This window comes from Trematomus bernacchii, unplaced genomic scaffold, assembly GCF_902827165.1.
Source record: "Trematomus bernacchii unplaced genomic scaffold, fTreBer1.1, whole genome shotgun sequence".
NCBI classification, from domain to species: domain Eukaryota; kingdom Metazoa; phylum Chordata; class Actinopteri; order Perciformes; family Nototheniidae; genus Trematomus; species Trematomus bernacchii.
In genome coordinates this window covers 14,871,180-15,000,025 of record NW_022987739.1, presented here as the reverse complement: position 1 = coordinate 15,000,025, position 128,846 = coordinate 14,871,180, and the positions used below count along the sequence as shown (strand labels likewise).

The 128,846-nt window shown below is 40.7% G+C and overlaps 6 protein-coding genes and 1 long non-coding RNA gene across 13 annotated transcripts; 3 read left to right on the top strand and 4 right to left on the bottom strand.

Moving 5' to 3' along the window:
* Positions 1–1,868: 1,868 nt before the first annotated feature.
* LOC117495167 (cornifelin homolog B-like) lies at positions 1,869–4,741 on the top strand. The gene is made up of 4 exons (XM_034146286.1): positions 1,869–2,139; positions 3,751–3,852; positions 3,945–4,132; positions 4,243–4,741. Exons 2-4 carry the CDS (start codon positions 3,786–3,788, stop codon positions 4,447–4,449), a joined length of 462 nt encoding a protein of 153 aa, XP_034002177.1. The 5' UTR covers positions 1,869–2,139; positions 3,751–3,785; the 3' UTR covers positions 4,450–4,741.
* Positions 4,742–25,389: 20,648 nt separating this feature from the next.
* Positions 25,390–27,050, top strand: LOC117495171. Of its 2 annotated transcripts, XR_004557161.1 has the most exons (4): positions 25,390–25,495; positions 26,298–26,407; positions 26,524–26,711; positions 26,835–27,050. It is a non-coding gene; the product is annotated as an uncharacterized LOC117495171 (long non-coding RNA). The 2 variants fall into 2 exon arrangements; XR_004557160.1 differs by lacking the exon at positions 25,390–25,495 and having other exon boundaries at positions 25,523–26,407.
* Positions 27,051–27,766: 716 nt separating this feature from the next.
* ttc4 (tetratricopeptide repeat domain 4) lies at positions 27,767–33,186 on the bottom strand. The gene is made up of 10 exons (XM_034146284.1): positions 32,910–33,186; positions 32,630–32,747; positions 32,351–32,512; positions 31,603–31,680; positions 31,375–31,499; positions 31,205–31,291; positions 30,802–31,037; positions 30,555–30,639; positions 29,833–29,915; positions 27,767–28,186 (listed from the first exon to the last, which is right to left on the bottom strand). The coding sequence occupies exons 1-10, from the start codon at positions 33,012–33,014 to the stop codon at positions 28,087–28,089; spliced, it is 1,179 nt and encodes a 392-aa protein (XP_034002175.1). The 5' UTR covers positions 33,015–33,186; the 3' UTR covers positions 27,767–28,086.
* Positions 33,187–33,775: 589 nt separating this feature from the next.
* Positions 33,776–37,170, bottom strand: pars2 (prolyl-tRNA synthetase 2, mitochondrial). Of its 2 annotated transcripts, none has more exons than XM_034146148.1 (4): positions 37,110–37,170; positions 35,603–35,930; positions 34,767–35,012; positions 33,776–34,689 (listed from the first exon to the last, which is right to left on the bottom strand). In XM_034146148.1, exons 2-4 carry the CDS (start codon positions 35,912–35,914, stop codon positions 33,808–33,810), a joined length of 1,440 nt encoding a protein of 479 aa, XP_034002039.1. In that variant the 5' UTR covers positions 35,915–35,930; positions 37,110–37,170; the 3' UTR covers positions 33,776–33,807. The 2 variants fall into 2 exon arrangements, with proteins under 2 accessions (XP_034002039.1, XP_034002038.1); XM_034146147.1 differs by having other exon boundaries at positions 36,997–37,155.
* Positions 37,171–39,229: 2,059 nt separating this feature from the next.
* LOC117496243 (mis18-binding protein 1-like) lies at positions 39,230–44,805 on the bottom strand. The gene is given in 9 exon segments (XM_034147989.1): positions 39,230–39,452; positions 39,711–39,765; positions 39,867–39,954; positions 40,031–40,170; positions 40,272–40,411; positions 40,516–40,616; positions 40,618–40,677; positions 40,770–41,243; positions 44,750–44,805. Coding segments are annotated over 9 exon segments (1,215 nt in total). The 3' UTR covers positions 39,230–39,351.
* Positions 44,806–48,468: 3,663 nt separating this feature from the next.
* Positions 48,469–50,516, top strand: insl5a (insulin-like 5a). Its single transcript, XM_034147586.1, has 2 exons — positions 48,469–48,714; positions 49,866–50,516. Exons 1-2 carry the CDS (start codon positions 48,543–48,545, stop codon positions 50,018–50,020), a joined length of 327 nt encoding a protein of 108 aa, XP_034003477.1. The 5' UTR covers positions 48,469–48,542; the 3' UTR covers positions 50,021–50,516.
* A 651-nt stretch (positions 50,517–51,167) lies between these two features.
* Positions 51,168–110,635, bottom strand: sgip1a (SH3GL interacting endocytic adaptor 1a). 5 transcript variants are annotated; one of them, XM_034146889.1, is made up of 25 exons: positions 110,486–110,635; positions 109,628–109,672; positions 80,726–80,789; positions 79,905–79,929; positions 79,164–79,226; positions 78,693–78,756; positions 77,657–77,835; positions 75,777–75,785; positions 73,683–73,694; positions 72,231–72,252; positions 71,994–72,126; positions 70,411–70,496; positions 69,113–69,193; positions 68,459–68,533; positions 65,616–66,377; positions 64,515–64,636; positions 64,243–64,396; positions 60,353–60,412; positions 59,231–59,342; positions 58,544–58,699; positions 56,618–56,753; positions 56,283–56,485; positions 56,022–56,086; positions 55,401–55,565; positions 51,168–54,769 (listed from the first exon to the last, which is right to left on the bottom strand). In XM_034146889.1, exons 2-25 carry the CDS (start codon positions 109,635–109,637, stop codon positions 54,747–54,749), a joined length of 2,781 nt encoding a protein of 926 aa, XP_034002780.1. In that variant the 5' UTR covers positions 109,638–109,672; positions 110,486–110,635; the 3' UTR covers positions 51,168–54,746. The 5 variants fall into 5 exon arrangements, with proteins under 5 accessions (XP_034002780.1, XP_034002781.1, XP_034002778.1 ...); XM_034146890.1 differs by lacking the exon at positions 110,486–110,635 and having other exon boundaries at positions 70,411–70,493; positions 109,628–110,071; XM_034146887.1 differs by lacking the exon at positions 110,486–110,635 and having other exon boundaries at positions 109,628–110,070.
* Between the last annotated feature and the right edge of the window lie 18,211 nt (positions 110,636–128,846).

The following is a 128,846-nucleotide window of genomic DNA, read 5'->3' as shown; positions in this document are numbered from 1 at the left end:
TAGTGTCAGTGTAGTGTTAGAAAGAAACCTTGGCACCATGGTAGTAACACATTCCTACCTAACACATTCCTACAGATCACCTTTATTTAATTAAAGTTGCCAGACTAGAAAACAGCAAACAACTGACAGCAGGGTTTTTAAAGAAATGTGCATGGTTCTCATTGTTGTTTTTTTAAACTGACTGGATTAAGTCATACTGTAAAAACTTTGAAATTGTAGATTTTACTTTTTATAACCAGATTTTACCATTTCTTTATGTTTTTCCTAATGGACAACTACATTATATTTCTTTAAAAAAAAATGGTGGTATTATGTAGGAAATCAGTCTCACTTTTTTAGAAGGATGCAGAATTTAATAGCAAAAAGGACACTATGTTGACTTTTTCAGAGTGGTATTGTCAATTATTCATGACATCTATTGTGGTGAAGAAAAAAAAAAAATTATATTCTAAGTGCTTTCAGCTTAATCTACTTTCTATAGGAGTGACTCATGGGCGTAGGAAGCATCCTCAATGTGGGTGGGACAATTTGGCAGGGGGTGTGGGCGGGTGGTGGAACTCACCTCCTCTAGGGGGGTCCGGGGGCATGCTCCCCCGGGAAGATTTTTTTTTAAATGTTAAAGTTAAAAGCATCAATCTGGTGCACTTTGAGAGCAACATTAGAGGATCTATGGATACCTCTCTCAACACCCATATGAAACAGAACTGTAAACAGATTTACTTTTTCTTTATGCATATTTTACAAATCACTCCCCTTTTAAACTGTATTTTTGTGTTACTGTCCTATAGTATGAGTTGGAATTATTTCATACCTGTTATTCTCTTGTTTTTTATAACTATAATGATCATATAAAAGTGTGCCTTGGAAATATTGTTTACATGAATGATTCTGCGCATTGAAGACAAGAAGGCTGAACTGTTCTCCTTCCTGGCAACCAGTGTGACAGCCCTCAACACTGGCAAACAAATAATCAGTATTTGCACCATGCACACATGAGGAGGCTGATAACCGCATCCTACATCCTAATAGGAGGTCTAAAAAAAAATGTATTTAGAAAATATTAACATTAGAAATAATAAGCACACCATTTATAATTTACAGAAATGCAGTAAAAAGAAAAATGGACATAGATTAGATTCACACCTTAAAAGGTGTGAAAGGAGGGATTTGTGGAGTCTATTTTTATATAACATTACAAGATTCTTATTATTACATTATTTGCTTATTGTGCTCATTTTATGTTGCTGTGACTTTGGAATAAATAGACACAATCACCCCCCCCCCCACCAAATTACGTATGATAGAGACAGAGTAGGGAGGGACTTCTCCAGCCGGGCGAATGATGATTGGAGGATCGTGTTGTCAAGAGACTCTTGTCTGAGTCTGTGCACCAACCAAAGAGAACCAAGTCTAAACCGTAAAATGTACGGGCAACGCCCTGTGTAATAAAATGTATGCACGCACGAGGTTCGAGGCTCTTGTCCGGAAATAGACTGACAGATTACAGCTTTGCTGTCTGTGATTTCTAGGACATGACGGAGTCCTTGGCCAAGTGATATATATCTTTTGCTCTCTCATAATACATAGTTAAACTTAGAAGTCGTCTGTCTTTCCTGGAATTTTGAACACAACACAACCAGTGTGACAGCCCTCAACACTGGCAAACAAATAATCAGTATTTGCACCATGCACACATGAGGAGGCTGATAACCGCATCCTACTGCACCAGGAGATGCTGTGAAGGAAGGGTATAGCAAGGTGTCAATATGCACAGTTGACACGGATGTGGTAGTATTGGCAGTCACAGCAGCCCAATCCCTCAACATCACTGAGCTGTGGGTTGCCTTTGGCTGGGAAGAGTGTTCAGCATATAGCAGCTCATGAGATGGCGAGATCACTAGGTCCGGATCGATGCATAGCCTAAAGTAAGACATGATAAACACATTTTCAAGGGCGAGCACATCAAACTAACAAACCATTCCTCAGAAGTAGTTCTGTTTTCGATATTTTGTGCCAATGGATTCAGGTTTTGCAGCATTGCTTGAGTTCAGCTATCCGAAACACACCGATTGATAAACCATCACATAGGCTCTCGTTCATTCACAGCTTCAGAGTCGCAGAGGTGTCCAGCTCCATCAGGTAAACATGTTACACCTTTATCCTAACTGTTAAATGAAAGTTTAATGAGAAGAATTTAACAGTATAATCTTTCTGAAGACAAAAATGATTTTTTTTAAAGAATTAACTTTATTATGTTGAAATATAAAAACACAATCAAAGGTCAACTTGGATTACAATATGATAAATTCTTAGAAACAGATCTTAGTCTTTTGGTTTCTATCTGCAGCGGCAAACACACCTGCAAATGTTTAATATTTGGTTGTTTTGTTGATCTGTACATTTCCTCTTCTGTCTTAAAAGTAAATGGACTTTAATGTACTTTAAATTAATTCGGTAGTAACAATTAATTAGAAAATGTAATGGCATGTAGTAAGTCAGATTTAGTTTATAGCCCTGTAGTGGAATTGTTTTTATGTCTTGAAAGTAAATATTATCATTCATGGACTTGAATGTACTTTACATTCATTCTTAAGTAACTATTTATTTGACGAATATTTTTAAGATGTTCTTTTAAAAATTGGGGTAAGAGTTTGTTTTCCTTATTAACTGTTAGTCAAAGCTGAACACAGTACAGTATATCAAAACATGATTGAGTGGAAACACAGTAATGGGGGCACATACACACTTTATTCGATACACCTGTTCAACTGCTCGGTAACGCAAATATATTATCAGCCAATCACTTGGCAGCAACCCAATGCATTTTGGCTTGTAGACATTGTCAAGACGACCTGGTGAAGTTCAGAATGAGGAAGAAAGGGAATTTAAGTGACTTTGAACGTGGCATGGTTGTTGGTGCCAGACGGGCTGGCCTGAGTATTTCAGAAACGTCTGATCTACTGGGATTCTCACACACAACCATCACTAGGGCTTACAGAGAATGGTCAGAAAAAGTGAAAATATCTAGTGAGCGGCAATTCTCTGGGAAGAAATGCCTTGTTTATGCCAAAGGTCAGAGGAGAATGACCAGACTGGTTAAAGACAATAGAAAGGCAACAGTAACTCAAATAACCACTCATTAAAACCAAGATATGCAGAAGACCATCTCTGAACACAAAACACTTGGAACCTTGAGTGTATAAATATATACCGTACATATTGCGTAGTGTAGCATGCTCTGCATTTCTCACAATAACAGAAATGTATTTTTTACTAGCAATTTATCTAAGAAATATTTGTTTTTCCTTTACAAGTGCGAACTGGTAGATATCAAGAAGTTGGAAGGTTTACATTTAAAGACGCTTCACATTTTCTCATAAACAAGATCTAAAGTCATATTACAGTAAACCGAAGAATGTCAAACTATTCCTCAGATACTTTCCCTTCACATTGTTTTGTGCACATTTATTCAGGTTTCGAAGCATTGTCTGCTATCAGCCAGCTGTCAGACAAGTCTAAACAAGTTATGAAAGGCTCTCCGATATCTGATCAGTTCATCTGCTAAAAGATGAATGTGATGCAATAATGGCCTTTCCATAGGGGCTCCAAATGACCCGGGGGTCGGAGGTTCCCCACCCCTGCCATAGGGGCTCCAAATTAATTACTAGCAAAATAATTGCAATATATGAGCTTTTTATAATCAGAAGTTGAGTATTTGTTTTTGCTTTGCTCTGATTTCTGTGTGAACAGGTACATTGTTCACTGTTAAACTCATCCAACATCAGATGGCAGCAAAACCCGAGACAGACTGGAACAGTGGTCTCTGTGACTGCTTTGAGGACGTGAGCACTTGTAAGAATCATAATCAAAACTTTTATTATTGGATTATCAAACCCCTTCTTTAGCAAGTAACTCTGTTGAGTATCTCTGTGTTTGTTTTGCAGGTTGCTATGGTTTCTGGTGCTGCCCTTGTCTTTCCTGCACAGTTTCAGGACGTTTTGGAGAGAACCGTTGTCTCCCATTATGTGACATGCTCAGCCCCGCTATCACAGCCGCCTGCGGGATACCCCTCGTTGTGCCTCCTGCAGTCCTGTCTTTGAGGGTTGCCATTCGTCACAGATATCATATCAAGGTATGATGTAAAGCTGATGCATACTGGACGTCCCATGTCACATTTTATGACAGTGAAGCTACTGTATGATGAATTTCCAACACAACGTTTATTTCTTTGGTTCTCTGCAGGGTTCTCTCTGTAATGACATTGCAGTGTCCTGTTTCTGTCTGTGGTGCTCCTGGTGTCAGATGCATCGTGAGTTAAAACATCAAAAAAAAGAACCCAATGTCATCATCGTGCAAAATCAACCTGTTGTACAAATGCAGCCTGCAGTGATGATGGTTCCCCAAGCTGTATATGTGACCCAACCAGGAGTCACCGTGATTTCACGCTGAGCTGTGGATTCTCATTGGGTCTTCTGAAGGAAATTCAATTCATGCTGCTGTTTTTGCATGTTTATCATTGAAAAAACAAAGTGCAATCACTTGAAATTAACTAAATGTAATCACTTTAAATCCATCTCTTATGCTGATTGAGTTTCTGTTTCTAATTTATAATGACAGTTATTGTTTCAATTTTCTTGGGAAGATCATATCTTTAAAATCTTTATTTCACCATGATTAATCGTAGGAAGTGAGTGTGGTCTGTAATTAAAAGAATAAATAAAGTTGTCTATAATGATAACCATACTGTTCCCTTATTGAAACCCTGTGATGAAAAGTGAGAGCTGGATGTGAGATAGCCGTCCACCGACTGCTGACAGGGTGAGTAAAATGATCGAAGTAAATCGAACCAGAGAGATGAAGCTGGGAGTGTTGTCGCAAAACAAAGAGACAGCAAATCCGGAGATTAGTGTGGGGGAAGTTATTGTCAAGAAAGAAACCGTCACACTATTGTAGAAGTAAATTCCTTCACAGATTATCTATCATGAGATAAACATTCCTCAAATTCTCTGGATTAGGAAATTATCTATTACAAGGAACTCGAAGGAGTGTCGTTGTATTAAAATGTCACTGGTTGCTTGTTCAACCAGGAAACACCAAGCAGATGAAACCAGGGTTTTTAAAGAAATGTGCAGTTAACTTTGTCTTTTGGCTATCTCTTTTAAAATCATAGAACATGTCATTAAACAAAGGGAACACTTTTAAACATATTAGAGAGAGAGAGAGAGAGAGAGAGAGAGAGAGAGAGAGAGAGAGAGAGAGAGAGAGAGAGAGAGAGAGAGAGAGAGAGAGAGGAGAGAGAGAGAGAAATAGCCTGCTGGGTGAAGCACACAGAAAACCAAACAAAAGCACCGCACTCCAATAATAGCTCTAGTCATTTTGATGACGTAGGTTTCAGAAACTAATGTATGTAATATGATGCACGTGGGAAGGTGCAGAGGAGATATCCAGCTACATCAGGTAAGACCAAATCAATTGAATTTCACTTTCTTTGTATCAGGAACATGCAGCCGTTTTTATATATGAGGATATACTTGTAAACAAAATGTCAGATACTTTAATCGTTCATCGAAGTACAGTTTTTTAAATCTGAATTGACAAAAAAACACATCTGCACATTTTTACCATCACTTTATAAACCCTGTATAACAATTCCTATGATTTCATTGCATCTGTGAAAAGTTTGTTAATGTGCTACAATATAATATGAGGTGACTTACAAAACGTACAATGCTTTCACTTCCATTAGCCTACTGCGTCAAACTGAGCTTAAAGGTGTGTCAGGTCAGGAATGATAACTTGTAAAAAGTCTGTGGCTAAAGTGTGAGTGGTTTATCGTGGGAGAGAGTTAGAAAATATATTTTGTTTTTAGTTTGCCCTTTCATTGTAGGCTACTGCCCTGAACCATATCCCGGCTACTCTAGTCACTGTATAGTAGCCATAAAAAAAGAAGTCTATTAAAGTATTTCACAAACAAATGATGGTTTACTCCATTGTAAGCAACAACAACAAAAAACACGTAGGCTATTGGATGCCATACAGAACTCTGTCGTGACATAACTAATCATAATATAATAAGATGATAAAAGTCTTAATATAACATATATTATTTATGAATGTCATAACATGTAACAACATTTACATAATACAGTATGTCCAATAACAGGCATTAACAAGCCATGGTCTAGTATTTCATAGAAAAATAATAAATAATAAATGAATGTCTTAAAAATTCAGAAATAGTGCTATGCCCTTCATATATCATAATATAGTATGTCATGCGACAATTATAATACGATTCATAATAAAGCATATCATGCCACACATTTGGTTTTTCTGATTTCTCTTTGTTAAGAGGTTCATTGTTCACCGTCTTTGGCGAAAGTTACCCAACAACAATGGCAGGAGAACCAGAGAAAGTCTGGAGCAGCGCTCTCCTCGACTGCTTTGAGGACATCAATACGTGTAAGAATTCAATACAGCTATGTTGATACATTTTCATTGTATTGGGATAAGGCCTTATTTTGTCCTATAGGGCCTTCATTTAAAAGTCACTGTGAGAGTCAATACAACTGTGGTGTGTCTTTGTGGGTTTTCAGGTTGCTATGGTTTCTGGTGCGGCCCTTGTCTTGCCTGCACCGTTTCAGGACGGTTCGGAGAGAATTATTGTTTCCCATTATGTGACATAGTATCCCTGTGCACATTAGTAATGATCGGAATGCCCATCTGTGTTCCTCCTGCAGCCCTGTCTACTAGGGCTGCCATGCGAAACAGATACCATATCAGGGTACGGTATGATGCATGTGAAGTGTATACTAAATGATGTATGCTACATTTCACACGACAAGTTTAATCAAAGTGAAGCACTGTCTAGTATACAACATAACATGTTACTTTTCTTCGGATCTCTGCAGGGTTCTCTCTGCGACGACGTTGCAGTGTCCTGTTTCTGTCAGTGGTGCTCCTGGTGTCAGATGCACCGTGAGTTAAAATATCGCAATATCGTTCCTGTTGTCATCAATATGCAGCATCAAACCGTGGTGCAAATACAGAATCAAAACATACCACAAATGCAGAATCAATACATACCACAAATACAGAATCAATACATACCACAAATACAGAATCAAAACATGCCACAAATGCAGAATCAATACATACCACAAATGCAGAATCAATACATACCACAAATGCAGAATCAAAACCTGCCACAAATGCAGCCTGTCTTTGTGACGACGGCTCAACCACAGCCAGTTGGTTCTGTGAGCCCACCAGCATACGAGAAGTCACCCTGATTCTCTGGCATCTCATTGGTCGGTTGTGTCTTGGGAAAAAAATATTATTCTGCTCAGATCGTACGGCTGTTTATTTTAGTATGTTTTTATCAGTGAAACACAAAGATTGAAGCTCATTTGTATTCTGTTCCCATGGTATGAAGAACACATTTCAGTTTCCTAATAATAGTTTAAAACATCTTCAAGCCCATGAGGCTTCATTCACACATCACTTATAGTCATATAACAATGTTAACCATTAGTTTCAAATTATTTGTATTATTGTTAATCCATTCCTCAGAAGTAGTTCCGTTTTCGATATTTTGTGCCAATGGATTCAGGTTTTGCAGCATTGCTTGAGTTCAGCTGTCCGAAACACACCGATTGATACTTCTAAACCAGGGGTGGGGAACCTCCGGCCCCCGGGCCGTATACGGCCCGCGAGACCATTTGATACGGCCCTCGGGGTAATTTATAAACACACGCAAAAAATGTAAGAAATCTAGACCGCAAAAGAATTAAACAAGCGAGTGCCTGTTTTTCCTGGCCAAGGTCAGGGTCCTTGAACACAACACGAGCCTAACCCCTAGATTCCACCGGGTCCGTCTGCGCCGCGTTGCGGTTTTGGTCCGGCCTCCTCCGGCGTCATACCCTACCAGGCGCGTTTCAGAAGCATTTCAGAAGCGGAGCGTCTTGCCTGCCGGCTCGCAGTTTTTGTTGATTTGGGCATATTTCCTGGACAGGCTACTTTGTACAGACAAAGTTAATAATAACTGTAATATTCCAGTTATAAACGACATGAATCAAAGATGTGTTGCTGTATTTTAGTGGTAAAAAAATGCATTCATCATCATAATTATTCTATATATATATAATTTACACAGTGCCTGTACCGGCAGTCACGGGGAAGGGCTGCCCGACCGAGGCAGGCTCCGCAGCAGAGAGCGCCCGGGTGGGGAGCTCCATCTTCCCGGAGTTGACTAGCGGGGAGAGGTAGCGCCTCGTGGGGGGGGAGATTCTCTCTACCGGGGACGCGAGGGCAAATCCCGCGTCCTCCCTATTTAATGCCCAGATCCCCGTTAAAACTTTTACAAATAAAGATGGTGTTGATCTGTATCCAAGTCTGAGTGTCCTTTGTTTCCACAATACACTTACACATGTTGATGACTGTACCAATTCCCCACTCGCCGCCCCAGCTGTAGCTCCTGTTAGGGAGGAGGCTAGTGGGAGTGCGCAGATGAGAGTGATAAACCGCAGGCAGCGCTATTATAGTGCGATGCGGGTACAGGGACATTATGGCCGACGTTTTTCTGTTAGAAAACACTCTATGCCTGAAGCTAAGACTCCAAATAATGCTGTTTACCATAGTGGTAGGGGCTGCATTATAGCAACGCCCGCACTTGTAAAGGGGCGCGTGGCGGTGCGTTCAGGGGCCTTAGTAAAACACACTACGCCTGTAAGAGCTCCGATTAATGCTGTTTTCCGTAGTGGTGAAAATAGCATTATGGTGGAGCGTGCGCTCACACGTGAGCGTGCGGGGGTGCGTTCAGGGTCCTCCATAGATAATCGGCCCTTTCTGTCTCGACCCCCCAGAGGGTGTGCTCTGTCAGCCGCAGCCCAGATTTCTCCTCGGTTACAACCGGGTTAAAGGGGAATGTGGGGCAGCAGCTGCTGACCAGAAAAGCCGGTCAGGGGCAGTAGGGTGGAATGGTGTTGTTGGACGACAGTGCGCGTATACATCAGGGCTCCACCCACTGTACCCATAGAGTCCAGTAGAGGGCGGAGCCTGTGAGAGATATAACGTTGGGTTACGTATTGTAACCCTTGTTATATTAGCACAGGCGGAGCCCTCTACTCAGGGCACTGTCTGTCCTATTCCGCTCGCTGAAGAGAGGTGTAGGATGATAGTCAGGAGGCGAGGCCTCCTTTTATACGGTGTGATGCGCGCGCATTCAGGTAGGCCCGCCCTAGGCCGGCTACGTCTATAGAAGTCTCAGTGGGAGAATGCACGCAGGATAAGGTAGTACCCATAGAGTCCAGTAGAGGGCTCCGCCTGTGCTAATATAACAAGGGTTACAATACGTAACCCAACGTTTTGAACATTGCAGACTGAAGCTCAGCGCTAACTTTTATACGTTCTGCCTTGGCTCCAAAAACCATTACCTCAGTTTTATCTTTGTTTAATTGGAGAAAGTTCTGACACATCCAGTCATTGATTTGTTCAATGCACTTACTCAGTGTTTGAATTGGAGCATAGTCTCCTGCTGAAATTGTTACGTAAATGTGTGTGTCATCCGCATAGCTATGGTAACTTATTTAGTTGTTTTTCATTATCTGAGCTAGTGGTAGCATGTAGATGTTAAAGAGAAGAGGTCCCAAGATGGAGCCTTGAGGTACCCCACATGTCATATTTGTCAACTCAGATGTGTATTTACCTATAGAAACAACGTTTTTTCTGTCCTTTAAGTAGGATTCAAACCAATTTAGAACTGTTTCCGAAAGTCCCACCCAGTTTTCTAGTCGGTCTAGTAATATGTTGTGGTCAACAGTGTCAAACGCAGCACTGAGATCTAATAATACTAACACAGAAGTTCTGCCACTGTCTGTGTTTAAGTGGATGTCATTGAAGACCGTTACAAGAGCAGTCTCAGTGCTGTGGTTTGGACGAAAGCCTGACTGGAACACATCGAAACAGTTATTTAAATGCAAGTAATTACTCAACTGTTGAAAAACAACTTTTTCAATGATTTTACCTAGAAATGGCAGGTTTGATATGGGCCTGTAATTGTTCATTACTGAAGCATCTAGATCAGGGGTCGGCAACCACTGGTTACGGTGCCGCATGCCAGCATTGGCACGCGGCACCGTAACCAGTGGCACACTAGGAATAAGTGGAATAAGTGTGCAAAATATTTAAATTGTATTTTCGGATCCTGAACGAGACCGCCGCCAGGGCGCGTCTCCCCGTTACCTGCAGAAGGAAGCCATGCACGCAGCGCAGCCCCGCTCTCTTTAACTCCAGGTGACTTTCTGCCGCTTTCCTCCGTGGTGCAGGGCTGATCGTTTCACCTCAGAGGAAAGCACTTCACAAATTGCAGTACCCATAAGGAGCTTTACAAATGCCGCAGTTTTTGCGTGGCTGTGTCTTTAGTTGAAAGCCCAGTGGCGATCTGCTCATCTCTCATTGAAATAATATGCTACAAAGGGGCGGACTGGCCATCTGTGTGTTGAACTTTCCTGTCGGCTCCCAGACCGTAGTCGAGGAGGGCAGAAGCAACAAGCTTCAGGTTCAATAACCCACTTTAGCTTAAATGACTGGAGAGAGGCGAGCTCTTCTTGGGAGGCCGTTGCATTTATTTAGCTGTTCTTCTGTTTCACAAAATACATCACAGACCTCTGTTTTTCTGCTGCCTCGTTTCACTTCCAGAAACATACACACGCTCGCTCACTCTCGCTCTACCATCCACACACACACATGCACACGCCACACCCCTCTCTCTCTCTCTTAAAGGGACAGCGATCTCATCTCACTCTGCATGACCCTAATATCATAACATGTGTGTTCTGGAGAATCACAGAACGGACGATCGTCCTTATTATTATGCCGTTTAAACCAATTATTTAAATGTGTTTGTTAAATTCTGTATCATGTAAGTTGCGCTGACAGGTCCACACACTGCTTCCCCACAGCGAGGCCCCCCCGCCCTCCTGTTGATAATTCTCGATCGTTGGTTTTTATCATTAATCTGATGGAATTGTGTCATGGTGTTTGAATTGATGTTAGGTGGACACAGGGACAACACATTTGCTGTACCTGATGCAGAGGCACTGACTGCTTGTCTGATTTTCTGAATTTTGTCAGTGAAGAAGGAGGCAAAATCATTGCAGGCCCTGGTGGATAGAAATTCAGAGGCTACTGACACTGGGGGGTTTGTTAGTCTGTCGACAGTAGCAAACAAGGCACGTGCGTTGTTTTTGTTTTTGGTAATGATGTCAGAAAAGAAAGACTGTCGTGTGTTTTTCAATTCCAAATTATAAAGGCCAAGTCTCTCTTTATAGATTTCAAAATGAACCTGAAGATTTGTTTTTCGCCACCTGCGTTCAGCTTTTCAACACTCTTTTTTTTCTGTTTTCACGGTCATGGCCTATCTCCATGGAGATATTTTCTTGCCAATCACTTCCTTTACCTTAGTTGGATGCAATGGCATCTAAAACATTTTAAATTTTTGAATTAAAATGATCTACTAGCTCATTTACTGAGATGTTAGCAGGGGCAACTGTGGAAGAAAAATTCTGAGTAAACATTTCCCTAGTATTTTCAGTTAAATGTTGCTTTGTGGTTACCTCTTTTTGAACATTTTTGTGAACAGAAATAGAGCTCTCAAGAAAACACAGGAATGATCAGAGAGTGCAACATCAGTCACCACAACCTTAGAGATATTCAGACCCTTTGAGATAATTAAGTCCAGAGTGTGCCCCTTATTGTGCGTGGGCTCCGTCACATGCTGAGTCAGTCCATAGTTATCAAGAACACAAAACAGTTCTTTAGCCCCTCTGTCCTGGGGGTTGTCAACATGGATGTTAAAATCACCAACAATGACTAGACGGTCAAAGTCAATACACACTATAGACAGCAGTTCAGTAAAGTCATCAAAAAAGCTTGCACAGTATTTGGGTGGTCTTTAGATATTTAGGAACAGAGCTCGAGAGGAGCATTTCAGCTGAAGGGCCACATATTCAAAAGAAGCAAAGTTCCCATAAGATGTCTTCCTGCATTGAATGGAATCATTGAACAAAATATCAACTCCACCTCCTTTCTTATGCATTTTTTCCTGACTCATAAAACTAAAGTTGGGAGGGGTTGATTCGATAAGAACAGCTGCACTGTTATTTTGTTCAATCCAAGTTTCCGTTAAAAACATAAAATCGAGAATGTGCTCAGTGATAAAATCATTGATTAAAAATGTTTTTCCTGCCAAAGACCTGACATTTAATAAAGCTAGTTTAAGTTTGTTGAATACACTATCAGTAAGATTGTTTGTGACAAGCTGTGGCTGACATGGAATCACTGCTAAAAACACACAAAAGTTTGAGCACTTCCTGTTTCTAAGCTGATTCACCGCTCTTAATCTATTACCTATCAACACAGATATCGGCAAAGCTACAGGCAGGCAGGGCCCCGGCATGTCCTGGAAAGAGTTGAGAGTGCCATATGCCCTTGAGCCTGCCCTGGACCCAACACATATCAGTTAGAGTTTGTTGGGTTTTGGACACACACATCGATAGTTACGGCTGTAACTACGGTTCTATGAGTCCCGGATGACCGCCAGAGGCGGTGCTTTTAGCACTGGATGACTTATACCAACCATGTCATGAAGAATCCAAGCCCTGGCTCACTACTGGAAGCAGCGGAGCTCGGCAAAAGGACCACGCCCAAAGAATGGGGAGTGGCGACATTAACCCGATAACAACTGGAGAATGTGCCAGAAGACGCCCACGACGCCGCGGCGCAGATGGTCTCCAGGGGCGCCCCTCTCAGGGCAGCCCAAGATGTTGAGATGCTCCTTGCAGAGTGGTATCTCAGCCCAGATGGCAGGGGGCGGCCACTGGCCCCGTAGGCATGTGAGATGGTATCGACGACCCAGTGGGGCAGCCACTGGTAGAGGGCACACCTCCTTTAGTGCCGCTATGGCAAAAACAAGAGTTGCTCCGACTGCCGTATACAGGCAGTAGCCTCGATATTCGCCCTTTGGGCACCCACAGGGCACAGCAACTTCGACGTGCCGTTCTCCCAAATGTCAAAGCGTGCCAGCTGGGCAGGCTGATTGAAGTGGGTTAGTGGAAGCACCCTGGGCAGGAATGCCAAGGGCAACACCTGAGAGTCCCACCTCGGGCATGTATCGTTTATGGAGATGACATGTAACTCCCCGACTTGCCTCCCTGAAGCCATGGCAAGCAGAAATGCTGCCTTCGTGGGCAGCCACCAAAGCCCCACCTGGGCCAGGGGCTCGAAGGGAGGAGATGATAGGGCATCCGGCAGCAGGGGCAGGTCCCAAGCCGGAGCCCTCGGGGTGCTAGCGGGACGCTGCCGTAAAGCCCCTCTTCAGGAAGAGGGACACCGACCTGAGGCACCCCGCCGCGGCGCCGTCGACCCGAACATGTCGGGCAGAAATAGCAGCCACATAAATTCAGAGTGGAGTGAGAACGTCCACTATCTAGAAGGGACTGCCGTCTGGGCAACAGTGTACCTGCTGTCCCAAGGAACATGCATATTCTTGACCCTCAGTTGGGGTAGAAAGTACGTGAGTGCAAGCTGCACAGCCCGAAGCTCTAGTACGTTGACATGGCGTGCACCCTCCTGGGCAGACCACTGACCCTGAGCGGTCCTGCCCTGCCGCACTGCACCCCACCCTAAGAGACATGCACCTATGGTGACGGTCTCCTGGCGGGATGGGATGGCGCCCATGGGCACGCCCATCAGGAGATAGACCCTGCCCCTCCAGCGTGACAGAGAGTGGAGACAACGCTGCAACGCTCTGACTTTCCTGTGCCTGTGCCACTTGGCATCCAAGAGAAGGCTGATCAGCCACATCTGCATGGGGCACAACGACAGCGGGCCTAAGGGCCCAACGGCTGAGGCAGCCGTCAGTCTGCCCAAGGGCCGGAGGAACTGCATATAAGGCACCCTCTTGCCCGGCCCACGAGGAAGTAGGCATCCCTAAAGTCCACGGTTGCGAACCACTCCCCCTGAGCATGTGCTGCGGTCAGCATATGGAATGGCAGCACCTCCAGGAATCTGTCGATTTCTCTGAGGTCCAAGAGCAGGTGAAATCCGTCGACTTTCTTGGCCACGAGAAAGTACGCAGAGTAGAATCCCCTGGGCTAAGCAGAGGGTCTACTGGCTCGATTGCCTCCTTGGGCAGAAGGACGGACAACTCTTGAGCTAGAGCTAGGGCATCTACCGGATCGCTGACGACTGTCATTTTGGCCCGGCCGAAGGCTAGGAACTGCGGTTCGTACCCCTGGGTTAAGGGGAAAACCACCCAAGGGCCGGAAGTACAGACAGCCCAGTAGCTGAGCTGCTGCTAGGGGGAGGCCGGTAAGGCTCTGAGGCACGAGGCCGCCTAGAAGGCCGGCAGCCGGGGGCACAACGGATGAGTGGGCCGCTGGGACCTGCGCAGACCACCACTGTAAGCTGGTGGCTGAGTGCGGCTGCTAGAGGGGACCCTGGGCCTGCTGGGAGTGGGCACAGGCCTATAAAGACCCGAGAGCTGCTGCCTGGTCTGCCCAGCTTGGGCAGCACGCTCCAGTGCCTACAGGGCAGCTGCCCCAAACAGCTCCCCTGACTCGACTGGCACACTACGGAGGACATGTCTCCGACAGTGGTGACTAAGCAGGCCAAACCTGGCGACGACTCTGCACCATAAGGACATGACTTGTCCCAATTCCCTAGCATTAGGGCAAAGGCTTGCAGTGATGCATCACTGAGGCCCAGCAAGAAGGCTCAGCCGGAGCCTGCTGCAGAGAGGTAGAGACAGCCAGTATCAGATGGGAGAGGGAGTTCCCGTGCCGCTGTGTCGTAGGCCTTACAGAGCAGCTCGTTTGTGACCCTGCACTGAGGCCGAGGGCGCCTGGCATCCGGGGCCAGAATCGGGGAGGCGATGGCAGGCTCAATGGATGGCAAGCGACCCAGCCCCACCCTCGCCGGATCCTGCATGGCAGCAGAGTGGGAGAGGGCCCTGGTGTGTCTCTAGCATGCATGGAGCTCCCTCAGGTACTCCTCTAAAGGAGGAACAGTGGGAATGAAAGGGGCAGGGTTATGCCTGAAGAAGGCGCTAGCCTGGGTCGGCTTGTGGAACCTGAAGCTGCAAGCGTAACAGGCCCGCACGAATAATGGCCGCCATGGAGCCGTCCTCCGTGCCCTGCAAAGAGCTCTGAGCAGAGGAGTGGGGAGCCCCTTCGGGGGTGAGACCGAAGGCGGGCCAGGCGGCAAGCTAGTAGCCCCCACACCGGCCCCTGGCTGAAGGGCCAACAGGAGCGGCTTTGTCTGCTCCATGATGGCAGCTAACCGATCCACCTTAGGGGACAGCCCACATGAATGAGCCATTCTGTGGGTAGCCAGATGCAGCGTAGCCGGGAACGGGTGCGGGAACACAGCCTGCACCAGCTACCTGTTTAACGGAAAGAGTAGAGCGGTGCTGCTACTCGCCGAACAGAAAGAGGGATGTAATTACACCCACGTTACCGGCAGAGGGAGCGGGAGCGAGAGCGCTGCCTTCACCTAGCTGGATTAATAAACAAGGCAGTCTAGCGTCTACCAGGAGCGGGGGCGAGAACACTGCCTTCACTGGTTAAGTTCGAGACGAATGCCAGATGCAGCGTAACCGGGAGCGGGTGCGGGAACACCGCCTCCACCAGCTACCTGCTGAACAGAAAGAGTCGAGCAATGCTCCTACTCGCCGAATACAAAGAGGGATGTAACTACACCCACGTTACCAGCAGAGGGAGCGGGAGCGAGAGCACTGCCTTCACCTAGCTGGATTAACGAACAAGGCAGTTTAGCGTCTACCAGGAGGGGGGCGAGAACACTGCCTTCACTGGTTAAGTTCGAGACGAATGCCAGATGCAGCGTAACCGGGAGCGGGTGCGGGAACACAGCCTTCGCCAGCTACCTGCTGAACAGAAAGAGTAGAGCAATGCTCCTACTCGCCGTACACAGAGAGGGATGTAACTACACCCACGTTACCAGCAGAGGGAGCGGGAGCGAGAGCACTGCCTTCACCTAGCTGGATTAACGAACAAGGCAGTTTAGCGTCTACCAGGAGCGGGGGCGAGAGCACTGCCTTCACTGGTTAAGTTTGAGACGAATGCCAGATGCAGCGTAACCGGGAGCGGGGTGCGAGAACACAGCCTTCACCAGTTACCTGCTGAACGGAAAGAGTAGAGCAATGCTCCTACTCGCCGAACACGAGAGGGGTGTAATGTCCTACACCCACGTTACTAGCAGAGGGAGCGGGGAGCGAGAGCACTGCCTTCACCTAGCTGAGTAAATGAAAGTGCAAGGCTACTAGCAGAGGGAGCGGGGAGCGAGAGCACTGCCTTCACCTAGCTGAGTAAATGAAGCACGGAGCTACCAGCAGAGGGAGCGGGAGCGAGAGCACTGCCTTCACCTAGCTGGATTAAATAAAGAAGTTCAACAGGACAGCTTAGCCGGGCGGCTGCTGCTAGAATCGAGTACACGTCTATCAGGAGCGGGGGCGAGAACACTGCCTTCACTGGTTGAGTCAGAGACAAATGTTAAACGAAGAAGCTTAACAGGGCAGCTTAGCCAGGCAGCTGCTGATAAGAATCAAGCAGCACGCAGAACACGCCAGATGTTAGCCAAGTGGCCGCTGCTAATAGTCAGAGTGATACGTTACAGGGCAACGTTACCGGGAGCGGGAGCGAGAGCACTGCCTTTACCAGCTGAGTTAAATAATGAAGCTAAACGGTCCATGCAAGGTGTTAGTCAAGCGGCTGCTGCTAACAACCAAGCGAAATCAAGTCAAAAAACACAAAGTTTAAGACCAGATAACTAGCTTCCAAAAAAGAGAACAGCACAGAGCTGTAGTTACAGTAGTAACCATGGCCAGCCTACACGGCCTAGAACCGTAGTTACAGTAGTAACTATGGACAGTACTTACACGGCTTAGAACCGTAGTTACAGTAGTAACTATGGCCAGTACTCACACGGCTTAGAACCGTAGTTACAGTAGTAACTCCGGACAGTATTTATGCGGCGTAGAACCGTAGTTACAGTAGTAACCATGGCCAGTACTTACGCGGCTTAGAACCGTAGTTACAGTAGTAACCATGGCCAGTACTTACGCGGCTTAGAACCGTAGTTACAGTAGTAACTATGGCCAGTACTTACGCGGCTTAGAACCGTAGTTACAGTAGTAACTATGGCCAGTATTTACACGGCGTAGACCCGTAGTTACAGTAGTAACTATGGCCAATACTTAAACGGCTTAGAACCGTAGCTACAGTAGTAACTATGGCAAAAGTAACCATGGCCGGTGAATGGCCACACATGCGGAGCACCCAGCACACACAGTGAAGATTGTTCTCCGCATCTACCCATCCTAGTGCTAGGAGACTAGCACTAGGAGCGGTAAATACAACAATATAGCGCTACTGCAGTCGCTGGGAATGAAGCTTAACAGTACATGCAAGGTGTTAGCCAAGCCGCTGCTGCTAACAATCCAGCAAGACCAAGTCAAAACCCAAAGAAATAGAACAGCCCGCAAGAACCATAGGCCATGGTTACAGCAGTAACCATGCCGTAGTTGCATGGCCTAGGACCGTAGTTACAGTAGTAACTCTGGCCAGAACTTACCTTACTCTCTGCACCTAACAAAAAACAGGCAAAATATGGCACTGTGGGCTTTCCATACAAATTAAATGAGAGACGCAGCGAAAGCTGGGAACTCAAATGCTAAAGATAGCTCGGGCACAACGCCACAAGCAGGAGGCGAGAACACTGTCGTCACCAGAAAGTAGCCCGACAATAACAAGACAGCAATCAGCACAACTTAGCTGGGAGAGGGTGCGGGAACACAGCCATCACCACAAGTTGACACGAACCTGTCCGTCGAGGCTCTGCACGGCGCACCGCCGGCCACAGCTCCTGGAGGACGCGTTAACAACCCGTAACTCCGACTATCAGTCGCGAAGCTCCCCGCGGCCAGCTGTATGCAGAGAAATCCCTCAGATCAAACGTTCAAACCTGAACGCTGTAGGCTGCAAGAATGCAGCCACGGTACTCTCGCGCAGCGAGAAGATGAAAGGAACAGATCCTCTGACGACACCGGCTGATATAGCCGGTGTCACGTGGGTCACAGGTGACTTTGTTGTTATTGGTACTCGAGCTGCGCATGCGCACGATGGACATATCCAGTGCTAAAAGCACCGCCTCTGGCGGTCAGTAGGGACGAAATAGAACCTTATCAGGCTTCGGAGACCGCAGATGCTTTCTTGAAGGGAGGGGAGGTGGTTGACGTAGGCACGGTGATGAAGACGTGGGAGATGGTGCGCGTCTCTGCTTCGGTGATTTTGGTGGGCGTCGTTGAAGGGCAGGGGGTAAAGGACATACTGCCAGGGGGGGAGGTGGTTGACGTAGGCACGGTGATGAAGACGGGGGAGATTGTGCGCGTCTCTGCTTCGGTGATTTTGATGGGCGTCGTTGAGGAGCGGGGGTAAAGGACATGCTGCCAACCCTGCGTATCGCCTTAGTTTAGATAAATTGCTAGTAAAAAATACTTTTCTGTTATTGTGAGAAATGCAGAGCATGCTACACTACGCAATATATACGCCACGGTATATATTTATACACTCAAGGTTCCAAGTGTTTTGTGTTCAGAGATGGTCTTCTGCATATCTTGGTTTTAACGAGTGGTTATTTGAGTTACTGTTGCCTTTCTATTGTCTTTAACCAGTCTGGTCATTCTCCTCTGACCTTTGGCATAAACAAGGCATTTCTTCCCAGAGAATTGCCGCTCACTAGATATTTTCACTTTTTCTGACCATTCTCTGTAAACCCTAGTGATGGTTGTGTGTGAGAATCCCAGTAGATCAGAAGTTTCTGAAATACTCAGGCCAGCACGTCTGGCACCAACAACCATGCCACGTTCAAAGTCACCTAAATCACCTTTCTTCCTCATTCTGATGCTCTGTTTGAACTTCACCAGGTCGTCTTGACAATGTCTACAAACCTAAATGCATTGGGTTGCTGCCAAGTGATTGGCTGATAATATATTTGCGTTACCGAGCAGTTGAACAGGTGTATCGAATAAAGTGTGTATGTGCCCCCATTACTGTGTTTCCACTCAATCATGTTTTGATATACTGTACTGTGTTCAGCTTTGACTAACAGTTAATAAGGAAAACAAACTCTTACCCCAATTTTTCACAGAACATCTTACAAATATTCGTCAAATAAATAGTTACTAAACTAAACACTAAACTTTCGTTAGGATAAAGGTGTAACATGTTTACCTGATGGAGCTGGACACCTCTGCGACTCTGAAGCTGTGAATGAATGAGAGCCTACAGTATGTGATGGTTTAGAACAGGGGTGGGGAACCTTTTTCCTCTCAAGGGCCGTTTCAATTTTTACAACATCCTCCGAGGGCCGTACAAATGATTGACCTCTGCTAAAAAAACTAAAATCACAGCCCATTCATTTGGCCTTTCTTTCATGCTGTGCAAAGAAAAAGCAACCTCTTAATCCAGATATCTTACCGTGACTCGCCCATGCATGTGCACGGTTGTGGCATGACCACCAAAACAGAAAGATATGGACACAAGATGTGTGCAAATGTATATAGTTTCCTATCCATGTGAACATGATTTAAGTAGGGGGTGGACCTAACCTCCTCTAGCGGGGTCCGGGGTGCATGCTCCCCCGGGAAGATTTATTTTTAAATGTTGAAGTTAAAAGCATCAATCTGGTGCACTTTGAGAGCAACATTCAAAACTTTTATTATTGGATTATCAAACCCAAGCAAGTAACTCTGTTGAGTATCTCTGTGTTTGTTTTTGGTTGCTATGGTTTCTGGTGCTGCCCTTGTCTTGCCTGCACAGTTTCAGGACGTTTTGGAGAGAACCGTTGTCTCCCATTATGTGACATGCTCAGCCCCACTATAACAGCATCCTGCGGGATACCCCTCTGTGTGCCTCCTGCAGTCCTGTCTTTGAGGGTTGCCATTCGTCACAGATATCATATCAAGATATGATGTAAAGCTGATGCATACTGGACGTCCCATGTCACATTTCATGACAGTGAAGCTACTGTATGATGAATTTCCAACACAACGTTTATTTCTTTGGTTCTCTGCAGGGTTCTCTCTGTAATGACATCGCAGTGTCCTGTTTCTGTCTGTGGTGCTCCTGGTGTCAGATGCATCGTGAGTTAAAACATTGCAAAAAAGAACCCAATGTCATCGTCGTGCAAAATCAACCTGTTGTACAAATGCAGCCTGCAGTGATGATGGTTCCCCAAGCTGTATATGTGACCCAACCAGGAGTCACCGTGATGTCCAACCTGGTCTCACCAGAATGCGTGACTCCACCACGACTCCTTAACACCGCAGTGCGTGGTGGAGTCACGAACTTTGCTACATTTACGTGTCTGCACCACGCAAACAACCCCAATGTAAAGTGAATGAGGCTCCTTTGTCGTGGTGCACACACGCATTTCTACAACGTCCAGCAGTGAGCTTTTATTCTATAAAACGTTTTTTAAAATCTACTTTATAGCTTGTAGTAACTCACGGGAGGCTTCTTTTATTTTATTTGTATTCATAATAATTTTTATTTTTCGTCAGAATGTATTATGGTGCATTAGTTACGAATTTTTGTTCTCAAAAAACAGTGCATTGTGTGTAATACAACTGTGATTCTTATTAAATTAGTTAGTTTTTAAGGAAGGCCAGAGCTTCAGCTGTGTCAAATAGATTGTTCCCTTTAGTTAACGTCATTTAAAAGATAATTATATTCCTATTTGATCATGTCCCCTTTATTGTATTACGGACGCAGAGAGCAATGTGAGCGTCCATTCCCATTGGATAACGGAGGATTTTACACCCGGAAGTAAGTATTCTCCTTACTGTCGATTGATTTTACAGTGATATCTGCACTACTCATCAACTCGAAAACACCAGATTATCCTTGTTAATTACACAACATTGATTGGTTTAAATTGTGTACAATGCTTTTGTAATTTTCCACTTTCGATTCGGAGAAACAAATATTTGTTCAGAGTTTAGGATGGCCGAAGACACTACACTACCCAGAATCCTCAGCTATTGTTCCGCTTTGCCTCAAGCTCTGTGATTGGTTGACCTCCAACTGCATTCCATATGAAAAAAACGTTTCGTAAAAGATCAAATCATACTTTATTCAGCAGTGCTTGCTTTACTCTTTGAAAGTCATCACATGAATGCATTGTAATGAATGGTTTGGCTGCATTAAACATTACACATCTGTCGTAGTTCTTTATTTATCTACAGAGATCGGGCCTCAGAATAGACCGGAAACTATTCTTTTACCGTTCTATTTTAATTTCACAATAAAGTTAGTAGTAATCATTTGTTTTGATATTATTGTTTTTTATGAACTACTAGACCGCTGGGTCATGTTAAGACCATCTTTTCTGTGTTGCTGTGTTTTTTTTTACATCGCTTTTGTGTTACAAATATCAAAACAATAACAGAATTTCTCCGTCGTAAACTAAACCAGAAACAGCAGTATATTTTATTTTGTTAACAGTGTAAACTTGACAGCTTTTTAACCCGCACCTCCTACTGGTTAAAGCACGTTATTACACGTTTAGAGTCATTGCAATGCAGGTAGATTGTGTTGCTTTTTAATTACTGTTTTAAAATGCCTTTTTCTTAATGTCTTTCATTTTTGTAAAGCACTTTTGAATGTGTTATATTTGATGAAAACATTTAAATATTAAGAGTACATACTCTTAATATACTGTAGTGGGAAAGTGGAAGGTCAATGATATAAATAATATAGAATAGAAAATATCAAGAAGATACTGTAAGTGATCTTTACAATAAAACAGTTTAGTGCCTGATAGGAGGATGTGCAAAACAGACAAACTAATAAGGCTTTATTTAAACATTAAAGAATACTTTAGGTTAAGGTCTTCTTTTAAATAAGAAAAAAGCTTTGGGGGTATCTACAGATATTAAGCCTGACAAAGTACTTAACGTCTAATATATTGCATGGTTTGTTTTGGAACTTGACAATCAACTTTCCTGCAATGTTAACTATGTTGAAGCACTTATTTTAACTGATATTATACATATTAATTATACTCTTATAATATGTATGTAGATAGTATAAGAAATGTGCAGAATATGTTTAATGGTGGAGGTACACAGATATCGATAGATGTCTTGTAATGCACTGTTGATGAACCTGTGACCCAAGTTTTTAATTCATTGCATAACTACACCGTATATGCCACATGATATGGCAATAAATCTTGAAATCTTGAAAGGGATGTGCAAAATAGCCATTATATACAGTTTTTAATTAACTATTAGTAGAGAATAACGAGTAATGAATATGCTTTATAGGGATCTGCAGATAAATATTTAGTCTTCTCAAGCACCCACTACCAAATATCTCGCCTGATTGTTGGCTGAATTCACTGAATTTTACTTAGGTGTAACTAAAGTCTGATTTAAGGGTTGTTTATATTTCACATCATTAATCCAAATCTGTAAAGTAACTAAAATAAATGTAGTGGAGTAAAAATACCAGGTTAACCTTAAAGAAAGCCCTCAGGATTATAAAAGACCCCCATCACCCCAGCCACAAACTGTTCTGTCTGGGGGGGGGGTAGGACACGTTCTAAGCACATGGTGTAGTCCCATAGCTGAGGATTCTGGGTAGTGTAGTGTCTTCTGCCATCCAAACACTTCGAAAAAATATTTGTTTCTCCGAATCGAAAGTGGAAAATACAAAAGCATTGTACACAATTTAAACCAATCAATGTTGTGTAATTAACAAGGATAATCTGGTGTTTTTGAGTTGATGAGTAGTGCAGATATCACTGTAAATAAAATCAATCGACAGTAAGGAGAATACTTACTTCCGGGTGTAAAATCCTCCGTTATCCAATGGTATCCAATACAAACATGATCAAATAGGAATATAATTATCTTTTAAATAACGTTAACTAAAGGGAACAATCTATTTGACACAGCTGAAGCTCTGGCCTTCCTTAAAAACTAACTAATTTAATAAAAATCACAGTTGTATTACACACAATGCACTGTTTTTTGAGAACAAACATTGGTAAATAATGCACCATAATACATTCTGACGAAATATTTAAATTATTATGAATACAAATAAAATAAAAGAAGCCTCCCGTGAGTTACTCCAAGCTATAAAGCAGATTTTAAAAACGTTTTATAAAATAAAAACTCACTGCTGGACGTTGTAGAAATGCGTGTGTGCACCACGACAAAGGAGCCTCATTCACTTTACATTGGGGTTGTTTGCGTGGTGCTGACACGTAAATGTAGCAAAGTTTGTGACTCCACCACGCACTGCGGTAGTGATGGGAATTATGGCTCTTTGAAGGGAGCCGGATCTTATGGCTCCGTTCCTTTCAAAGAGCCGTTCAAAAGAGCCGTTCAAAAGAGCCGTTTTTTGAAGGTTACTAGGTTTATTTGCAAAATAATCACCAGGATAATGATTGACTGTATTGCCAGACCTAATGTCAATAATCGGCATTGTAAACATGACACAAGGTGGCGCCATATCCATGTCATCATGTCAGTGAATGTACTTTGAATTTACCCTCTGTATGTGTTAAGTAAATAAAGTTGCCTTGCCTTGAATGAAATTCATGCAACTCTTAATATTAGATACTGTGTTTTTAAGTGGCGATGGAGATTATTTGTTGATCCTGCTTTAAAGGATATTTTGCCTTTACAAATGGTGCGCTTTATCACTGCCTGGGTTTTGGTTGAAGTGAATCCAAATGCTGCTGCGTTTTCGCGTTTGGCTCATTTTCCATCCGAAAAACACGTTGTCTACCTGTCCTGTTCCACTTGGTATGACTTCTCTCTCTCGTGTATTCCGTTAACACCCACCCCATTTCACTCCTCGTGCTGAAACCATGGATGTATAATAAGAAGGCTGAAACCTACCAAACAGAGTAGGGGCGGATCTTCACAGAATACGTTTGGGGAACAAAATCAAGCTATTTAAAAGGCGAGTGGATTTTGGCAGGCAGTGAGTGCGGACCAACGATTGAACGATAACAAGAACGGCTCTCACCAAGTACGACTCGGTTCCCCTCGTTCGTACCAAAGAGCCGTTCAAAAGAATCGGCTCGTTCGCGACCGACACATCACTACACTGCGGTGTTAAGGAGTCGTGGTGGAGTCACGCATTCTGGTGAGACCAGGTTGGTGATGTCACGCTGAGCTCTGTGGATTCTCATTGGGTCTTCTGAAGGAATTTCAACTCATGCTGCATTTATCTAACAGGTAAGTTTCCCACAGATCTTATTTCGAGCTATTTTCTAAAATCCTATGGAGAAATGTCATTGCTTTTTTGTCGAGGGAACCCATGCGCAGCTTACTTCCGGGTTTTAGGACGTGTCACTGCACCTCTCTCGTCTCCTCTTCACACACTTTTCGCGGCACACGTACTTACAGCCAATCAGTTCTGAATTATGTGAGATGACGTATGGTGGGGATGGCAGCTCAGTGCCCCTATGGTAATTTTTTTTTTGCCACACACATTAAATTGAAATACTCTGAGCATGCACAGTGTAGTTTTTACAGTCACCATTCACTTGACAGTGAGAGGGAGGGGCATGATCGGGTTTTGTCCCACATGGCTCAAAGCGGCACTGTAGACACTAATTAGAAGAACACAGACTAAAACAGCAATATACAGACGAATCAGATGATTAAACATGATGTTAAAATATATTTTATATATATAAAAAAAAATTGTTTTGCATTTCATTGCATTTTTTTGTAATCATTATTTGTAATACTTTCTGCTGACACTAGGTGGGGCTGTGCCCCTAATGACCAGTCGCCACTGAATGTTTGCCTTGATTTACAATATGTTCTCATTTGTTTTATCAGTACAGTTTTGAAGCTTTTGTGCTTTTCTTTGCCATAGTCCACTTTAGACTGGATGAAATATTTCAGGATTGCACTTTTAACACACTTGAAATGTTCTCACCTGCTTGGTTTCAAAACATAACAAATGCCATAATCTGTTCATTGGGGACCATAACATCAATGCTATTTTTCATTGCTGTTGCCGGCCACAGTATTGCTCACGTAAACCTACTACTGCTGCACCCCCTGTAATCTCAGATGCACCCCAAGTCATTTTGTTCTGGAACCGGGCCTAAGCGGTGCAGAGAAACGAAATTTAAATTATGAAGCAGTTTTTGACGGCGCGCTATGCATGGGGCACCCTAGAGGGGGTTTCCCGATATGTCATTGCAGTAAATTAAAGGGGGTTTCAGGTTGTCGTTGCTGTGGACCTTTTCAATCGACCTTCTTTGGGGGCCCCCTTCTGGTCCGGGGCCCCAAGCAGTTGCCTGCCTTGCCTTTCGGAAAACGGCGCCCCTGAATATGATGCACCACGTGGCAAGGTGCAGAGGAGATATCCAGCTACATCAGGTAAGACCAAATCAATTGAATTTCACTCTCTTTGTATCAGGAACATGCAGCCATTTTTACCATCACTTTATAAACCCTGTATAGCAGTTCCTATGACTTCATTGCATCTGTGAAAAGTTTGTTAATGTACAATATAATATGAGGTGACTTACAAAACGGACAATGCTTTCACTTCCATTAGCCTACTGCGTCAAACTGAGCTTAAAGGTGTGTCAGGTCAGGAATGATAACTTGTAAAAAGTCTGTGGCTAAAGTGTGAGTGGTTTATCGTGGGAGAGAGTTAGAAAATATATTTTGTTTTTAGTTTGCACTTTCATTGTAGGCTACTGCCCTGAACCATATCCCGGCTACTCTAGTCACTCTGTCATCAAAACTGTATGGTAGCCATAAAAAAAGAAGTCTAATAAAGTATTTCACAAACAAATGATGGTTTACTCCATTGTAAGCAACAACAACAAAAAACACGTAGGCTATTGGATGCCATACAGAACTCTGTCGTGACATAACTAATCATAATATAATAAGATGATAAAAGTCTTAATATAACATATATTATTTATGAATGTCATAACATGTAACAACATTTGCACAATACAGTATGTCCAATAACAGGCATTAACAAGCCATGGTCTAGTATTTCATAGAAAAATAATAAATGAATGTCTTAAAAATTCAGAAATAGTGGTATGCCCTTCATATATCATAATATAGTATGTCATACGACAATTATAATACGATTCATAATAAAGCATATCATGCACTGGTGCCACACATTTGGTTTTTCTGATTTCTCTTTGTTAAGAGGTTCATTGTTCACCGTCTTTGGCGAAAGTTACCCAACAACAATGGCAGGAGAACCAGAGAAAGTCTGGAGCAGCGCTCTCCTCGACTGCTTTGAGGACATCAATACGTGTAAGAATTCAATACAGCTATGTTGATACATTTTCATTGTATTGGGATAAGGCCTTATTTTTGTCCTAAAGGGTCTTCATTTAAAATGACTGTGGTGTGTCTTTGTGGGTTTTCAGGTTGCTATGGTTTCTGGTGCGGCCCTTGTCTTGCCTGCACCGTTTCAGGACGGTTTGGAGAGAATTATTGTTTACCATTATGTGACATAGTACCCATGTGCACATCAGTAATGTATGGAATGCCCATCTGTGTTCCTCCTGCAGCCCTGTCTACTAGGGCTGCCATGCGAAACAGATACCATATCAGGGTACGGTATGATGCATGTGAAGTGTGTATACTAAATAGCTACATTTCACACGACAAGTTTAATCAAAGTGAAGCACTGTCTAGTATACAACTTAACATGTTACTTTTCTTCGGATCTCTGCAGGGTTCTCTCTGCGACGACGTTGCAGTGTCTTGTCTCTGTTCGTGGTGCTCCTGGTGTCAGATGCACCGTGAGTTAAAATATCGCAATATCATTCCTGTTGTCATCAATATGCAGCATCAAACCATGGTGCAAATGCAGAATCAAAACATACCACAAATGCAGAATCAATACATGCCACAAATGCAGAATCAATACATGCCACAAATGCAGAATCAATACATGCCACAAATGCAGAATCAAAACATGGTTCCAATGCAGAATCAAAACCTGCCACAAATGCAGCCTGTCTTTGTGACGACGGCTCAACCACAGCCAGTTGGTTCTGTGAGCCCACCAGCATACAAGAAGTCACCCTGAGTTCTGTGGCATCTCATTGGTCTGTTGTGTCTTGTGATTTTTTTTTTTATTCTGCTCAGATCGTACGGCTGTTTATTTTAGTATGTTTTTATCAGTAAAACACAAAGATTGAAGCTCATTTGTATTCTGTTCCCATGGTATGAAGAACACATTTCAGTTTCCTAATAATAGTTTAAAACATCTTCAAGCCCATGAGGCTTCATTCACACATCACTTATAGTCATATAACAATGTTATGTAACTAATGTTAACCATTAGTTTCAAATTATTTTGTATTATTGTTAATCCTTATTTCTGGATGTATCCTAAACCGCTCTTTGTTTCTGAGAGGTTTGTTCCAAGTCATGAAGCACACCGGTTCATCCACTCGGTTGACTGCTTCGGCACATTTCTTCTGAAAGCAAAACTAGTTCACTCCTCTCACTTTCACTTCTCAAAAAGTCTATTGTTTTAAAGAATGTGAAACTTTTCCATTTCTAATTTACTTAGAGGATATTACATTTAAACTTTAGATGTTATTGCTTTTGTTGTTGACTCATTGTGAGACTTGTAGCATGAAGGGATTATTTCAGATGTAATTAAGCTTTTTTTAATGTTAGTTTATAATTTACGTTACTTGTTTATAGCTTTAGCATGTTTTGATCTGTTAAATTAATGGTTGGTTATTTGTGTTTGTTTGTGAATAAACCACTATAATAAAACAGATTTTCAGTTTCCAGTTTATATATGTACAGAAAGAAACACACAAAATCCAAATAAGCGATTTCATTTGTTTTGTATTGATGATGGTTTCCTGCTTTGGACCACAAGAGACCTACACATGTTCCATTTTGTCTTTTCTCCATGGGGAGAAGTCAGTTTACTGAAAATGTTGTGTTTTAAAAGTCCAATGATTTTACAATCCTCGTATTTTCTTTCCTGTTGAAAACTGCTCCCAGAATGGCGAGCCCTTCACCACTACGATGAAGCTGGGAGAGCCTGCCTTGACGAAAAACCTGTTAACAGAACAAAGAGACAGGGAATCAGGAAACTAGAGCGAAGGAAGTTAGTGTCAGTGTCGTGTTAGAAAGAAACCTTGGCACCATGGTAGTAACACATTCCTAACACATTCCTACAGATCACCTTTATTTGATTAAAGTTGCCTATAGACTAGAAAACAGCAAACAACTGACAGCAGGGTTTTTAAAGAAATGTGCATGGTTCTCATTGTTGTTGTTTTTTTAAACTGGCTGGATCAACTCATACTGTAAAAACTACAATAACAATAATATGCAAAGTTGTGTGGGCATGCAACAACTAACATTACTTAAAACTGACTCATAGGCTGCAACACACAATTGTTATATACAAAAAAAATTCTTCTTAAACAAGAAAAAGGAGGTGAAGGTTAAAATATCAATAACAAGACAATACTGAACACCTGCAAACTGATGAAAGTGAAGAACTCTTGATGGCCATGTTATGAATAAAATGAAATCACACCTAATAGGGCTGCACGATATTGGAAAAAACTGACATTGCGAGATTTTTTTCCCCTGCGATATGAAAAAATACAGGAATTGAAGAAAAGACAGTTTTTTTTGTCCACAAACCATCCTTTCTTGAACTTTAATGCTATACAATTGGTATTTTTCTAACTATATTTAACCGGATGAAGGATTTTAGTCACGGACGTCTGGATCTTAAGTTATCAGAGCAGCAAGCTGAGCTAGCTCGGTTAGCAGCGCCGAACTGCCTTTGAGAAACACATGAAACTACTTTATTCAGTGTTTTTACCTTTAATCACCGGGTCCGTTTGCTTTGGAGATTTGATTGGGATTGGTGGTTTGCTGTGCATGCAGAGCCTGCATGTCACTCACTCAAGTACCCCTGACATGAGAGCGGCACGAGTTTTCCTTTTGAAGCAAGCAGCAAAATAATTGTAACATGACGTGTTTGAGTTAATTTGCCTACTTAATATCGCACGTCCTAAAAAAATTATATCGTGCAGCCCTAAAGACCCTTACACACCAAGCAGTCACCAGAGAACTCTCCGACGCCGACTGTTGCGTCGCCGTGTTCTCCTGCGTATTGGCCATGTGTCGCACTGGAACACACCGCAAAGACTTCAGCCGAGCACGTACGAACTGTGCATGCGTGAGTGGCAATAACTATCCTTACCAGCAGTAGTGTGTATTTGTCATTCAAAAGAGGCAACAACCGGAAGACAGAGAAGAAGAACAGAATGCGTGATCTAAACAAACAACAAATAGCGTGTGCGTTCCATTCTCACTCTCGTCCATCGAAAACATGTTTTGTGCGGTACTGGAGCTATCAGCCATTGGAGTGTTGCTTGTGGAAGACATTCTCAAGCAACCGTTTCTCTTCTCATGCACTGATTCGCTAGCTGAACAGCCAATCAGAGTGATTTCTTTGTCCGACTGCCTGTGGCCGACGCACGGCCGATTCAACATGTTGAAACGGCCGTGCGTCGGCCATGAAAGGCCAAATAAGGCGTGTCACGGCCGGCGGTGCGGGACACAACAAATTGAGTTTGGGCGACAGGGCACGCTTCGTCGTCCGACTAACGAAAACGGCCGATTTCGGCCTGGTGTGTCAGGGCCTTTACACCTAATGAGAAACAGACTTCATATGGACGCACCTTTTATGCTGCAACACCTTTAAAAGTAAAGTCTCCGGTTTCACTTGGTAGAGAGTGTCCTTGACCTCATCTTCAAAGTACAGCTAGAGAGAGGGGGAGGGGGGGTTAAAAATGCATTATTATTATTTCATCGAGAGATACTACTGCCCTCTTTTCAGTATTGAAATCTAACCCTGTAGTCTTGATTACTTGTATTCATCAGAAACCAGTAATGGACATAATACTAGTAACATCATAGTATGAAATGTTCTGTTTTAAGGTTCATGTCATACATTTTTGCAAGTGTTTGAACTTGGCTGCTATAATAAGTCTATAATAAACTGGGTAGTCAAAAATGTCCATATTTAATACACAATTTCTAATCACAAAGCCATCGGAGTATAAAACATGCATTCTGTTATAACAAACCTTCGCTCTGGTTTTAAAATTGTAGATTTAACTTTTTACAAACAGGTTTAATCATTTCTTTATGATTTCCCTATTGGACAACTACATCATATTTCTTTAAAAAAATAGTGGCATTATGTAGGACATCAGTGTCACATAAAATAGTAAAAATGACACTATGTTGACTTTTTCAGAGTGGTATTCTCAAATATTCATGACATCTATTGTGGTGAAGAAAATCCCCCAAATTATATTTTAAGTGCTTTTAGCTTAATCTACTGACTTTCCATAGGAGTGAGTGATAACATTCATGCAATAATGGAAAACACACAAACCTGCAGATTCTGTGGATGGTATTTTCTGTCTGTGTCCCAAGGTGGGAGTTCTTCTCCAAACATGAGCGCCAGATGATTAACGAAACTGAACAAGACAAGTAGAACACCGTTATATTGTAGCATTCTTACAAACACTACCAACAGATTAAACTTTACTTAGGTGAAATGGGGAAAGGTTGACATGTAGAGTATCCCACAGAAGTACGACAAAACAAGATAAATTCAGGACGAGACAAAAAACATTTACCAGTCGTTCTCGCAGAAAGCAGAGATGAAATCAGTCTGCTGGTGTTCAGGATAGAGGAAGAGAACAGGCCAGTGCAGAATGTGCTGCTCGTCCAGGAACACCCGAGCTCCCGTGGCCTCCTGAGAGCTGAGGCAGTCCAGGCTCAGCTGAGACAACGCTGCCGAGGAGCTTTCTTCCTCGCCGTCTGACTCACGATGACGAGGCTTGCTGGTCTGGAAGAGCTTGATGCCACGATCCTGCACAAAGCACACAAAGAAAATGGGAAAACTGGCGTACAGCTACTGTATAGAAAAGTCTCAGATTTGACGTTTCAGATATCAAATAATTTTCGCATACATATTACAAAGTCCAATTGGCTATATGCTTAGCTGAGAACAAGTTTGAGTTTAAATGGTATGCTTACCGTAATAGCAGCCAGAAGAGCTTCTTTCTCACCATGCAGCTTTTTTTCTTTGATCTTAGCCTTCCTGGAATCTCTCTCTGCTGCTCTCTGTTTAAAAAAAACAGGGCTTTATGCTTGAGTGGTACTAAATCTTCCACCCCAAAATCCCTTGAACTCATCAGTGACTGTACCTTGTGTTTATCTGCTGTAGCTCTCAGCTCCTGCAGCTTCTTGTCAGTGGGATGGATCTTGAGCCCCTCATCACACCACTGAACGCCCTCTGCAAAGCTACGCAGCTCTATACAACTCTGAGCACCTGCAGAAACACACACGATGTACACAGATGTCCTTATTTTATACATTGATATGCTTAAGCAACATTAATGCAATTTTCTAGAAGATAAGCTAATATCCCACACCTCTGATCAAGGCTTTTAGGTGGTCTGGTTTGATCTTCTTTGCAGCTGCAGCATCGTTCAATGCAGAGCGCATGTTACCTGGGGGAAAAGAAATACAGAAAGAGTGAGACGGAAATTAATAAAGAAACACATGCAGATTTTAACACGTTCCCATATTCAGAATCGCTTTATTGGCCCAGTATGTGTATTGTAAATGAAGTACAAGGACAACAAAGCCGAACAAAGTAAACATAAATATTTGGCTACTATACAAAGATGTATTTATATATCAATCTACACAATGACACATGTAACCGTGGGGACACTAGTTGTAAGGGTCTGGCTTATACATGAGATGATAAATGTGATCGGTTGCTTGCTTTACATGAGGACGGTGAATATGATTTTATATTAAGAGTATGCAGCGGAGTATGCAACATATATTTACATGTTTCCGGTGAACAGAGTGAATTTACAGTATATTACAAATACACGAGTTACTCGAAAAGTGGGTGTTTGGTGTAACAGGGTTATTGTTTCTGATACTAGATGGCTGATGTTCAGTGTAAATCACATTTAAACAACTGTGTTATTTTATATCTTTGATTCTACATTTAGATTGTTGAAGGGAGCCTGAGAACCACAACATTAATTATCAATGACTGCTTTATTGTTAATGTTGCGCATACAAATCCTGATGCTAGATATCAATTATATTTCTGTATCCTATTATTTAATGTATTTGTGTGGCATGTAAAGAGCTCCTTACCCAGGTGGAAGTGTGCTGCCGCCCTGTTGGTGAGGAGGACAGTGTTGATGTTCTGGTCTCCACATTTCTTATTTAAACCTGCTGTGTAGGACAGTATGGCCTTCTTGTAGTTCTTTTCCTTGAAAAACTCATTCCCCTCATCTTTCAGGTTAGCTGCTTGCTCTGACAAGAATGAGGGAAATGAAAGGAATCAATAACAGTTTCTGAAATCTACAAAAGCTGTTTTTTAATGAAGGACAGCGAACACAGGAGATATAAAGGGGCTTGTGGTCCACCTACCTTCTGGGGGGGCATCTGCATCATGGATCATGGCCTGCAGACAGGCTAGTTCCGGGTATGATTGTGAGTCAATCTCTTCAGGGGCTTTTTTCATAAACATAGGTATTTTATCAAACTCCTAAATGAGATGTAAAGAAACAGAGAGCTCACTGTGGATGGACAACATATGTACCTGTGAGTTAGCATGCTAGCCCACAACAATAACATTCAAGTTAACATATTGTAACGTAGAAATAACTTCCTTCTCTTATCTTGGCAACTGATAGTTTCTAATGCTTACCTCTTCCCAGTTGTCTTTACTGAAGGCATTTTTATATGTGGTTGTCTTGAATTTCTCCATGAACTCGTCCATGCCATCGTCGCTGTCATCCTGAGGGGCCGCCATCTTTGTATCAATGTGCGTTGAAAGCCTTGAAGCCTGTTCCCCTGTTTATAAATCTGCTGTCAACTATGACAAGTGACTACTGCCATCAGCACACTAGCTGTAATAATGTTAAATCTTCTAGAAAGAGTTGCCCAGCTCCTTGTTTACGCATGTGCAGTAGCGGTACTACTTGCATACAGATCCGTGCGGAAACACATCATGGATACATTAGTTCCGTTGCGGCCTGACCAAAAAACGATATTAGAAATCCTTAAAAACTTAAGAGCAATACAAAGGTAATGTTTCTACCTTGAGTATTTCCATGTTATGCTTTATTATTGATCATCTCAAACACATTTGTTAAGGGAATACAAAATTGTAATGCTACATAATTAACACAACAGCTATATGAGCCTTGCACTACTTTTCATCACAAGACATGGTTTTATTTGCAGTTTTTCCCAATTGCAAGCACTGAGTTGTAATGTATGTTACAGATGCAAATGTATATTAAGACACAACAGCAATTCATTATTTATGTTCACCTCATGTATTATTTTAAAGATTGGACAATTTATTTTGACATTCCTAACTTTAATGTATGATCCTCAAGGAAAATGTCAAGCTCTTGTTATTACATAAAGCAATGTCAACCAGGATGTTTGTTAAAGATTTGTATATCTTTAAAATAATTTCCTCTTCTTAATAAAAAAACTTTAATAAAGAAATATAAGGCTTTTATCTTCTCTCTGATTGCATCACGCACAAAGTACACACAAACATAAAATACAACTTTTATTTCCACAGTTGTTATTCATACAGTTTCCACTCTTCCTAGTAGATCTAAGAGTCCATCTTTACTGAGAAACATTGTCTCACCTGTCAGTTGACAGATAACCTCAAACCTGGGTGTTTCCTCCAGGGCTCCCTCTCCCACCACAATCACATACGGGTAGCCGAGTCTGCTGGCATCCTTCAGCCTTTTCCCAATGGTCATCTGGGTACGGTCATCAAAAACAACTTCCCCTCTCAAACGAGGCAGAGTCTCTCCCAACGTGTGAACCAGTTCCTCAGCTAAGACTGCCACCCCGTCCATCTTACTGCCCTTCTTTGGGGGTACAACACAGGCCTGGTAGGGGGCGAGAAGGCCAGGCCAGCGGATCCCCTCTTCTGTCGACAATACCTCAATGGCTGCCGCGAGAATACGGGTCACCCCAAGACCATAGCAGCCCATCTCTGCAATACAAGGCTTGTTCTGGGCACTGCTGAAGGTGGCATTGAATATATTAGAGTACTTTTTACCCAGGTAAAAGGTGTGGCCGACCTCTACACCCTTTGATTCTTCCAGCTTGCCAGTTTTGCAGTTAGGGCAGTCACTTGTGTCTGGTGACAGGGTCTCTACATTAGCAGAGAAGGAGCAGTTCCCACAGACCAGAATCCGGTCCTCACCGATGTCTGCTGGCAGCTGGAACTCGTGGGAGAGTTTACCACCAATGTTGCCCGTGTCCGCCTGCACCTGAACGCAGCGCAGACCGAGCCGGGCGAAGAGCCTGGTGTATGCCTGGCACACAGATTCATAGGTCTCGTAAGCTGCTTCTTCACTCACATCAAATGAGTACATGTCCTTCATGTAGAACTCCCGCCCTCGAAGCAGACCAAACTTAGGCTTTGGTTCATCTCTGAATTTACGGGTGATCTAAAAAAAAGAAAGAGGTAAGGTCAAATTGTATTTTTATCAACAAATACACTGGTGCCAACAGGAATAAATGGTACCTGATAAAGGAGCAGAGGGAGCTGTCTGTAGGAGAGAGTCGCCTGGTGAGCCACCAGAGTGGTCACTGCCTCCTCGTGTGTCGGGCCCAGGCAGTAGTCGGCTCCATGGCGGTCTTTCAGACGGAACAGCTCCTTTCCCATCAAGTCCCAGCGCTCACTGGTTTTCCAGAGATCAGCTGAGCACAAACTGGGCATGTCCAGCTTCTGCCCACCGATCCCCTGCATCTCTTGGTCAATAACTCTCACCTGTTGATTTAAGACAACAGTTACTACATGTTCGGGGGTGGGGGGGGGAAATCTACACTTATATATTCCTCCACAATATTGCCACCCTAATACACTTTGCTGTAATCTTTCCTTTTTCTGTAATAATGTTTTTAAAATGCATGATCTACTCAGGTCTCAATGCAACCTTTGACTGTCAGACAGATTGTGCAACCTATAATCAAGAATCTGATTACAATAAACATTTTTATTTTAGTTTGATACCCTTAGCTTTGCTAAAGTGGTTGCTGGGCTTTGCGATTAATAAAATAAAAGCAATCTATAAAATGATGAGAGGAATAATATTAAAGAGCAGAATACCAGGTAAATAAATGAACCAATTTAAAAAATGAAAAGGTGATCCAAAAGTGAATCTAAATATGAATACAAATAAAAGTGATACAGTAACAACAATATACATCTGTGTGATTCAGTATGCTTTGAACTAGTGTATATTCTTATTATAGCAGGACGTAATCGACATTTCCTGTTCTTGTTTTCGAGCATGACACAACCAGATTTACCATGCCCACTTTACATGTATCATTTGTTTTAAGAAAAACAAGTCTCACCAGCTTCTCCATGGAGCGGACGGTGGCAGGGAGGTAGTAGTAACAGCCGGGGTTGGATTGATAGATGAGCCCGGCCTGCTGCATGAGCCTTTGACTCTTACACGTCATCTCCCCTGGCAGTCCCATGTCACGCAGGTTTGCGGGCTGGTAGAGGCGCGACACCAGGAGCGTGGGTTTGTTTTTTCTGGAGTTGGTGGGGGCGGGAACAGCAGCTTGTTCAGCACATCCTGAATGTTTCCTCTGGGGTAGTACTGCGGCTCTGTGGAGGCGCTGGAAGACTCTTGAGCGAATCTGATTCATTATGGGCTCCATGATAAATGCAGACCTACTGAATAAGACAAATCAGTTGGAAAATAAATTAGTAAATTAGATAAAGGAGTAATGAGCATTATTGTGATCAAGATTGATTGTGTTATTTTAGCAGGAAAAGTTGTCTGTTTGTTTGTACAAACAGACATTTGAGAAAAAGTCTTGTTCTTATAGATATTGTAATGATAATTTCCTTATTTCTGGCATTTAATTTGTTTTACAATAAACAGATTAATCCTAAAAAATAATCAACAGATGAGTCCTTATTGAAAATGATGTGTGTTGAAGCCCCAATGAGTAGATTAATTTAAGTGCTATAGTTATATACAATCCAGAGGTCAACTAAACTTTTCATCTTATTCTACTTTAGCATTTAATTTGAGAGGCATTCATAACATTGGTACTTTAACCGGTATGTAGTTTTGTACCGTTTTTTATTAAGTAACACATAAGTATGATTCTTATCACTTTAACTAATAACAAGTTTACATTTACTAAAATGTTTACTTAAAGAAAGGATCTGAGTTCAGTGATGTACTGAACTTCAGTACAATTTCCATGTACTTTACTGAGCATTTCTAGTTCATGCAGTCTTTTATTTACTTACTTCTACATTTCATCTTTAGTTACTAGTTATTTACAGGTTCAGATTAGTAATACACATTCTAATCAATAAATATGTGTAAATGTAAAACTACAATGATGTATTATTATGAATATAAATAACACTTAATTGTTCTCTTCGGTATTTCAACACAGTGGTATTGCTACTTTTGCTTAACTCTGGCAGTAGCCTACTCATTATCTAGGTAAAATGATGCATGCGGGTAACATGACAGTTGAATTCAAGGTCGTCAACTTCCCTACAGATTATCATTTCATTATTTTTACTAAGCCACAGGCATATAACGTAAATGCAGATGCTTGTTGTGAATGCTGATACCACTGACCCATGTCCTAAGTGTGCACAGCAGACAGGATACAGTCCTGACCTGCTCTGATGCAGTTTAGCACTTTGGCTAGCTTTTATCATTAGCCTCCACATTTAGCACATAACGACGGAGTCACAAGTAAACAAGACTTACTTTTGGATCAACAACCCATGTATGATTGTTCTTTATATACTACGAGAGAAAATAAGCAAAGAGTTTCATTTCTATGAAGTTGACAGACTACAAAATACTGAAGGTCCCTGCACCATGCTGTCTTCTTCACTACTCCCCCGGAGGCTCGTCGCCTCGATGTAACATCGCCTCCTGCAGGCCGGGAGGAGCACCGACGGTTCAGTGGTTGGGATCCAGTAGAATATAATTTGTATCCCTAGTTCAGGGGTCTCCAACCTTTCTTCATCTGAGAGCTACTTTGAAAAAATGAAAGTGGCCAAGAGCTATTTGCATCACATCGCTTACATTTATTCACATAGCACTCATCAGTTGAATTAAGCTACTTTTGCACACGTGTGAAATTGCAATACCCAAAGCTTATCAAAAATCTTTACTTCACATCAAGGTCCAATAAAACGACAATTTCTCACATATTATTATGGCCCACATAGTAAGTAGCCTACATCACTGAAAATTCACATAAATGTTCACTTCGGCTCCGAGATGGATGTACATGCATGATGGGTCTTGGAAACGCGCCATTATGGCCATTATGTCCTCCTCTGCAGTGATGCACACATAAACTGTCCTGTAAATGAAAAGGTCACAGGTCCAAACCCTACAACAGTTTCTCTATCCACCAGGCCACTGCAGCCACTTAAAGTGACAGGGCAGCTCTCTAACAGACAGGATGACAGCAGTATTTAACTCCATTTATTACATAGTCTGTGGAGACGGAGTTCCCCCACCTCGCCCAAAAGGCTGTAAAAGTGCTCATTCCCTTCACCTCCACCTACCTGTGTGAGTGCAGGTTTTCCGCATTGACTTTGATCAAAAGCAAGTGCCGGTCAAGGCTGCAGCCAGAGGATGGTCTGCGTTTATTCCTGTGTGCGCAGACTCATTGTTCCCACTAAAGTAGGGGTGTGTAATAAGGAGGCAGTGGCGGCTCCAGAGTATTTTTGTTGGGTAATCTATGGTAGGGCTAACCCATACAGTGGTGGTGGGGCTCAAGTCAGTATTTGCAATGTAATTACATACACGCTATATCGCCCCCCTTGACAGTGAAACGCCACGCGTGAGGTTTAGATTATTTCCATGTTTCAATCCAAATTGAACTGTATGAAATAAAAAGGCACATTTGTCTTGTAGTACATAAAAAGGGCGACCTGGAGCCAATCCTGCAATTTCCCCACAGGTGAAAGAGTTGACATGCTGAAAACCCTCTAAAAAAAAACGGGGGTGCAAACGAGCCGATCCAGGATTTGGCTCCTATGACGTCATTGGTGAAATATGGCACACGTGACACGTCCCAACCTATCGTCTCTGTCAACTGTGTCTAATTTGTGATTACACCCAAACCTGAATATTATTATGTATTTTTTTTTGGTGAATAATGTTTGGGTGACACCTTGTGAAACAGCTATTTAACTGGGAAGGACTGTATTTTTAAAATAACATTTTATAGAGAAAGTATTCCTGGTTCCTAGCATGAGTGTAATACTGCAATCATTGCAAGGTCACCTGGCATTTTATGTTTAGCAACTTTCAGCCCCAAAATCTATATTTTTACTTCAGTCAACTAAAACATTGTTAAAATGAAGTTTTGGCATAAATTACCATTTGATATTACATTGAAAAGGAATACAGCAAAGCAGACAAAACTATATTAATAACATTTTAGAAGTCTCTTTAATACTTATACATGTGTGTTATTTTTGTTTCTCTTTTATTGTATATTCATGGAACTAAATTACCTTTTTATACTTTTTCATATGTCTACCTTCGTCTACTACTGTATCACACAATCGTTAGACTTTTGTTATAATTACAAAATTGTTTGTTAAACAATAAGAAATAAAAAGAAAACAGGCATGCTGTGTACTTGTGATAAATAACAAACAACAGCGCCATCTAGTGGACATATGTAAAATCACAAACAGCTGATGATTACATGAAACAAACAAGAGCTCTGTTGTGTTGATATGTAGCCTCCTCTGGTAGCTTGTAGCTTAGTGTCTGGAGGCTAGGAGAAACCATATATGTACAGGTACATACTGTACAGCAGCACAAGTCTGGTTTTGACAGAATGTTGCAAATTAAAATCGTAAAGCAATGTTCAACTATCATTTTTAGCTTTAGAACTGGCCAAATTGACTCAACACAAAAATGTTATTTGCCCATGTTGTTTATTCCACATTAAAAACCAAATCTCAAGGTTAAATTAAATACAAAACAATAATGATTCAACTCTTACATGTGTAAGACGGGACAATGGTCACATCTCCAGTGTAATCGATTGATTTTAAGTAATAGGAACTAGATCAGTTTCAGCTGCAATCAGGCATTGTCTGAGAAGTAGAAATCCTCTTCCTCTCTGCTTTCAGACAGCACGGCATCTTTTTCAGGAAACATCTCCCAAACGACAACGCTGTCATTTTCTAGTGAAAAAAGAGAGAACAAGTGTGTGTGTGTTACAAGTGTACATGTGTCAAAAATAACTACCATCAACTTTGTTTTACAGCTTTGGAAATATGTTTATACTTCTTATAAGTCTCACAGTGTAATAAATGTACAGCTGTCATAATGAACATCAAGTTAAACAGCTCTACCTGTATTTATAAAATACCAGCACTATAAACTTCAAATTAGCTAAAGGGCTATTTGATTATACCCTACACATTTCTCAGGATTCCTACCTGTGTTAGCACCTCTTCTCATTGCTTGTTTAACTGATGCTGTCGGTGTGAAGGTCTGAAAGAAAAAAGATTGAAAATGTTTTTGTAATAAAATATTAAAATTCATGCGCTAAAAGATATTAACAACGTCATAAATGAACTACAATAACGCAGTACCTTTGAGGAAGGAGCCTGTTTGCAGACCTGAAACTGATTCCTCTTCATCCTCTTCTGGAGTTTATGGACGTACTTTTCGTTATTGGTCCTTACAAATTAAGAAAAAGGCAGGTTAGACACTTCAATCACACCTCAATTCTGAGGAAGAATTCAACGTCACTCACCTGTTTAGAGAGCCTATCATGCCAGGAGTGATATGCAAACCTTGAGGAGTCTTTACTTCTGGGAAAACTGTCGAGGTGGGGCTCAGTGGCTCCATCTCTGACAGATTGAAGTCTTCTTCACTCTGACACATGGAGGGAAGCTACGGATCAAGATAGTCACGAGGGGAACAGTTATCACTCATTCTGTATTGTATCGTGATGCAATTATTTAGCAAAATACAAAAAACAAAGGGGAACTAACCTCAAAACGTTTCCTCTGCATGTACTCGGAGCTGAAGGCGTCCTCAACATCTTCTCTGGGCATGACCTCGAGGAACTGACGCACTTGCTGCTTCGTTTTAAAGGTTCCCAATCCGGCAGATATCAAAGGAGGATCTGTAACTAGGCATAGATGATAGTTTGTCAGATTTCCGCATGCCAATTCTTCTTCAAAAAGAAATAAGATGCAAGATAAGCTGCCATTCAAACATTAGAATGTTCTCTACCTGGATCTTCTGTTGCTTTCACTTTCTCCTTCTTCTTTCCTCCCGTCTGTTTCCTGGCTGTCTTCTCAGGAGTCTGGGAGGTTCCCTGCCATGTGTGCTGCAGAACTTGTCCCAACCATTCTCGCCACCTTTTCCCAGTACCCTGACATGTAGGACACAGCCCTGCATAACACAACAAAGCACACACCAGTGAGCGTGAAATCAGGACACAGAAGTATGTGACTTTCTAATTTCAGTAGGACTACAACACTTACTTTTGAAGTTTCATAAGCTCGGCCTCTGTCCACTCGTCTTCGTCTTGCTCTGGTAGATGTGGCGCTTTGCCTTCTTTTGCTTTGGGTTTTTTCTTGAGGGATTTTGTCAATTTAGGCGAAGGCTTTGGAGGTGATGGGGACTTAGTGCATGAGCTCTGCTTCTGTTTTTTACGTGTTCCTCTGGTTCTCCTCACAAGATCCTCCTCAGAAGACGTGGATTAATTCCTTGTATCGCTTGTATGTAACTTTTTAGGAACTCTCCTGCTGCTCTTCCTTTCCACCGTCCCCATCTTCTTTCTCCCATTGAACTCATCCTGTGAAGATGCTGAAGCTGATGGTTCTAGGGATCTAGGGGCAATCTGTTTGCGTCCCCTGACTTTCTTTAAAGGGCTTGTGGTGTCAGGCGTCCACAGGTGTTCAAGGGAATCAGAGAGATTCTCATCATGCTTAGCCTTGGCTCGGATGTGGTTAAGCCTGATGAGACCACACCCGAGTGCTTTTTTTTGTGGGACTGATGCCTCATTAGCCGCGTTCACACCGGAGTACTTTTCACCGTACTTTTCGCGTTTAGTTCCGTTAGTACCCCTTATGTCGCATTCACACCAAAAAGAGCACTTAATCTCGGGAACTTTTACCCCCATTTTTAGTGCCTGCTGAGAGATCGTACTTTCCTGGGGGAAAAAAGTGCCCCAGTTCTGGTTGGCTGGGCGAATTGCAAACCACGCCTCGTACAACTCTGAAATGTTTTGTAGAGCCGCCATTGTATTATCCTCGCATTAGCATTATTAGCATTAGCATTCGCCCAGCGCACAAACGCAGAGAGACTAACTTATGGCAACACAAAACAAAACATGGGAGCGGTGGAGATGAGGAGGTGTCGGCGTTCTGGCGATTTACTCGGAAGGCTTCAGTAGAAGCTGCTGGGACTCTATAGAGTGGCGAAGTCCCTCCCCTTCCGGTGGACCTCCATGGGACCTTATTTCGAAAAAATTATGTATTGAAGTCAATAGAGAGAGAAAGATTATCTTTCGATCCCGTTTGAATTGTGCCACGAATTACACATATGATGTTTGTCAATTTAAAAGATAATTTTGCAAGTCAAAAAAAAAAAAAATGTGTCGTAAAACTGTGAAGTAACACATTTGTTTGTGTGAAACGCTCAATGAACTACATCTCTGGTCAACAACACACGTCACCAAGATGGCCGTCACTACTGTCTTGTCAACAAAACGATTGACTATCCTCACTATCACCACAATGAAACACGTCCTGAAGAATGTCATGCAAAGCTGCCTGCCTGCCTTCCTTTGATTCTCTCTGAACTGCCTGATTGTTTTAATGTTTAATGTCAACCATTTGTGCAGATAGCATGAAGTAGAGAAGATCGCCGATGCTAACGTTAGCGTTAGCATTTCTCCCCCGGGCTTAAATGGTGTATTATAGAATGATCACACCGGTGACAGTACTATTCAAAGGGTTCACGAAATATGACTACTACTCTTACTGTTTAACATTTTGGGTTACTTAATGTTACTTCATGTTAAGGCTAATAAAAATGACAAGGCTGTAATGCTAACTAACGTGCTAGCTACTAGCTAGGTAGCTAACTTGATCAAGCCACTCCTGGTCCTTTCATCAGACGGGAAGCAAAAGAACGAGCAAGACCCATTGCTGGTATAATAACAACCTGGTACTAAGCACACAGGCATCTTGTTAAAGTTATCTTATCTTAGCCAGCGCCATATAGATAGATTATATCTATATTGCGCTGATCTTAGGTATCTGAATGGTGGAGGAAAACAATTGTGACATCACTTACGCGACTCTGGGATTTGTAGTCTTTCTAGTTACGTATTTTTCATAGTCTTATATTTCAACAGTTTTACGACAAACTGTGACTTTTTTGACATGGAAATTATTTTTTAAGATTGACAAACATCATATGTGTAATTCATGGCACAATTCAAACGGGATCGAAAGATAAGTTTTCTCTCTCCATTGACTTCAATGCATAATTTTTCCGAAATAAGGTCCCATTACCCGGAAGTAGGTGGGCGTGACTTCGCCAGTCTGTTCTTCTTCTCTTTCTTCTGGTTGTTGCCTATTTTGAATGACGAATACACACTACCACCGCCTGCTGGTAAGGAGAGTTATTGCCACTCACGCATGCGCAGTTCGTACGTGCTCGGCTGAAGTCTTTGCGGTGTGTTCCAGTGCGACACATGGCCAAGACGCAGGAGAACTCGCCGATGGAACTGTCGGTGTCGGTGTCGGCAAGTTCTCTGGTGACTGCCTGGTGTGTCAGGGTCTTGAGCCGCAGCGACACCAGGTGCATTTATTGTCGTCGGATTTTTTCTACACAGTCTGTGAACCGCGAGCGGCGTGCTACTGAAAAGCTGTAGCTCGCGATCGACGTGTTGGAGACCCCTGCTCTAGATAGCAACCCAGTCTCACGCCATTTCGTGTAGTTTGTTGTGCTTTGCCTTTTCAGTTATTTCGTTTTTGTTTGTTTTCTGTTCTGTTTCTTTTTGGAATGTCTGTATGACGTTGCTTTTGTCGGGACCCCCTTGAAAACGAGATTGTGCAACTCAAGGGGTTTATCCTAATAAATACATTTCTTAAACCTACCGGCAATAAAAGCCTTGGATCTGTTCTAAAAGGAAGGCTTTTTCTGGAATGTTTCTCCTTCTCCTCCTGCAGAGATGGCAAAAGTACACACTTTACTCAAGTATAAGTACAAATACTCGTGTTTAAAAATACTCTGGTAAAAGTAGAAGGACTGACTAAACTAGGGTGACTCTACCTCTTCATTGGAAACACAACAATTATTATGGTAATGCTTTAAAAAAAAAAAAAGGGTCCCCCCTTATCAAAAAAGTAAAATCTTATATAAGGGGGGGGCCCTTATCAGAAAAGTATAATTTTTATAAGGCGGGACCCCTACATTTTATATAAGAGGGGATATATAAGTTAATGCTTATTATTTGCTCCATCATAGTGTCATAGTGTGTTAATGCCGGTTTTCTGTGTTCATTTGCAGATAGTAAATATATATCCCTCACCTGTTGCCAAGGACCTCCTTAGTGATTAGTGATTATTTTTTGCCCTTTACATGCTCCCATTAGGCCCCTTAATTAGCCAATTCAAGGGTGTCTCATATCACTGTTATGCGGATGATATCCAGATATATTTCTCTTTCAAACCCGTGAAAACTGAGAATTTAAACACCCTGATTACATGTCTGTCTGCAATTGAGGAGTGGATGTCAAGCAAATTCCTACAGCTCAATGCATCAAAAACGGAAGTCTTGATCTTAGCGGCTGATAACATCGCCTCTAAGGTAGCAAGCCACCTGGGTTCATTAGTGGTAACGTTAGGGCAAACATAAAAAACCTTGGTGTAACCTTCGATCAGTCTACTGTATGCTACTAGACAAACACATCAAACTCCTGACCCGTACCTGTTTTTTCCACCTCAGGAACATTGCCAAGCTCAGGGGGTTTCTATCCAATGCAGAACTGGAGATGGCTATACATGCCTTTATTTCATCCCGGCTTGATTATTGTAATGCTCTGTTCCCCTGTCTCAACAAAACATCAATAAACCGGCTACAACAGGTCCAAAATGTTGCAGCCAGATTACTCACTCGGTCCAAAAAAACATGCCACATCACTCCGATCCTTTCTGTCCTGCACTGGCTCCCTGTCCATCTCAGAACCCAATTTAAGGTCCTAGTTTACACATATAGAGCTGTCCATGGCCAAGCCCCAGCCTACATTAACGACCTTATCCACCCTCACAGGACAACCCGGGCCCTGAGGTCCTCCGAGCAAGGCCTCTTAAGGGTGCCCCGAACCAGGCTAAAAACTAAGGGGGACCGTGCCTTTGAGGCGGTGGCCCCAAGGCTTTGGAATACACTCCCCCAGAAACTGAGAGCCTCTGTCTCAGTAGAGATTTTTAAGGGGCAGCTAAAGACTCACCTTTTCCGACAGGCTTTTGGGGCGTCGGAGGAGGTGAGTTTGTAGCTGTTTTTCATTTGTGTTTTATCCTATCTTTTACTTGCTGTGTTTTATGCCTTTTATTCTACATTTGATAGTTGTATTTTGTATTTTGTATTGTGTACTGTATGTAAAGCACTTTGTACATTCGTGTTGAGAAGGGTGCTATATAAATAAAGTTTTACTTACTTACTGATTACGTTTAAATCACTGTCAGAGAAGCCCTCACAGTTTTAAAGCCTTCTTTTGTTGCGGTGCTCCTCAAGAGCCTTGATTTTTGCCTGGAGGTCATCGATGTTTGCCTGAAGACCTGCATTTTTGCCTGGAGTGCTTCTTCATCTTTACCTCAATGCCATAACTTTTGACTTGGAGATCATTGTTTTTAAACTGAAGGTATAGGTCCCTTTATTGGTCATCCACAATGATACAAATATTCATACATGACAAGAAAACATAACATCAAATAAATAGGTTTCTCCTTCTTGTCAAGTCTAGCTATATGAGGCTGCATTGATTTAGAGCCACTGTGTCACATGACATGGAAGCTATTGAAAATAAATTCAAGTATGAAGTGTAATAATACAATGACTCACTAATTTGAATCCACTGGTGCCTGACACATCATAAAGGTATGCCACATAGACAAATTATTCCAGGGCAAGATGGCACAGAGGTATTAAAAATAACAACAGATTTGTGGAAATGATGGTCCCTAACTGAAACCCCAGAGGTCGCAGTTCAATCCAGAGCAAATGGCTGTCAAATTTCAAACCCAAAACAAAATTCACCGTCACAAATCAGCTTTAGACAGACACTTGTATGGAAGAGGGCAATAAGGTCAAACTGAGGAAATAATATGCGATTGCATTATTAATGTTATTTGAAACAAAATGAGTATGCTATGATAATTAAAGACAAAGTGAAGAATACATTCAACTTTTAGAGTTTTGAGCTTTGGTAGATCGTTGTTATTGAACATACTACAATTACAATCATGTAATCTTTACCTTTTGTTGACATTATACTGTACTGCAATCTGTTTTAGTGCACTTTAACTGGCTTTATAGCATTTTATGTGAGTCAATGACACACGGATACCTGATGGCCAGCTCACACAGCAAACAGAATTTCTCAGGTCGCAGGTTACAGATCGATTAAAGGCACGCACGCACGCACGCACGCACGCACGCACGCACGCACGCACGCACGCACGCACGCACGCACGCACGCACGCACGCACGCACACACACACACACACACACACACACACACACACACACAATTAGGATTGTTCCTGTTCCATCCATTTAACTCGAGGCTTTTGTTGTAAGATTTGGTTCTAAGAGAAATGGGCGACTGATTGTCTCCTTCAGAATCTCATTAGGGTGGATCTTATCTGCAAATAACTAATTTGCCTGTTTGGATTTTAGAGTAAATATAACATTTTTACTGTTATAAATACTTATTTCAAGGTTTGGAAATGCAATTAAAAAATATATAGATGTGATTTTAAAAATCAGTACAATAAAAAAACTAACAAAAAGTTTAGTTTCACAATGAAGTGAGTTTTGCGAATGATACTTCAGTTAAATCATTCATAGAACATATTTTGACAAAATTAATCAGGTTCTTATTAATGATATCATTTGAATACCAGAAATGCTCTGTTTAGTTTCCTTGATAGAACATTCACCATTGTTTATTATAAATACTATTATATTTGCATCTTAAGCACCAGGAACGTTGCTTTGACTTGGTAATATTAAGGATATTATAAACCACACATACATATGTATTTCTCTCAGACTGAATTTTGATCCGAACCCTTTGTTGTTGATTATGGCAGCTGGGCATCCCCATCCCCCATTCAACAAATGTCTTAAACTGCACTTCAGTTAGATCTTCATAAACGTGTGTACAATAAGACATTCAACCCCTTCCCTGGAAATCTTCATGTTTCAAAACTGAATACTGTAAACATGTAGGAGTTTTGTAATTAAATAAAAGACAACAACTACCCACGGTAATGGGAGGGAATCTTTTTCTTTACTCCAGCTGCTGATCAGTTTGCTAAAACCAAGTTTCTGTTATGTCAAATTGCATAAAACACTCTTCAAAACCACGCATTTGACTCAAGGCACAACATCAGCAATCAAAGCTATAGCGTTTATTTAAAGAGTACCAGAAGCACTTGTTTACAGGTTGTTAGTTTGACATTATGTCAGTCAGCCTGCTGATTCCACATCATTTAGGGTTTTTAAGGTCATTTTCTTCACCTCTCTTTTAGTCCGTCATTGAGGACAGTCAGACAAACCTGAGTTTGAATGAGAAGCTCTCATTACAGCTATTAATGCACATCAGATACAAAAAATACAGACTTAATACCCCAGATCCAAATGTAAATACAATTTTCTTTGTTCCAGCCTCTTTTTGAGGTACTTCTGAGAAACCTTACAGAAAACTGGGAGCCAGAGCAACATAAAAAAAAGACAGACAGCATCTTAGTCTAAATTAATAAACCTGTGTCTGCTGATTCTGCATGATAACCTCACCTAAAAAAAAATCCCAAATCAAAGTCCACTTTTGCAGAGATTTTAAACGTATCACAGAGTCTTCATCAATGTAGAAGCTGCTGCTCCATTTCAGTATAAGAACATGATGTTCACTGACCCATTACCCTCGCATTGGTTTTTCCAATTTAACAATGGCTGAATCAACAAATTATATTGTGCAAAGTTCAGTCAGTTATCTTATGACCCATTTCACCTTTCAGTAATCCATTGTTAAAGAGTTAGAATAGTGTAATTAATGCTACAGATCTCTAACTCATTGATTTAACTCTCAGCCTTATCCCAGAAAAATGCATATTGTGTTATTTGTGTTACTTCTTATGAAGTTTAGTTAAGCTCCATTCATCTGCTTGGCATTTAAATCTACATATTTTTCTTTCCAATTTAAAACAACAATGACAAGATTTCAAATAACTTCTAATGTTTAAAGCAATCCATTTTATTATCTATTTCAGAAAATGTGGTCTATTCTATTATTAATTTGTGGTTTTCTACTACCATAGGGACAACCAAACAGCCAACTGAACATAACATCATTTCATTGACATCCTAAGTGGGACCTTCACCGTTAATGATCAAAATGAAATGTCCTGCTGAGTATCACACCGTGCCATCAGCAGCACCGTAATGACCCTCATGATGGGACTGTCAACATTGACTTTTATCCTCTCATATGGACCCAAACTGCTGTAAAGACAAAGACGACGGGCCATCGAATGTTGTAAACAGATGAAACACCTGTTTGGGAATCACTTTGCATGACTTAATTAGCCTTACAGTGCAGTCGGTGCAATCGCAGCCTTACATCACATAATCACAGAGGAGGCAGCAATCATCTAATGTGATAGTCAGTTGAAGGTTGTAAAAGGCTAATGCTCCTCTCTCTGTCATCGATGATTGACATTGGTGGAGATGACCGGAAACATAAACGGACTTGATTGTCATGACAGAGTCAAGTGTGTGTGTGTGTGTGTGTGTGTGTGTGTGTGTGTGTGTGTGTGTGTGTGTGTGTGTGTGGTGATTGGGATGGGCCAGTAGGAGGGAGGAAGTGGAGAGATGCTGAGACTAATGAACTGAAAGGTGGACAGTATATAAAACAAGGAGATGCAGGCATTGGACCAAGAAAGAAGGCTCAAGGCGAGATAAAGGAGCAGCTAAACAGACCGGACCCCTAAAGAGAAAACCTCCTCTGTCAGTTATCCAGCATGCGTGCTCTGGGGGTTTTGCCTCTGCTGTTGTGTGCAGCGGTGTGTGTGCTCCAGGTGAGAGCTGAGGTGAAGGCGGTGAAGCTGTGCGGACGAGAGTTCCTGAGGGCCGTCGTTTACACCTGCGGAGGCTCCCGTTGGAGGAGATTCCTCAGTGACTCAGACATGGATGGTGAGACAACCTCTTTTTTTCTCAAAACAGACAGTGTTAGTGGTCGGTGCTGAAGACAAATCTAACATTTTAGTTTGGTTTAGACACAGACAAGGATGAATAAGGCAGAAAAACCTTTAACTTGTTGTTCTTCTGTGTACATTTGGCCTTAAAAAGCGTCAGAAATGTTGAAGTCTGTCTTAAAATAATACCCTGCTGTCTATGAATATGGGGACAGGTTTTGCTGGCAGTAAGGCAAGGCAAGGCAAGTTTATTTATATAGCACTTTTCTGTACGCGACAATTCAAAGTGCTTTACAAAACAAATTAATGCAGCATTTATGCTGATCATTATAGGGTCCTTTCGTCATACGCTTTAAATGTTAACGATAGGGAACAACATCTGCAATCCTCCCTCAATGCAAACATGTATTGAGCCATTTATCTGAATGTTTGAGGATACAGCTGTTTGAGATTCACACATTTAGCTAAAGTTAAAACTTCATTTCATTCAAAGCTTTTTAAGTTATGAATTTTGCTGTGACTCTACTTCATATACTGTATACTGTAAATATCACCCTAATAATAATCTCTTATGTTGTAAGAGGCCTCTCGGTCTTTGAAAGTAACCAATAATATCCTAAAATCAATGCAAAAAAAGATAGTCATTGTAAGGAGCATGTACAATGTATAGCCTACTATTAATTCCGAGGCTGCCGAGCAGTGGGTGTGCAGACAGACAGGTGCCCCAGCGCAGAGACATCGCCTGCTGTTTTACCTTATTAGTGATGAGGATTCCACATATCATGATTACACACAGTGTGTTCCCCGGCAGCAGCCTCTAACTCTCTCCTTAATGCCCGTCACACACAAACCCTGTTAGCCTATCAGTCGTGCTGATTAGAAAGAGTAAAGTGACACTGGAGAAGACAAATGGCATGGAGCTAATCTGTGCAGTCATTTAGAGTTTCCTTATTTAATGGGAACATAGACCTTAATTACATAAGACTGATCTGAAAACAGTCCGACGTCTATCATTATGTGCTTAAGTGTGATACTTGGAAAACTGACATTTGCAGAGGATGAGGATAAGTGTGAACCTGGTTATCAGACTGCATTTCCACAATGTGTTTTACGTCAAGCTGTTTCTTTACCACCTGTTGTGTTTTGTAGTTCCAGGTTTGCCCACAGGGGAGCAGAGCAGTTTGGAGAGGCTGACCAGAAGCATCCCGGGCTCCGAGTTCTCCAGACGGGACATGAACAACGTGCTGACCAGCGTGTGCTGCCAGGTGGGCTGCAGGAAGAGCGACCTCACCTTCCTCTGCTGAGGCCAACCCCCCTCTCCTCTTTCTCTCCAAAGGACTCTGCTCTTTACCATCTCACCTTAGAAAACCAATCAAAGTACTGATGTATAAACAACATGATCACTGTACTGTATGTACAATAATGCTTATAATTCTAATTGCTTATGATATTTTCTCTGAGATATTAGAACTTGTAAGGTTTGTTGATGTGAATGTGGAGCAAATCTGTTAACATGTCTCTGAACCTGAGCTGGAAGATATGTGTAACCATAAAACTATATATTCATTAAAATATAATTGAAACTACTGTATGAGAATTAGGAAACTATGTTAAGGTTAGTGCACTCAGGGACTATATTACTTCCCCCTCAGAGAGGACAGATATTAAGTCTGGGTTTGTGTCCCGTATGTCACCACAGGGTTGCAGGTTTATAAAATGTCCATCTCTGCTTTAAAATTTATATTGTAAGTAAACTTGCACTTTATTCTATCATTTCGCTTTTTGGTCAAATAAATGTTATTGCATGCTTACATTTTCATCTTTTTAAAATTGCAGTTTTGAGCACTACATACGACGAGTCAATATGATCGTCATAACATCAACATGTGACAGAAAATTCAAAATGGCAATGCTCACTTGGCAGTGTTAAAGGCAGGATAATGTTTACCATTTTCAGCATCCTAGTACAGTATGTTAGCACGCTTTGTTTACAAATAGCATTTAACACAAAGGCTGATGTGAATGTCAGTAGTTTTGCAGGTAATTGGTCCTAAACCAAAGGACTGGACAAATATCAATCAAGGAAAGTATCATGCATTTACCAGATATTGTGGGAATCCATTCACAGATCATTGATACAAGAGACGCTGTCATACATCACCGGCAATTCCTTGGAACTACACGTCAGTACAATCATTGAGCTAATGTTTTCACTAGTGAACATTTTGACTTGCTGGTCAAGCTAAATACACGTTCAGGGGGGTCACTTAAGTCAGCAGGACTTATCATTTAGGGACCATGAACTTCTAGACAAAATTTGCAATCTAAACACAAGTTGTTCTGATATTTTAGTCTGGACTAAAGTTGTTGTAAACAAAGCCGTCTCTAGGTGCTCCTATGTATTTTTGTATCTATTCATAGGAAATACAAAATAATACAAATAGGCAGACATCCAGTTATATCTTTTATTGGTTTTGGAAAGAAGCAAACTAAGTTTCTCAGTTGATCTTAGCATTGTTATGTACTGTACAAACAGCTTGCACATGTGTTTGAGGTTAACGGTACAGAACCAAAAAGCATTCTGGCTTATAGCACACATAAACACACTCCCTGCTCTCTTCTCAACATTAATACAGGTAACCGACACTCAGCACAACACGTCATTTCAGTACTATCTATCATCATAGATGCCCCACCTTTCACTGCATGCTAGGCATGCAACAATGAATTACTGCAGGAAGAATTCACCACAGAGATGAAGAACTGGAAAAGACTGTTGAAATTCTTTAACTAGATGAATTGTCTGGCAACCAACAGACAGAGTGAGTTTAGTACTGCAACACGACTTTCAAGTTGAAAGACATGTTGCCTGTAGTGTAGTGGTTTTTTAAAACAAATTCATGATGGGAGATGTGCGGTGGGTCTCTGTAGATAATGCTGTAGTGACTGTTGCACTGATGCTTCAAAATACACACAGATAGTTACAGCTTCCTGTCAGGCATGTGGATCCATCCAGTTCATTAGAGGAAGGACTGACATGACTGAGAGAAAAATGTTAATAACCCAATGTGGGAGCTAAATGGCACCAATCATCATCACCGTGCATCGATTGACTAAAATGCAACCAGACAAAAATCTGAAAATACACAGTACTATTTTAGACCGAGTCCAAACAGGAATAAAACATTACATATTTTAACTGCACAGCCCAAAGGTGATGTTTTTATTAGCTAAAAAACTACATATATTTTAAAACTATGTCTGATTAAAGTACTCTATCATTTTAAAGGAATATTGACATGTTGCTTATACAGTAGTCCTTTTTTCTAAATTCAGCCTAACATGCTTGTATGACGGCTCTGGAAGGACCATGATTGGTTGCATTTAGCAGGATGCCGACACACAGTACAGTACGGAGCTCTTCGGCTACACTTCACACACACTTTTTGTTCTTCGTGTTGAGTGTCAGAGCATTCAGGAAGTTCAACATCATCAACACAGTGTTTATTACACATTAAACAATATAATATTTTTTCATTTTTATCCGTTTTAAAAATATTCAGCTTATTCTCCTTAACAGAGGACTGACTGTCCGGGGTACACACACATAAAATACAAAAAAAAGCATTTTGGTCAACTTAACCTCACACCACAACCTCATTCAACTCATGTCATCTCACAGAGACCATTACGAATATGCAAAATAAAGCCATGGATTTAAGCGCTGGTTGGATGATCGGGGTTTTGCTCATGATATAATCAGGAGTTTGGGTATCACTGAGGGGAATGGAAACAGGTCAGAACTGTGGTCAAAGTTAGGGAATAATTGAATAGGTAGATGTGGGAACTGTTGCATTTATACAAAACCATTTTCAGATGAATTTGGCTTAATACTAACACAAACAAGCTGGTCCCAGTTGACAAATCCTGTTCCAGAAGTGGCACCAGTCACCAAACCTCATCACTGCTGCAGAGGAACTCTCATTGCTTTTGTTATTATTGTCTCGACCATATAAAAAGGAAAAGTTCAACATTTGGGAAATATGAGAATGTTAAATGTTAAGCTGGAGCCATGAGACGATTAGCTTAGCTTGGCTTAGCATAAAGACTGGACACAGGGAGAAACAGTTAGCTAGGCTCTGTCAAATGTAAACCACAGAGTCTACAGAGTTAGCTTGAGCTAAATGCTAACTCTCTCTTTCACACAATTACAATGCTAAACTGATGATGTTTAGCAGATATAATATTTACCAGTTTCCCCTTCTTAGTTTAGCATGTTAACATGCTAACATTAGCAAAGTTGCCCACATTACAAAGTTCAGCTGAGGCTGACGGAAATGCCATTAGCGTTTTCATAAACCAAAAATAATGGACCAGTAGTATTTCACCAAAGTTAAGAAATGTCTAAAGTCAACATATTTAACATGTTTTTATCTTGTTAAACCTGTTAAATCGCTTCTTTATGCTAAGCTTAACGTCACCTAGCTCCAGCCTCATGTTGAACAAACAAACATAGGCTAAGTGGTATAGATCATCTTTTATAACTCTCGAAAAAGAAAGCAAGTATTTCCCCAAATGTCAAATTCATTGTTTAAAGGGTGGACCTTGCTAATGGGATAACTAACTCTACATTAACACTGCTTTCACAAAGCATAACACAGCATCCAGGAAGATATTTATCTTTTTCTTTAAATTACCCCCCCTCACCCATATATAGCTCAAATCTTCTGTTGCACTTGAGTTAAAAAATTATATCTGAAATCAATTCAAAAATTATACCTTATACTGTACACAGGTTACCCAACTACACAGATAACAAAAAAAAGAGAAATATTTATACCTTTAAAGGTTCTGAGTCGTGTGATACCATTCAACTTCTATTCTTATACAGAATCACATGTTTTATACAACAAATCATCGTCATCAATAAATAAAAATAGAATGCTGTCATGTACTCTGGAGTCTATCACTGCTGCCCTGGGAACAACAGAAAGGCTATCGGACAATACGAGGAGAACACCAAACGCCCTTTAAGATATATATTATTGATTTAAAATGACACTTTATACACATCTTTTTTTCTGACGGAAAAACAGATTTTTCTTATTTTGCAACCAGTAAATTGATTGATCATTGCAGCTGCCTAACTAACTAAAAGCGTCTCCACGTCTGTGTTTTCAAGCAAAAATAAAATTAACAGTTTGATTGACTGATCAGTGCATTTATATAAAAAAAAAGGATGAGATCCAAAGTCATGTGACCCTGTAGTACCAGTAGGTGATGCATGAAAAATCTAGTTTAGTTTTTGTAGTTACTTGATTCCGTTTCAAGCACTGACAAAAACATTTGTTTCCTCTAATTGCTCTTGACAACCTGTCGAGATGCACCCGCAGTTGCATTTACTTGCTGGCCAAACAGCTGCAGTCAGGGCGAGACAGTGAGGACAACTGTCTCAGGCGTCCATCTCAGACTCTGACAGGAGGATTATTTAAATAGCGGCTTTTTCTACCTATTAATGAAGTTGTATAGCTTTCTTCATATCGTCTTGTGTTAGAGGCTGAGGTGTGTCTCTGACTGCAAAGATCTTATTTAAGGGTATTTTTAAGAGCCAAATCTTCCTGGACTCTGGACAACAAACAGCTTGTCACCCAGAGTTCAAATCTGGCTGAAACTCTTCTGTCAGGCAGCTGCAGTGAAACTTAAAAACAACACCACCACCACCACACATTGACCGCAGGGGGATGGAGACAGAGGCACAAACTTCAGAGGGAGGAAGAACCCAGGTGTCTCACTGCAGCAATACAGATGTTATGAAATGAATACAAACACAATAATTACATGACCTAAAACAGTTTCCACGATGCTATATGCAAGTTATACAATACTGCTGGGTAGGCTGCGGTTTGTCATGTGGGTTCAGTAAAGGTCAACGGGAAGTCTGGTCTGGTGTCGGTCTGTCCTCTGTCCTCGGAGTCAGCCTCAGGCCACTTTCATTGTTTTGTTCAACAGTGCTGTTGTCAGGAGCATGGGTTAGTTGTCGGCAAGGTATTTTCCTGAAACGCAGGAAAGAAAGTTTAAGCTTTCACATTAGAGTCTGAGCGGATCTTTGACAGGAAATTGGTAACTGCAGAGAAGAGCTGCAACTATAAATACATAATACAAAAAATCAATTGATACAAATATTATAATTGGCTACTACAATTCATTCCAAATTGGCAGGACATTTTTTTTTTTCCTCTCAAGAAGGGAGAATTCCTACATCACCAGATTTCCAATGGAGATATCAAAAGATTTACTTGCAAAGATAATATCAAAATAAGAACGTATTATCTACCCTTGAAGAAAGTATCCTATACTTCAAATTTGCAATTTAACAGAGAAAACAAAATGTTTAGGCAAACGTTTTAATATAAATAAAATATTAAAAACAATTAATTTTAATTGTAACTGATGAAAAATCTGACTAGTATTCTTAGAAATAATTCATAATAATATTTGGCACCAAACAGTGGCAGTTATTTTTTCTAACTATATCATAAGAATAATTGACGAGATAAGCATGGTAAGCTATTAAAACTTCAGTGAAAGCTCATTAAAGTTGATCTAATGGAGTTGACATTAGTGACAATAATAATAATTACTGTTTGTTTTGGAAAACTTTTTGAGCTCAAACGCTGTACTGACCTGCGGCAAACCTCTTCTTGATGAGAGAGAAGCGGTACCCCGGCCCGGCCAGCTCGATGTCGCAGCCCGACAGGATGCTGCCCTCGCTGGTGAACTGCACCGCCAGGGGAGCCGGTTTACTGGGGCCCTCTGTTAGCTGGAAGCGCGCCAACAACGATCCCACACCTGAGGGAAGAGCGCCAAAAAGTCAGACAATTGTAAATCAGGCAGTTTGGTGAAGTTGTTGTAGCACCATTTTTAGACACAAGGGGGCATTGTTTACGTTTGGCAGAGCTGAGAACCACAATTGGGCCCCATCTCTTCCTGAGGAGTATCATGTACTACACTTTATTCCTGCAACCTGCTTAGCTGCACCAATGACTCTTAATCAGGTTCTGAGTTTAAAACAACATGCCTGTCACAACTTACATTTACACAAGCCTTTTCCTGGGGCCTTTTATTTCTGTATTTCTTTCTTTAAACACACAGGGCTACCTCCAAATACTGATGCAATCCTTTCTCTGCTGATGCAATCTGATTTGCTGGATACAAAAATAAAAACAGGACTCTCACCTCGGGCAAAAAGGCCATTTTCTCTCTATCAATATTACTAAATGCTAAATGTTATCATTCTGTACATACCTCCGTTTTCAGATTTCTGTGAGATTTCAGGAATTTTCCAATGGATTCTTTTCTGCTCCGCGTTCCTGTCAAGGTTACAAGACGACAAAAAACACATTAAAGATTGTGAGTCATTTATATTCAAACGATTTAAAAGTTTACTTTCAACTACTTTCAAAACCTGGTGTAATTGTTTCTGTGATATATACAGTTTATTATCTTACTGCATGCTGCCCGGTAATATATACGGTACTCAACACTATAACAAAGTTTAGGCTATACCATGCAGCAGGGGGTAAGACAGCCTGTAGTTTTGACACCCCTCCATCGACAGGGACCAGGAACTGGACGTTGTTTAGGGCCATGGGCGTCGTCATGTTCTCCTTGTTGTATTTGTAGTCTATCCTCAGGTCAGTGCTGGCGGGCTCACATCTCCAGCTCACCGCTAGATTCAGAGGGATCGACTGCAGCCCCTCCGTTGACACCTGCACACGGAAAGGAAACATTTAGGGATACCAACAAAATGTCGCATTGTTTTTCGAAAGTTCATTTAAGCAGCAACACAAGAAATCATTAAGCTTAGTGATATAGGTAGTCAAGATATTGGGTTACATCACCTGATACTTGAGCATGTCCACGTTGTAGTATGTCGCCTGAGGCTTCTGCTCTGCCACCTTCTTTAGATGGGATATCAGGTTTGGCATGTTCACCCAGAAGTCCTTGGCATCAGCCTTGGCTTGAGTGGTGGTGTCGCTGGTGGGGAGGCATGAGGAGAATTACAATCAAAACACATTTTATATGTACTGGTGATTTGTGAAACATGAAGAATTAGCTGTCTCTTTATGAGGATAATGTATGTGGCGCCTAGTGTCTTTGTTTTAAAGGGAGGTTTGACTCAAACTTAAATGTGCAGTAATGACTTCGATGTTGCACTTCTTTTTCCACAATTAACCACAAGAGGGCCTTATTTACAAGGCTTTACATAGACTATTTAGCATTTAAGGTACTATAAAAGACATCTTGCTAAAAAGAGTGAAAGAAAATATTTTAATAACAAGATGCTGTGAAATATTCTTTTTAAAGTGGACCTATCATGCTATATTTGAATAATATAGTGTAGGACCATACCTATATAAGGCATATTTATACTTTTTTTTTTTCAAAATACCAAACAGATGCATTTTAGCCATGCCTCATTTTGCTCAATTTGACCATTTCTAGCTCTGTTTTTGCAAGGGCTGATTCTGTGAGAACAGCACCACCTTACAGGCCTGGCATATGTACTACAGCGTCTCCAGCGCTTTTGAACGGCAATGGCCGTGGCTGTCTCCTCCTGATTGGTGGAGTTGGCCCAATAGCCGTAGCGCCACTGTCCTGACGTCATAGACAGTGTTCAAATCTGGATCAGTTTTTATCAGATCCGTTGCAGCCCTTTTTTTAGAGATTTGGGTATGGAGGAAAATAGAGAGGGTTGTGTTTTCTGACACTTGGTGAGTTCCCTGGAACCCCGGGGACACATATTCATGTATAAAAGACGTACAAAAGTGCATTTTGCATGATAGGTCCCCTTTAAGGAATCATATGTAACAGCAATAGTTATTCCCCCATGAGGAAAAACATTGCTACCCATTAAATGGTGATTTTTGGTTAGCTTGTAGATGTTTCATGAGTTTGATTTGGTCAAGCGACGGTTGAGTTTTTCTGAAAATAGGAACTTCACAATTTATCCCAAAGATGATCGACAAAACAAAACAACCCGATCTCTGTCCAGAGAAGTTAACTCACGATGACTCAAAGTACCGTCATCACAAGTGTCAGAAATGATCTAACGTTTACTCATCCCAGTTAACAATAACAACTCCTCCATATGAGATCATGAATATTTTAACAGCCATTTCTCAGATATTTTGCAGTTAAATCCATTGTTCCAAATACAGAATATGTGCATAACCACATCGGAAGTTTCAAGTTAAAAACATAATTAATATATTGTTGCATGTATATGGTTTTCTTGCAACTTCATGATTTGATCTCCCTTTTCAGTTCCCCCTATTTTAGATCTTGATATGTTAATGTACTGTACAAATGAAGTTTGTTAAGTAGGATTTGTTGTGTAAAAAAAATGACTATGATGATTATGAATAAAGCACAATGAATTGGAAAAAGATATAGCTTATATGGAGTTTGAATATACTTATATTTGCACAGTTGACCCTATCAACTCATTATTTGAAGTTGTTTTGATTACATGATGCAACATGCTCTTTGAGCCGTTATCTCAGATGCTCTTTGGGTGAAATCAATATGACTGAAACCAAATCAAATACTCACACTGCATTTTGTAATTTGTATTAAACGATGGTTTGGTTAAATTATAAACAGTTATGAAAAACTAAAACATTAGTGGGAATTCCAAAGCATTCATACTTCAACGTCATGTGAAGAGAATGCATTAAGAGTTATGTTCACTTCTTTGGAGTTAAAAACTGTATTTATGGTGTGTTTCTGAGAGTGAGGTGGTGAGTTCACAGCGTGGTCTTTACCAGCAGAGGAGCTGGGGGTTAGGCAGCACATGCTCCAGTCGGCTGTAGTTGGTTATGCTGAAGGTTAGCACGGCGGGGGACGGGTTATTGGCAAAGTGCCGCGTGATTCCCGCCGGAAACGACAAAACCATCTCACCTATGATCTTCACAACACACCTGAGGGGCAGAGGAAGACAAGGAGTGTGTTAGAAAGAGAGAAAGAGACAGAAACTCATACACAGTAAACAATTGTTTTTTTGATTCATTTGTTTTTCTTCCTTAAGTTTTAAATCTCCAAAAATGTCACAATGGGACGGTTTCAGTCAAAATTACACAGGCTGTAAAAAAAACAATAGTTTATAGAAATTATTTTATTCCTCTCAACTTGCCTCAGAGCAATTTAAACAGAAACCCTGAGCATGTGCAGTGAGGTCTGAAAAAATGCATTTATATCTGTTTAAATCTAAAGCATTGGGTGGTATGAATAGTTGCTAACTGTAGAAATACTTTTTAGAAATATGAAACAATTAATTACATTATGACCAACTCAGGCATTATCATTCACTGCATAAGCAGAATTAACAAGCTCTTTTCCCGACAGCCACACACAGAAAAGGTCAGGGAAATGGAGATCTAGGTCAGAGAATCCCACTGTCCTCCCTGATGTCAGGATGTGCTGTAAATGTGAGCAGATATTTGTTGACCTACTTGCTGGGGTCAGCTCCTTTAAAGAAGGCGTTGACCGTCTCTGTGAACGCAGCAGCAACAGGAAGAGTGTCCTGAGCCCCCATGGTGAGAGGACTGGGCCCTCTAGAGCAGCCTGAGGGCAACACACACCCATGCACACACATGTTAAAATAGTCTGATTAAGGCAAGACACACACTCAACCATTGTTCATAATTAGCAATTCAATGAACTGAATGAGTTGCTATTTACTGTCATTATCTGGTTGTTATAGCTAAAGTCAGAGCTACGTGAAAAATCTATGTATTTTAGCTTCGACACATAAACATGTATGACTAAAATACATAAGCCAACAGGGGTCAACAGATGAAGAATAGATTCATGTTCCAAATCCCCCAACCAGGACTCTACACTCTTCCTAACCGACAGTGTGCGGATGAAATGAAGAACAAAACCCACTGTGTTCAAACTACCGGGATGAAATGACACCTTAAAAGAGTTTGAAATGAGAACAAATTAGCGTTAGTAAGGTGGCATGAAAACAGCAGGTTAGGTATGAAGAGGATAGCCATTTTCTCTCTGCTCTTTGACTGTGAAGTTGTAGTCAAACAAAATTACTTCAAAATAAGTTATGATTATTTACACAGTACGTTTCACACAGACTTCTATTTGAGTGAGGTAGAAGCTAGATGAGAAAGGGAAGACAGAAGCACACACAGAGAGAGACTGAGAGAGAGATGTGCATGCTTTTTCAAGCATGCCGTTAAAGCTAAATTATTCTGACAAGATCAAAGAAGGTCAGAGAGCCCAAAGATCAGACCAACAACCAAAAGGACAATAGTGACGACAGAGAGATTAGTCAAGTACAGGAAGAACGATGACTTTTTTCGGAAATGAGAGGCAGTCAGCGCAGAGTAAAAAATTAGAATGAACAATGTCAGGAAGAGAAGTAAGATTGCAAGTTGACTGCATATGAGAGAGCCAGGAGTTAGCATGGCATGGGCTAGGGGTGATGAAGGGATTGCAAAGGAGGAAGAGGAAGGACAGGGAAGGGAGGAAGGAAAGACAGGGGAAGGGCAGGGGGCGAAGCTTGCACAAATGAGCCTCAGAAGAGTGTGTGCTGCCCTGGTGAAGAGAAAACTTACCTTCAAAGGTTAAATAAAACTTCCCTCTGTCAAACCATACAAGGGATGGCTGGTCATTCTCTGTGTGGGGTGGAGGGGTGGAGGAAGGAGGGGAGGTGGGGAGAGGAGGAGGGTGGAGGTAGAGGGATGGAAGGGAGGGTTGGGGGTGAGAGGGGGGAGAGGAGAGAAGGACAGTAGCGTGAGTTTTTACATGGTAGGTCTATCACACGTCACAGCTGAGTGAAACGTGGGGGTGGAGGCCGGGGACCACAACGAGGGGCAGAGACAGAGCGTGTGACATCACGGGTGGAGGTTTTCTGTGGGTGCATGCGTGAGGGTCAGGTGGGCACTGCTGGAGGCTGGCAGTGTTACGACTAAATACAATAAGCCTATATCAGAGAGGAAGTCCAGGCTGTCGAAGGGGGAGGGGCAGCCAGGAGTGACAGTTTGGAGGCTGCAGGTTTCAGGAGCAGCAGAAAATGATCTCTCTTCTAGGAAGCACTCGAGTGGCACTACTTTCTTCAGATTGTTCATATTGCGTTGATATATTGAGGCTTGTCTCTCTGTGTCTGACTGTGCTCACATTTACCTCCAGCCCTCTATGATTATGAAACAAATGGAAGCAGACTGTCGTGTCTAAAAACACCCTGCAGGGGGAAGCTATGAGACTGAGACCGGAGAGCAGGGAGAGAGGATCTGTGGTGCACAGGGAGAGATGCTCCGTCCCAATTACAGGGGCTGCATCCTCCAGACAAAACAGATATTTAAATGACTTCTTGCCGCTCTTAAAAATCTTTTTATTTCGTTTTTTTAAAAGCAAGCTGATGTATGGAATTTAGTATATTGTTTCTACATAGGTACATCAGTCTGACAATTTTAGGAAAAGCCTACATTCACAGAATTAAACTGCAAGACAAGCATGACTTTTCATAATCTGCATGAAAAGAATTCAGGGCCATAGGCATAACGTATTAAATATTAAATATTAAAAACTGGCCTTACTGGTGTATTCAAAACTACAGTATCTCTTGTGCAAACACCATTCCAATGATACAAATGAAAGAGTGCTACAGTATACAAAGGAATGGCCATTAGCCAGTACAGCATTATAATATTTAAACTTGCAAATGACTGCAAATATTGACTTAAAAAGTCTAGTATTTGAGCTATTATGGATATACTGGTGGTAAACTCAGATTAGTTCCTCAATTTAGATTTGACAACGTTCAATTTAATACATATTGACACAAATGTGTATGGAAAAAAAGATCTCAATATTAATATATAATAAATGAGGATTTCTATCCAATACATATGAAAAGTACACTCTGGTTCTGCCCTCAAACTAGCCGATCATGATGTTCTGGTTCTACAAATTCAGACTGGGGGATCCAGTCCCTCAACTGCAGTGTGAGTGGAACTATTATGACCAGGGATTGTCTTAAAATACGGCACGATTTCCCAAATAACAAAACAAAAAACCAGGACTCTTCTAAAGTTCAATGTGAGCCTGTACCTCGTATAAGAGCAGGCTTGTTCTAGTCCATACTATTGTTTCCATGCAGGTTCCCAGCGGTGAAGGTGTGTTGTTGAGTGAGTGGACTAACAGAGCTGTTACAGTAGGTGATGAGAGCAGTTTGGTGCCTCACGAAGAAAACAAAAGGGCAGGTGTTCTGAGTGAGAGGGCGGGGCTTTTCAAGTTCTGTTTTTCTTTGGCTTGAGAGTGACAGGTGTGACAGGTGGGTGCCAGGGGTCGAGTGTGGGGGTACACCGAGGCTTTAGTGCTGGTGAGGATTGGGTTGAACTTGAGGCTGTGTCGTGCTACTCCAGCGGTAGAGAGGATGGCATGAATACCAAACAGCTGCTGCCTGTCTAATTCGACCTAATTCTCATGCCAGACTTCAAACGACAGAGCAGCAGCTCTGATCTGACAGTGTGTGTAAGAGTGAGTTTGAGTGTGTGTGTAAGAGAGAGAAAAACAGACAATATGGATCTCGAGGGCCCACATATAAGGAGCTCTTCAGACATGCTCACTGAACACCCAAACACTCAAACACACTCCTGTGGTGCAGACTGAGAGTGAAGGTATGTGGAAGGGTCTGCAATGCACTCTCGAGACTCACACACTCACACACACAATGTGTCGCCAACAGACACAAGGTTGCCATAGTGACATGGCGAGACAGCCACTGGTGCACAGTCATAAAACAGAGAGAAAAGTCTCACGAGGGGGCAGATGGGCAAGGGGAAAGACACTCAAACCTTTTTGTAAAAAGAAAAAGAAAAGTTATGCAACAGATGCAGCTTTCTGTGTCCCAAAAGCTTTCAGTTTTTGGCAGATATCATCATGAACTAACAAGAGAGATATAAGTGAGAATGAAAAAGAGAGAAAGAGGTTACTACTCGATGATTGGCAAATGTGTGGAAGGGTATGAGTCGGAAACAAAATGTAGAAAAATGGTAATATCTCTGAAACGCTATCATGTTTAAACAGAACAGAATGAGCATGTGGCTTGTCCCTACATCTATGATCTAAACCTTAAGTAGACTAGTCAAATCAGTAGGTATACGGATAATGACACATAGATGCTATTTTTATACTCTTCTACATCAAAACAGGCTTTATAAAACTATGCCTGTGAGAACGTGGGAAAAAGACCCAAAACGGAGAATGTGTCAGTGTCCTTATACCGTCACCTTTTGACTGGCATTAATTGAGAAGCACCAAAACACTCGGTGATAGACCTTTACCCTTCTACGTCTAGTGCACTCTGGGTAAAGAGCATCAAAGAGATTCTCCCCCAACCCGTCCCCTTTCCTCTCTCTGAGGGGAGCTTTACTATACCTGCAAACGAATCAAAGTGTCTCTCAAAGGTGGGCAGTTTGTCTACATAAGCATCATCTTCTGACAAGCCAAAGGACAAATAAAGAGACGAACAAACGGCAAAACAAAATACAGAGAGAAAATCAAACCAAGGAAAAAATTACAAAATGTAGAAAATCTGAAAAGCACTGCACACAAACAATTAATTATGTAGAAAACAAACAAAAGGATTAAGCATATTAAACACAAAGAGAGGGAAATGTCAAAATGAAATGAAAAAAATGACTTAAACTGTAATGCAGTCAGTTTAAAATTGTAACTGTTCTGGTGACGTTTACTCCATCGGCTGTGTGGTCTACCAACAAAACCACAATGGATACATTATATTTACATGTAGGGCCATACAAGAGACCGCTGATAACTCTGAGCAGCATGTGTGTTACGGTCTGAATGCACTTAAGCTGTTTACTAATCCTTTGTCTGCCCAATCAGTTATGAAAAAAGCAACCTCCAACAAGGGACTATATTATTTTTTATATAACTGTTGCTGCCTCCAGATTGTCAATTTATTTAATCTTTTATGACTCAGACATGTTAATCTGCCTTAAATTTCCATCAACAACTCTGCACTGCAATGTCTTACAATCCCAAAATATAAAAGGTAGATCAATGAGTGTAAAATTGTGTTAAGCCATTGATTCCTATAATAAAGGTTTATCGAGACTTATAAACAAATTGTTACACCACCCACTCACAATGCTCTTGTAATCTTATTTAAATAAAGTATTTTTCTTTTACATTTATACCAATTTATCTCCAGATAGTAACAGCTGTCATGCATGGGTTATGCCCAGTATAACTGAATTCATCATTCAGTGGATCATAAATGCCAGGAAGCTGTCACCATTTCCAGAAGGAAAAAAATGAATAAATACAAAACTACACGACTCATTCCACACAAACAAGGAAGGACAGGGCCGGTGCATAAAATCAATAATGAACTTTTAATAAAAGACATGGAAGAGTTAAATTCAGCTATCACAGGCGTCAGAAGAGCGCAGACAGTGACCGCTGAGGGAGCACACACCTGACACGGACACGGAGAGCTCTTTACTGACGGTGGGGGTGGTGGCGGCACTCATGGAGTTGGTGGAAGAGATGGAGGAGGTGCTCTCGGCCCGCGCCAACGGGGCGACAGGGGGGGGGCTGGCAGAGTGGACCGGCGGGCTGAATGGACGACTCTGAAGGGAGAAAAAGACCGTAGGAGAAAGACAGATTAAAATACATTTATGTTAATCTTATGCATACCAAAACACTACGTCAACTAGAAGTGAACATATGATCAACTGCAACACCTACTGCATCTCCTATAGTGGGTTTCCCTGGAGGGAGTTTGGGCCGTGAAGAGGGGCGAGGTGGAGGTGGTGGGGGGGTTGGGTTGACTGACGAAGGAGTGGAAGGTCGCACCGGAGAAGAGGAACCTGCAAAACAGAGCAGAGACACATAGAGAGGTATTTATAAACCCTACCGTTCTTTTTAGACGCTTCAACATGGCGGAACCAGTGGAGTACAAATGCAAAATAAATGCTGGGTTGACAGAACCTTTATTACACAGATTATTTCGAAATATTTCTTCATGCATTGCATACAATGTGATGAAAGAGCATAGCAAAGATACAGACTAAGTTTTTATAATATTGTTTAAGAACAGTCAACCTCCTATTTTAGCTGCCTTGAGTTACCTCTCACAATTGACTTTTCCTAAAGCTGCAAACAGACAAAATACATTCTATATCGCTTTCTTTTGAAACACTGGCCAAACTATGATAAATAATTCCCCTTGTTTTTAGATATTTCTCTCACATAATTACGTATAATTAAAATGTACCAGAGAAAACATTTTCTATCCTGCATAATGGAAGGTTTAAATGTTCATAACATTAGTCAGCCACTCTAACAGAGTTACTGTATGTGAAAAAACTAAAAAAGAAATCCACCAGAGTGAAGTCTCATTAAATATGAGTAAGTCAGAATAACAACCTATGCTATGAATTTTGAGGCACAATGGTATGAACATCCAACCCCATCAAAAACATAACCTCTTTTCCAGGGATAAATACAATTGCAGATTTACTTTTCAGTTTAACAACAAAGCAATACTGCAATCAGCTGAAGGCAAACTCAAAGATGGTGTAATGCTGGTGAAACAATCCCTTCTTAACACCAGTCAAAACATCTCTACCTGACTTGATTTGTAGGTATGGATGGTAATTGATAAGAATTGGCTGATGATGACAAAGAAATTCACCATGTGTTGTCATAATTCCAGTTTTATATGTGCCCCTCAAACAAAGTTGTCAATATCTAGGTGTGATTCAGTAAACTATATTTACTTATACAAGCTCCAAATGAACTGTCCTCCATAAACATATATTCTAGTTTGAATCATTGACTGCTCACCGCTATTCGTGCCGCCAGCTCCAGATGTGGGACCCGGTGATGAAACCACTGCTCGATATGTGGGGGGAGGAGGTGGGGGAGGCGTACTCCGACTCCCCTGGTTAGCCTCGGTGGGCGAGGGGACAGTTTCCCCTCCGTCGTCTTTGGGTTGGGTGACTTCTGTGTTCTCGGCCTGCTCCTCTTGAGACAGGACAAGCGACGGTGGGACGGAGCACGCTGCAGGCTGCTCAGTGGGAGGAGTCACGGCTGGAGGGGTGCTAGCTCTGGGAGCAGGGGCTGGTGGGACGCTGGGGGGCGAGTCCAGAGGAGGGGGAGAGGAAGCGGGAGGGGAGGCAATGTCTTTCGGCGGTGCAGGGGGTGGAGAGGTGGCGAGCGTGGGAGGAATCCTGTCTTCAGGTGTGGGAGGACCTGAGCGGACAGGAAGTGCAGCTGGCTCCTCTGTGGGAGGCGGGGAGATTGGGAGAGGGGGTACAGGTTCGTCTTTTGGGGGAGGGGATGCTGGGAGAGGTGGTGCGGGGTCTTCTGGAGGGAGTGGTGATGCCGGTAAAGGTGGGGCAGGAGATTCAGGTGGAGGCGGGGAGGCTGGTTGAGGAGGCGCTGGTTCTTCTGGGAGAGGCCGCTGCTCACTTGATTCTAAACTAAAGCTGACCCACGAGTCACTCGTTTCCTCGCCAGCAGACGAAGGCTGCTCTGGTCCAAAGATGTTGTCTAAGTCCGCTATAGAGGGCTTTCTGGTGGGGGCGTCGGCTTCTATGGACACTTCTGAAACACAGACAACCAGTAACCAATCAAAGGGTTTGTAGAGGACTTTGGCAAGTTTACACAAAAACATATAACATGACACGACAGGGAAAGGTCGAGCCAGAAATGTAAAGAGAAAGAAGCCACTGAGATTATGTTGAATGTTAGCTTTATCCTGCAGTGACAGTGTAGCCATGAAACTAACAAAGTGGTGTATTTGTTTTTATAGTAATTAGGTTTGTACTAGTTTATGTTTTGTAAGGGTAATGGCAGAGGTGGGAGTAAGTCCTACATGTGCAAGTCATGAGCAAGTCTCAAGTCTTGACCTACAAGTATCAAGCAAGTCCCAAGTCACTGTGGTGAGAGTCAAGCAAGTCAAGTCAAGTCATTGCTCAGGTCAAGTCAAGTCAAGTCATACAAAATTCTGATGAATAAGCCCAGTTTCCGCATTTAAATCAGTTAAAAGACAGTAGTTATGAAAATGGATTGAACCCACACTATGATCTTCATTGCATACAAAATTAATCATTTGAAATCTAATTTATACCGATGACAATCATATTAGATTCATATTAACCCTAGAACTGCAGACAATATAGCTAGGACTCAAGTCAAAAAGTCTGTTCAAAAAGGCAGAAATCCAGGTAAGAAAATCATATATGGCATTTGCCATTACACATATTTAATTTAAATGTCTGTTAACACTAGAACCACCAACAGCATCGACACCTACATAGATATCATTTTCAAATCATTTAATTTGTTCCTCTTCATAATTTCCTTATAAACTAAGTAGGACGATTTAAAACTCACTTAATTGGGTTAATTTAGAAATTGCTTCAGTTTATCATCATAACAGATAAAAAAGTTCAGATTCATTTTTACAATAAATCAAGGAATGATGCACTTCTACAAACAAAAACAACATAATTAAAACATTTAAACAAACTACTAAAAGTAGATGAACTACATTATTCAAAAGTTTACAGTAACTTCTGATAACACAGGGGAAATAAACGAGGCATCTCTTTTCCTCTCTCTCTCTCTCCCTCTCCTGACAGCGTCAGTATCGGGGTTAGTACAAATGAATCCCTTGGCGGTTCTAGTGTTCATTTACCGTTTTGTCTTCTCTTTGCTTAATCGATTTGAAACCAAGTCTAACGTAGCTTAAACTTAACGTTAGCTTTCTAGCTAACACAACACATTCACGCACCTTTCTCTGTGGGTTTTTTTGTAGTGACGAATGAAGTTGGATGTTGTGGTGGTCGTGTCACTGATCTTTATGCTGCAGACCCTGCATACCGCTGTTCTCTTCTTATTAGCGTCATCGACAACATAATCCTTGAATCCAAACTTCACTATTTTTGGAGTAACGCTAGCCGCTGCCATGTTAACTGACGCTCCTGCAGTCTAGTGGGTTGCCAGGTTTGCGCGCACGGCGCTATAATCACCCAATCACGTTTTTCGAAAAAACTAAACGTAATATCTCACTACAAAAACAAACGCAAATATTTAATTTTAAACAGTCAAGTCCTTTCAAGTCATCTGTCTCAAGCTTAAGTCAAGTCTCAAGTCATGAATACCAAGTCAAAGTCAAGTCAAGTCTTTTATCAATGTTAGTCAAGCAAGTCTCAAGTCAAAAAATATGCGACTCGAGTCTGACTCGAGTCAAGTCATGTGACTCGAGTCCCCACCTCTGGGTAATGGTTTGTATAATCATAATATCTTATTGTGTGATCGCAATGCGTTGGTTTGTATGGGTCACATGGATATGGGCGGCACTCATTCGGATTCTAATCACCTGTTGTGTGAGGAGTGTGTGAAAGTGTCGCTGTATTTTTTGTTGACCGCAAACACAACGATTGTTTTGGTTATTAATACAATTTAATTGTCCCTGTTTTAATATGTTGATGATCTAACTTTTTTCATTAAATAAAAAATAATTGTCACCGCATTTTGATCTCACCAATTCATTTTTGGATAGCGCGTCAGACAAGTTCAACCAGGCCCGACCTCAGCCTCTCAGCGACTTTGTGTTTCCTGAAGTTGCCAAAGACAGTGTGATAGCCCAGATGGCAGAAATAGATAAGAAGACCTCTTACCGGCATCATCTGCAGAGGGAGGGCCAGTTGATGGGGTGGGGGTCGGGACAATCTTGGGTGGAAGTGGAGGTGGAGCTGTAATACAAATATAAGCGCAACAATGATTACTCCCGTTAACCAGTTAAACCCCACGGCCCCACGGGCGGGGGCAAAACAGAAGATCACTGTGTCTAGACATGCTTGGATGAAGTGAATGCAATATACGGTGGGCTGCATACAACGACTTATTCTTCAAATGAGAAGTAACATTCTTAAAAAAGTTGGACCCATACATGACAGGCCTTACCACACCTGAAAAACAAATCCCAATAGTATTTCACCATGCAGCACAGCACATTCATTCACCACCATGCCAAATGCAAGGAGAAGGCAGTGAGGTAGGATGGGTGCAGTATGGGAGACGGGCACTGAACTTTCCCATAATAATACAAAAACAACTCTAAATCTATTGGTTGTGAAATGGCTGATGAAATGACCCAAGTTAGAGCTGGCAGTTTGTATGAGAATGAGAAGCAGCGTGTTATTGATCGGTCAGTGTGCAGCTTTGTTTGTTAGTCGGATGATGATCATGAAGTGAGCTGATGGATCTGTGCAGTCATTCCAGGGAGGAGAAGAAGAAGTGCAGCACATTACGCACGTAATTATAAAACTTACTTCCTGTAGGGAAGGATCTTGTCAAAGAGGATTCAGGCTCTGACAGAGGAATCCCCCACGCATCGGACTCAAACACACCCACTGAGTTCAGGAGGGGACAGAACAGGACGAGTCAGGGGTATTAGAGCCAACACATTTAAAGGGCTTCTAATGCTGCGAAGCTTATGAGACTTAAGTAAGAGGTGAAACAAGATCAGCATGTCAATAAAATATTTCGAAACAGATTATCAGCCTCAGGCACAAACTGTACATAGGATGTGTTGTAACAGCAGAACATCTAAAATACATTTTCATTTATAACTGAAGCAGAATGAAGGATTGCAATTTCATGGCCATGGTGGCTTCAGCACTAAATGTGTCTATACATGTTTACAACCTTATTCACTAGAACTGATTCTGAAGGCTAAATTCTAAATGATATACAGAACAACATTTGCTACACATCTGTCCTAGTCTAAATGTTTTGATTGATTTTTTTTCATTTACTATACTATCTTAGCACTGCCATGCCATGAGAGCCTAATTTTTCTTAAGCCTTTTTTTACATTTAGCATTTGCCAGCAATAACAACACCTTTTTTCTGGTCGTATAAAATCCAAAATATTACAAGATTATACATAAATACATTGGTTTAAGCAACCTGCACCTGAGCCTTACAATTGAGTGTACACTAATGTTTACCGCAACTAAATAATAATTTATATCACACATGCCTACACTTTATGATACTTTGAATTTAAAACCATAATCAACAAAAAAGTTAAACATTTCCAGTTGTCACACACGCATATATTTATTGTCTGAACAAATGTATGAAAGGAATTTGTGTGGAGTGGATGTTGCCTGACTTGCAGTTGCATAACAGCTAAGAACTCTCTCAGAGTCTAACTCCAACTGGATTGGCTGATAGAGGGTGACAGTGGAGTCTGCATATTAACAAATGCACCGTGAACATTAACATGACTGGTGCCAATTCCAACTTTGACCCTAATGATGACAGATTGAGTAAATCCACAACTGTAAGTCTTCTGGGAAGAACAGCAGTGTTAGAGAAATTGGTGTGGGAAGGGGGAGGGGGTGTATCTGCTTTGACAGCTGAGCAGGGCTTATCTGGCACTCTTGAGACAATAAATGTGTGTTCAGAAAGATATTTTCATTGTGTTGCTATCACAGTTTGACAAAACAACAACACTGGAAACAACTGTCAACACAGACATATTCTAACAACGGACACAAAGACGTAAACAGAATAAATAGACAAAGACACGGATTGACAAAAAACCATGGAGGAGGGTTACCTTCAGTTTTTGATTCTCCAAAGGCTGTATCCAAGGGAGGCCCAAATAAGGCTGTGGTGTCTTCAGAGAACGGTGTCTGTTGACTGCTGCAACACACACACGATATTAGGAGAGCAATTATTGTAAAGAAGGACATTTTAGGAATGAGCAGCAAGTATAGCTTACGTGATCTGATCATGGTACAGGTAGAAAGCATTTTAACACATCAGTATCCCCATATACGCCTTTTTAAATCTGCTGAATTTGATCTTGCTTTCACAAATGTATGACGACTTCATTTGGACAATTCTTAACGTGTGGAACCATAAACTACAGCTATTGCAAAAGCTCACAATGGCACGATAAAATAAATAAATATCTTCAATATTTACTACAATTACAAATCATTTTCAGTAGTTATTACAGGTTCATTATAAGGGCTGTGCTGTGACAAAACCATGCAGTCTAGAGTAGAACAATGTTCTGTAGTAATGTAGAGTGATACAGGAGGAATATCTAAACATGCAGCTGGACCATGGCTAACGGCACTCGACCGACAACAGCCTCATGTGGACAGTAAAGTCTGGCATCAAACAAACCACAGAAGCACATGTAGAGGAAGACTATGATCTCCACCATGAACACAAACAGTTATACTAGAAGAACATGCGCTTATGTCCCCGCAGCACACAAAGCATCACAGTGTTGTTTGGTAGATAAACACAGTGACAGTTCTGCGGATGCACTGAAGCCTCAAGAGGGCCTCCGACAAAACAAACAATGTTTGTCCCAGACATCTTATATTTTTGTGGGAAGGCAAAGGTTCGGTGAAATCTAAAACAAAATCAGGGTGTGTTTTTGTGCCATTATGTTAGAACTAACGCATACAATAATCTCTCGGCCTTTTGTTAAGACAAGAGTATTACCTAATGTTGTTCCCTTCTTTCTATGGTAGCATGAATTTGCTATTATGAACTTTTTTCGTTAAAACTAAAGTAACTCCACATCCCAGCTAGCGTCCCTGATCAATGAAACTATATGGCTTCAACATATAAGCCTTTAGCCATATCCAGAATGTTTCAGTGATACAACAAAAGAGATGACATTGTCAGTGGATGAAATCTTAAGCATTTTAAAACTGAAAAGTGTCATGGTCCGCTGTGACTTAAATACCCAGTTCACAGTAACAGGATGTATCATTGTTGGGTGGACTGACCAAACTCCCAAAAAGCACAATGATGCTTGATGGGGACATTTGAGAGGCGACACTGTTATGTGCTACATGTATATATTTGTAATGAAGACAAATAAATGATGACATGACATGACATATAACTACTGTAACCTGCCAGGAATATCCCCACTAACATCACCTCCATTAGCTTGTACACTGCAGATATACTGCACATCTTTACAATAAAGGTTAATCTTTTAACAGCACAGAACAGTAAAATGAAGCCGGGTTAATCTGTGAATTTAGCACACACTTTAACAGTTTTTAATATTCTTAAAATAGGTAAGATTAATAGGTACCTCATACAACCCCTTTTCACAAATTCTAAGGGAAATAGGTGTCTGTTGTCAGAGAAGAGTGAGGGTCATACCTGGGGGGTTGTGGTGCTGGAGCTGGTGTTGGGGCCACAGTGGGTAGAGTTGGGGCCACAGTGGGTAGAGTTGGGGCCACAGTGGGTAAAGTAGGGATGATGCGCCTCGGTCTGGCAATCTCTTCCCCTGGAACTACAATTAAATATGTTTACCACATGTGTTCTCGATCACATTCTCTGTAATTCACCATATTTAAATGTGTATGTGTCCTAAGGTGCAACAAGATTGATACTTACTGGATGTGTTCCTTTTCAAACCCTGAAACATGAACAAATTACAGTAAAATGTAAAAAATAAAGACACAAAATAGCAACAGTCACGCACAAGTACAACGTTGTAATAATTCCAACAATATAACTGTCTTTTATGTAACTAGAATCAGCATCCTACATAGCCCCATTTAAGCAAAGAACACTGCAAATTCACAGAAAACATAACATGTAGTTGAATGGCAGATCAAAGACACATTTATTTTGATATAAAAAGCCACATAGGTTTTAAAAGAACATTGATGTAGGTTCTACAGTGTTGAAGGTCAGAGAGGGAACTACAGCCTCAGGTTGACTTAATCTGATGAGACTACCTGACCAGCTACATGCTACACAGGCATTACTAATACACAAACACAGGAAACTATTACAGGAAGGGTTGTTCTAAAGGAATAACTTAGACTTTATTAGACAGCAGACAGAAGAGAAATAAGAAGAAATAAAGGGTACAACAAAGGTTATCGTCTTGACACAAAAAACAGGGACACTGTAGCATTTGGCCGACATGCTTTATAAAGTGATTATTTGAACACTGTATATTCAGTGAAATATGGCACAGCGAGTGCTTACAAATCACATCAGCAGCTAACTTACATCATATGGAACAGGAAAGATATCTATTAGCTACTGTATAAGAGATGCAGTTTAAATTAAAGAGACCAAGGTATTCCAGTAATAATAACATTGTTACATTAGAAAATGGCAACTGCTGCTTGCAGTGAGCCAACTGCGCTGTAAGCAGTGGTTTAAGGTGTCAGAGCCAAAAATAAATATTGGAAAGCTTTCAAAACATGCTTTGAAGTCTTAAAAAGCCACCCCTGGTACTAGAGAAGGCGTGAGCCTGATACAGTTCAAATGTGAGAAAGTAAAAAAAGGAACGAGTTCTGTTGTTGGAGAGGCAACAGCACCATCATATTGCCTCTCCAGCTGAGATCTTAAACACCCTCGTCTTTAGGCTTGTATGAATTCACCGTGTGAGGAACACAAGAGGCCAAGAAAGGCAGATTGCAGATAAGGGCAGAGAGGAGGAGAGACAGCAGCAGATGAGAGAAGAAGACACGACGATGGGGAGTGACTGAAGTAAGACATCAAAGGGTCCAACTGTCAAAAGTGCAAATGTTCTCCCACTACAGAGACCTCGCAAGAAACCATTCAAGATCAAAACAAGCACACTACTGATCTTGAGAATCTAGGAGTATTTCTTTTTTGGTGTAAATATTTATTTATTTATACCTTTAAATATTAATGTCAAAACAAATTAGTTGACAGTTTTGACCCACGCCTCAGCCACTGAACCCATCTACGAATGTCCCGTCTTATTTAATCGAATCTAAGAACAGGGTGAGGAGCAGAAGTGTACGGGAAGTATGTGACATTATTTGTATCTAACCCCAGGGAGCGGAGGAAAAGGACACTTACCGGGCTACGTCTCTGTGACCAGCAAAAAGGAAGAGAGAAGAGACACCTGGTCAGAGAGTGACAAATCAGTAAAGCACACATCATATATATGACGAGAAGAATAGGGGCCTGGTCGCTCAGATTGGGGGATAAGATGCAGAATTACAGAAACATCTTATTGCAGCAGAACTGAACTGTTTGGTAATCGGGTTAAGACCTGATCCTTACTTCCTAAAATCTTAAATAACCTCTCTCCTACTTCCACTTTTTTCCCAGGTAGTGTTTCACCATGATAATGTTTTTCAGTTTTTTTAAAATATCCCTTTAAAAGGGATCTTTGTATTTCTTTGCAGATGTTCTCAACACCTCCCACTCATCTGTCTTGAAGTTAAGTGCTATTTATTGTATTTGCTCCATTTTGTTTTGTTCCAATGAGAAATACAAACAAATACAAAGTTGTTTAGCTAGAAAAGTAGCGTTAGGTGTTACTGTAGGGTAACATACAGAACAGATGATGAGCCATGTTGGATTGAGTATTTAAGATGTTCCAACATGAAATAAAGCAAGTTAAGAATTGCTTATTTAATACCAAATTGGGAAAAATTATACCTCAGACCATCTTAACTTAAGACTTAAGATAGGAGGTGTCTGTAATCGCTAACAATAAAATGTCCATAGCATAAATGCAGGTAGTTAAATAAGTCCTGGATAATAAGGGTATAAAGAATAGCCAAGTATGAACTTAAACTGATCTGTGTGTTTGTGTTTATGCTGTCATCTTTTTTGTCTGTTTATGGTGAGAAAAAACAAAGGGTAAAGATTCAAGGCCTTCAGATAAATTGTGAATTTTGCCTGAATTTTCAATGTCATCTGTGAACCTGCTGTTACTGAATATTATCCAAATACTCTCTAATTGTTATCTTCATCTCTATCCTTATTCCTTTTTATGATCATTTTTTTGTTTAAACCAATGTCATTTTTGCCGTTTAATCCTTTTAAGTTTCTTTTCATTTTCTCTTCTCCCATCTGCCCCTCTTTGGTCTCTTTGATTGAAATCTCTCCATCTGCCTGCGTCACCTCCGTCGCATCCACCCTCTCTCCCCTCCATCTCTTACTCTTGTGCTTGTTCCAGTTGTGCAGTGAGCCATGAGTGATTAAAGTGATGCAACAAAGGGGTGGGACTAGCTGGTGGAAGGGATTCAATTCATTGGGTAAACTGGTGCAGGACACTGCGCAACTCTGTTCGTCATAACCAATCATCATCTCCCTGCCGTAAGTAAACAGGAAGAACAACAGGAAGTGCTCAGAGTTAAACACAGTGACCTTTGAGCCCGCCAGGGAATCACATTGGTCTCTGCACACAGATAGTTGTTTACAAATGTGTGATATATTTGAAATCATAAGAGCATATTATTTGTCCTGGTTATTTAAAAAAAATATATATATATATATTGCATCTCTGTTTTTGGTGCTGGAGATATAACGCATTTTGTAACTGAGGCAGGTCATATCTGAACAGTGTAGTCTTGGCTGTAAAGTGACCGACCTTACCTAAGGGGAATCTTTGTAGAAACATAGAGCAGGCTACAGCAATGGCACATATTATACAATATGACAAATTCATTATAAAAATAGGATGTTTGTCCTCAAGCTCAAGCCTTTGTTGTTAAAATGCTGGCACAAAATAAAACCGAGAAGAATTATATGTGAAAACACGATATCTTTTTTTAGCTCCATCCCTGACCTTTTCCTCGCCTACTCTACTGCTTGTAGTTGTGACATTTGGAATGTAAAAAACTCAAACTTGACTCTAGGACCAATTCAAATCAGATTTAAGACATCTTAGTCAGTGGAAAAAACATTGCTCGAGGCAAAAAAAATCAACACGTGCCATGAGAATGCTGAGTAGTCATGCACATGCATTAATGTGCCTATAAATAAAACTACATTGACACACACTCACACCAATAATAAAGCCTTAAGTTATTACTAACTGGTCCTTTGTAGTTCTATTTTTGGCAACACACATTAGGGTTCATGAGCAAAGACTCAACATAGTAGAATCTATCAACAAGAAAAACACACACACAACAGCATGCAAGGCAAAATGCTTACCGGACTCTTCTACAAAAGGTTTGCATTATTAGAGGCAGCAAAAGAATGAGAAATAAAAGAGAAATAAAAGAAAGGGAGGGCATCCAGAATGTAGACAGCCATCAACATCAACTGCAATCATTAATACAGACAGATGAATCTGGCGTAGTATTATGTACTCATCACACCACCTACACATTCCCCAGTATTCCTCATACCATGATGTGAACAGCAAATCCTGGCCTAGGTTTGCTGTGAAATAAGCTGTTAACCTGCATCAGCATGTCCCTCTTACAAGCCTGTGTATATATGCATAATTCATGCAGAATATGCAAAATATTTCCATAGAAACTAAGCTCATTCAGTCCAATAAATAGAAAACTAAGTTTCTAGGTATGTCCAACACTTCGAATCTGTCTGCTTGTCATTTTTGATATACTGTATTGATACATGCAGAAACCCAACGTCAAGAGCGAATCTCAATGATATTCAAATGGACTGTTTTGAAGTGTAGGTCTTACTTTGAAAATAACAGCCAAGACCTAAATGTTTTAGTCTGGGATAAAAGTTCTACTGGATCACTTCAAGGAAAAGGAAGTAAAAGGAAACAAGCAGAAAGAAGCAGTTTGCTTTTGGAGGCCTGTTTACATTTGGCCTGTCTTCCTCTTTTCATTGGGACATTTTATTGTCAGTCCATAGCCAAGGTAACGCAAAGTAGCCAGGGACTCCGAGTGACTTGTGTAATTTATGCATGCCCTGGCAAACGTGATGCTAATTTGAACTGGTAGAGGTGAATAAAGGTAATTGTGTAATCACGACTACAGGCCAGTCATTTGAATGTCCTGAGTTTGGTAAATATTCAGGTGACTACATTAGATTATTTTTAACTGATTGTTTCAGATGTCAAAAGAAAAAAGCAGCAGATTTTTAAAATAAGAAAACTGCAACCTTCAAACATTGAATTATTAGTTCACTTGTTTCAAATTTTAAGGATGAATCCATGATGAGAGTTATTCTTAATGATTTAATGTTCATCGATCGACCGATCACAAACTACTCAATATGGCCAAAACCACTAATGTCTCCAATGTATTACGCACATGAACGCAAACACTACCAGCATGGAACATCCTTCACACCTGATCAGGTTAACGGAGCCACACAGAAGCTGGATTAAATTATTGAGTCCAGAAGATCAAATGACCACAAGCCATCTCACTGTACAGCAGACTGACACACAGGTCCATTGTGCCCACTTTCCTACCTGAATTATTCAAGACGGACACCCAAGCTAACTGTCCTCACTGAAGAAGAAAGGAATTGTGGGTAAGTGAGGGAGGCCAAACCCTGTTTTGGAGTCCTAATGCTGACAACAGACAATTTGAAGGGGATGTGTGCTTTGAAGTGGACTCAATAACTGAGCTGCAACACTAAACGGACTACACAAGACAACACAGCTCGAATATCAGAAGCCCCAAAAATGAGCCGTGTGGAACTAAAACTATCATATAAAACAGCTGAACTGACTCAAAAATACAGGGAGATGGATTGGTAATTAGTCTAAGGCTCAAACCAGACATACATAATGACATATTGTTGCATACTGGCTTATTATAACCAAGGAGTTATGTTGTCATAAAAAAGGCCCAACAAAACAATAAATTAAGCAAAACAAAACAGTCGGATAAAGTAGAATACAAATGTACAAAAGGAGGTTTAGCTCAGCAGAAACTAGAAAGACATGCACTGAAAAATCTTTACAAACAAAATATATCATGATAAAATGCAGTTAAAGGAAGAAGAAGCTAAAGTGATTAGCACATGCACTTAACATCCATCGTAACACAGGCGTGTGTTAATGAAAGCCAGCAGTGAGAGGCAGTGAGGTCAGAGCTACTCACCATAGGAGACGGGGACAGGGCGATATTGCCTATGGAGGCTTTGAGCTCGTCGACCGAGGGCACCGCCACGACATGATTTGACGGCAGCGGCTTGATCTTGATTTTGAACTTTTTCCTGTGGTCCTCCTCTCCTTCCGACTCATCAGAGGAAAAGAAGTGTGTCTTTTTGGTGGTGGGCAGTGGTGCAGAGTCAAGGAAAAAGCAAAGTTCCCTACCTTAAACTGTCCAGGATTTACATGACCCAAATCACAATTTAATTTATATGTTTTTGTAATTTAACTTTGTTTACTTTCACGTTAGTATTCCTAATCATTGTCCATACTTGTATCTTAATGTTTAAATTATTGTCCTCCTGCTACAGAAACAAAAACAACCTCTTTGCAATTCTAGACAAGACCTAATACAAATATTGACTTCATTTTGGTGCCCACAGACTGATAGTGTCTCTAAATCAAATACAATTTTCAACCCACTGAGGAGCTAATTGCAAAGTGATGAATACAGTATTGCCAGCATAACAAACAGAGCATCACCTCTGCTCAATATGAGCTGGCAGGCTGGTTAATCAGTGCATTGATCAGAGTGATATTTCCACGCTCCAGAGAGGGGGTATGGGGCTTTTCTCAAACACTAATCTATGACTTCCTGTTGGAGTCTGGTACACTAATGACTCATTGTAACAGTGTTACGTGCTGCTCCTTCTAACTGATTTAGACCTTTGTTAATTCAATGTTTTTAAGCTTTGATAAGGACTCAAAACACATCCTCATCACTCTATTTCAAGTTGTGTTTTTTGACTTTGGAGATCCCTATGAAACACAAGGAAATTATTTTTTAGATGCGACTCCACTGATTTGGAAACTCCAGCAGAATTGGAGAGAATGAGATTTACTACGCAAACTGATCACAGTAGACATAGTTCACAAATCCCGTACTAACAATGGAAGCGACCCACTTTTGTGACCCAACATAGCTTGGCTAAAAAATGAGACAAATTGATTGTGTCAAATGACAAATGAAGCAGTGCAGAGGATATCTCCCTCTTCGGACTCCTCCTCAGGTCTGAGGCTGTAGCCTTCGTCGTCCACCTCAGGAGAGTTCTGGAACACAAAGTATAAATCTCTTAAGATGTTTGTTGGATGTTTTGAGTTACACGCTGCAATTAATTTAGTTGGATGCCAATAAAATACTAACAGACAAATAGCAGTTGGTTCAAGGAGTAGCACAAGTTAATTAGGCATGAAACATGACCAAGTGCATATTGATAATGTCATAATCTCTAGCTAAAATCCATGTGAGAATAGATCAAACATTCAACCAGATATACAGTGCTATGTGGAACTACTTTTAAACATGCTTTGTCCACATTTTGTCAATAACACATTTTACAATAATATGGATAAACATTGTAAGGTCAATCAATGCAGATGAAAACAAAGCAGCAGTCGTGGAAACCAAGCTAAAAAGCTGTTTAGAATTAACATAAAATAATTGTCCTATTACTTACATATCTTTCCCAGTCAATATCTTCGTAGAAGCCATTAGGGGCCCCGTTAGCCTTTTTCTGAGACTGAGAGGAGAGAGAAACTTTGATTAAAACCCCAGCAGACAGAGAAGGTACAGTATATTCTGTGCCATAACTGGATGTGTTTCTTTGTTAGCTACTATTTAAGGAAACTACGGCGTAGCTAATACTGGCCTATAAACCCTGATCCTGTGTACTCTGGCTGTCATGTGAGACTGTTCCACAGTCGTCCTCTCACAGGCCCTAATTTGTTCCCCGTTTCATCCGCCTGGTCACTAATGACCTAATAATGGCGATGATTAGTGTTATTATCCAACATGATGCAAATTGTCCAACAGTGCTGGATAATATTTCAGGAAGTTGGTATTTTCAAGCTTCACCAAAGGGCTCTTTAGTTTGGTGTGTTTTTTGCTAATAAAAAGATAGTCAAAACAGCAACACTGAACAACAGATGAGTTTAAGAACGTACACTGATGCCTATAACCAGCCTAATCTCTAAACTCTAGTCTAGACTTAACTAGAAATGCATCTACTTAAAGGACTAGGGACTAGGGTTCAGTACCGATTCAACTTCCTGGGGTTCCTGGCAAGTATAAAGAACACAGAAAATAAAATGAACCTCACAATTAGCAGACTTGATTTCCTCCAGTAATATTCTTGTCGAATTAAAGTTTACAAATATATGAATTGGCTGATATGTATTATATTTGTTCTGTTACTTACGCCGCTGTCTCTGTCTGGGGACCCCCTGTGAGAGTTTAAAGAACCAGAGAGATGAAAGGAGAGCATGAAAGTCACTTCCCATACGAGCTCTTCATTTGAAAATCAAGTGCTTTGCCACAGTAATTAGTCAAGCCAAAATATTTAAAAAGCGGTATTCAATGAAAACCTTTTCACGCCACTTTACCCACACGCTAATTCACTCAAACGTCACAGCACACAAACATTTAGCAGCATGACATGTACGGCTTAAAAAACACCCCTGTAATATGATCTTTGTTACAGAGGTTTTGCAAGCGCACTACTGTATGTGCTTTTTCCAACTGTTCAAAGCCTTATTTCAATCCTGCTTTATTTATATAATTTTAAACAAATTTGCCATGATATGTATAGTAAATAATTCAGCTAAGTGTAAAGAAGCAATTTCCCAAGTAGTGTATATTTAAGGTATGCCTATTATTCTGTAAATCAATAATACCATATGCCACATAAGATTAATACTGGGAGTTTTACAGATTGATTAATACAATACAAAATCCACTGTAGCTCATAATTGACAGGTATACTCTGAAACTGTGCCTGTTCAATGGAAGCAGCCGTCTAACATTCATTTGACAAGACCTATACTTAATACTAATCCTGTAATGGCTCTTACGTATTTTCAATTCATCCTTTCATTCTGCTGTAATGTATATGGACAGTGCTCAAATTCAGAGGTTTAAGCCAGCTCCACAGAACAGCCTCACTGTGAATACTTTCAACAGTAGAAGGACTAACGTGCTCTGTGTTCATACAGTGAAGCAGGTACGAAGATCAGGACTTACGTGGAGTCATTGTCCTTCTCTTTCTTCCGTATCCCAAAGGCCTTCCTGGTACGTTTTTTCAATCCTGAGAAAAAACAAGAGAAAAAAAGGCAAATTAGAGACACCAAGGGCATGATTAAAAGGTGGTGTATGTAGGTGGGTTAAAGGGTAGGTGGTGTCAGCTACGCCTCATCTATCATCCAGGAGATTAAAGAGGACGTTTTTATGTATTATTGAGTGACTGGCTGCATCGCTGTCAAGGCAAACACTGTCTTTCAGAACTAAAAATGGGTTCACGGTAAACCCAGATGGACAGACAGCCTTGCAATTCTCAAGGCACTTTTTTGAAATGAAATATCAGTACTGCCAAAATCAATGTGCTAAGAATTGAACAACACTTCAGGAGCTATGGTGCACAAATATGTTGTAGGACACACAGCTGTAAATATACAAAACTTCAATCAATAATGCCAAAAAAAGTGTGAGACGTCATTGACACGTAACCACTCGGCGGATAATTTCACTAATGGAGCTGCTCACTGACTGAAAGTACCGGTGACACCAGCAGGATCAATAAACTGATCAGGAAAGCTGGGTCTGTCATCGGCATCAAGCTGGACCCCTTTGAAGCTGTGGTGGAGAGGAGGACACTGAACAGGCTGTTGTCCATCATGGATAACCCCACGCATCCTCTCCACCTGCAGCTGGACAGTCAACGGAGCTCCTTCTCCAACAGACTGCTGCAGCTCCGCTGTCACAAGGACAGATACTGGAAAACATTCCTGCCCACTGCAATAACACTGTACAATAAATCACCTCTGGAAGAGAACTCTCTGCTCCATAGTTTCTCTTGGAATAAAACCACGTTGAACATTTTACACATATATAATCTGTTCAATATTTTATATTCCATATGTCATATATTTATGTATATATATATTTGTATATATAATATCTACATGTATATTTTCTATTTCAACATGTATATTTTATATTTTATTTTATTTCTATTCTTGTTTATTTCTATTGGGATCAATAAAGTACCATCTTATCTTATCTCTTATCTTATCTTATCTTAATGACTGTGTTGTTGAGAAACAAGTGAGAGAGGTAGGTTAAGAAACGGTTTAGAAGATTTAAGGAATAAAGTCTTGAATGCAAAGTCTGGACTTTAAAAAAGGCAATTCATTGTATTCTGTAAGGAAATGGATGGTATGAACATCCAAACCTATTTGTGTGCAGTGTAGAAACAACCATCATCTTTCTTATCGTTTTGCTGCACTGTCATGGATGTACTGAAGTGATAACAGAAGTTTACAGCAAATATTTTTCAAAAAATAAGTTACGATGGACCTTTATTGATCCCCGTAGGGAAATCCCCCCAAATGCCATAGTTTTGAACTGGAGCAATGTATTTTAGTACTATAGTACTATTAAATGCTGTATTTTTCAGTGGTCTGATCCCACTCCTTTCATTCACACAGTAAGTGTGGTTATACGTCTATATAGCTTCATGTTTAAAAAAGAAATACTCAATCATGTACTATTTCATTCAAAGGAGTTCAATCACAATACAAATCTAGTTTATTCCAGCTTCACTACAGATCCAATACGATTACTTTTATGAATTGAACTGTACAAATATGTCAAACAACAATTTCTTAAATGCTCCAGCTTATTCTTACCCAAGATGAAAGCCCAGTTGTCCCCCTCCATTTTTTTCTAAGAATTCCTCGACTCTCATTCTTCCTCGCCTGGTTGTGAACTCATCACATCATCTCATGAACAACCTAGCTCCTCCTTACACCACAGGCAGGTTCACACTGAGCCTTAGAGCAGGAACCTGATGCTCTTGCTAACCCACACACACATGAAAACACACACACACACACACACACACACACACGGTATCATGATCCTGTTCTTGATCTGTGTCTGGTACTCAAATTCAATGGCAGAGACTTCACTCATAAATAAAAGACAAATGTCATAATTTATTTCATTTGATGCAATTGTATTATTACTCAAATCTTTTCATGGTGTTTTCCACCTTGCATCCGACCATTGTGAACAAAATCTCCAACTTTAGAGAAAAATAACCCACATACATAAATATAGAACGACGGCACATTCCCAAAATACAGGCTTGTCCCTTTATACACAAAGATATGCACACACGTCCTCGCAGAGCATATGGAGACACATGCACGCACTTCAAGAAAAAGAGCCTGATGAATATTTATGGGAGAAGATCAGGTGTTTGGAAACAGCATCTGCTTCATATCAGCTACCAAAGTTATCCGAGCCATTCAATACATGCCAAAGAGCAATACCTTCCAGTATTTTTGTGAGGAAAAAAACGTATTTACGGAGAGTGCTGGAACTGTCATACAGTTTGTGTGGGTCTGAGTATGTGTTGTTTGGACATTCTGTTGTATGTTACAGAAACAAAGAAATGTGCACACAGACAGACACCTCTTCATAACTGAGACCAAGTGTTATGCCTCAAACTAATGAAGGACTCATTCCTGTAAGGCCAGACTAAAGATAGTCTTCTTTTATTCTATGGTTTGACGGCATCTATCTGAGGCCGCCGTTAGAGGACACTGTGTGCTCTCTCAGGCTGTAGCGTAGTAGAGAATGGGAGCTTTCATTTTTCCATCAACAGCTGTTCTGCAAAGCCAACAATGTATAACACATTAGTTTAAGTTTATATTGTTTTTTCACTTAAGTTTATTAATTTATAATGATGTCACTGAAAAGCCCAACATTTTAAATGTCTTCACACTGACATGATGTTTCAGACTTAAGTTTATGTCGTTCTAGATTTCTTGCCTCTCTGTTGCCCTCTTTAGGAATAATTCCCTCTCCTGTAAATCGCCCCTAGTCAAGAGCTGCCAGGTTTACAGCTGTGTTAATGAAAGTAGTAGAAGTATTTTGTTTGAACGGGACGGGGTGCACATGGCAGCTATACCCTGGCTACAGAAAGTATGCATCCTGCATTACATGGGATTACAATCTGCATCATTATTTCACTTTTAATTTGTTTTATTGTTTGTTTCTCTTGTCTTGTGGGGCCATTGAGTATCGTTTAACTTAATGGCACTGAAACACTTGATAGACTGCTTAAAGATATGCTGAAATAAACAGGCCTAGGTAGGGCTGTGCGATTATGGCAAAAATCATAATCACGATTATTTTGGTCAATAATTGATATCACGATTATTAAATACGATTATTCATTGACTTTGAAAACATCCATTTATTGAACTTTAAAACAAATACAAATAATAATTTGAACAGTATCTTTTAAACTGTTGATTACCCTGAACGTATAATTCAACTGAAAAACCAATACAAAAATAAATAAAATAAATGATACGTTTATATTTACATTTAAATAAATAATATCAAAATAATAAATACCAATAAACAAGATCAACAAATATTTTGGAGCGCACTTCAACAAGCTACTAAACATATGTAAATATGATAAATACAAATAAATTAGAATAAAATAAATTAGACCAAATATGTTGCAGTGCAGTCACAACCAAGCAAAGCAAAATAATCGTTTTTTTCGATTATGATGTTTTCGTAATTGTGGCAGGCCAAAATCGTAATTGCGATTAAAATACGATTAATTGCACAGCCCTAGGCCTAGGTGCAGCATAAAGATACCTGACAAGAGCTCTTTTCCTGCATATCTGTCCTTAAGGTGCCCTTTCATAAAGTGTACATATTTTTTTCATTTTCTTCTGTTCAATTTGGCTATGCAGTTTGGCATAACTAAAACTAATGAAACACATTTAAATAACACATAAGGTAACCTTAATCTTCAGATCATTCAAAGGTCTAATGTTGCAGTCTCTCTGTATACAAACACAGAACAAGACCATAGCAGAAATTGAATCCATTCATGAGCTAACAGACCAGCGTAATTAAAAAATGAGGCAATAAATGACCATCCCAATTTTAGAGAGCAGCAGGATCTAAATCTGATTGGATGACATTGACGTGAAAGAATACATGAGTCCGTATGGCTGGGGTTAATTAACGTGAAATAACACAGTGTGCCACACACACAGCTTTAATGACTTAATGGCTTCCGTTCAGAGAGATGCTAGCACAAGTGCTAACATAATTAGTGGTCTCTTCTCAAGACACAGTAATGTAATTGTAGGGAAAGCCAAAGGACATAAAGCCAAGCAGGAAAGGACACTGCCAAAACAAAAAAAACTAGCTGACAACTGAACAGCAACGGTACACTGACCAACACATTCAGACATTTTGCTTCCAAGACACATACATGTCCAGTTTTTTTTTCTGTGGGACTACATTTCTAGAGCTTTATTTTCAACAATTTGTTTATCTGGTCTCTGAAAATAATGTATAATGTAAGGTTGAGAATAATCTCAAAAGTGTAGAAAGCTAACTTTAGAAAGGGTCCCACGAAGTGAAAACAAACTCACAAGAGGAGGAACATCGCTCAGAGCAGCAGTGTGTTATTATCATAACTGTGAGGTCCACACTGCCTTTAATAAAATATACCATCTTGAAACAGCAATTATACCTCTTTCCCATTATTCATTTGGAGTGCATGTGCAAAAGAGCTTGTTTCAAGCCTGACATAAGAATCAACTTAGAAAAGACATCAAAGATTTGAAAGCTACCAAAATTGTAAATCTACACCAGTTTTGGTTAGAATTCTGACATGTATGGCTTTTAAATACTAGTTTAGAGAGCATTTTACGTCCTTTTTTAAACTTTCATTTGTTGCTTTATTGTAATGGAACATGAAAACATTTTCTAAATCTAATTTAGTGCCTGAATAATTTACATTTCCCATGGATAGAAAAACATGTTATTGGTTATATTCCTGTGTAGTATGCGTGTCAGAGCATGTTCAGGAGGGAGAACAACTTGTTCACGAGACGGTGCGTCGGGTTGTTGTTGGTATTGAGTCAAGCTGTTGACTAAGATCCACTGGCAGGCAGGTTAGCAGACAAGGAGACAAGTAATTAGTAGAACAGGACGAAGGCTGGCGGGCAAATATACGAGCAGACAGTACAAAACAAACTGCAAAAAAGACAGGCTGTAAAAAACTGTAGTGACAGGGAGACAGCATTACGAATGCAGAGACAGACAGGCATGTTGCAAACGGGAGCTTTAAAAGGCTTTTGGAGTGACTCATCCATCCTCCTGGCCCTGAGAGGCAGGAAGAGGAGGCAGGTGAAGAGAGAAAGGCTGCTGGCAGATACACTTACTATGACCTCGCAATGGCAGAACAAAAATGCTCTAATATCAGGAGGAGACACGTGATTTGCAGATATGAGAAAGCTACCTCCATCTTATTTCAAGCAGACCTGAGCAGAGCTGAAAAACTAAAGAGATTTAACACTGAAATGTATTATTGAAAGAAGAAGAGCAGAGGAGACTAATTATTTGCTCTGGATGTGCTAACAAAAAAGATATGCTTCTTTTCAGCAGCTAAAATGCTGCCATCATGTCAATATAAGACAGTAAGTCTCTGTATTTCACTTTGACTCATGGCATAGACACAAACAACATTTAATAAAATGTACCACAAACAATGCCGTGCAGGTCACAACATATCTCCTAGCACAGGAAGGAAGAGAGCCATTTACTCAATCTCCCCCACCTACTTTTTCCCTGCTCAGGATTTAAGTCACAACTTCCTAAGTTCCATAAGCTTCCTGCCTCTAACATAAAGATGGGAAGGGGAATCTTACAGAAGAGGCCACTCGAAGAAGAGCTGTGTTTGCAAATATCTTCTGTCTCATTAGCTGACCGCACATACAGAAAGCTGGGAGGGAATGGCCATCGCCAGCCATCATCTTCAACCTCACTGTGTGTTTCAGTGTGGCAGAGGGAACACAAAGAGAGGGCGTCAGTTTGCCGTTGTGCTTGTGGATACTAAATTTAGACCTGGACTATACTGTCCAGATGGCTGCACTGTGAGCTATTAACTGGAACATAACGTATCCAACGTATACACAAACACACAATAGAAATGTGACGGTTCATGTTTGTTTGGTTGCACAGATGCACTCTTTTGGTGGAAAAGAGATGTTTCATCGAGTGACGTCACAGACTCCTAAGAAAAGTGGGTCAGGGCCAGAAACCATATAGCAGCATGCCGGCAGTACAAGGATGAACAAAAGATGTTGACAATGCCAAGAGGGTGGTGATGCATCCATCTGTTTCAATTCTATAGCTAATTTGTCTGTTTATGCTCATTTGATTTAGATAAATATAACAACTATTGCTTAAAGATAGATTAGCCAGTTGAAAAAAAGGTTATTCAGCACCAACGTACAACTTTCAATACATTTCAGGTCCTTTTTAAACAAAAATGCTCACTCTACTCCTTTTTCTTGAATGTGACAACATTTGTTTGAAAAAAAGAAACATTACAGTCAAATTGTGCTCTGGTAAATGTTCTTATACAGACAAAGCAATACAAAAAAGTAAACTTAACAATCACAAATAGCAAGCCTGACTGAGAACAGTAAATACTAATCACATACCCAAGTTGTCCAACAATCACAAAATAATTTCACCACGGCATAAGATTAATGCCACAGATTATTGGCTGCAAGATGATCTGCAGCACCTTTCTGTCCATCTCTCCTTCTGTCCCCCTCTCTTCATCCTTTCCCCTCACCATCCTCACTCCTTTCTCTATAAACAGACAGCTCTCATGGTTCCCATCCCAAGGCTTCAAATAGCCTCTACCAAGGACTGTGTGGTAAATGACCCTGCTGCTGGGCCAACAAAGTGGCTTTTAACATGGATTTTTGCCACAAAGACATTGAGAGAAGATGTATTTTCACTCGTCCCTCCATTTATTGACACAAGATTTCATAGATCAGAGAGGAGGATACAGGAACTATAAAGACAGAAAATTATATTTTTATTCCTACAAGATAATGTGATTCATTATCGAGCCAAGAGTTGATGTGTTAGTTTGCAAGTTCGAATTTAAGATACATGCTGTGAAAGTTAAAGAGTTTCTTTCGAAAGCTATCAAACCACAATTTTAAGCTCCTGCGAACCAGCAGGGATCAGTGCTTTGAGATCTTTTTAAAATATTTTTGACATTTTTAGTGCCGTCTGTTGCACATTCACAGACTCTAAGAGTAGTTCTAAACTCTAAACCCACGAGCATGGTTGCCATGGTTGCCTGGTTGCCCTTCTGGTTATTCTCCGCTGTGGATTTAGCTGCTAAATCCACTACATTTTAGCAACATGTAGTTCATGGAGTTCTCCATGTCCACTTTTTGCTGATGGTTGTGGTAGAGGAGCTGTAGATTTTGCACTAACATCTGTAGCATGGTCAGTAGCGTCTGGAGCACGAACGCAACCCTGTGATCCGCCATTGTTGTTGTTGGCGAAACGCATCAGCAATGACGCGCGAGAGGCGGGGCTATGATCGTTTAGGGCGTACACACGGTGCCGCAAGCGTTACGTTACCAGACCTTCCCACTTTGGGATGCGTTAACGTTTGAGGGCTACATTTCCGCGGTTCCGTTACGGCCTCGTGTGGACGAACCTGTGGCGGACTGGCCATTGGGACATTCCGTTGACAATGTACTAGCGGTACCGAAGTGGGCCGGTCGGATAAGTCACTAGAACCCCCCCCCCCTGTTGACAATTTACTAGCGGTACTGAAGTGGGCCGGTCGAGATGCCCGGGCTGATTTTTACGAACCATCCATACGATAAAGAACTATAGCGGATAACACCCGTTTCGTCTCCGTGTGGACGGGGCCTTAAAGATGGCATATAGTTGACAGGCAATACTTTTTCAAACAAGCTCCTTCAAATGTCTCCAGACAAACAGTGTCTGCATGGTTGTTGTCAGAGTAAAGTTGTCAAACCCCCGATAGGCCCCTGACTGTCCCCTGGAGACGACTCCCCAGCTATTTTAGTCATGTCCGCCTATTAAACCAGATCACCATAGACACCACTGACAGGAAGTAGAAATTATTTTCTCCCATCCACATTTCTCTGACAGTACCCAGAAATGTCATCTGCAGCCGCCCAGCCAGAACCCATTAGCATAGGAATATGCATCAGCTGCATTTCATTGTTATTTTTACATGGCACATTGGCTTGGGCGTGGAAAAGACATTCAACATTCAGTTCAGCTAGACCAGTAGTCCTTCCACGGATGCTGCAGAGAAGTAAAGCTATCAGTCTTATTTGGATGCCTTTTTCCAAAATGTACACATTGGCCTCTTTCACTAGCGTGCTGTGTGCTCGTGAAAGAGACTGCTGTCCCTCCTCCTCTGGGAAAATGATTCTAGTCTTGTACATGTTTTCCTAAAGATGCATAATACTATTGTAAAATGGCTAAATAAAGTCACAGATAAAGGTGTTGTATATTCAGAGTTGAATTTGATCACCCCCGCAACTGCACAATACAGGAAAAGAGTGGAGAAAACACTTTGATGGTTGCCAGTAAGATGAGAGAATTACGTGTTATTTACTGCATAATAAAAACCCGAAGATTGTCTTCTAGAAGACAATTGGACATAAATAATTTATTGTGTCAGTTTAAGCCTCCTTTGGGACAGCAAACACAGCATGTGTCAGAAAGAGTGATATGGTCTGGTTTTGAAGATTGTTTCTGTCCATGTTTTTGCTTTTGGTCACCAACAACAAATAACTAATGTAGAATACTGAACCTCCATGCGTGAGTGATTTGTGACCTACAGGGATCCTGACAAGTTCACGTTTTACATTTCTATCCCTGCTTTATAATCATTATTTTAGAAACATTATTCCAGCAGTTAATGTAATGTGATCAAAAGGTGGTTGCTTGGAAATTCAAAGACACGTTGTTATATGATGCAACACATCTGCAAATATATTACACTGGATAAAGTATGAATACTTCAAAGGCCTTGGGTTTACATTTAGTGGGATTTCAGACTACTTCAGCCTTGTCTTTCTGAAATGATGGAAAGCACACATAACAAAGACCCTGTTGTAGTTCATGTAAAATGTAGTTTTCTGAGTACCGACCGTGTCTAACAGGCAGATGCATTAATGTCTGACAAATTAAACTGAATATATTTGGGTTTTGAATTGACACAATAAGATAATTAAAGACATCACCTTGGCCATTTTTACTGTTCTGACATTTTGATGGACCAGACGACCAATCTTTTTATCAAGAAAATAATTGGCAGCTTAGTGGATGTTATAAATGATTGTTAGTTGCAGCCCTTTACTAAAAGCAAGGCTGTTATATGCCTGATATGACTCTTGACCTTTAAGCAAATGCAATTTAAATGTTTCCTTTTTATCCGCTTGTTTTTGGCTCAGGAATAAAACAGCAAGGATCTTTATGATCGCTCTTCTCATTCAAGAGTGGCTCAAGATAAGTTCAGTGCTCCAGCCTGGCACAGTTACAATCCCATATTGATCAAGAGTCTCCTGGATGTAGTTTTCTAAAGTGACACAAAATATAATTGACTCCGAAGGACAGACCAACCTTAAAACTGGAATGCACAGTATGCTAAAGTAAGAAGCTGCACACAGTCTAAAAATAGTTCAACTAAAGTACTCAGAAGACCAAGTGCTGACTGTAAACAATCAAAATCAAATTACATTAATATATATTCAAAATAAATCCATATACCAACTTGAAATAAAAAGATGAAAATATAAGAAAGAAAGAGACATTTTTGTGAAAGTCTCTGTCTTAGAAAATAAGAAAAACAAACAAATCAGAGTCTGCCCACTGTACGACCACAGCCTGTATATATAGTAATTGATGTGCTCCCTCTTGTGTTTATTGCCATGTGATCTGTGTTTGCTGACAAGTGATCAATAGTCCAATCCTGTAAACATGTTTGTTTGGATTATCTGTCGGTTACAGCACTGCAGCGTAGCCCAACTGGCGGCAGAAATACCAATTATTTCAATCTATGCCAATCTTTTTTTTTAACTGACTGCAAAGGTCGCTAATACTGCTGACTTCACCTATCAATGGTCCTGAATGTAACTCTATGGAGCTTTCGACCACATTTAACACAAAAACCTTTTGATTTGCTCGTCTAACAACCCGTACAAAACATACCAAAATACTATTTCATTTGAAACTGTTTGACATACGTTTGCAACTCTAAGATTGTGGAAAGCCAAAATGCTACAAACATAAAAATACTTAACTCTCCAGAGATTTCCCCTTTCCTTTAATATTAAATGCAATGATTTAAAGTAAATGAACCAAAGGCAAATGACAGTGTGGGTGTACAATGAAGTGTGATTCACAAATGAATGGATGGATATATATTTTAAATGTAAATACAATATATATGTGAAGGAGATGGAGGATGATAAGGAGGAGGGTGGCGGGTCTGTGGTGAGAAAACATTTGACACACATAAACACACGCTTACACCTACCTAAGAAGCAAGAACTAGCCCACATTTAATGAGTCACCGATGAATACATTTTACAATTTTAGAGAGAAAAGAGGCCAACAATTATTAAGAATAAACAGCTACTAAACAGAGACTTGGATACAGCCCATTGACGCTTGAGCACACGTCCTACAGTTTCTTACATTTTACAGTATCATTGCAAACACACAGTGGGGAGAGCAAGGATACAAAAAACAAAACACTGGAGATATAGTGCTGTTTTCTGAGCAGAAGTATCATCAATTATCTATGTTCACTAACCAACGGCAGGTAACATCAACTGTTGTCAAGTAGAGCAAAGGTGAACTTTAATTCCATTCATTAACAGTCTCCTCTGTGAATGTATCAACCTGAAACACACAGCCTTGTGACTTGACTGTAAAAGACAGATCAATATCGTTCAATGCTCTACCAAAACTGGAAATGAGAGCCAATACTGGAAACTGCTGATTGCTTAGGCCAATCTATAACTAGTCTATATTGTAACAACTTCTAAAATCTGCCTGCATTTGTTCAGTTGTTATTTTACTGTATACACTATGTACAACACAAACAAAAAAACAGTAAACCAGTTTTAGGAAAGTTTCTTATGAATATAAGAAGCTTAACAAGCTAGTTTTCGGTAAATGTAACCGTCGAAGCCCGAAGTGGAATCTTGGAGCAGCAGTTTGAGTGTTATTGGCTTGAATTGCTTTGATGGCAAAACTGACCCTTTATGGAAAGAATCAACATGGCAATTAAATCAGTGTAATGGTGAAAAGGGAATGCTACAGAAACTCTGCTTCAACATTGAACATGTTCCTGATGATCCACAGCACAGCTTTATATGAAGGGTCTATAATAAAGGTGTGTGTGTTAGCAGATATAATCCTGGGAGTTTGCCAGTGTACTATATGGGCTCTCTTCTCAATGTCAAATCACCTCTCTGTCAGCCAATGCACCAATCAGGTAAATGGCCCTCATGCAGAAACCCTTTTCACTTCCATATTTTTAGTCTGTCAGTGTCAACCCTATCTTTTTGTTCCTCCTGCCTCTGTTCCCTTTCCTCTTTTACTCTAAGTAAAGCAGAGGGTAATTACTAAACAACCTCTCCTCCCACAAATCCTGTTAATAAAAATAAGCCCATTCATCAGAGTGTCAGTTCCTCATAGGTCAGCACTGCTTCAATACTTCGCAAAGACCAGATAGACTAAGCACTTCAGATTCTCTAGGTACTTAAAAGACCCACTCATCCAATTTTTACTTTTTGTATGGAAAATCTGATTAGGTGTATGATTAATATTGGCATATGATTCATTTCTTATGTTATTGACTGATTAGCCAGTTAGTTTGCTTATCATGTATCACTCATCTAAATTCAAAGAAATTTGTTTGAGTAATAGAACACTTTTGAAGCATCATGGCTTAGTTTTGACCGGTGACATTTTAGGACAGAAGAAATGACTACTTCTATATTTTTCCTTAATTGCGGCCTTATTTGAATAAGTGTCATGGGTGGAGAACTACTGCCTATCAAGTTGGTCAAGTCTGAGACAATGTCACCAGGGGTTCTCTCAGCGTGGCCTTGGATACTACAAATTCACATCACACTATTAAACTGATGTCAGGAGTTCGCAATGAAACATGCGGTCCAATTGTACTATGGGAAATATATGATTTAGCATTTTTAGAGTTGAATTCATAGTATGGAACCAGTAAGTGTATCTCTTTAGTGTTATTAAAAGTTATGGAACTCAGTTTTAAATGTATTGCTTAATTTTGTACCACTAAAGTGTGCATGGAGTTACATGTTTTCAAGGGGATCATCAAAAACCTTGGTGCTGCTACTAACAGGCATCAAAACACCAACATTTCAATTAGGGAGTAGGCAGAACACAGCAGCAGGATGAATGAGGCCACAACTGAAAGAGACATAGAAGAGGGATGTGACTCCAGCATCATTTCTCCTCTGGGCAGTGCTTTCCCAGCAGCCAATCCGGTGTCTTCCTGTTACCATGCCAGCTATATGATTATGTTGTGAATACAGTATGTGAGAAAGACATGTAAGAATGGGTTCATGTGTGATAAAGAGGGAGCGAGACACAGGCAGAGAGGCGTACAGTAGATTGCCAGTCAGATTATGTGGCTGCCCAGAATGAAAAGTTTCCACATGAGCAGTAAGCAGTGCTGAACACAATGTGTTCCCAGGCTCTCTGTGTATGTGTGTTTCTGTGTGTGTGTCTGTGTGGTTTTGTCCAGATGAGGCCTGACAGAAAGTTGATATGTATCAGTAGCTTGGATGCAGCCTGGTCACGTCCTCCTTCCATGTGCCCCAGGGGAGCACAGGAAATGACTTCGTTTGTAGAAAGAAAAAATTATGAAAATGAGGACAGAAAAGGGAGGAGGCAATGAGAGAAGAGAGCATTCAACATAGTGTCAACTTTGCAGACTCTGAAGAAACACAGAAGTGACAAGCCTAAAATGGATCAGATCAACAACAAATGTACTCCATCTCTTGTTCCTCTCATTGAGACAGGATACATAAAAGCTGGCCCAAATTCCTGTGGATTACATCTGCCTTATTCCCTCCCAAAAATCTAATCTCAGTTCATTCTGGTTGAGGCAGACCGCTGACTCCACCCCTCCCCTGTTCACACCCAGATTATAGGTTTGGTCCGTTTTTAGTTGCCAAAAGAATGTCCTGACTGTCTTTGGTTCATTAATTAAGGCAAGGGCTTATGACAAACCTCTGACTGCATCTTCTCACAGCTCTCAGATAAAGAACTTCATAAAAAGGTGGAGCGCAATTTGGAGAGGAGAGGGAGCGAAAGTGAGAGTGACACATGGAGGGTGGGAGGCAGAAAGAGAGAGGGGATGTGGAGAAACCGTGATGAACCACAAGCTCTGGAACCACTTGGAGGGAGCAAACCATCAATTGCAGTGTCACAGTAATGGCCAGCAATCTGGTGTTATGAAAAGTCTTATATAACTACTGACTGCATCTACTTACCCTCATGGTAAGAAGACACAGTCAGTGAATACCTGAAGATATTATCTTAACATACTGTAGCAGATTACAGTACACACCCCATCTAGGAACTTCAGTCATCCTGTTGGCTCAGTTTCTTTGTGCACTCACACCATGTGCAGCAAGGCCATCAGTTTTAATGATGACTTGTATGACAATAAAAACGGATGTACAATGTTTAAATTAATTATATTTATTTTAGTGTAACTTAATGAGTGCCTATTAGCTCTGTTCATCACTTTATTTCTCAATAGGGCTGGCATATTTATGTATGTGCTTATGTTCAGTACACATCTTGTGTACACCGCCTAACAGGAACAGATAAAAAAAAGGACCTTCTTCCTGGTGACTGCATGTTATGTAACATACTGAGAATTCTGCTACTACTGCTGCACTGGAGTCACGCCAAATGAAGGACAGAGCGACTGTTAAACAAGCGGCAGCCCTGAAGCATTGATGTGCAGACACTTATTGCACATAGAAACAGATCCATGCAGCGTGCATCCAGCAGAACTACAATAGTGTGATTTAGTGAAATAGTACAACGGGTTAAAACTGCTGGATTACAGCCTACTCCCCTCCCTCTATCTGGTGCACACTGTGATTAAAATGAATACTAAACACCCTTTTGTATTGCTGATGTTTTATAAGAGTTTACATTTTAGGTCAATGAAATAAAGCAGCAGGCATGAATTCTGAATGTATTATTGAGGAACCGAAGAGATAACTTTAGCTCTGCAGTTACATTTAGATTCTAGCCCCATGATGCAGACTAATAAAGCAGAGCCAAAAAAAAAGAACTGAAATATTTGACATGGACAAAGATGCTGCTGACTACAAACTCTCAAATGTGAGCAAAGATACTATTTGCAATAGCTGTATGACCACAGGGGGGAAAGAAAGGTCAAACATCCTTAGGGGGGTTACCCATCCTGTTTTCGTCCTGAATCCAAATCCAAAAACAACCCTGAAAGATGACACTTCCTAATGATACCTAAAGGTGGTGTTGGACAGCCCAATCTTAACTCCAGACAAATAAGACAGGAAGGCCTTCTTTTTCTGTATCACCCCCACCAGCAGTGGTTTACATCATGGTAACGTGAAGGGAGTAACTTTCTTTTACTCCAAACTCCTTTTAATTAGGACAAATGGCTCTCTAATCACATGGGTCTTCCTAGCTCATTGGTTTTTGGAAATGATGCCCACTGAGCGAATATGAATCTCACTTAGTTCCTGAAGAACAAGGTCAATGAGGTGCTGAATCTCTGAGAAAATGTTTTGCAGTTCATTTAATTTAATTTCAATCTTTATTTCGAACAGATTAAAAAAAATAAAAAATAAAAATAAAAAATGTGAAAAACAGAATACCGTATTGTTAAAATACAGTATTTATCCACATTCATGATAATATTTATATATTCAACAAAAAAAAAGTCTTCATATTAATAATAATAATAAATCATATGTGTCCGAAAGGGAGTAGGAGGAAGCAAATGCTTATTAATTCCCACCCCTTACTTGATCAATGATTGTCCTTTAAATCATTAAATCAGTTGGCAGGAGTGGTGATTCTGTAATGTGATGAGAAACACTGTAAATCATCTTCAATGCAGTTCACATCCACTCTCCTCTCTTACACTTATTTTCTCCTATACTGCCTAACTAAGCACAGGTTATTGTGACAATTCTTCAGCCTGATCACCGAGTACAGTTCTGTGTAAACTGATGCATTTGGCAGCACTCTGATCCCATTTTGTATCTTGCTTAGTCTGACAGTTCTCCAATGCCAACTTTAAATGAAATTCTTAATTGGGATGAATGAGGAAAAATTAGTATGGCCTCTTGTTTGACTTAAATTGAGTGGTGCAGTGACGAGTCCTAAAACCCAGAAGTGAGTCAGCATTTTACCACTGCCGGTTCCCTCGTCTCAGAGTCATTGGGATTTCTCCATAGGATTTTGGAAAATAGTTGTAAATAAGGTCTGTGGTTGACACAAACTTAAGAGGCGGATCACGTTTTGCTCTACGACATTAAATACTGTTGGTTTAAAGCTCCTTACACACCAAACTGACAACAAAGAACACCAAAGAACACGTCCCAACGGAACGTCGCCTCGCGTCTCTGCGTCTTGGCCATGTTTCGCACTGGAACACACCGCAAAAGACTTCAGCCGACGGCCAAGTTGCACGTACGAACTGTGCATGCGTGAGTGGCAATAACTCTCCTTACCAGCAGGCGGCGGTAGTGTGTATTCGTCATTCAAAAGAGGCAACAACCGGAAGACAGACTGCGTGATACACCGAGAGAAGAAGAACAGACTGCGTGATATAAACAAACAACAAATAGCGTGTGTGTTCCATTTTCACTCTACAGCGAGAAGCTCATGGGGCTTTCCCGAACCTGTGTCGAGAGCTGGAGTTAAATGAAATCTCAGATTTGCCTTCTTAATAGTTTGTTTGGGTCCCTCACTTCCGTTTCGCTTCTCATGCACTGATTCGCTAAGCTGAACAGCCAATCAGAGTGATTTCTTTGGCCGACGGCCTTTGGCCGACAGCCTACCGATTCAACATGTCGAATCGGCGGCGGAAGGTGGCGGCACGGCCGAAAAGACACAACGGTGCAGTACACACCAATCTGAGTAGGGCGACACGACGCTCATTGACGCTCATCGACGCTCATCGACGCTCATCGATGCTCATCGACGGCCCGACATCTATCGACGCCGAAAATCGGCTCGGTGTGTAAGGACCTTAAAGAACCAAAACACAGAAGCTAAGGTGCAGCGGAGATTACAAACTTCAGTATCCTAGTCGAGAAGAAGAGGCTCTCTCTCCTTCCTCCCTTGGCAGTTATGGCAGATATTGGTATAAAAAGTGACTCAGACTAAGGGAATATCAAAAATCCTATGCGGCCATCTTTCATTATAGACACATTGTTCGGCAGATGCTTCCTTCAGTACTCCACACTAGTGATTCACAGTTGGTCTGCAGGTGACAGGTGCTTTGTGCCTTGTGGTTTAGTTTCACTGATGTGCAGTTTCTTCACTATACCTCTAACTCCCATGTCTCCCTGCCTCCCCTTTCTCTCCCCTCTGCCTCTCTCCCTGCTGATATGGTGAAAATCAATGGCTCCTCTATTCTGTGAAGGGCCTGATGTCTGCTAATGAAATCCTATCTGCCATGAGTCACCAATCTGATAGCTGCTGGGACAACGGCTGGCAGAAGGGCCGTCTCTTCAGCATCAGTTATCATCTCTCGCGCAACAACAAGCACATCTTTATGGGCACATCAATTCATGCAAACATAAATGTGTAAGCCCTGATTTTTGAGGTCACTGTGCAAGTGAAAATGCAAAACGAATACAAGTCACGCATGAATGATAAAGGCATACAGCATTTCATCTGAAAGCATTCCAAGATGATCTGTTAAGTCACCATGCAATTATTCTTACTGTGATTTTTATCTATAATCTTTACTTAAATCATTACATACAGCTGTGGCCTGAGTGTGACAAATGATGCTGATATTCATTTTTATTTTTACAAGAGGCCAATTATTCAGCCCCTTCTAACACTTTCAATGGGCACTGCACTAGTTAATAATGACTGGTACTTTGAGATGAATGTATAGATACCAGAGGTGGGAGTAAGTCCTACATGTGCAAGTCATGAGCAAGTCTCAAGTCTTGACCTACAAGTATCAAGCAAGTCCCAAGTCACTGTGGTGAGAGTCAAGCAAGTCAAGTCAAGTCATTGCTCAGGTCAAGTCAAGTCAAGTCATACGAAATTCTGATGAATAAGCCCAGTTTCCGCATTTAAATCAGTTAAAAGACAGTGGTTATGAAAATGGATTGAACCCACACTATGATCTTCATTGCATACACAGTTAATCATTTGAAATCTAATTTAGACCGATGACAATCATATTAGATTCATATTAACCCTAGAACTGCAGACAATATAGCTAGGACTCAATCAAAAAGTCTGTTCAAAAAGGCAGAATTCCAGGTAAGAAAATCATATAATGGTATTTGCCATTACACATATTTAATTTAAATGTATGTTAACACTAGAACCGCCAACAGCGTCAGCACCTACATAGATATCATTTTCAAATCATTTAATTTGTTCCTCTTCATAATTTCCTTATAAACTAAGTAGGACGATTTAAAACTCAGTTAATTGGGTTAATTTAGAAATTGCTTCAGTTTATCATCATAACAGATCAAAAAGTTCAGATTCATTTTACAATAAATCAAGGAATGATGCACTTCTACAAACAAAAACAACATAATTAAAACATTTAAACAAACTACTAAAAGTAGATGAACTACATTATTCAAAAGTTTACAGTAACTTCTGATAATAACACGGGAAATAAACGAGGCATCTCTTTTCCTCTCTCTCTCTCCTGACAGCCCGTCAGTATCGGGGTTAGTCAAAATGAATCCCTTGGCGGTTCTAGTGTTCATTTACCGTTTTGTCTTCTCTTTGTAATGCTTAATCGATTTGAAACCAAGTCTAACGTAGCTTAAACTTAACGTTAGCTTTCTAGCTAACACAACACATTCACGCACCTTTCTCTGTGGGTTTTTTTGTAGTGAATGAAGTTGGATGTTGTGGTGGTCGTGTCACTGATCTTTATGCTGCAGACCCTGCATACCGCTGTTCTCTTCTTATTAGCGTCATCGACAACATAATCCTTGAATCCAAACTTCACTATTTTTGGAGTAACGCTAGCCGCTGCCATGTTAACTGAAAACTCCTGCCGTCTAGTGGGTTGCCAGGTTTGCGCGCATGGCGCTATAATCACCCAATCACGTTTTTCGAAAAAACTAAACGTAATATCTCACTACAAAAACAAACGCAAATATTTAATTTTAAACAGACAAGTCCTTTCAAGTCATCTGTCTCAAGCTTAAGTCAAGTCTCAAGTCATGAATACCAAGTCAAAGTTAAGTCAAGTATTTTATCAATGTTAGTCAAGCAAGTCTCAAGTCAAAAAATATGCGACTCGAGTCTGACTCGAGTCAAGTCATGTGACTCGAGTCCCCACCTCTGATAGATACTAATGATTGTATAGTGGCCAATAACATGACACTCAACTGAAAGTCCCACAGATCTGTGCATGTAAACACTTGGAATTCCAAAGTATTAAAATACTGCAAGAATGCAGAAGGATTTATCTTCAGCTCTTTCACACAAGCCTGAATGTCAACCAGGCCTACAGCCTAATGTACACAGAGAGCACAGACAAGTACACACTTACACGAACCAAAACTGTCTATGCGAACAGTATGATCCTGAAAAACATGTCACACACAGCTGGCGAGACACATCTACAACCGCTCTCTTTAATCACATCCTCAAAACACTCAGTTCATCCCTCTTTGATGAATTACATTTCTCTTTCCATAACCTACATTTTTTTTTTATCTCTCTTTCTGCAACCTTTAAATCTCTCCTTCATCACTACATCACTCAAGCGAGCCAGTCTCAATCTAAACGCTGCTAATCTCTTCCTGTAGCTGTGTCCCTGCATCACTGTGCTCGTGCATCCTCCGCTGATTGAAGCTGACATCTGTTTGCACTAGTCAGGCTAGTAGCCATACAGCACAAACAAACGGGGAGTGCTGGACTTAAACACATCCACAGATATGGCAAGACAGGGATTTGTCACACACATGGACACAAACAATGCCACATTTTTTTATAAAACAAACACTGAAAGAAAATATTTAGAAAATGGAAGGAGGAAAGAAGAAGAGGGGAAATGAAACTGAAGCCTAAAGAATGTAAAAAAGTCAGTCAGCAGTATATCTTGTATTTCATTGCCTGTTTTGTTCCTCCCTGCTGTATTTCCTTACTCCTGCACATAAAGTATGAGGGGTAGCTGAGCTAAAATATCAATGCAAGTTTTTAATGTTGGCTTCAAGAGCAAATATTTCTTTCGAAATCAAAATGCAGGAAGAAAAAAAACTAAAAACAGGGGCATACCTATTATTAATTAATATGTCATTATATATATAATATATTCAGCATTTTTAATACACGTCTGTTTCACCCTTTACAGTATTATTTCACATGTAAATCATCGTAAAAATAAGTCATGCTCTTTCCCTGGGGCTTTGTGAAAGGTATTCTGGGAAATGAGGGAATCATTCATTAAAGTAGATGATGCAAGTTGAAGTAAGTGGGTACACCAAAAACAGAATCTCATCATTAACACTCAGAATGAGTAGAGAGTATGTGAGCATGTGTTCTGATGTTTAATTGACAAAAAAAGAAAAGAAAATACCACACAAATTAAATCGGTTTAACTGCAATAGAATGTCATGTTGATTAATTAATTAAGTAGAGTCGAAGGAGATTGTGCCAAGCACTAACAGTCGGCTTGGGAGCTGAATATATTATGCAGAGAAGAAGCACATTAATATTATATGGCCAAATAAATCCAACTTCCCTGGGGGGGGTTTCCCTGCCACCGTGTCTATCCACGCTTATCACTGCGAATGTTAACGTGCTAATCAAGTCCAAATCAACAAAAACCTGAAGAAACAGAGCTTCCAACTAAGACTCAGTGAGAGCTGAGCACACAGAGACGGCTTTCTCTCCGGTCTCCTCCACAGACATGAGTGGAGTCTCGCAACACAGCTTGTTAGAGGGGGAGAAGGGGGGTTGCTACGTTTTGGCCCTGGTCAGTGAGACGTGACTGCCATACTGGACGCTGAAGTGTTGCCATTTTCAGAGAAGCCTGTGTTACCAATTGGGCTGTTCACAAAAGACGCGCTGAAGCACCGTTTCACGACCCTCAGTGATAGTTCTGGAGTCGATAATATTTTTCATTGACTGCCGCGAGCAAATCTGGCAACGGAAACTGATAATCTACTATAAACAATATAAATGATATAGTATAAATTATATATGCATCCCCTGCTTGCTAACACTTTTGAATTTTCTCTTCTTTCTCCCTGCTGTTCTCCTGGACGTTGAATTCCACAATTTGTTTCCTTTACTTTAAAATCCATCAACTATATGTACTAGAAATATCCTATTGTAACTGTTGTGTGACTGTGTTATTTAAGTTACATACACTCCGTATTTGTTGGTTGTGTCTGAACGGAGAGCAAGCGCGATGAAGACACGCACACAGACGGACAGAAAGACATCAAATAGAGAAAGACAGCAGAGGAGCAGAATGGCTTGATCGGCGAGAAAAAAATGCGCTTCTGGGCACAATCAATTATTTCTCTCAAAAGTTTCAACGCGCAAAAATGGAAATAATGGAAGCCGAGACATTCAAGGAAGGTCCTCAGGTGGAGAAGGAATGATGTGGAAAAAAAAAAGTTGGGAACAGCAAAGGAAAAACCTTTTTAAAAAGATGCCACTAGATCACTGTATGATAGTGCATGGGCTTACATAGCAACTGCATGTACATGCATCACTGATCATTTTACTTGGACGGCGCAACACAACTTTCTGTGAGCAGAGCAATGCATTGGTAAACCAATCCACAATGTAGTTGATTTATATTCTGTACACGCAGAAGTGATGACGCAAATCAGAATGTACCTGAAGCTGCCATTTTGAAAAAATATGCTAATCCAGATAAAAAATAAGTGTAGAACAAAATCATAACAAAACAAAAATCTAGGACAAATCTACCCCTTTAATAATTTCTTAGTTCCCCTTCCCACCACATGAGTTGATCAGATTACAAAAAAAAGCCACAAGCGAGGAAGTGACTCAACAAAACACAGGCCTTTCACTGTGATTATACTGTTCTCTGCCCTCTCCCTCCGGGCTCTGACACGCATTGCTGCTCCCTGTGCATCTCTTCCCCTCTCACGCTATCCTACATGCACATTAACTCAGTTCATCTATTTGTCCATCCCTACCACTCCTCATTTTGTTAACCTGCTTCTTCCTGGAAATGGCTTTCTTGAAAAGACTCTCCCTTTCTATCTCCCAGCTTGTGTCAGCTTCTTTCTCTGTGTGTGTCTCTCATTGTCTATCTCCTCTCTAATTGGTTGCTACTCTCCTGGCAGCAGTGCCATGGACTCTGTAAAAGACACTATTATGAAAGCAGCATTTTTTAAATGTGTGTGTGCCTCAGGACTCAGAAAGGGATACAGGAAGACCTTGTTATCCTCGAAGTCAGGCTCACAGAGGACCTACGCTTTGACCTAAACACCTACTTGTGGAGGGTGGAGGGTGAAAGGACCGAGAGATGAGTCAGTCAAACAGATAACACCGAATGATATCTACAAGTGTGTGCAAATAAGACTTGTATATTGTTGACACAAAACACAACAGCATTAAGATCATAGACTATTTGATTTGTTCTCCGAATTCTGCTTGTGGATGGATCCATCAGAGACTTTCCCTGCACCTTACGTGTCAAAATCTGCGACTCAAAAGCCCCCATGGTGCCATCACAGCGACAGTATTAGTATAACAGCAGCAGTCTCAACACAAGTACCACTTTTGATGATAAAACAACATCCACTGATTAAATTAGACCATACATCTTTGACAGCAAATCACCTACTGTTTCGACAGCAGGCTCCTCTAATCTCTGCTTGGGCCCTGTTGGTTAGCAGTCTCCGCAACATCCTGTTTGTTTTAATGTGCTATGTGTAACATTTCAATTCCAATAAACCAGAATGGCAATGATGGAAAGAAGAGAAGCAAGTACTTACATATATTTGTAAGTATGAAAACCTTAAAGAGGCCCTGGGGTTTACCCTTTCCTGTAGTGTGTTGTTTAAGTTTCTGTGCATGTAAATGTTCTGCAAATGCTAAAATCCCAAAGATTATGCCAGATGGACATTCTCTCCCACACACTCCCCCCGTGCCTGAAACGCCTTTATTGGACTCCTTTGTTTCCTTCCGTGAAATAATGACATTACTATGTAACACTGGCACTTCTATTGGCTAAAGCTCCAACACATTGTACATGATTTGCCAAGCAGCAGGACATTTACGAAACATCTCCAAGCGTTTGACCAATAATAACAGAGCCAGCCAGCTAACCAATCAGAGCACAGGGTAAAAAGAGGTGCTGCAGCACAGGCATCATGAGAAAAATAAAGCACATTTTTGAACATTAAAGTATGTAAACATGTCACAGAAGAAACACAAACCACAAACATGAACCGGAAAATGTGCATAATATGTCCGCTTTAGGTAAAGGACTATTATCTACTTCGCATACATAAGTAGATAATGCACACATTTTCATTTGAACTACTCTGCATAATGTAAGCATGATCATGGCAAACACAAAGATTTAAGTTAATTGTTTATGTGAGGACATAAAGACAACCGTAGTATGTTTATGCTGTAAGACGCTGCCACTAGACTACACAAACATGTCTGATTATCTGGCTTTGAATCAATACACATGCTTCTCTGTATCTAAGTGTGTCTACAGTGCACAAAAACAAGAAGGAATGTGAAGGGCTGTTGTTAAGATGCTGATTGATGAATGAGGTGTGAAAAACAAGTCCCAGCTGATTGATTTTTTACTTTTTTTCTCTTCATGCCGCTCTGAGTGTCTGTCCCTGCATGCGTGTCTTTATTGTGGGAAAGTTCATTTGGGTCTCCATTGCAAACTTATTTTCAAGCACAGTCACAATGGACCCATTCTACTGTGAGACATTCAACAACAAAGAAGACGCACAAACATGCACAGGTTTTTAATGCAGCATTGTCTGATGTCGTGTTCGCATTAGTTATTATTAGGCATTACCAATGACTCAGACTTGTCACTTCACTCTGGAAAACATCAGAAGTATCCTCCCCATCCTTTGCAAACATTTCAATTAACACATATTTGCATTCATTTATATACGGTTGAAAAACCTGAATGTAATTATATTCCAATTAAGTCAGCATGACAATGTACGTACTAAATATTTGGACCCACACATGTACTGCAACCACACATTTAAAGCATGCCAATCGTACTGTGCTTCACTGTATACCTGTGAAGCTTTTACTTGCTATAAATGTGGATGGATAGTCGGCTGAGTCTACGGAGGACCAGATTATAATAAAACCAGCAAAAACACAGACTCAAACTATGACTCATGATGACAAATAAGTAGCACCAATTGTTAGAGATGGCAGGAAGATACAATTATGCATTTCACACTCACAGACGGTGTGCTGCTCTGTTTAACACCATTGTTGAATTTCTGCTAGGCCACTGAGGGCTGTTTCTTAGGCATCGCCCCACATGAGTTATATGTTTGGGCCAATGGCAAGACATTAAATTACTCATTTGGGGTCTGCAACCGGTAGCGACGTATCAATCCTTGCACAGAGGGCTTCAAGAGGAAACGTCTACCATTAACAATGTTTTCACCATAGACAAGCCTGGGTCATCATCTTTTATGCTTTTCTGCCCACATGAACCCATCAAAAACCTATTTATTCAGAAATCAATGAAAATGTGCACTTGGGAGCCTGTGCCCATCTGATTTCCAACCTAGACATGAGTCAGCCTCACAGTCGTTACCCGGGAAACCATATGGCAGCAGAGTTCTTCAAGAGCTACAGCCTATTGGATGCCATGATAAACTGAGCAGAGTTGCCGACTGATTACACATCACTATTCTTTCTCTCAGAGGGTAATGCTGTTTGTGGTAATACAATAACACAGTGTTTGTGTCTGTTAGGCTGGAACAGTATCATCATTATAGTATTATACGGCTGAACAAAACATTAGCTCTAGAGTCCAACACAGAAGTATGATTTTTTTTTAAATGTTTAAATCAATGTTGCTCGAGTGAGTTTGTTTGGAAGGAAAAACATGCCTCTAATGAAGCTTACGGTTTAAAAAGAGAAAACTTGGAAAACACGACTAGGACTCCAAAAGCCTGATTATTTTTTCTCATGTGAGCAGGCCTTGAGCAAAACTAACAAATGTTGATAATAGTGATGTGTAAATGATAAGCTGTAGTCAAAATGTTGCCATTAGACCCATAGGCAAAACACAGTGGTTATTCCACAGGGATCTGAGGAGCAACATAACATATTTTGTTACAACTTAATTGAAAGAGATGATATTTTACGCTGAGATGCTTTTGATAAACTGAGTCAGTGGATATGACCCTGTATGCTGGTATACCATGTGCAAAGCCACAATGAGAGGATTTAGAAACTAATTGTTTTTTTGTGTATCATGGCAAAAACAATACAATTATACTGATTATTGTACAATCCCCCAACTAGGCTATCATCACAAAAGCACATTATAATCAAGTTTAACATAAAGTAAGATAATGGAACATTAAAAGGAATGAAGTGGAGCCCACCATATGGCCTTGTGTCCTCTGTGCCCTCTACTCTGCAGCATTCCAGTCAAGGGTTTATCCAAGTTTCAGCCGGGCCATCCTTAAGTACGGGGCCTCCCGGTGACAGTCTGATTCCTACTGCTACTAACTAAAGGATTAACAAGACAACAGGTCTAAAGCCTTGTTAGTGGCTACGAGAGGCAGCAGTGTTCATTACAAGCCATAGAATGATTGGATGGAGTCAACAAAACTACAGTATGCAGCAAAATACTCAAGAAATACTAACAACATACTGATTCTGCTATTCTTGGAGCTTTGTCAGTGCCGGGTCTATAATGTTTCTCTTGATGGTTGTGCTACAGGAAATGCCATGGGCTCATTAAATTCAAAAGGGTTTTCCCACTGGAAGCATCAATTAACTCAGCACATTTTGTAACAATTTAACAACACAGTTTATAATTGTCCCTGACTGAAAGTGCAATTCTTTTATTATCTTAAAATAAATTGCTCTTATTTCAAGTTATTGGAGTTCTGGCTTAATGTTAAGGCTAGATGAAAGGTTGAAGAGTCATTACAAGCATTATTGTATGTTAAGAAAGAGTAGCAAAGGAGGATTTAGGAGTGATACTCTGCACTTTTTCCGTTAGAAATTGTATCTACTAAACTTCACATTTGTCTTTATCATGTCTCAGCCTCCTCCTCCGCTGCTATCCTCAGAGTCTGAAGGGATCAGGAATCCCATGCCGCACCAGTGTGATTACCTTGAGGAGAGCTGAGCAAATTACTGGTGAAACAACCACCGCAAGAAGTGAAAACTCTCGTGAGTACAGAAAAGTATACTGGAGATACTTTACTTGAAATGACATCCGCCCAACAAATGATGCATGCACAGCCACAGATGCAGTAATCCCACGTACAGTAAACCCAGGAAATTAATTTCAAGTGATCATGTTAAGTAATATTAAATTGTTATAAGGAGAGATGGTTATTTAAGGATAAACACAGCTATAAAAGCTAGAAAGTATGTCTGATTTTTAGGTTGAACTGTAGGGGGTAAGTATTATAGTGACCATCATCTGGAGGCCGAAGTCCACCAACAGTTATATCTATCACGGAATCCCAATTTCTAACTGATATGTTGTTTTAAGTGGGAATCACTAATACTAACACAAACTATTAAATGCCTGCCTCTCTCCCAAAATAACCTACTGTGTTACGCGGCCATGACATGGGGCTTTAAAAAGCAGAGCTAACCAGGATTAGCATCCAATTTTAACACCTGACTGTAATCCTGCCCTCAAACAGTCCATGCTAAGCCTTTGCTAGCCATGCTAATGGCCAGAAAGCAGTATGCAGACGGTCTATTTTTTTCTTCATAACTGTTACACAACAACTTGGCTTGTGGCAAATACAGAGAGTGACAGGACAGCAGGCTTACAGGGCAGTCGATTAGCTCGTAACTTCCTACTGTCATAAAGTTAAAGTAAAGTTGGTGAATTCTAGATACTTAAAAAGAAGACATGTTGGATCAATCAGTTCCGTTACTGCACTTTTTTCAACTCTATTAACACACTTTTTTAGTATCATAAACTAAATACCTATAAGAAAACACTGAACCACACTGGGTTGATCATTAAGTACAAGCTATTGCATTTTATGTTTTTATTGCTCTTAGAGATCCAACATTTTTTATTATGACTTGTACATTCAGCAAGAGTGTATTAGAAACTATTTTTCATAAGGTGGCTGTGTACTTCAAATCACAACACTGTCCCAGTCTGACAAGGGCATAGGTTGTTTTATACATAAGACAACACATCATCTACTCTAAATGATAACCTATCAATGCAGTTTAGTTAGTAGTTTGTGTGTGTAAAACGTTGCTAGTGTGGTTGTTGTCAGTAAAACCTGTTTGCTTTTTATGATACAGTAGCAGGGCAGTTTAATTCACTGTTATCAAAGATATAGGCGAGGCCATTTTTGTTCCTTCAGCAGTTTCACCTGAATAAAATGTCAGTCATTACATTTAAATGTAGATGAACTCTGACTTCACACTGGCAGGCATGTAATCACAGACCTGTACCGATCATGCATGGGCAGTTAACGTTGAGAATGGACATGAAGAACAGTTTAATCATGGTCTCCTTCAATTAAGAAGTTATTTATCAAGTTCATCAGATCTACAAAACCATTTAGTCAGATAACTGTGTTTAATAATTAAAACATAATTGGAACCTGTTTGGCATGTGGCAGTTATTCAAATGGATGGGGACTTTATTGTTTTGTTTATTTAGTGCTAACTTTTTTTATGACAAACCAAATTCATCTTATAATACAATAAATGAACCTTTATTATTTGTATGCTCAACACTTCACTCAACTCTTCTCACTGGCATCTTGCTCAACATATTGTTACTTCCAATTCTGTAAAATGTGTCCAAGCAAAATCACCAGTCTACACAGATAACTAAATATCTGAGAGCTATTACTTCAAAATCAATACACTGAATGGTTTTAAACATGCTTTTTACTGAAATAACATGTCCTGGCAACTGTAACTATTAAACAAAACCTTTATTCTCTGGTGAGAGATCGCTGAGGGGAGCATAGCATTATTCCTTTCTAAGCACTAATAGACACAAACTCAACCAGACAGCAGGCGATTGAGATTCTTCCTGAGCAGCAGACACACTGGCATTGAGTTAATTCACTAATAGGGATGTCACAATATCAAAAATGTAGTAGTCAATCTCAATTTCAGTGCACGATTTTTGATTTATAACAATCTTGTTAATTCTAAGATAAACTGCAAATGGACACCATTTATACAGCTTTTTTTGTGACTTCTTAAAGCACTTTACAGTAACACAAGTCAGCATTCACCAAGTCACACACATTAATAGTTTCATCTGCTTCAGGGAGATCAACATTTACAGCAACTTGTGGTTCATTATCTTGCCTGAGGACACTTTGGAAGAGGCTGGGCATCAAACCAACAGTTTTTTTTACAAAAAGTGTTCCTTGTCAGAGATAATAATCTTGTCAATCGAGAAAAACAGGTTAAACCTTTTTTATATAACACCAGTTTAGGCTTGAGTGACAACATTGTCTATGTTTTTTGGAGCATATACTGTACACAAAAGTAACCACTGTGAGGAAACGACATAACTGCAGGGGATAAATATTGTAAACAATAATAACCTTAACCATTCTCCCAATGTTCACTGCCTCAGAATGTTGCGTATGTAGCATGGACTATGGAAGCTTACATAACCCAAGGTTCATTCAGTATAAGTCGTTATATTTGTGTTGTTCTGTTCAAACAAATGGCAAGTGGTCGAGGATATTGTTCGATTCCTGAGCAATATAGATAGACAAGGAAAATTAGATATCGTATAAAACAGATGGAGGGATGGAGGCTTTCGTGTGCCAGCTGCAGAGCTGTAGGGATTCATGCCTCCATCATTGGCCTTCCTACTGATGATGTCATCAATTAAAGGGACACAAAACTAAAAACATCAGTTCTCCTTTTGCTCCTACACTTAACCCCGCAGAGAGGGATAACTGCAACCTTGGGTGGGTACAAATGTACGCATGCACCCACCCGTGCATACATACAATCCACAGATGAATGCTGAGTAAAAAGGGTAAAATGAAGTGTGAGCAGATACACAGCTGAGACATAGAGTACTGCAAGTGTGTACGCATGTGTCATTGCATGTGTTTCAGAGAAACCATACAAAGAGAATTTATACAAGTGAGCCAGCTGGGCACATAAGCCGTCCTGCACAATAAATCCAAATAATCCTTTACGATGGGAAGCGGGAAAAGGGGGGTGGGGTTAGGGGGGTACTCAGACATATGCACGCGCAGAAACACTCACAAAGGTACACACGGTTCAATTAGCTTCGCCATTGTGCCGCTGTGGTAGACATTCAGTGGCTGTGCCCGTTTCCTAAGAATAACACGCAAGTCACCGGAATGTATGCACTCAAAATAGCAGGGCAGCTTATGACATTTGAACCTCCCAAACACACACCAACACACACACACACATGCTTGACAGCAGATGCAGTAGGACAAGGACATAAAGGGGGATTACCCTGAATAACAACAGCCAAGGGGATATCATAATACATTTTTAAAATCATCTTACCTTCCATCATGGTTGCAGATTTGCATTCCTCTATCTCCAAGGATCCTGAATTGAAAGCGGGAGGCGTCGGGGGGTAGAGAAGAGAAGAAGCCCCTGGTTACCACAGAGATACAGTAGAATTGATGGGCAGCAGAGCAGCCGTGTGCATGTGGCTAACGCCCTGGCTAACAGTGAGCCTCCAACACCCCCAGACGTCGCCTGTCAAATAGCCCAGGAGATAGATAGAGAGAGAGAGAGAAAGAGAGATACAGAGAAAGATAGAAAGAGAGAGAGAGAGGAGGGGTAGGGGCCTGGCCGGGCGAGCTGCCTATCAGAGCTGGGGCTTAAGCCATGGATGCTGCTGCTGCTGCTACTGCGGCTCTAACCTACACATACAGCCGAGGATGCTGAGAGGTTGGGGGAAAAGGCTAACCAGAGGAAATAAATAAATAAAAGAGGCAGGGTAGAGAGAGAGAGAGAGAGAGAGAGAGAGAGAGAGAGAGAGAGAGAGAGAGAGAGAGAGAGAGAGAGAGGCTTATGCATGTATGTGTTTGGCAGGGGGGCGGTAGTGTTAGGGAGGGGCGGAGGCAGTTTGCTGAGGTCAGAGATGGCCTCAGCCAATCCCTGCAGCTCTTCGTGGAGTCACATGGCTTACAGCTTGAATCTCCTGACAACATGGCCCAGGAGAGCTCTGCATTAGTAACCGCTCTTGCTTGACAAATACTTGTGCGCAATCACTAAATACAAACGCATGTTTACACATACAAATAGAGGCAGAGAATCAGCCACCACACAGGAGCAGAGTTTATACAGGAGGTACACGAATCCGCTAAACAAACAAACATAAACACACATGCACCCCTCCCCTGCACTCCCTACCTTATGTCAGTGTGCCGAGCCTGCCAAGCGGTGAATGACATTAATTATTTGCTTTCGGTCGCGGATAGAGTAACATGCAGGTGTGAGCAAAGTGACAGCCCATGGTGAGGACACACACACTCTATAATAACACCCTGCTGCACAGTGACTATTCCTGTAGTAGCTGCTTGTGTGTGGCTGCCTGTGTCCCGCCCTCGTTGCAATAAGGTGTGGTTTCACTCTGCGCTCTCTTTCTCTCCTCCTCTCCCCGTTCCCTCCCACCTTTCCCTCTTTCTGCCAGTCTGCTTCAATCCGCTGCCTTTTTCTGTCCCTGTGCTTTCACACTGCACAGGATCGAACAGCGTGACGTCATGGCAACGCAGCCTACAGCTGCAACCAATGAGCAGGAAGGGCCGATGACAGAAGAGCCCTCGGAGAGGGGTGTGCGCTTCTGTTTGAGTGTGTGGGTGTGTGTGCTGATTCATTTTCTATGAGAGGGGGCAGAGGGAGAGAGAGAGAAAGAAAGAAAAGGGGGGGGGGCTATGTGGACAAACCAAAGAGCAGAGGAGACTTACAATTAGGTAAACCTACAAAACAACAACAACAAATAATATACTAAAATTATACTTTATTCACCGAGTCTATTGTATGTTTTCTGGGGTTATTACTTTTATTGCTAATTGTTCTTGTATGTATGTAGTATGACAGTTGTCTTCATAATCTTACACCTACTGTATATCCTTACAATGCATGTAAAGTATGTACCTCAGAGTAAGCAAAGAAGTACTGTATGACAATGTACTGTAGAAATCATCCACACATGTTTCCCATTTCAATGTATTCGGTCTGTTTTGTGAAGTCAGACATACTAAACACAATCAAAACACCTTTCAAATGTGTGGATTATTTATATATAAATGTGAAATTAGTCTGAAATACTAAACTCAAAATGTTATTTTATATACTATTTGACTAGCTTTATAAATGTTATACTTGATATACACAAGTACCGCTTGACCAAGACAGAAAGAAAAAAATGAAAAGAATAAAAAGCCTGGGGTTATTAGTAGTACCAAAAAATAACTCAACATAACATTTTTAATAATGAAAAAACTAAAACAAACAAAAAGCATAATCAAATATCTAATCATGCACTATTTATCTATATTTTTTAAAAGAAAGCACTTTATAGTCTTTTTTTCCACCAATAGTAAAGAGTTGTTGATTGTGCTTTAATTCTCCAAATACTACTTTGTAGGTCTCTTAAAAAAACCACAAGTAATCTGTAGTTTTACAGATAATAAAACAAACTCAATTTCACTTCTGGTTATTAAGAATTGTTTTATTCAATTTGTAATTAATATATCCGTTTAATTATTGTGAAGAGTCCCAGTACACTATACCAAAAGTCCTGTGAGCATTCCCATGGAAGCCCAGTATTTAGTGGCTCTGCCTCATAAAACGAATTATATAGTGTTTGGTGTATGGGTGTTCACACAGATTACTTTGTATACAAGAATCCTTGTACGTATTCTGTATATTCTGTGTGTATATAGCAAATCATCAACAGATTTCAGAAGGACAAATAAGTATTTTTCCTCCCATCTGTCAGTCTGTCGTCATGCTTTAACCAGAGCCAGCCAAGTGCCTCCCTGCCCGGTCATGCTTAAGGCCATGTGATGGAGACTCCGTCCAGATTTCGTTCTCACATTTATCACTTTTTCCCCTTTTCATTTACTGATTTATCCCTTGTCTCTATTTGTTCCCCCGTGATTTTTCTCATGCTGCCTTTATGTGGCTCATTCTGTCACACGCCACCTCCCTCCTTTCCTCCCTCTGTCTTTCCTTTTCCAGCTCCTTTAACAACCAGCAGATGCTCCCCAAAGAGAGGGTCCCCTCCCTCCCACCCTGCCCCCAGCTATTACTCCCTTAGCCCCTCCCCCTTCACCCCAAAGCTGTGTTTTGTGACTTCCCTGTCCTCTCACCTTTTTGATTGTTTCTGCTGCCTCCCCTTCTTTTGTCTCCTTATCTACCTCATCTGTTCTATTCAAATTCTCATCTCCTATTTTCTTCTTCATTGACTCCTCATCTATCACCCCTGCTCACTCTCTTAGCTGCGAGACAACAAGCACATTATCCTGCACTGCCATCTTGTGTTCACTGATGGGAGATAAATAGCACTGTGTTGGTGTTGAAGCTTGACTGCTGAGGAGGGAGAAATAACTATGTATTTGCTCAGCCTACTGTAATGGCATCAATACATTGTACTGAGAATGTCTGTGGCAACTAAGCTGATATTTTCTCAAACAAATAAGAAAATATGTACATTTATTTTGCAGCTGACCAATGCTTCCATGCCAGCGAGTGGAGGAGTGTAGCATGAGGGAGGAAGAAGGGGGGGGGGGATTTGCTAAATAAAGCCTAATGCTTTATAAGCTCTGTTTTGGAGCTGGAGGAGTTTGAGCAGCCTGAATAAAAACACACTTATTTCATGTAATATGAAACGGATTAGTCAATACACCTAAGCTATAGGTCGGGATTTTACGCGTAATACATCAGAAAATGTTCCCATTATCACTATATTGACGGGTTTTAACCCCATTCTTTAGAAAAAGTATAAATCTAAATTGACCTAAATTCAGACATTTTCCAAACTACAAGAATGTAATCGCATTTAAAAACAATACTGCAAAGAGCCGTCATTTGTCATGTGTGGGCCTACATCCCCTTTTTAAAACACTTTTACCAATATAAAAAAAAAAAGTATGTCTGGGGAAAATAACTGAAAACAAAAATCAGGAAGGTTGTGTTGCAACCTAATGTTTTTTATTATTATTAAATAAAATACATATAAAAAAGATGACACCAATGGTGCTTTATATAGTTGAGAGATCAATTGAATTAGGTTTGGAATCTTCCGAAATGTCATGAATAAGAAACTGTTACAAATGTAGTGTTCATGAGTGTCAGCTAAATGCTACATTTACTGTAATGTTATGAACTGCAGTGCTTTTAATAGCATTCAAACAGTGCAGCCACAAGTCTTATTAGTGCACTTCAGCATGTAAAATGGTTATTAACTCGTGATCTTAGAAGCAGAAGTAAAAGTCATGTTAGCCATGAAACACCTCTTTCTATTGTCACTAAGTGAAAATGAATTCCATGTTTGAACTACATTGAAGGCCAGTATTTTCGATATGCAAACTCAATAGCATAACTACATGTATGTTGTTTTGAATAAAGTGTATTTTTGAATGTCTTGGGAATAAATCCATATACTTCTCTATCTTTTTTCCTAGATCTCAATGACATTACCAGAGTGTACCCTGATGCACCTTCTGAGAGAACACAATACAGACTGTAAACGCAAACAAACATATCCATATCAACATGTTATTATGGCTGTAAAATATTGACAAGGTTGACATAAATGTTAAGGTTGATGGCTTCCTGTAGTACAAACAGCCACAAGTAAACACACTACTGCTAAAATACAAATAATGTGACCTCTATTCCTTATTTTCAAGTAAGATTCACATTCTACTGTCTGAGTAGCTGCTAAACAGTACTGGCGGGTCCAGACAGAACGTTCCGGGGAAAGCTTTTGAATGTACCTATAATGATGCGAAACCAGCCGGTACACAACTCCTCAGCCATTTAAAGCTCTCTCCATGGACCTGCGTGCTGTCACCTCAGTCAGACAGAGGGATATAACGGAGAAACTGAACGGAGGACGGAGATGATTCGCTGGAAAAGATAAAAGGAAGACGAGAATGAGGAGCAACAATGACTTTGCCGGACTGTTCACAGGACAAGCACGTAATCTGATGCCAGCATATACAATTAACAACTGAAAGTGTCCCGATGAGGGCGTACACACAACTAGGATGGAACACAACGTGTAGAGAATATTAATGTGGCTCTGTAGGGGAGACAAGTCGGCCATTGAAGGTCAAAACGTCCTTTACTGCAGTAAACACACACATTTGTAAATAAATACAAACAACCTTAATATTTTCCTTTGCTTATCTTCAGATAAAAGCAATGTAGTGTTGAAATGTCTGGTCACATTTTAAAATGCTGAAGTGTACTTCAGTTTCTTTCAAAACCTAAAAAGTGTGTTATCCATAGTCAAAGAAGCATGGAAATATATTTTGGACAAAGAAAAAAACTAAAGTCATGTTTGATTGAGTGTCATTTGAGAATTTAAGGTAGTACACTTTTAGATTTAATTTAATTAGAGAAAAGCACATTCAGAATTAGCAAAAGGTAATTATGAACAAAACTAAATTGGTTTACTTCCCAACAAGAACCCCAGATTAAACTCATCTGGCGCCATCTACGGTTCACTTTAACACTTTGCAAATATCTGGAATACAGTTCTATATCTCTCCAACAAACCCATCTTCCACTTCTACAGCTGCTCTGTTTCATTTTTCGAGATCAGTACAGTCAGTGAAAGTTAGTCACATACATCAGCAGTTGTTAAAAACACACATGTTCATTTAACACAGTGAAAAAGAGATATCCAAGTCAAAGCCATTATTTGATTTTCCTGTATCAAGATAAAACATCCACACTATCAAATTCAGACTGGGTTACTGAAACACTAAACCCAGTGTAAACTATGAAAGCATCAGGTAATACAGGTCAGCTACAATATTTGAGCTTTAAACTATAAACTTGTAATTGGTGTAATTGGTGATACCTGCAGGTGCAGTATCACCAATTACATATTTTCATTTCATTGTCATAATTATAGATAGATAGATACTGTAGATAGATGGGTGACACCTACATTTGTGAAATAGAATAAGGGCAAGGATGCTAATATTTGGAACATTTCATAAACGCTGCAGTTGGCAAAGACTTGATTACATCAAAAGCAGAAGATTCAAAATAAAAAAAGCAAATATGATTTCCTATCCTCATCCAATGGAGGCCTCTTGTTCCCTCTCTCCACCCCTATACCCTGCATCTGTCTGGCTGCGTTTCACTTCTCTTATTTTTAAATTTCCTCGCTCCTCGGTCTCGGTCTCACCGGAAGTTGATTTGTCTGCGCCATCTTGAGTAGCGTCCCAATGGCCTTATTTTTGCCGGAGGAGCGAGGAGCGAGGAGCGATAATGGAGGAGCTATAATCGAGGAACCACCAGACCATCCTTCGATGAAATCCTCAGACACTCGCCCCGCCCCCTTACTGTGTATCGCTCACTGATTGGACGATGCAGCGCATGCAATGATCTGATGCTTCTTGACATGAGAGCAGTTTCCCAGCGGAGTGAAGAAAACACATGAAACTCACGGGACTCACTCCTCAGTTTATACCGTGTTTTGTTTCAATTAATGTATCATTTAGTTACAAATATGTGATATATCTGAACAATAAAGTGGTAAAAAATCATTTTATTTATTTATTGGAAACATTTTCATGATCGCTTTTTTCGTTTTACATTTTCATTTATTGTCATTTCCATTCAGTCAGTCATTAAGTGCTATTTAACATGTTCATTTGCTACATATCCACACAAACAGACAAAGTGTGCAATCCAATGAATGTTCATCTAACTGGGTTTTGATAGATAACATATCTCTTTTTCTTCTCTCAATTATTTTATTTCTATTGTGCACTCTAATCAATATTAATCAAACTAATGTTCGTTTATACATTTTAAGAATGGCGTTTATCTTTTTTGAGAATGAGTTCTTATTTGATTTTATTTATTTGGATCTACAACAGATGATACAAATGTTTGTGTCAGTAAATGTGTACTAACAGAGGCGGGGGTGTTTGTGAAAATAACGGGGACAGAGCTGCTGTCAGACGAACAGCTGTGCAGCGTCATCACAAACGGACGTCGCTTCACGTGACGCTCCGGAGGAAAGGACGTCCCATTGCTCTTAAAACTCATTTCCCTGCTTCTCGTGGTTTCCTTGCGTCTCTCCATGCTTCCCTGGTGGGAGGGACTAGTCGCAGGGAAACGACGCAAGTGAGGGACGCAAAGAATCCATTTAACCGAAGTGAAACGCAGCCTCTGTCTCCCTCCCATCCATACAGTCGGCAACCAAACCCTCCAACTCCCTCCCTCTGTCTGACCTACTTTCTCTCCACCTTTGCTCATGTCTCTCACCAGTGGGGTGCAGTGTTGCACTGCTCTGGCTATTTTTCAGCGATGTATTCTCTCTGCATCTGTGTTGCAGGTCCAGAGCTCTTCTAAGGACGAGCACACACGGCAAGACAAATTCAAATGGGTCATCACTCTGTTACTGTATGAAAACATTTTAGAAGGGATAACTGTATGTTGGGGAAAACTGGCAAGTGAAGGGGGGGGGGGGTAATTTCTTTGAAAAAAAATCCACAAAAATATAAATCCAAGTTGGCCTATCGCCATCAATGGGACTAATTTGGAGAGTCAGCAGCTTCAGGTTCCTAGGTGTCCACATCACTGAGGACCTGACATGGGCTCATCACACTAATACCATCACCAAAACAGCTCGACAGCGGCTCTTCTTCCTCTGCAGGCAGCGGAGGTTCAACATGGACTCCAGGATACTCTGCAACTTCTACAGGTGCACCATAGAGAGGATCCTGACCTTCTACAGGTGCACCATAGAGAGGATCCTGACCTTCTACAGGTGTATCAGAGAGAGTATCCTGACCTTCTACAGGTGCATCAGAGAGAGTATCCTGACCTTCTACAGGTGCATCATAGAGAGTATCCTGACCTTCTACAGGTGCACCATAGAGAGTATCCTGACCTTCTACAGGTGCAACATAGAGAGTATCCGGACCTTCTACAGGTGCACCATAGAGAGTATCCTGACCTTCTACAGGTGCAACATAGAGAGTATCCGGACCTTCTACAGGTGCATCATAGAGAGCATCCTGACCTTCTACAGGTGCACCATAGAGAGTATCCTGACCTTCTACAGGTGCATCAGAGAGAGGATCCTGACCTTCTACAGGTGCACCATAGAGAGTATCCTGACCTTCTACAGGTGTATCAGAGAGAGTATCCTGACCTTCTACAGGTGCATCAGAGAGAGTATCCTGACCTTCTACAGGTGCATCATAGAGAGTATCCTGACCTTCTACAGGTGTACCATAGAGAGTATCCTGACCTTCTACAGGTGCAACATAGAGAGTATCCGGACCTTCTACAGGTGCACCATAGAGAGGATCCTGACCTTCTACAGGTACATCATAGAGAGTATCCTGACCTTCTACAGGTGCACCATAGAGAGTATCCTGACCTTCTACAGGTGTACCATAGAGAGGATCCTGACCTTCTACAGGTGTACCATAGAGAGGATCCTGACCGGCTGCATCACGGCCTGGTATGTTAAGACTAGGGATGGGTATCGTTTGAAATGTATCGATTACGATTCCGGTTCTGCTTATCGATTCCGGTTCTTATCGATTCCCCGTTTCGATTCCAAAATTGTAAAAGAAAGAGGTCAAACGTTTAGATAACAAAAATATCTTTATTCTTTTAAGCTTTAACTGACATTTTTACAAACCGCCGCATCAGGACTAAAACCACCAGACTCAGGGACAGTTTCATTCCACTATAAGACTGTTAAACCTGAGTTTTTTATATTTATTTTTGTATGTCTTATCACCTTAAGTAGATTCGTTTTCTGGCTTATGGTTAGAGTAAATATTATAAATATATAAAATTGGGCTCTAGGAATGACAAACAATAAATTATTAAAATAATGTAAAGAGTAGTCATTTTACCCTCAAGCAGGTGACTAGTGCATCACCCTCCAGATAAAGTTAAACGGAAGGAAGAGTGATACTCGATAGTGCGCCTGGATGCCAAACTTGAGTCACCTTTTCACATTAAAAATGCACTAAAATTCGTAAAAAGAAACCTGAAACTGATAAAAATGAGATTCTATCTTTATCCCTATCACTTTTTACCAAGAAGGAGTACTCTACCTTAACCTGGAAGTATGTCAACACTTTTTCAGTAAACGTCATCTCTATACAGGGACTTCCCTGTGCTCATGTTGCAACTGTCACGTCTCATGCCCCATGGCCTCGAGCCATTTCCGGCACGCTGCTGAAGCAACATCCCTGCAAACCTCCACCCTGATCTAACTCACCCCAACCCTCAAAGTGCCCTGATGAGGGACGATGATTAAGCACCCGTCAATTAATGTACACAGACAAACAGCCACCCACAGATTAGCCAGCAGTGAGTGCAGTGAAACCAAAACAACTCTATTTCCACTCAGCGGCAGGGGAAGGCATGCAGGGCGATAAGGTGTGGCAGTGGCAGCGTGCCATGTCGAGTGCCTACGTGCCATCTAGCCACTCTTGATACTCTCTGTCTGTTAGTACAGCAGGCCGACACACTGTTCTCTGTCCTTACCCTACTTGCTGCCCTTCCCGGCGGGCGGGCGGGCGGGCGGGCGGGCACGCACGCACGCACGCACGCGGAGCGAATTCGCGTCTGTCCGCATCTCTGCATTGACTTTACATGTAATCGCGCCGCCCCCAAACATCGCATTGCGTCCGGTGTGAATGCAGCACAGTGCAGTGAGAGAAAGGCAAAGAATAATTAACTAATTATGATTTTGTTTAACTGGCTATGAACATCGAACCACCACTGTTCAGCCCAGGATACCATGGCAAGTGTACGCTCTGTTGAGGGAGAGAAAGAGCAAGCATGTGTGTGCAGTGTGTATGAAGTCAGCAGTAACGTAACCTTGCAGAGTGTGTGTTCAGTTTATTTGTCTGTGAAAGTGTTCTACAACTCTGGCACTGGCAGCGGGCCTGAACAATCTGGCGCAAAACCCTGGGTCACATTGAAAGATATTCAGACAGTCTGACTTTATACCAGCCACACAAACGAATGGTTCCATGTGTTCAGTTTAAAACAAAAATAAATGCAACTCATTGACACTATAAACTTACAATTAAAGTCTTGTATGACTACATTTCCTTTTGCTTCCCTGCCCTGTAGCCCCAGATTAAAACAAAACACATTAGGCGCTTTCACACCAGAGTACTTTTACCCGTACTTTTCCCCGTTTAGTTCCGATAGTGCCTGGAATTTTGCGTTCACACCAAAAAAGAGAACTTAATTCAGAGAACTTTTACCCCCATTTTTAGTGCCTGCTAGAAAGGTGGTACTAGCCTGGGGAGAAAAAAGTACCAATTTCTGATTGGCTGGGCGAATTGCAAACCACGCCCCGTAAAACTCTGAAAAGTTGTGTGAAGCCGCCATTGTATTTGCTGGTATTAGCATTATTAGCATTAGCATTAGCCCCGCGCACCAATGGAGAGAGAATAACTTATGGCAACACAAAAAAAAACATGGGAGCGGTGGAGTGATGAGGAGGTGTCGGCGTTCTGGCGATTTACTCGGAAGGCTTCAGTAGAACCTGCTGGGAGTCCCAGCAGCTTCTACTGAAGCCAGTCCCCAACTCCGGGGACTTCCGGCCGGGGACTTCGGGTGGCAGTATACGCCGTGAAGTGGTTTGCGGCTTGCCAGTAAACCCAAATCAGAAGAAGAAGAAGTGACGTCAGCGGCTTCATTTGCGTAATGTTCCCTCAGGGAACTTATTCCGGTGTGAACACGATCTGTACTTAGTTCCATGGGGGGTACTAAGACCACATTTACACGGGAACTTTTGCGTTTACGCACCGTATGCGTTTTCAAAAAAGTCTTCCGTTCACACGCATTCGGCTCAATTAACGTGTCCGTTCACACGACACTGCTCGACCCGCTGGAAACGCTGTAGTACATATGCCGGGCCTGTAAGTGGCGCTGCTGCAGCCACAAAATACACCAAAAGCAGCGAAGAAGACCCCGGAGCACGGTTGCCATGGTTGCCCTTCTGTTTATTCTCCGCGGTGGACGGCGTGTGTTCCTGCTGTAAATCTCTCCGGTAGTCCACCAGCAGATGAAAAAACACCCACCTCTCCGCTCTTCCAAGGGACGAGGGGACCATGCGGCAGAGTTTCCGTTAACATTTTTTGGTGTGAAAGCGGCTATTCAACCTGGACCATCCTATGATCCCAAACCCAATCTAGAGAGAACCCCTGTTACAAGCCCCCTCTGAAATTCAAGTTTCTCCCCTCCAGCCTCAGACAGGGGTGGAAAAGATGAGCTCATCCCTCTGATACTGGCCCAGTCTGGTCTGTGGTCTCCCTAATGATCTCCAGGATGTCAACACCGGTCCAATAAGTCCCTCTTACTCACACCAATTACCATTTCCACACAGGGCCCAAGCCTAAATAAACAGAGGCCAAACTAGCTATACAATCAGCTTATATTTATAAACAGTGGAGAGGTTTAAATTAGGCCACTCCCAAGAGTACCGGCCTTTGCTTGGACAGCATGGCTGAGATGACAGAATGGAGCCACATGAACTCACTGCAGGGAGTTGCAAAGTATTTAAAAGACAACACAAATAGCAAAGACATGAGACAGACACTCCCTAATAGCTTATTAGATAATACAAGGGGACATTTAAAAATAAAGTTACATATTTTTTTTTATTTAATTTGAAGGTTGGGCTCCGTTTAACCAGAAAATGCCCCCTGTACAGATGATGTTGAACTAAATGACTGTTCTGCCTGAAGCTAAGGTTGGAACAGAAAACCCCATAAGTTACGGATAAAGAAAAAAGAGAAAAACTTGCCTAGGCTTGCTTACTGGCTCATTCAGTGTCGGCTGGACACCCACAACAAGGTTGCCAATATGTTATGTGTGTGTGTGTACGTGTGTGCTGTGACGCGCCGGCAGGAGCCCTCCCAATGACGCATTTAATAATGAATCCATATTTCATGAGTCATCCTAAAATAGAGTGTATATTTTTAAGAACTGCTCTATCCGACAGTAGTGAGAAGAATGAACCTGCATCTGACATACTATAGTAGATCATGAGGAGGTCTTGAGGCATAATATAAAAGATAAAGGTTTTAATACTACTAAAGATGACTGGTAATCATGGTTCCCCAGCTCCCCCTCTCTTAAGAGGCATTTTAATACATGTAGGCAAAGAAACCAAGTAGGACTAAGCACTACCCTATTTTTGTATTGAATCTTAAGTAATATGATCTTATTACACCACTATATGCATAGAAATCAAAAAGGTAAACTATTCCTGCATTCAGAAGACTTGGATGAGGATTTGCATGCCTTTCACATCCAACATCATAGTACTTTGACAGGGCATATATATTGAAACGTCACATATCTTTGTCAGTGAATTAGTATTAGCTAATCGTTAGTACTAAGTACAAAGTTAATCTTTGCAGGTTAATGTTAATACAAAATTCCGCCTCTTTTTAGAATCAATACAGTATCCCCAAAACACAATATGATACTGTATTAGATCTTTCCTAAACCTTTACTTGGTAGTGTTGACTGAAATGTGTCCCTTCTGGTCTGTGCTATGTTCAAGTGTACTGAGGGATGTCCTGTGGACCCACTTGGGAATCAATCAACAACTTTATTAATGTGTATGGGCGTGCCCACAAATGCACCACAAACAAAATATTTGAACTGACATATCAAAGTCCTGCTCACCATGACACTCTTCCAGGATGCAGCAGGAGATATAGGCTACAAAAAATCATCAAAATCAACGCCCCATACGCATACATGCTGAAGCACTTCTACCCAGAAGGCACAGCATGCCTTGCATTGAATTACTCACCGCTTTATCATTTGTTTCACACCATCTTCTCAGTGTCAAATAATAAATCAAATCTATTTCCTCACAAAAGGCTGCAGCTCACCCACACACACGGAGCTCACCCAAAGCAGTCACTTCCGGTGAACTCTCTGCGTTAAATTCAGCAACTTTCATAATGCCGAAACACAGACACCCTACTACCCAACACCTCTAATAACGCTTTTATACCCTGTCATATATACGTTTTATTTTTGTAATACCACATATGCTTTAATGTGAAAAATCTAATTCTATTACCTGATGATTAATGAAATTCTTGTCCAAGATGTTCTGCCCCCTACCTTCCTGTCTGTATAGCCAGTTTATTTTTCACAGCAATGTCCATTTGTGACCTGGAAAACACACAACAAACCATGAATAATGAAACCTTTAATGATCATCTTCCTGGTACCCAAATAGATCCTAGAAATTAATTTAAAAGTACATCTTAACATTGATTGTTCAGATACTTTGCAGACTTGCCAAATGTGTAAAACTTGTTAAATATATTTTTTATATAAAAAATGAATAATAATAACTTTGCCTTATAATTAAAACAGAAATGTTCAGATCATTCACAAACATAGATGATGGGTTTGCTCCAATGGTGTTTATTTTGGTGTCTTCCTAACCGTGCAGACAGATCTGATTTACTGAATCTCTCAGGAATCCTTGCTCCTCCGCACTAACTCATACTGTGAGGCTTCCCCCAGGAAAAAATCCAAGGCAAAAGCAGCATGAATGAGTCACCATGTCTCAGTAATAACACTTTCTATATCTAACCATGTGAGGTCAGCTGAGGAAGAGTTCCTACCTCTTTTATATTTGTATATTCGATCAAAAAGTATAGATTCATTCCATGGGGACAATTACACTCAATGCCTCGTGAAGGTCCCTGAAAATGGCATACCCTTTTTTTTGTAAAAGGTGTCTAATCGCATTAGTTTTCACCAAAACAATCAAGACATGACTTGGTAGGAGATACATTTTTTTAAGTTTGAAGCAAATTACCTATTTTTTAATCTTAAGATTTTTATTTTGAGCAGGATTTTGCCAAAGAGGATTCTTATTCTTCTATATCAATTATTTATCCAAAGTATTTTGACTTTTAATGTTTAAACGGGTCTGAAAAGTCTGTGCTTGCTGTATGACTCTCTTCTGAATATGTTTTATAGTGGGTCTAAATGTAAAATACTTTGGTACAGGAGGTTCTGATTGCTACTATTATTTTCCTATTTCATTTTCGCTTTCACAGCTCTACACAGGAAACAGAGTTTAGTCATTTTCCCAGGCTGAATTCCCATGAAAGTCCACCTAAAACTGAAACCTAATTTCTCCCTCATCACTCTCAGGCTTGCAATCCCTTCTCTCCCCCCACAGCTTTTCCCACATATCACAAACCTCTGCTTGAACTCACTCTGCTTGAACTCTCACACATGCAGAAGGCCTCTGGGATGCAATCGTTGTTCCAACGCGATACCCCAAAGCGCAGAGCTACGTCTTACATCTGTACTTAGCTTTCGTTTAAGACAACTTAAAAATATCTACTGCCAATGCCTCAAAGGATAAGACCGCAATATCAGAGCCTATTTTAAAAACAAATGCAATAGGTACATTTGTACCTTTAAGTGCATGTGACTATTGAATTTAATAGTGTAGATTTCAAACAGTGAGATCATATTCTCTGATTTCTATTTAAATGTGTTTGATCAAATACAAAACTGTGTCAAATGTTTTTTCAGAAGTGTTCGAAGTGTTTAAGACGAAATGTGCTATTTGAGAATAAACACATGCTGGCCATGACTCAGACTGCAGAAATCAGAATGCAGCTGGTCAATGCACCCCTGATACAGGATGGAACAATTCAGATGGAAGCCCAAGCCAGAACGTGAATCATCAGATGCAACAACATTTGTATATTTTCATGATTTAACTAAAACATCAGATGGGGGTGTGCAGTCAGGCTTTGATATTTTTGATTTAAACCTCCCAAGATATCAACGACACGGTTCTTAGAAACCATACTCAGTGATTTATTAACCAGATTTAATTTCTACAAACAAATTAATATGGTCGTTTTTTTACTAAGCTGCCAAACATTATGATGCTGTTAGCTTTGCCAATCGAACAAAGTAAATTGAACTGACCACACTTCAGCCAAAACACAATTACTCAGCTGTTGCAGATGACAAAGCCTATGAGTCTTGTATCCCCTTCTTCTCTCTCTCTACTCCAACCATCTGCAAACATTGCGTAATAAACTCAACCAGCTGCTGAATGGCTCCATTGTGTTTTCAGTATTGTCAAAAAGGTTGCATGTTTACAAATGACGAGATTACCTGTGTCCTGAGCTTGACCTGTCTCATGTAAACCTTGAGGACTGACCAGAAAAAAACTTTGTCAAAACTAAGGTAAACATTTTTGGCAAGTACATTTCTATTCTTCCTGGTTTCACCCCCAGCTTTATTCATTATTTAATATAAAGTGGCAGCAGCAAGTGGCTTACTAGAGATGTTGTGGTCACTGCCTCTTTCAATTTCATTAATGAGAAAATGATGATAAATGTTGATCCCAGTTACTAATGACACGTTTATTTAGATCACTTCATGCAAAGGGTTCTCCATGGTTACAAGTAGCATTGATTAAGGCAAAAATACACAGGCCAACTCTTGTTATCTGGCAAACAATTATATTAAAAAAACAATTGTATGTATGACATATAGTATAGGGCTGGACTGGACTTACTTTCCAGCATGTAGCACAAATCAGTTAAAGCTGGCAAATAGTAACAAAAGCACACTCCTATTCAACATAGGTTTTAAAATAAGCTTGCTAACCCTGAAATATTCAGAGTTCCCTCCAGGCTTGTTAATTCTCAAGTATGATTCAAACGATGTTTAGGCCGTAGTGGATCGCTGCTGTTTACCTGAGCTAGCTAAACACACCTGACCATTTTTTAAGCCAGTAAAATATGTTTTTCGTTTTAAAACATGATAAGCAAAGTATTTGAGATGTAAAAACAGCACACAGGTAAAATACATTTCCAAATAAATACACTAACGCAGAGTCAGCCTCAGTTTGGAGCTGTCAGTTTTCACAGTAGCAGTAGAAAACTGTTAGCTACACTAATGTTTACATTCAATACAGAGCTAGCTAACTATAAGCTCCGGTAATTATCAAGAGAAAAAAACAACACTTACCGCTTATGGACAACTTATTATTTCCTTATTTGCACTGTTCGGATGAAACCAACGATAGAACCCTTTTCGAACTTGCGACTGTTTAATCAAGCCAATGAACATGGACGCCGGAAGTGACATAGCTGTTATCAACCGTCTTGCTCGTGCATCAGCAAAAACCGAACGTTTTCATCGTCATGATAAATCAGTGGTCTGCTGGTCCGATAATGATTCATACATGTGTTATTTATTTTTGTGAAAATGTGGTATCCTCTACAACTAAATGTGCAAGTACAGTAGGTGTGTCTGTCCGGCTACCTTAAGTATTTTATAGTTTTATTTTTTTTGGCTCATAATCCTTGTTTTGGAAACCTAAAAAAAAAATGTTCTTGGAATTTAATGAAGGAATTTGGTTGCATTTGGATACAATTATTTAAGACATCTGGAGATATCTAGAAAGAAACCGTAAATTGTGTAAAATAACCTCAGTCTCATATTGAAACTTAACATATCAGAAGCTAAAGTTAAGCTCTCTGTCAAGTCTCAAACATCACTACAAGATAATTTCAGTTTGCATGCTGTATCATTATAAAAGCTCCATGTATAGCCTACTGTAGTTAGTCATGTTTTATTGATTAGACTGATTATTGCACTAGACCAGCTCCTTAATAACCCAACCCCTTGGCTGGAGAGTATACAAACTACCTGACCAAATTATGTAATTTTTCAGATCAAAAAGACATTTAGAAACCTTTATAATCAATCAAGGAGCATGTAAAGTGCACATTCGGATTGTTTTTGTTTACTGAATAAGAAACGTCCATGGTATGAGGACATGACACTTATTTATTACACCCCAAGTAATACACATTTTCTTAATATTATAAATACATCTGCTGGTCATTTTATTGAATAAATGCTTGGTCTATAACATTTCAAGAAGTAGTTAAAATGTGCCATTATAATCCAATTTATCATTTTTGAAAGCTAAGTGAAAATCAGTTTTTAAAAAATATTTTTTTATAGTAAAGTGACTAGTACAATGACTTAAATAATCAATTGCTATACCAACATGGTTGCAGAGTTAATTCTGTTGATTCTTTAAATTATATAATAGTTTTAGATCCTATAATATGAACTTTTTGAATTGTGTACCAACATATACATACATACACACACGTGCCTGCAAACATACCACAATCCAGGTACCTATATACTAGATGGTATTTTATATACAGTAGGTACCTGGGTTGTGGTAGTATATATTTAGGGGTATTATCTTACGGTATTTTTAGCATGAATCTGAGTTTGTGGTATAGTTGTATCTGTTTCTGTACCTGCTGTACAACAAGTTGCCTGCATGTGACTGTGGCGATGTTCTCCCACAGAGAAATGTGTGTCTCAGTATTCAACTCAAGCACAGTTGCCTTGGCAACCTGTTCGACAGAGACGACTTGGTCATTCCTGTGAGAGGAAAACCCTGTTAAAATCCCACTTCACTGCGTCTGCTGTCTGGCTGTCTACATCGCTCTTTATCTTTTATTCTCAATTTTCATGTGTACTCATTTACTTCCACACACTCCCCAAATCGTTTTTTGAGATCCCCTCCTGTTGGTGTAGCATAATTGTGGTTGATTTAACTTTAAGTAAAAGAGTACATTTACAAAATGTTATTTTACTTCAATTTCGGGCTGAATTCCTCTTTTCTTTTAATCACTCAAAACTCTGATGATGCCAATGTTGACGAAACTCACCACTGTGCCCCAATGAGGATTGTTAGACACATGTCCAGACCAGGATATCTCTTCAACCACGACTTTCACCATGGTTAGTTAGAAGCAATTGCTATGCGGCCAAACCAGGCCAATGCACATGCTCAGTTCAACATGTCGGAACAAATCAAAACCCCTGCACTGAAAATCTTAGAAAAATATGTCATAATCTGAGAAAAGAGCATGATGAAATATTAAGCTGAGAAAATAAGTTTAATAAAAAGGAATTCAAAAAGCCCAGCCAATGCCTGATTGTATTAGAAACAGTCAACCAAAGAGCTAATTTTCTCTCAAATGATTGACAATAATACACCACCAGTATGTAATATACTGAGTGGTTTCTAGATTGTGAGGTTCTGTGTGTACTCTAGACACGTAACATCGGATTGCATCTTTTCTATCCTGGAAGCTAAATAACAAATTATACTATGGCAAAGGCATGCCCTACTCAGATATATTATTATATAATAGCTTATATAAATAAATGTAACTTGCAATCAAGCATGCTCCCCCGGGAAGATTTTTTTTTAAATGTTGAAGTTAAGAGCATCAATCTGGTGCACTTTGAGAGCAAAATGAAGAGATCTATGGATACATCTCTCAACATCCATATGAAACAGAACTGTAAAAGATTTCTTTCTTCTTTATGGATATTTTACAAATCACTCCCCTTTCAAACTGTATTCTTGTTTATTAATAACAACTTTTTTTTTACTGTCATATATAGTATTTTATACCTGTTTACTTTATACTCTTATTTTTTATAACTATAATGATATGCTATAAAGATGTGCCTTTACCTCACTGGTTGGAGAAAAAGCTTCTTAAATTTGTTAGCATAGCTAGCTAACCAGATGCTAATAACAACAAAGTTATTGACTGTATGATCAGTATGACAGATGAACAACTACAGACACAGCCACGCAAAAACTGGGGCATGTGTACGGCTTCTATGGGTACTGCAATTTTTGGAAGAGCCGGAGCGGCGTTCTGGTGCTCTCCGTCAGAACTGCACCTCATACCATACACCCCTGCCAGACGAGACATATACCACGTGATGACATAGCTTATATAAATAAATGTAACTTGACAGGCAAGAGCCTCCAGAGCAGTGATATACAGTAGGCAATACATAGCTTCTTTATTGGTTGAAATACTTTTGAAAACAATTTAAATCATGATTGATGGTAGGGTTATGTACTGGTCAGTGAATGTGTTCTTGAACAAAATGACCCAAGTTCGAGTCCTGTGTCTGTCATTTAGTCTACCATAATGCTCTGAAGTACAGGAGATTACTGGAAGGAATGGCATTACGAGGGAACAAGTAAAAGACAGACACACAAACACAAACACATACACGTGTGTCATCACACAAGCTCTCACGCAAGCCAGACAATTGTTCCCATGTGCAGCAGACCTCTGTGATTTTGGAAGGGTGCGTGAGAGCAGCATGATTTAAATGATTTATAAAATGTAACATAAGTAAATGGAGTAACATAACCAAAGGGCTTAGTGACACAGCTGTGGAAGAACCAGAGAAAATGAAACAGAAACCACTGTGAGATGTGTCACGCTACGGGAAAACACGCATTCCTCATTCTAGCTTTCAGTTAAACGTTTTTTTTTCCTCCTTTCTTTTATGGAGTGAACAATTGAGACGATTATCACAGTTTATTATGTCTATGCATGTAAGTGTATCGGAGGTCCTAGCCTAAGTGATGAAAATCATATAATCT

Bases quoted from the DNA above. Each gene is read 5' to 3' on its own strand.
- ttc4 (XM_034146284.1), bottom strand. From the start codon at position 33,014: ATGGCGGCCCCTCAGGATGACAGCGACGATGGCATGGACGAGTTCATG. The intron at 32,748-32,909 runs GTAAGCATTAGA...CATCTCATTTAG, and splicing joins GTAAAGACAACTGGGAAGAG to GAGTTTGATAAAATACCTAT. The intron at 28,187-29,832 runs GTGCGTCCATAT...TTCTGTTAACAG, and splicing joins AAGGTGTTGCAGCATAAAAG to GTTTTTCGTCAAGGCAGGCT.
- pars2 (XM_034146148.1), bottom strand. From the start codon at position 35,914: ATGGAGCCCATAATGAATCAGATTCGCTCAAGAGTCTTCCAGCGCCTC. The intron at 35,013-35,602 runs GTGAGACTTGTT...TTAAATCAACAG, and splicing joins TCCGCTCCATGGAGAAGCTG to GTGAGAGTTATTGACCAAGA. The intron at 34,690-34,766 runs GTACCATTTATT...TCTTTTTTTTAG, and splicing joins TCCCTCTGCTCCTTTATCAG to ATCACCCGTAAATTCAGAGA.
- sgip1a (XM_034146889.1), bottom strand. The intron at 70,497-71,993 runs GTATGACCCTCA...TGTGTGTTGCAG, and splicing joins CCAGCACCACAACCCCCCAG to CAGTCAACAGACACCGTTCT. The intron at 58,700-59,230 runs GTAGGTCAACAA...TCTGCCCCTCAG, and splicing joins AAAGGAGCTGACCCCAGCAA to GTGTGTTGTGAAGATCATAG.
- LOC117495167 (XM_034146286.1), top strand. From the start codon at position 3,786: ATGGCAGCAAAACCCGAGACAGACTGGAACAGTGGTCTCTGTGACTGC. The intron at 3,853-3,944 runs GTAAGAATCATA...TTTGTTTTGCAG, and splicing joins CTTTGAGGACGTGAGCACTT to GTTGCTATGGTTTCTGGTGC. The intron at 4,133-4,242 runs GTATGATGTAAA...GGTTCTCTGCAG, and splicing joins GTCACAGATATCATATCAAG to GGTTCTCTCTGTAATGACAT.
- insl5a (XM_034147586.1), top strand. From the start codon at position 48,543: ATGCGTGCTCTGGGGGTTTTGCCTCTGCTGTTGTGTGCAGCGGTGTGT. The intron at 48,715-49,865 runs GTGAGACAACCT...TGTGTTTTGTAG, and splicing joins CAGTGACTCAGACATGGATG to TTCCAGGTTTGCCCACAGGG.